This window comes from Mirounga leonina, unplaced genomic scaffold (genome assembly GCF_011800145.1).
Source record: "Mirounga leonina isolate KUSES-001 unplaced genomic scaffold, KU_Mleo_1.0 Mir_173, whole genome shotgun sequence".
Lineage (NCBI taxonomy): Eukaryota > Metazoa > Chordata > Mammalia > Carnivora > Phocidae > Mirounga > Mirounga leonina.
Genome location: NW_023270447.1, coordinates 73,626,415 through 73,762,657, shown reverse-complemented (window position 1 = coordinate 73,762,657; position 136,243 = coordinate 73,626,415). Strand labels below are relative to the sequence as shown.

At 55.6% G+C, this 136,243-nt stretch overlaps 2 protein-coding genes across 10 annotated transcripts; both read right to left on the bottom strand.

The window, feature by feature from the left end:
* Positions 1-18,990: 18,990 nt before the first annotated feature.
* On the bottom strand, positions 18,991-84,224 carry AHDC1 (AT-hook DNA binding motif containing 1). Of its 5 annotated transcripts, none has more exons than XM_035019370.1 (7): positions 83,933-84,224; positions 83,604-83,701; positions 41,057-41,235; positions 35,787-35,898; positions 35,622-35,659; positions 30,315-35,213; positions 18,991-20,447 (listed from the first exon to the last, which is right to left on the bottom strand). In XM_035019370.1, exon 6 carries the CDS (start codon positions 35,137-35,139, stop codon positions 30,358-30,360), a length of 4,782 nt encoding a protein of 1,593 aa, XP_034875261.1. In that variant the 5' UTR covers positions 35,140-35,213; positions 35,622-35,659; positions 35,787-35,898; positions 41,057-41,235; positions 83,604-83,701; positions 83,933-84,224; the 3' UTR covers positions 18,991-20,447; positions 30,315-30,357. The 5 variants fall into 5 exon arrangements, with proteins under 5 accessions (XP_034875261.1, XP_034875260.1, XP_034875262.1 ...); XM_035019369.1 differs by having other exon boundaries at positions 83,604-83,698; XM_035019371.1 differs by lacking the exons at positions 83,604-83,701; positions 83,933-84,224 and adding an exon at positions 41,487-41,693.
* Positions 84,225-92,242: 8,018 nt separating this feature from the next.
* FGR (FGR proto-oncogene, Src family tyrosine kinase) lies at positions 92,243-110,654 on the bottom strand. Of its 5 annotated transcripts, none has more exons than XM_035019365.1 (13): positions 110,488-110,654; positions 103,282-103,344; positions 102,122-102,351; positions 101,520-101,622; positions 100,610-100,708; positions 96,571-96,674; positions 96,174-96,323; positions 95,295-95,450; positions 95,038-95,217; positions 94,455-94,531; positions 94,058-94,211; positions 93,142-93,273; positions 92,243-93,031 (listed from the first exon to the last, which is right to left on the bottom strand). In XM_035019365.1, the coding sequence occupies exons 3-13, from the start codon at positions 102,336-102,338 to the stop codon at positions 92,823-92,825; spliced, it is 1,581 nt and encodes a 526-aa protein (XP_034875256.1). In that variant the 5' UTR covers positions 102,339-102,351; positions 103,282-103,344; positions 110,488-110,654; the 3' UTR covers positions 92,243-92,822. The 5 variants fall into 5 exon arrangements, with proteins under 5 accessions (XP_034875256.1, XP_034875258.1, XP_034875259.1 ...); XM_035019367.1 differs by having other exon boundaries at positions 102,122-102,348; positions 110,488-110,631; XM_035019368.1 differs by lacking the exon at positions 110,488-110,654 and adding an exon at positions 103,907-104,112 and having other exon boundaries at positions 102,122-102,348.
* Between the last annotated feature and the right edge of the window lie 25,589 nt (positions 110,655-136,243).

Below are 136,243 nucleotides of genomic sequence, written 5' to 3'. Positions count from 1 at the left end.
TGATCCTGGAGTCCCGGGATCGAGTCCCGCATCGGGCTCCCTGCTCGGCGGGGAGTCTGCTTCTCCCTCTGACCCTCCTCCCTCTCATGCTCTCTGTCTCTCATTCTCTCTGTCTCAAATAAATAAATAAAATCTTTAAAAAAAAAAAAAAAACAAAACCCTTCTCTGACTGCCTAGTACCCTCAGGATAAACTCCCAGTTCCTAACCCAGCCTATAATGCCCTGGCTTGTCAGACCCCTACCTCCTCTTGGATTCTCTCACACTTCACCCTCCCCCTGCCTTCGCTTCTTCTGGCCTTTTCTCAGTTCTTCTAATATACCTTGCCCCTTCTTTCCACTGGGCCTTCAACACATTGTTTTCTCTCTTTTGAATGCTTTTTCCCCATCCCCTGACAATTCTGTTTTATGTTTAGTGGTTTTGATGCCTAAGAAATTTTTGCCTATCCCAAGATCATGGAGATACTCCCATACATCTCTTCTAGAAGCTTTATAGTGTTAGCTTTCACATTTAGGTTCATGATTCATCTTGAATTATTATTTTTTTAACTAAGCTCTACGCCCAGTGTGGGCTCCAACTCACAGCCCCGAGATCAAGAGTCGCACGCTCTACCGCTGAGCCAGCCAGGTGCCCCATCTTGAATTAATTTTCGGGCCGTGTAAGGTAGGGGTTGAGACTCATTCCTACTCTCTAAATTCCTGCTCATTCTGTACAGTTCAGCTTATCCCTCACTTCCTTTGAGAAGCCTTCCCTGACCACCCCACGTGACCTAAGGGCTACTCCACAGCCCTTAGCACCCTCTACTTCTGTTGTACCACTTGTCACAATTGTAATTAATCAATTATTGGTGTAATTAGTTAACATCTCACCTCCTCTACTATATTGTAGCTCTGGAAGCTCAATGCTTGTGACTATCTTTAAAAAAACTTTTTTTGATTGAAATATACATTCAGACGAGTGCACATACCCAAATGTACAGCTCAATGAATTTTCACAAACTGAACACACCATGTAACTTGTACCCAGATCAAGATGCAGCACATTTCCTGCCCAGGAGCCCCCTCATATCCCTACCAGCTCGGACAGTCTTTTTTACCCTTATATTCTTAGCAACCAGCATAGAGCCTGGCATTATTAGGATCTCAAAAAACAAAAACAAACACACACAAACCCACAGAAAAAAACCCTTTGTTAGATGAATGGATTAGTCGATGATGCTTAATTTTTCTTCAAAGAACTAGACACGGAATCCAGTCTTAGCTCTAGTTCCCGCTTGGTGTGACCTTGAGGAGGTCCCTTCTGCTTTTGTGGTATCAGTTTGCTTATTTGTGAAATGGGGGTAGATGGAGGGGAGGTTGGATTTGGGGCTTTTCCAGATCTGGCATGTGAGGCAGAATTTACCCCACAGGTTCTGATAATACATTGTTGGGGACTATTTTGGTCTCCTGCCTGAAAATGAGGACCTGGGAGGATTAGAAATTTGCTCTAGGTCGAGTGTCAGAAATCTGTACCTGCAAACCAGAGGACCTGGGTTTGAGTACTGGCCTGGCCTCTGGGTGACCTTGGGCAAGTCCCTTCTCCTCCCTGCACCTTCAGGGTTTCTTCACCTAAAAGGAGGGGTGCTTAGATCTCAAGAGCTTAACAATGATGCTGGCTTCGGCCTCTGAGCACCAAGGTTCAGTTCCTAGAGCATGGGCCACTCGGGCTCTGGGTTCCTCCCTACCTGGCACTGGGGGTGGGGTGGGGGCGTGGAGCCCACGATGCGATAACTGCCTTGGGGAAGAGAACTCACAGTCTGGCCAGGGGGACCCAATGTTCAGCCAGGAACCAAATGGAAAATGGGCTGATGGTCCAAATGATTCTCTATGTGTGGGGCTGAAGGGAGAGGAGCTGGCTTGTTCCAAGGAGGGGTAGGAGACCTGGGGGTGGGGGTGGGGGGAGGACAGAGAAGGCTTCCTGGGGGAGAAGACTTTGGAAATTGGCAGGGCAGCCCAGGGGTGCTTCCCAGAGATGGGAGGAGGCAGGAAGGAGGAAATTGGGTCCAGGTGACCACAGAGCAGCAACTTGGCCAGGGAGTAGAAGAGGCGGGGCTGGTGGGAGCTTGGGAGGCTGCCCCACAGCTGGGCCTTGGAGAGGAAGGAGGGGAGCTGACGCCTCTGCCTCTGGCCATGAGAAAGCACCATCTTCTCAGGCCACAGGTTGGGAGGGAGGGCACAGTCATGAGCCCAAGCCAGAGGGGCCTCTCTCTGAGCGGCCCCCCAGGGCCCTGCCCAGCTATCCTGGGCCTGCAGGGCAGGGGGTGAGGAGCAGAGGTAAGCCACACTCCCCCAGCAACTGCCACATGGCCCTCCTTCAGCCTGGATCACATTTCTGACTCTTCCTGGCTTTATAGCCTTGGGTTGGGGGGGGGGATGCATTTTTACCGTCTCCCATTGCTCAGACAGATGACTGAGGCAGAGTGGTTGCCAGCCAAGTTAAGGAACAGAATTATAACTCTGGTAATGGTAATAGATAGCAGAGCTTAAAGTTAAGAGCAGGACTGCCAAGATTCAACTCCCAGCTCTGCCACTATGAGCTGTGTGACCCCAGACAAGTCCCTTAACCCTTCTGTGCCTCGGTTTCCTCATCTGGAACGTGGGATGCCAATATTGCTTTGTCAGAGGGTTGTCGTGAGGATGAAATGAGATGAGAGACGTAAAGCATGCCGCCTCAGAGGCAAGAAAATGAATAGGCTTTGGAGTCATTCCTCCAGTCTGGGCCTCAGTTTCTTCTTCTCTAAAATGGCACTAATAATTCCTTCCTCTTGGGGCATTTGTAAAGATCAGTAAGGGCAAGCTGGTCCCTTATGAGACCCATAAGGGGCTTCCTCTCTCCCATCTTCTTCTCTCCCATCCCCTCCATGCCCCACCCCCAGCAAGTTCAAGGTCTATTCACCCACTCCCAGCAACTAGCTGTTCCTCGGCCACCCCTCAGGCCTGGAAATCTACCCTGGCAGTGAGGTTTGGATTAGGCAAGGACCCATCCAGGCCCCGGGAAGCTAGCTCAAGGGATTATAGGACCTGGGAACCCAGAGATGGTCTAGAAGTGGGTAGAGGTGGGTGTGGCCTCTTGGCCTCTCTAACTCCTCGCTCCACGGGGAAGGGCACAGCAGAAGAGGGCCAGAGTAGGCTCTCTGAAATGCAGGGGCTCCTGCCTCCCTGGTTGCCTGGCTTAAGGGTCACACTACTCCAGGATAAACAACAAAGCCCAATACAGCACGTAGTAGACACGTGGGGAATAGTAAGAATGGCTGCCATTCATTATCTTCACAACCAACACTTAAAAGCAGGCACTACTGAGCCCATTTTGAGGATGAAGGAACGGAGACTCAGAGAGGTAAAGTCATTTGTTTGGGGTAACACAGCTATACGTAAGGGCAGAGCTGCGATTCAGAGCTGGATCTGTCTGATTCCGAAGGGGCTGCTCACTAAGGAATGGGAATCCCAAGGTCACCAGCAGACCCTTGTTGGCTTTGGGCCAGGAGCTAGGTGCTGGACTGGGCATGGTGTCTGTCCCAGAATGATGACCAGACCCACTCAGGATGGGAGGGTTTAATCCACCCTCAGAAAGCTGTCTGGGGGGGAGCCTGGTGGCTCAGTGGGTTGAATGTCTGACTCTTGGTTTTGGCTTGGGTCATGATCTCAGCAGGGAATCTGCTTGAGATTCTCTCCCTCTTCCTCTGTCCCTCCCCCACTGTCCTTTCTCTCTCTCCAAAATAAATAAATAAATCTTTTTTTTAACCTTTTTTTTTTTTAAGATTTTATTTATTTATTTGACAGAGAGAGACAGCGAGAGAGGGAACACAAGCAGGGTCAGAGGGAGAGGGAGAAGCAGGCTTCCCGCAGAGCAGGGAGCCCAATGCGGGGCTAGATCCCAGGACCCCAGGATCATGACGGGAGCTGAAGGCAGACGCTTAACGACTGAGCCACCCAAGCGCCCCAATAAATAAATCTTTAAAAAAAAAAAGGAAAGAAAGCTGTCTGTGAGCCCAGAGCACAACCCTCTAGTAGCCTTCTAGCTAAAGTTATTTATTCACTCTACACACATTTGTACCCGCTCCTGTATGTGGGGCCATATGCTGGACCCTGGGGAGCCTAGATGAATTGGACTTGGACGCTGACCTCCAAGTGCTGCTAGTCTGCTAAGGGAAGCACATACATTGCTAGAAAACCTTATTAGAGGGTGAGGTGGCCTAGGGATTAAGCACGAGCTGTGGCAGCCAACCGCCTGGGGTTGAGTCCCTGCTCTGTTGCTTGGTACCTTTGGAAACTAGGTTAGTCCCTTCAAGTTTCTGAGCCCCAGTTCACACGAGTAAAATGGGGCTGATGATAAGATACTTTCATAAAGAGAGGCGCCTGGGTGGCTCAGTTGTTAAACGTCTGCCTTCGGCTCAGGTCATGGTCCCAGGGTCCTGGGATCGAGCCCTGCATCAGGCTCCCTGCTTGGCAGGAAGCCTGCTTCTCCCTCTCCCACTCCCCCTGCTTGTGTTCCCTCTCTCACTGTCTCTGTCAAATAAATAAATAAAATCTTAAAAAATAATGAAGATACTTTTGTAAAGAATATCATGAACATGAAATACTTCTATAAAGCCTAGCAGAGAGGAAAAAGCATCCACTGAATCTTAGCTCTCTGTAATTAAGTGTAATGGGGGCATAGAGGAGAAACTTACTCTGGTTGGGGACAGGGGTTAGGAGAGGTTTTTTGGAGGAGGCCCATCTGTGTTGGGCCCAGAAGCGCCAAGACTTCACCTGGAGAAGTGGGGGAGGCGAGCACCACAGGGACAAAGGCCCGGAGCCATGAAAGGATGTGACCTGTTCGGGTGTGGCTGAGCAGAGTCTGGCTGGAGGAGGAGCGATAGGAAATGAGGCTGACAAGGCGGTTTCGAGGGCCTCCCCAGTGACTTGCTGCCCAGGGTTTGGACTTTAAAAGACTGGGGACAGAGCACAATTTTAAGAGCTGGGAAGGGACACGGTTGTGCCAATTGTAGAAAGATGATTCTAGCTGAAGTGTGGAGTGAAATGGATGCCGGGGAGCAGATCTGAGGGTGCGCCCCCACGGGTTAAAGCCCCCCAGTGGCCCCCAGCAGCCTGCAGATGAGACTCTGACTCTTTTACTTCTCCCTGCCCACGTGGCCTGCCCACATGCTCTTTCCTCCGCGTGGGATACCTTCCCCCTCTCTTTCTGCGGCAAATTCCTCACCCTCCCTCAGGTCTCCGTTTAGCCACACTTTCTCTTGGAAAGCTCTCCTAGGCACCCCTGTTCCAGATTAGGTCCTCCTACTCCTCCTGTGGACTTGCCCGTCTCCTGCACTAGACTCAGAGACTGTGTGGTCCTGCTTACCGGTGCGTGCACAAGGCCCAGCCTAGCACCCAGCACATAGGGGGCGCTCAGTGCATGATCAGATGGACCGAGGAACTAGTGAGGGAATGGATGGGCTCCTTAGGGGGCAGGTGTGATTGGGGTGAAAATGATAGGGTCCGAAGTAGCAATGAGGAGAGAGAAGACGGTGGTACATGGTAGAATTGACAGGACAGGGGATTGATGAGAGGTGAGCATGGTGGGGGCGGGGGTGAGGGTTGGGGAGAGAGTTTCCCATAACTCACAGGTCTCTCCCTTGAATAAGCCTGATGCTTTAACCAAGATAGGAAACATGGGTAGGGGGCCCCTGGGTGGCTCAGTCGGTTAAGTGGTTAAGCGTCTGCCTTCAGCTCAGGTCATGATCCCGGGGTCCTGGGATAGAACACCGCATCGGGCTCCCTGTTCAGCGGGGAGTCTGCTTCTCCCTCTCCCTCTGCTCCTCCCCACCCCACTCATACTCTCTCTCTCGCTCGCTCTCTCTCAGATAAATAAAAAATAATCTTAAAAAAAAGGGGGGGGAACATGGGGGTGGGGGGAGAAGGGGGAGGAGCAGGCCAGGGCAAGAGACTGGGGCCCTGGCCCAGGCTCTTCCCTGGAAAGCTCTTCCTCCCTGTCTCCCCACTGGTGGATCACCGTCAATGTCTGCTGCCCTCTCAGGGAAGCTACGCTGACCACCTTAGGTAGGCCGGCCCCCTATAAATTAATCTCTGCCAACACATCCTCTCCCATTTCCTCCCAGCCCTTGCCATGATTGTAATCAGGTATCTATTGATTTGGATTTTATCTATAGTGTATCTTCCTCCCTAGATTGGAAGTTTCGGGATGGCAGGGATCTTGCTGGTGTTACTGACCATGTATACCGGGCAGTCTCCCTGGCCCACAGTAGATGCGCAGAAACAGATTTGTTGTATGAATGAGTGAACGAATGCAGAAATGAATGAGTGAAGGCCTTGAATGCCACAATAAGGAATTTGACTCTTGGCCTCGAGGGACTGGGGAGCCATGGAAAGTTCTTCAGGAAGGCCATGTCAGGATTCAGCTTGTATTTTAGAAGGCTCCCCCCTGGGGGCTGTGTGGAAGATTGATTGGGAGGGAAGGCAGGGGGAATTGAGGAGCCACTGGGGGAGACAAAGACACAGCACCTGGGCCTGGGCTTGGGAGTGCCCCCCCCCCCTCCCCGGGCCAGGCCTGTTGTCTCTGAGCCCAGCAGCGGGCGGTGGGAAGAGCCGAGCTGGCAAAGCTGACACTCACTAATCACGGCCCTCACCCCGGAGCCGCACTGACTGTCTGGTCTCCATGGAGACACGGCAACCTCCGGCCACTTGTTAATGGCAGCTCAACAAGGCTGCAGCAACGGGGACAGGCCTGACCAGCGTGTCCCAGCCCCATTCCACCTGTCCCAGCCTGGGCCTCTGCAGCAAACCCCAGGGCCGCCTGAGTTGGGGGATAGGACCAGAGGTCTGGTGGCGGGGAAGCTCCCCCCCCTCCCCTCCCCGGCCCCACCTCCCTTGGCAGTGCCAAGCAGTGAGAGGGCAGAGCCCTGGCTGACTCCTCCGCAGGGCTGCTGGGAAACTGAGCTCATGCAGGTCACCCAGGCAGGGCCAAAGGGCTGGAGGGGGATGGTGAGGAGAGTGTGTGGGGAGGGACCTGCTTGCATCCCACACACAAGAGGAATGGAGGCGAGGGCGCTTCGCTTGCCCTGACAACCCTCTGCTCTGCTAGCCCGAGGCAGGGACCCGATTGGAAACCATCTGTCCAGAACCTCTTCCCTAGTTTGCTGTCACTACATCTGAAATCTGAAATGCCACCATTAGCAATTCACTCCTTCGGGAGGCAGCGTGGCATAGCACAAAAAACACTGGCTTTGCAGTCGGGCAGGGCTGGATGTACGCCTGGCTCTGTCCCTCTACTTTTGACAATTGATTTCCCCATCCGCAAAATGGGATGGTAATCGCCCCCCACGCAGACGCATGTTCGAGCACGTGCACTTCCCCAGGCTTACTCCGACTTCTCCCGGAAGCCTGGGCTCAATACCTCGACTCCTCCCAGAGCCCTTTCTTCACCCTCACAGATGAGCTGGGAGCCTCCTCCACAGGCCTCAGGACTGATCCCTCAGCCTTCACCACCCTCCTCTAACTGCCCCAGATTTGTCTTCCCCACAGACTGCCCTGTAGGGTGGGGCAGAGTGACCTTCTAGAGAGGTTTGTGGAATAAACAAAGGAGGTAGGTAGGAGGAGAGCCTCCCTCTGTCTTTTGTCCTCTTTCCTCCTCAGGGGGTGCTACGCCCCCTAGAACACTGGTGAGGGCCTCTGTTCCTTCTGTCCTTCATACCTTTGTTTGTCCACTTGTCTGTCCATCCATGCATCCATCTTGCAAACACTCTCCGAGTGGGACTTCAGAGAGGACCCAGATGTGACCCCAGCCTACAAGTGAGGCAGAGGCCAGATCCTTGGGTCCAGACACCTGAGGCACCCCCTTGGCCTCCCGGGGACCTCGGTACAGCTCCCTCTCCCCACCGTGTTTCTCCTTGGTCCCTCCCTAGGCAACTGTCCAAGCTGAAAGGGCCCTTGGAGCTCATCTAGTCCAATCGACTGTGGCCAGATGAAGAGACTAGGGCCCAGAGAGGACTGTGGCTTGCCCAGGATCCCACAGCAGCCCCGTTTTTGAGTTGACAATGTACCAGTTCTGTGGGTCTGCTTGGGAGGCGGCTCTTGGCTCGCTTGGCCCTGCTGACAGCTGTGTTCCCAGTGGCAGCCGGAATGCTGGTAGGAGGCATGTCTGGCCTTTGAACCCTCACTCCCCAGGGCAGAACCAGGTGGCTCTGGTGGGGCCCAGAGCTGGGCGGCGGGGGGCCTCAGGGGGGCCAGCCCAGATACCGGTGGGGGCGTGGGGTGACTGAAAGATGGGAGCAGCATTGTTTCTAGAGGCAAACTCCTAAGGCGAGCTCCTGGGCCAGCTCTGCCTGTCCCTTGCTGGGTGGCCTCGGGTGCATCATTCGACGTCTCTGGGCCTTAGGTTTCTTATCTGTAGAACGGTGCTACCTTTGTAGGATGGAAATGGTTTGTCAACAGTGACAGCTGTACAGATGTCAGGAATTCTTACTGTTGGACTGAAAGGCTGAGTTTCCGAGAGGGAAGAGGGGAAGGGACCCGCGTGAGGCCACAGAGTGAACTCACATCTCCCTCCTGTGAGCTCCCTGTGCTGAACTGGATACAAGGTTTGGGAGATGAAAGAAGTGTCCGGTCCAGACTGTTGACTGAAGGAGGAGACAGGACCAGAGAGGGGGAGCAAGTTGCCCAAGGTCACCCAGTGAGTCCTGAGTCCGGGGCCAGTGTGGGCCCAGAGCCCAGGCTGGGCACAAGGTCCCCCTGCCCAGCTGCATCGCTTGCTCATCCAGCCCCCTTGGTTTTGTCTCCCCCAGTGAGTGGGCGCAGAACAGGCCCAGCTTCCTTCCTGCCGCCCTGCCCGCCGTCTGCCACGTTGGCAGCCGCCTGCACCCTTCTCGCCCCTGCTGCTGCTGATGCGGCATCAGCCGAGACCAACCCGCCGAGAGTCTGCCCAGAACAGCCAGGGCTGCTGGAGCCGGGGCTGGGTTGGCTGACTCTGCCAGACAGGAGGGAGCGAGCCAGCCGGCGGAGGGAGGGAACAAGGCCTGAGCCAGCCCCCAGCCTTCCCAGTCCTTCTCCACCCTCACCAGCCAAGGGAGGGAGTCAGGAGCCTGGGGTGGGGAGCCCGAGGGCTGGAGGGTCTGTGTGTGAGGTTCAGAGAGTTGGGTCTGTCCGGGGGAGCGTGCACACTTTCGTATGCAGAGAAGAGCCCGTGGGGGCGATTTGTGAGTCTGTGTCTGTGTCCGTGTGCACAGACGCTGCCGCGTGTGTTTGTGCTGGCTCGTGCGCACACCGGGGCTCACCGTGTGTCCGGGTAAGCACGAGAGGCTGCATGTGTTCTGGGTTTGAACACAGGCCCGTGTTCCGAGAGATGCTGTGTCTAGCGCTGTGTGCACGTGGAAGCCAACTGTCGGTGACAAGGAATCTGTGCGTGCACTGAAGGGTCAGCACGCGTGCCTGAGTTCACGCGTGTCCTGTCTGGGTGTGTCTGGGGCCCCCGTGAATCTGTTGGTGTGCGCAAGAGGATGATGGTGCAACTGTGAGCTGAAGCTCAAGGGACAGTGGTTGTGCGTGCACAGAGGAGTGCTGCACGTAGTCGTGAGCATGTGCGTGTGTCCAGAGGTCCCCGGTGTGGGCCTCTGGGCCCCGCAGCCCTCATCAGCGCGCTTACCCACGGCGAGGCAGGGGACCACTGTGGCGCGGGACCGACGCGCTCGGGCCGTGTGTACCGGACACTGGCGTTGTGTCGCCGCGCTGCGTCTGCCCGGGTGGCGGCGGGGACGGCGGCGGGGACGCGCGGGGAGACAGTGCGCCGTGGGTTTGCGCTGGCCCGGCCGCACAACAAGGCCCCGTGTGTGATTGTGTTCGTGCGTGTCTGTGAGCACCGTGTGCTGGGGCCCGTGCGTGCTTCCGAGTCGCTGGTGAGCCGCGTGGGGGGAGGCGGGGGAGGACGCGGCTGTGCCGGCGCTTGTCTGGGAGCCCGGGGTCCGATGCGCTCCACGAGCTGCTTCCTGTGTGCGCAGGTGGCCTCTGTCCCCAACCGCGTCTTTGTGTGTTTCGGGCCGCCTGCATGTGCACGGGAGGAGGACACGGAGGGGGGATTTGAGTGCGTGCCTGTGCAGGCCCCTTTAACGTGGCAAGTCTAAGAAATGTCGGCCTTCTTGGCAGCAGATCTGGGCTTGGTTCCACTGGGGGTGTCTGCAGAGAGGGGCTCTTAGAAGGGACGTGCTTGAGCGAGAGAGACAGGAAGGGAAGGGGGGGCCAGCCCCAGCTCGGGGTTTCCAGGAGGGAAAGCCAGACATTGGAACTTGTCAACGCTACCTCCTTCCCCACCCCCACCTCCCCGACTGCTGCCTCCCCTCCTGGCGCCTGAAGGTTGCTGGCAAGCAGACAGACAGACAGACAGTGCACACATAGACTGGCTCACCGGCACAGAGCCCAAATGTGAGCCCCAAATACACAAGCCCGGCTGCCAAAGGTCCAGAGAGGGCAGAGGACATGGCGACGGGTTGAGGGGAGCACATGTGTTTGTACGTGTTGGGGGGCAGAGGGGTGCTGTTGGCCTCAGAACCCAGGCCCAGCAGGGGGAGGAGGCTGCTCTGGTTGGGGAGCCTCTGAGGAGGGGGCTCTCCTTGCTCTAATCAGACTCCCAAGGCTCCAGGCCTTCTCCCTGTTTATACAACCACTGCAGTGTCTCTGAGAATCTCATTGCCTTAGAAATCATCCCCTGCAACTCCCTCTTTGTACAGAGGCAGAAGGGAGACCAGAGAGGGACAGCAATTGATCCAGGGTAACACAGCAGAGCCAGGAACACAGGGCTGCTTCTCCCAGCTCTGCATGCTGGCCTATGGGCCAGTCAGTCCTACCATTTCCTCCCTTGGCGCATCTATCTCTTTCTCCCTCTCAGGACTTCAGAATTTGACAATGACTCTTGTTTTTTTTTTTTTTTTTTTCTTTTTTTCCCTCTAGGGCAGCAGAACCTGGAAGAGAAGAGAATTTGGTTTTGGGCCAAGGGTTACTGGGGAAGTGGGTTGGGGAGATGGAGAAATAGAAGGAAAGAAACTCAAGAATAGAGGAAGGAGGGGAGAGAGGTGGAAGGAGGACACTGGGGGGAGATCTGAGAAGCATCCACTCTCCTCGCCTCCACCTCTAGCCTGGGCACCAGGGGCAAACGGTGAGCTCAGAGGGAGTCCTGCCCCTTGGGGCCTGGCCTGGAGACAGCAGGATCGGAATCTTGGGGCTGTTCTGGGTGCGTGTATGATGTGCAGTGACCATACTCACCTCATGAGAAGTGAGGGAGGGGCTGTAGGTGGGAGAATGGGTATGTATGGACTGAGGGTACGTGGCCCCTTTAGAGCATGGGAGTTGGGTATGTTTGAAGTTGTGAGTGTGCTAGGAGTCTGTGTGCATACCTGTGAACGTGTGGCAGACAGACCTGGACTTCACCGGGTCGGGGCAGGATCGTGGGAATGTGTGTATGTGTATGTTTGTGATAGGCAGAGGGAGAAATTTTACCTGAGGGAATGGCCGTGTGCATGTGTGTGTGTGTGTGTGTGTGTGTGTGTGGAGGGGCAGGGTTGTGTGATCCTGCACCTACGAGCTCTGGGGAGGCTGTGTTCTGCGTGTGTGGGTAAGGAAAGCGTCCAGCTCTGTGCAGCGTGTGTGTGGCTCGATTTGTGCCCGTGTGTCATGTGTTTGAGTGGCGTGAGTATTTATATGTGAAGCATGTAACTGCGGATGCGTGTGGCAGCGTGTGCATGTTGGTGACTGTTGTGAGGTACGTCTGTGGAGTTGTCTGTGTGACTCTTGGCTACAGGTTGTGTGTGCAGTTGTGTGTATTTGTGGGGGGGTGAATGTTAGGGAGCTGCTCATGTGTGTGGTTGTATATTTTGGGGGATTGGGTTATATGTGTGGTTCTTGAAGCAATACTTCGCTTATTTATTTTTTGTTTATTGTCAAACTTCCCACTTGCCTCACTGGAACATAACATACACTCTGTGAGGGCTGGAGAATTTTTGTCAAATCCGCTCACAGTATCCCTAGTGTTTAGACTAGTGCCAACGCACGGTCGTCACCGGATCTCACTTCTCGAATGAATGACAAACGAGGTGTGCACACTTGGCTAAGTGTGGGAAGTGTGTTCTAGGTATGAACTGTGTGTGTATCTGGGTGTGTGAATGCATACATGTTGTGTCCAGGTGTGTGAGGTCTGAGGCGTAAGCGGCATGGGAACCAAGTGTGTGCACAGGTGCACATGTGTGTGTCTAGGCGTGTGACTGTGGGCCTGAAGCTGTGCCCCTCATGTGAGCACTGGGGTGTTGAGGGACGGGGCTGTGTGCGTGCACAGTTGTGTGTGCGTGTGCATGGGGGTGGGAAGGCGCTGTCGGCTGCTCCCAGCCTTCAGCACTCACTCAGCTTCACCCCAGGTCGCCTGCTGCGAAATGTCAGTGGCAGAGAAGCTAAAAATATCCGCTCTCCTCCTCTGCTCACTGCTTGGGCTGCTGGGGCTTTGGGGCTGTGGGGCCCCGGCAGGCCCCTTGGGCCCTGGCGGGGGAGGAGGAGCTGCTGGGCAAGGGGCGGGGTCTCTCCTCACACGCTCCCTCCCCCACTGCTTCCTGGGCTCCAAAGTCAGGTCCCAGGCTCACCTCTGCCAGGAGGCCCTCGAGAGCCCCCCAGGAGCTGCCACATGCTCGCGCGTGTGTCCGTGTGTGTGTGTCCGTCTGTGGTGTCCAGAGCTGCCTGGGAGGGAGAGATGGCCTCCATCAGACTGGGGCTCATCTGAGCAGGACAGTGCCTCTTTTGTCCAGGGATTCCAGAGGACAGAGCTTCGGACAGGGGCTCCTGCGGGGGGGAGCACTGTCATTTCCCTCTGTCTGGGGGCTCCCAGGAAAAGAGCTGGTGGTTTTCTCCCTAGAGCTCAGGCTCACGGGTACGGCATAGGACATACGGGCTCATGTGGCTCTGGTCCTGGGGCCACTAGGGCTCTCTGACCCCAAGGCACAGCCGCTGATGCTTGGGGCTCTGGGCCGGGAGGAGTCTCCGCTCTGCCCACACCCTGGGCCGGCATGTGTTTGTGCTGCAGGTATTTGTGTGGGAGCGGGGGGGGGGGGGGGGGCATGTCAGGGCCTGTGGTCTGTCAGGGACCTGCGCCGCTTCACATGTCGGGCTCCTGGGTGTGTCTTTGCCTCTGTCAGCGGGTGCTTTGGGCGGTCAATAAAGGTTTGGGGAGTTGTGGGTTTCTTTGTGTGCATGTGGGTGACTCTGTCTGTGGGTCCTAACGTAGACCTGCCAACTCTAGCTGGGATAACTGTGTTCGTGTGAGAGTTGCTGGTGTTAACACGTGGGGGGTTCTGTATATCTGTTGTGTTTGAGCGTGTCCCTGTCAGATGGTCAGTGCCGGCCACCCTCTCGATCAAGATGTGTGTCTCGGTTTCAATCACTTGATTACTGTGTTACTGTGTGTTTGTGTGTCTGTCTGGATGTCATCATGTCAATGGGCCTCTCTGTGCCTACATTGTGTGTGTGTGTGTGTGCCTAAGTCAGTTTGATTTTGTGGGTCTCTATGTTCATGTGTCCCTGTGAATGTTGGTGTTCTCTGTGTGGGTTGAAATCTGTGCACAAACTGGGCACCCCCCTCCCCCATCCCTTTCTTAGTCTCCCACCATTTCTGTGTTAAAGGCCTCAGGTTGAGTGTGTGTGTGTGTGGTTGTGTGTGTGTGTGTGTGTCCATCAACTTTCCCCAGCTCCAAAGCCTCCAGCTCTGAGATCTGCCCTCCCACTCTCTCCCCGTTGGACTTGAGGTGGGAGCCGAAGCAAAGAGGGCAGGCAGGCACGGAGCCCACCACAGCCGGGGGCCGGGACCAGGCTGCCACGAGGGCCCTGCCTCAGCTTTCCTCCAAGCAAGCGCTAAGCCAGAGCCTCGGTTACATGTAAACACCAGCTGTGTCAAGACAGCGCAGCTTCTTCTAGGTCAACAGACAGCTGTGGGGTTGCTAGGCAACCGCCTGGCTTCCCCCCCATTAGGCCCCCCTCCCACTGTCTCTACCTGCAAACCCTCTGCTGGCTCTCCCCCCCCACCACCCCAGGGTACCGCCGTGCCCCTCCATGCCAATTAAAACAGCGGGGCTAAGCGGGGTGGGGGGTCAAGGCTGTATGAAAGGGGGACTCTGGGACTGGGATGGAGGTATGGGGGGGTGTTAACCATTCCAGTGCCACTGCCCCCCTCCCCTCAGTCCTCAGCGCACACCACCGCATCACCGGTCAGACTACAGGCAGAACTGAAGTGATGGGAACTGCTGCCCCCCTCCCCTGCAGGTCAAGCCAACACTGGAGCGATGCAGATGGAGAGAGGGGTGTGGATTGTACTAGGATTGGTCAAGTGTCCTTGTGCCCCCCCCCCCCCCGCCCCGCCGGCCTAGCCCGGGGACGGCAGATTGATGGGCTCTCTGGCAACAAGAGGGTTAAGTTTCCCCTTTATTTCCCACCCTCCCAGGACAGCCACCCCCATTCCAAGGCAGCACCTGCGCTCCCAGCTGCCGTGCCCGTTCGGTGCCCGCGCCCAGGCCGGGCAGCCCCTGCAGCGCCCCAGGCCCTCGCTCCGCCCTCGCACCGCTTCGCACCGGCCTGGGCCTTCTCCAGGGAAGTCGAGGACGCGAGGGTCCCGGGACCCGGGGCTCCGGCCCTTTGAGTGGGTGTGGGGGGGTCGCCGGCCGGGGCCGCGGGCCGGGGTGACTTCCGAGGAACTGAAGGGGCGGGAGGAGGGAGCCGGGCCGGCGAGGGGCAGCGCCGGTGGCCGCCCCATTAGTATGCGGCCGCGCTCTGCGCACCATGGCAACCGCCCCCCCCCCCCCGCGCCGCGCCGGCCGGGCAGCCCCGGGCGCAGCGCGCACCTCTCCTCCCACAGGTGGCGGCGCGCACGCACGGGCACGCACACTCGGGGCGCCTGGGGGCGAGCCGTGGGCGCCAGGTGCGCTGGGGCCGCGCTGCTCCTCGCTCCCGGCCCCCCCGCCTGTGGGCGTGTCCCCAGGTGCTCCCGAGGGAGCCCCGGGGGGGGGGGTGTACCTGAGGAGGTTCCGCCTGGGCCTGGGCCTGGGCGTGTCCCTCCGTGTGCCTGTCGCGTCCCGGTCTCTGGTTGTCCTGGAGGGTATCCGCCTGTCTGTGCCATGTGCCTCCCTCTCCTGAATGTATGCGGCTCTGGGTGTGAGCCGAGGTGCAACCGAGTGTACCTGGGCCTTTGTACATCTGTGTTCCCGTGAGTGATTGGGGCTGCCCATGCCTGAAAGTGTGTGTATGTTTGTGTCGTTTGTGTGTCCATGGCTCTGAGTTTTTCTCTGGAAAAATGCCCCGATTGTGCCTGCGATTCTTTTGGTGTGTGCCCGAGTAAGTATTCGTCAGTTTGTGTGTGCATCACCCCCTGGTATCCGCCTGTGACCCTCTGTCTGGCATCCTTGTGTTTCTGGGCTTCGCTGTGTGTTGAATTGTGCACCTGTGTGTATGTCCCCGAGAACCCATCTCTCCACGTATGTCATTGTGCGTATCTGTGAGCGCCCCGAGAGTGTCCTGGAGCGTGGCTGTGTGTCCAGGGGCTGCTGGCTCTGTGCCCTCCTTGGCTTCACTGCCTGCTGCCTGAGCTGACACCTGCTCCCTGAGCACTGGGCCCCTTCCCCCCCACCTGGCAAGGGCAAGGAAGGACACGGAGACAGAGTCAGACATGGAGGCAGAGACAGACTTGGAGCGGGGACACAGAGCCACGTAGGCTGGAGAGGGGGTGACCCAGAGTCATGTGGTCAGCCTCAGAGCCCAAGACCCAGAAGAGAGAAAGAGTGATGCCAATATCCGGACATCAGAGAGAGGGAGACCCAGAGTCACACAGACCGAGAGCACCAAGTCCGGAACTGCTGAAACAGACCAGAGATCAAGGATGTGGCTCCCCAGCCTCCCTCCTTCACTCTCCCTCCCTTCCTCCCACTCTCGAGTTTCCAGCCCCAGCTGTGCCTCCTCCACATCCCCAGAGCAGAGTTCTCCTGGCCCTGGGAGTCTGTGCCCTGGGACTGGAAACCAGTTTCCTCCTTGAAGCAGCTGGCTGTATGTGTGTCCGTGTGTGCGCGTGTGCGTGTGTGTGGGTATGGGTGCGCCACCATCTGTGTGCTGTCCTGGGCTGGTGCTTGCCTTGCACACAGCCCTCCCCCGTCACGCCCTCTTCATCCTGTCGTCTACATTTTCACAGGTCCAGATCACACACATCTTTACACACACGCCACACTGTCAGCCACACTCATTCAAACCCAGAAACATGCCCTAGGTCTCCTTCTCTAACACATCTGCACATAGGGCCCGAGGGCCCCCCATGCACACAGCAAACAGCAAGTCTCACCCTCCTAGGATCTCCCAGCCAGACATTCACCCTTCAGCAACCTCCAAGGGCAGCTATCCCCCTGCCACACGTAGGCAAAGACAAAAGACCAAATCCGTCAATTCCCAAAGAGGATACACTCAAAGGCAGGGACCCCATCTGTTTTGTTCACTGTTGCATCCCCAAGTGCCTGGGCCATTGCCTGGAATCCTGTAGGTGCTTAAGAAATATTTGTTGAATGAATGTGTTTACAGTGCCTCTAACAGTCACTCAGGAAACCCGTGGTCATTTACAGCCACGCAGTGAAAAACACTAATGGATACCACAGCACATACACAAGAAAGCATCTTACCAACACCTGAACACCTGGGACAACACATTAAATAGACGTGTGTGCACACAGGTGGCTGCTTGTATGTAAACACTGGGCACAACAGCTGGATTCGTGGTTCTCCGCTTTGCACATTAGAACCACCAGGGTAAGCTTTTAAAAAATCTCATTGCCCAGACCCCGCCCAGCCCAGTGAAATCCGAACTTCTGGGCTGAGAACCCCTGATCTCAAAGCATGGACCTGAAAATGTGGACATGTGGGTTATTACCAGGGATGTGGGTAAAGTGGGTTTTCACTTTTAACAGGACAGCAGAGCAGACTCCCAAACCAGATTATTCGGGTTTGAACTCTGGTGTCACAATGAATGGTCTTTGTAAATTACCTCCCTGCGAGTTGAGTTTCCGGTCTGTGAAACGGGAGAATAATCATTACAATAAAGCCTTATCATAGAATTGTTGTGGAGATGGCATGAATTTTATATAGTTTGGAACAGTACCTGGCACATAATTAAAGAAACTATTTCCTATTCTTGTTTTTTATTTAACCTTTGAGTGAATTTTTTAAGCAGGATTTTTTTCTTTAAATTATTATGAAAGACTGAGCGCTCAGAGTCAGACTACTTCTTCCCACTTCCCATGTGGTCTTGGACAAGTCATGTACTCCAGGTCTCTGAACCTGTCTTCTCATCTGTAAATGAGGTGAGTATCTTCTCTACCTCGAGGATTGTTTTGAGGAATAAAAACTTTAGGGAAGTATTTAATAACGGTGGTGAAACCCAAACATCTGGGAGCCACATTGCCTTGATGCTTTTTGCAATCAGGTGCAGGGCTGTGGCTGTGGTAAGGCTGAAATTTCTGAAAAGAACAGATCAAAATGGGGTGGACCCGCCCCCCCATCCCCCCCACCTGGACAGGGTCAGAGAGCCTTCCATCCCAAAGGTTGGGCCCTTGGTCCTGGCAGATCTCCCAAGTCTGCTCTCCAAAATACACCTCTGCCCTCTTACCCCTTACTAAGCCATAGACTGAGCTCCCTCCCTTCCCTGAGCTCCTATTTTCTTATTGCCCACCCCTCCCCCCCAAGACTCACTTTCCAAGAGCTCCCTCTCCAACTCTCTCTCCCAGCCCAGAAACTGTAGCTCCACTCTCTGCAGTGAATCCCATCCCTCCTCCAAAACCCTCTTCAAGTTAATGAGCCCCCTCGCTGGGCTATAATCACCTCCCTAAACTCCCATTTCCTTCGTGGGTCGTCCCTCCCAACCCCCACCAATTCCTGGGCACACAAGCTTTCACTGCCCTCCGTCCCCATTTCAAGTAAAGCTCCAGTCCCTTCCACTGAATTCCCCCTCCTGTCCCCTTTCCTCGCTGAAACTCCTCTGGGCACCCTCAGCAGCCCCCAATCCTGCAGCCTGCCCCCACCTGGACAGCGTCCCCAAGCTTCTACTGCTTCCTCAGCAGCGCTGAGCACACTTATTTTCTCCCTGCAGGCGATTCATGGGGCTGAAAACAAGCTTCTCTTGCCTCCTGCACTGGTTCCGTCCATGCCACCTACTTCAACCAGCCTCCGCCGGGCCCTCTCCCAGTCCTCCCCGCTCCGCACCAAGTGTCTAACTACGTATGGTGGCCGCCTGCCCCCCACCCCCACCCCCAGGCCTTTGCACACGCTGTTTACTCCTCCTGGAACAAAGACCCCCTTCCCGACCCTTACTGGGTCTTCCTGCTCCCTGCCCCCACGTGCAGCACCATACTGGATTGTAGCCTTGAGCTTCGTGTGGTCGCCTTTGCCTCACCAGGCAGTGAGGTGGCAGTGACTTCATCTGAGTTGTTGGGGATGCAGAGAGGGGGCTTGGTGGGTGGATAAGCCTCACATCCAGCACAGAGGCTTCAGTTTTGGGGGACTGTTTTACCTGAATCCTCTGATGTCCTCTTTCAGATAGGGGTCCCCAGAAGCTGGCGGTCTGTGTCTCCCCCTCAGAGGGTTCCTCAGACTCTCCTAAGGCTGTGTGGGCCCCGTGGAGCTGTCCCTCGGGGTCCCCCTGATCTTCAGTGGGGAGACACAGAGCCACATTCAGCAGAGATTTAACATGAAGCAGATCTATGGGAAAAGCCGCGTGTTAAAGACCAGGCTGCCCCAAGTGGGCATTATTTGATCAAGGGCAGCCAAGAGCTCCCAAGGTCAGGGAGTGGGGAACAATTTAGCCTTTCCAGGCCCACCAGATATAGGCACGGGACTGAGTTTTCTCAAACTTTGTATAAAAGTTTACAAATGCTGGGAGAAAACAGCCCCAGCATTTGGGGTTCAGGGGAAGGCAGAAATATCGGGGTTACTGGCCTATCAAACTCTGGAATTTGCACAGGCAGATAGATGCAGGTGCGTCAGGTGTGCTGGGGCAAAATGGGGGGCCTGGAGACTAAGGAGATCCAGGACCTAGGGTGAATGGGAGATACTCCAGTCCTTGTGGGAAAGGGGGTGTTCCACAAGGGTTCTTAGGCCAAGACGGCATGAGGGTCTCAAAGACAGGTGTCCCTGAACCGGAGGAGAACTGCAGGGCCCAAAGGCTGGGGTGCCACAGTGTAAAGGAAGGGGCTGGAGTCAAGAGACCTGGGATCCAGGATGGAATGAGAGGGTCCGGAAGCAAGGAGACTCGAGACCTGATTTATAATGGGGATCCCTCCAGGAAAAGAAATCTAGGACTTGAGGGGAGAAAAGGGGTTCAAGAGGCCAGCATCCCCGTACTTGTGGGGTCCTGGGGTGTGGGACACAATAGGGGTTTCAGAATCAGGGGAGACCCAGGACCAAGGCCAAGGATCTAGGAGGCAGAATCCCTGGATCTGGGACATAATGCATGGACAGGGGCCACAAAGCCCTAGGGAGCAGGCTGGGGATCACGGCAGGGGAGACCCAGGGCCTGGGCTGTAATCTGGGAGGGGGGCGCGGTTCCCAGATGCAAAGCTGACTCAGATCTCAGGCAGAAGGGAGACCTCAGAAGGTGAGAACACATGAAGGTATTTCCACTCAGGGGAGCCAGTGTCTGGTAACAAAACCCAGCCATGCCTCTTCCATTCCATCCACCCTCACTCACCCCCTTTCACAAGACACGAGGTGGGTTTTTTTTTTTTTTGCTTTTTTTCATTTCTTTTTAATACAAACTTGGATCTTTGGGTGTGTCCTGCCAAAACAGAAAACAACAACAACAACAGAAGAGAAAACCCAAAAGAGTGAAAAATAAGAAAGAAAGGAGAAAAAAAAAAAAAAAAAGCTCCCGCAAGAGGTTCTGCCCCCTCCCCCCCACCATGCGAATTTGCACACCACGGGACCACAGCAGGTTTACAGAATGCAATATACAATCCACGATTTATAATAAAACAGTATATACAATAAATAGGATATTGTTCATTTTTGTCAAACGACCTGTAGATAAATTTCTCAGTGCATACTTGCAGGGGCTCTGGACACCTCGGGGCCCCGCTCGCAACCTCTTGCACACGCTCGCGCTCTCTCTCTCTCTTTTTTTTTTGTCTTTTTCTAAAACTGTGTTTTGTTTTTAAGTTTTGTACATTTTTAAAAAGTATTTACAATTGCTGGTTTTGTGCAGAAAGGGCTCACCTTCGGCTTCTGCGTGGAGGAGATGGGCGGGGAGGGGTGGGGGGGAGATGGTAGTGCAAGGGAGGCAGGTGGGGTGGGGTGGGAGGCAAAGGGGCAGGCGCTCCTGCCAGAGGACAATGTGGACGCTGGGAGGGGTCTTGGCGTTGGTTTTCTGAAAGCTGCAGAGAAACACAAAAGAGGAGGCGGAAGTTAGCAGTAGGCACAGACATTGAGCTCTAAGAACAGAGAGGCTAAGAGTGGGACCCCCACCCAGTTCCTACCAGGATTCTGGGAGAAGCTACCCACATTGTTCCTTCTCCCAGAACACTCCAAATAGCCCCTCATGAGACAATGGACTGTTTCTCGCCTTCTCTGAACTCAGTTTCCCCATCTGTAAAATAGGCTTGTATCCACGGCCTGCCTCAATGAGAGGTAAAGGAGGCTCTGGGAGAGGAGTTGGGGTTCCAGGCAGTGCAATTTGTTAAGGACTTGGGCTCTTGAGTCAGACACAGCTGAGTTCAAATGCCAGCACCACCCCTGGACAGCTCCAGGACGCTGGGCAAGTCCGTGAATCTCCATGAGCCTCAGTTTCCTCATCTGTAAAAGGGGGATAACCAAACTATCCCGTAGGTTTGTTGGGAGGATTCAGTGGCTTAAGGTGGCTTAAGCCTGGTATAGGAAATGTAAGAAATGATGCTGATTATACATCATTATTATTTTCCTGGGGCCTGGGCCAGGTAGGTGCCCCAAGCCTCAGTTTCCTCATATAACAATGAGTTTAGTCATTCCTCCAAGCGAGGCTATTGTGAGGAATGACGCAGTGGGGAGCACAGGGCTTGACCACAGCACAGGCATGAACTGCACACCCGTGCACTTTCATTTCTTCTAATTCCAACCCTTTCCCAGTCCCCTCCGATGCCATTCGGTTCCTTCCAGGGGCAAGCAAGGTGACTGGGACGTCTGTCTGAATAAAGGAATAAAGAAATGGCCCAACACAGTACCATCTGTGTTTGGCTGCTGAGGCTCAGAAACTTCCATGTTCCCAGTCCCTACAATCGCCAGACAATGGAGGTCTGAAGTACCCCTTCTCCAGGCCTCCCCACCCAGAACCCAGGGCTTGGCTGAGGATGGCGGGAAGATGCCCAGAGGGACAGGGATGGGCTTGGTTATGCTCAAGACCCACAGTCATGAACCTGGCGCTTTCAGAGTCCTGGCCTCCTTGAAGAGCCCTGAAACTCCTGTCCCTGCACTTGGTGAGTGACCAGCCCACCCGAATTAAGGTGTGGGGGGTGCTACAACTGCCTTCTAAGACCCCTTAGGAGAACACCCCCCCTCCCCGACCCCTGCAGGAAGCAGGCGGCCACAGAAAGCCTTTCCTCTCTTGTCCTTTCTTGGCTTCCCTTCCCAACAGGGCCACATTTAAATTCTGCTCAGCCTCGGCTGCTGTCTGCTGGGCAGTCAGCCCTGGGGAAGACTTTTGTCCTGAGGCTGGACTTGCCAGGACTAGCACCCCCTCCCCTCCCGCCCCCCCGGGGCCAGGGGAACCAGGTGGGCTCCTGAGAGGTAGGGGCAGCGCCCATCCCCGTCTATGGGCCCAGGCGGCCAGCAGAGGCAGGAGGGAGGGGAAGGGTGGGGGCTGAACCTGTGTTAAGCTGTCAGGTTTCCTGGGGGTGATGGAGGATGGAGTATTAGCCGGAGGGGGAAGAGGTGCGCCTGTTAGGGTGTAGCTGAATTAGAACCAGGGGAATGGTAGGAAAGCAGCAGCTCTTGGGCCCAGGGATGCTGCTGGGATGGGTGTCAGTCCCCCAGTTAGGGTGATGAACAGGAACAGCTGGAGCCGGAGGCCGGGTACCCAGTAGGGCACAGGACTAGTGTAGCTGGGGGGCGGGAGGCGTCTACTGCAGGTGGCAACAGCTGCTGCGCTAAGGAACCTCTGTCAGGGTGACACGTATAGGGTGCTGGCGTGACGAGGGAGGGGGTGACTCAGCCCCGGCTGCCCCAAACCACTCGGCAAGTGGACTGTACCGAGCCCCAGCCTTCCCGGCTCGCTCCCCCCCACCCACAAGGGCCCCAGGGCAGGCTGGGAGCCTCTGCACAAATCCCTGTCACCCCCCGCCCCCTCCGGCCCTTCGCCACTGCCAGTGACCCTCTCCAAGCCAGGTCTCCATGGTGATCTCAGCCCAGCAGGCAGCTCCTGCCAGAACCATTCCCGCGGTGCCGGCAGCCAGGCAGCAGGGAGGCTTTCTCTCCCTCTGCTCAGCCCTCCCTGTCTCACCTTCCTCCTCCCTCGGCCCTCCCCACCTCTCGGGACTGGGCCAGAATCTGGGGGATGGCGGGGATGGTGAGGGGGGATGGCGGGGATGGTGGGGGGGGGTGGGGATGGTGGGGGGTGGCGGGGATGGTGGGGGGGTGGCGGGGATGGTGGGGGGGGGGTGGCTGGGGACAGAATCAACACCAGAGGTTCCTGAGCCGGGAGAAGGGAGGATGCCCGTAGCCCCGAGCGACCCTGACCGCACTGGGTTCAACTCCACAAAACAGAACTCAGGCTGCGGTGCCAGGCGGCCCCGCGCTGGGCACTGGGGACAAAGCGGCGGAGACAGATCTGGCCCCTGCCCTTGAGGGGCTCACGGAGCCCGGAGGGAAGCAAAGCAGACCCCAGAGCAGGCAATTCCAATGCAGGGAGATGGGGGCTATGCCAAGGGATGCCCTGGGGGGGGGGGGCTCAGGGAGCACACCGAGGGGGCACCTAACCCGGCCTTGGCAGGAGGAACCCTGGCTCTTCGGGCCACTGCTGAGCGCGGCGCCCAGCACACGCCGGGGCCGGGACGGCGGGCTGACCGAATGCCAGAGTGGTGAGCAGGGCGGCAAGGTCCCGCTCAGGGCTTGCACCCCTCCAGGACGCCTCCTTAGACCACCCCGTTACCATAGCTACCGGGCCACTTCTTCCCTTCCCCGCTCCTCCAGGGCAGAGGCCTGTGAGTGGTACCTCGCTATCCCCAAAGCCAACATGCGCCCCCTCGGCGCCCAGGACACCAGCCATTGTTCCTGAGACTTAGCCTTTCAGTGCCTCTATGATCGACAACCGCAGAGCCACATTCCGCGGCGGCCTGGCGCTCCAGCGGTTTCGCTGGCCGAGGTGCCCGGCCGAGGTGCCCAGGCGCCAAGTGGTCTCTGCCTGTCAGAGGAGGGGCTACGGGCATCCTCCCTTCAAGGAGCATCAAGGGGTAGCTGAGCGGGCGCTCGCAGTGCTGCGGGTCATGTAGAAATCAGGCTGTCCTCAGAGAGCTGCTCTCCCCCCAAAAGGAGCACATGTTCGTGCATTCATTTAAGCGACCAGCAGACATGGATTCACACCCACCAACTGCCAGGCCATGAGCTACAGTCTCGCCTCCACCCTCTGGTCTCTGCCCTCCAGAAGGGCGTCTCAACGTCAAATAAGGCAGTGGAGCAGAAGGCAGAGAGGATGCGTGAGGGTTTGAGACGGATCTGCTGTGTCACCTAGAGCAAGTCCTTTCCCTCTCTGGGCTAGTCTCTATGTAAAGTAGGCGGTTGAACAGGTAATGGGAGAGATATTCAGGCCCCAGTGGGGTCAGAGGCAGACCACAGCTGCCCAAAGGCTGATCCACCCCCTCTTGACATTTTCAGGCAAAGTCAGGCCTGTAGGTCCCTCAAATGTGGAGAGAATACTGCTTCCCTGGGTCTCCGACCACACTTGACACATGGGGGACACCCTCTGGTAGGATGGACTGGCTGTAGGGTGTGGGTGTGGCTCTCCTCCCCATTCCAGACAATGTTTTCAGAACCTGTGTCCACCCGTGACCAGAGGCACTCCTGAAACTCTAGCTCACCAGCCATTCCCTCCTTAAGGATCTTTCCCCACCTCCTCCACTGCTGGGCATAGAGAGGGACACTAGTGGGACACAACAGGGTTCATATCCATGGTCTCCCACCTTGCAGAGCTGCATACTGCTTACCAGTCCTAGGAGACTCTACGGCCAACACCCACACTCTCTGCCTTCCTGATCAGAGATGCCTCTGTAAAGACAGGCCCCAGTGATGGCTATGTGTTGGGCATGTGACTGATCACCAGGGACTCTTCCCGGCTCTATCATTCCACTCCTGCCAGGGTGGCTGTGTGTCTTTGGGGGAGTCCCCTTCCCTGTCTGTAAACTGCGCTTTAACCTTTGGAGCTCTCCAAGGTTGTACTTGGAGAACTCCAAAAACCTAGGTAGCCTGCAGTCTAAATTTGTTTATTTATACACCCCACCCCCTGCCCCATTTTAGGAGCCTATCTGAGGACAGCGACGGTGACAGAAATGGTCTCCTACCTACTCCCAGTGCTTGCCCTTCCTCTCTCAATTCTCTCTAGTCTACATGCTTGTCTTCAAGGCAAAAAACAATGTCCCAGGCATGATGTGACACCGAGGAAGATGGGGAACATGCACAGAGATGAGCAACCAGCCTAAAGGAGCCGATGATGTAGTGAGGACATTCCCAGGAAGGGTTGCATGGATGCATAAAAGGCTAGAGATTAAGTGGGCCTGGGAAGGATCCTGGAACGCTTCTTGGAGGAGGTGACGCCTGAATGAAAGATAGGAACTGACAGGTGGGAGATGGATGGTGGGCAGCAAAGGGCAGCCCAGGCCAGGGATAGCTCGGGGAAAGGCACAGGGCACACTGGGGAAAGAAAGCTCCCTCCTAATTCCACATTCTAGGGCTGGAAAGGGAGGGTGTGTGAGGAGGTCAGGGCAGAAAAGGAAGACCTGAATACCTGGAATACCAGGCTAGTGGCTGGGCTGTTATTTTGTAGGCAAGGAGACTGGAGAGGCAGGGAGCAGGGGATGCAATCGACAGATGGTAAGCAATGGAGGCACAGGAGCGAATGGGTTGGAATCAATTCATCCAATAAATATTTGGGGGGCTCCAGACACCACGCATCCGGAAATGCTGAAGAACAAGCACTTTGGTGGCCATAATGAGGGGAACGGACTGGGGTTGGGGGCAGGTGTCGGGGCAGAGACATGGCAGCCACCAGTTGAATGACCCAGGGTTACCGCTTCTGACGCCTTAAATTTGTTCAAGACCCATTTTCTTTTCTTTTCTTTTTTTTTTTTTAAATCTTGGCTCTATGCCCAGCGCGGGGCTTGAACTCATGACCCTGAGATCAAGAGTCGGATGCTTAACCGACTGAGCCACCCAGGCGCCCCCCCGAGACCCATTTTCTGGCTCCAGGAAGCTCTTGCTGCCTGCCCTGCTCGTGCTTCAGGAGGGCGGTCCCCAGTACTTCCAGGGGACCTAGTTCAGTCCCTGCCCTGGAGAATGATGCCCACTTGGAGACTTTCAAAGGACACCTGTTTATAGGCTGTAAACTCCATGAGGGCAGGACACTGCTGGTCTCGTTCAGTGCCTGGCCCTGGGCAGGTGGCTGGTTCATGTGCGGTGAACACAGAATTAACCTACTTCCCCCCCTCCTAGCACAGAGGGCGTTATGGCAGCAAAAGTGATGACAACAAAGATAGCAAATCTACCTCCAGAAAAAACCATGATGTATTTACAAAGTCATGAGGCACCGAGAGAGGGGACTGGTGCGAGGACCTGCACGGGAAGGGCTTCTAGTTGACCTGGGTCGGTCATTTAGAAGTCTGGGTCCTGTTGCCCATCAGGCTTCAGGTCCCATGGGGGGGCGCTGGTGACTTCCCTTGCCTCTGGGCCCCCCAGGGAGGAATCAGCCAGGGCCAAAACCTAGGTGGTGTTTCATATCTCCCTTTTTTTTTTTTTTTAAAGATTTATTTATTTATTTGACAGAGAGACACAGTGAGAGAGGGAACACAAGCAGAGGGAGTGGGAGAGGAAGAAGCAGGCCTCCCGCCGAGCAGGGAGCCCGATGCAGGGCTCGATCCCAGGACGCTGGGATCATGACCTGAGCCGAAGGCAGACGCTTAACGACTGAGCCACCCAGGCACCCGTTTCATATCTTCCCACCAAAGGACCCAAAACCACACTAGACACAAAATCCTTCCTAGGAGACAACAGGGGCAGCAGGTGAAGGGAGGCTGGCTACCTACAGAGTCCTGAGCGAGGAGGAAAGGGTCAGGGGTGTGTGTGAGTCACACAGACTGGGTGACAGAACTCAGCTGGTGGGAGGCATTTGTCCACCCATGTACCAACCACTGACTACGTGCTTACTGTGCACCAGGAATTGGGCTAAGGGCTTCATGGGTAATCTCATTAATTCTCACAAGAGACACAGCAAGGTGATGTGACTCACCGGGTCACGTAAGTGGTAAGGGATGGAACCAGGCTCCGCACAGAGGCTGTCTGTGCCTACAGGCGTGCTCCTTGCCACCACCCTCCAGTTTCAGAGCCTCACTCCCTTGGGCTCTTCTGGGTCCACAGGGATGTGGGGAGATGGGAGAGGAGGAGCAGGAGGGGGCATGTTCACAGAGAGATTGTATTTCCAGGAAATGAGGGCTCAGAACAAGAAGGCCTAGCCTGAAAATGGCCATGGGAGAGGCAAGACATGGGATGGGAGGGAGGACGGCCTCAGAGAGTGCGAAGAGAGGCCCACAAGAGACAGGGCAGGGAGGGCTGACCCCTGATGTGAGGGCTTCTTGCTCAGAGCCAGAGGCAAGATCAAGTGACCTCTTGAGGTTTCAAGACACAGAGAGACAAAGCCCAGAGCAGCTGGGGCCTGGCCCAGGTCTGGGCATGCCTGCTGACCCTGGTTGGCCGGTGGCCTTGGAAACTGCTTCCTGCTCCCGTCAGGCCCCAGGCTGGTGTAACCTTGGAGGACCTGTGACATTTCTCTTGGCCTCAGGTCCACGCCTGAGGGGGAATAGGGAGGAGAGGGGGACTCAAGATTCCTGAGTGCCTTGGAGGGCCCTTCCTGATTGCACAGGGTCTAGCAGGGCTGGATCTTTGGCCATGAGGGGCCCAATGTGGAGTCAGTCTCCCTGGCTCCGTTTTCCACCTAAGGGACTGGAGAGGTTTGCCCCCGGCCCGAGCGCTCCCCACCCTCTACCCCTTCCCTCTGTCCCACCAGCTCAGCTCTCAGACCAAGGGCGTCCCACATTCCCCACTCTAGCTCCCCTGAGCTTTCCTCTTCTAATTCACAGTGGGGTGTGACCCTCCCCTTGCCCACAGTTCCCTCTGCCTAGAACACCTTTCCCCTCAAGTCTCTGTCCATCCAAATCTTGCCTATTCTTCAAAGTCGAGCTCAAATGCAGCTTCTTCGAAAGAACTTCAAAATCCGTTTAAAATGTCAGACCCAGAAACATTTGTAGGGAGTGTCCAACCAATCTGTCATTTTGCAGATGGGGAGTCAGCGGTGTGGGGTATTGGGGGAATGGTATGGCAGGGTACCCAGGTTCTGGGGGGGGGTGCAGTATTGGGTTTGAATCCCGACTCCACTGGTGACTAATTGTGGATCCCCTGGCAAGGTTCCTAGCTGCACCTGCTTGCTCCACTCTCCAATGGGGTGGGGGGGGAGCAGGCATTACCACCTCCCAGCCTGCTGTGAAGGCTCAGTGCGGCAGTGTTGCATGAAGGGCAAAGACGTGTGTCCCTTTTCTCACCAAAAGTTCTGAGAGATGACCTCTGACCCTAACACCCACCTTCCTGGTACACAAGCTTTGTTTCTCCCCGCCTCTGGGCACCTGCCACTTGCCACCAGCTGTTCTCAGGTTCTTCGTGTACCTGCCTTAGCCTCCTGGGGTGGATGCTGAACTCTGAGAACAGGACCACGTCTGCTTTGTCTCCTCCATGCCTGGCACCCGGACAGGCAGCGAGAGGCTCAAGGTGTGGGGTGGAGCCGAACCAGTTTCTCCAGCGGCCCACGTCAAAACACTCACTGCCTGAGATGACCGAGGTCGCCCTCCTTCAGCACTTGCCCTGTGGTGTGTGTGTGTGTGGGGGGGACCTTCTAGCTGGTAACTCTTCAATGGCTCCCCACTGATCTTGGAATATGGTTCAAACTCCTTCCGGTGCCCTGCCTGCCTTGCCCACTCATTCAGTGAGGAATTACTGTCCTCTTATCGGTTCCTCAAGTTTGAGCTCCTTCCCGCCCCAGGGCTTCACCCACTGCTGTTCCCTCTGCCTAGAATGTCCTTCCCACTCCCTGTCTAGCTGATGCCCCTTCATCCTTCAGGCATCAGCTTCAGGATCCAGTCAGCCCGCTGCAGGTTCCCACAACCTCCTAGCTATTTCCTCTCTCGCGGTCCTTCCTATCGTAATCTTCACCAAATTCCTTCGTGTCAGTCTACGTACTGTCTCTCTCTCTAAACTGGAAGCCCCCTGAGGACCAGGACCTCATCTGTGGTGTTCACTGGGGTGCCCCCCCCATGCCTGCTTCACGGTGGGTGCCGGACAGATGTCTCCAGAACAACTGAATGCATCAGTCTGAGGACAGCGCTGTCAACTCCCAGCCCGGAGTGGAGAGTGTGGCCAGAATGTGGGGCTGGATGGCATCCCAGTTCCTTCTGTGTTCAGGCCTCACTGGATGGTTCCATTATGTATCTCACTGAGCTGTGACCTGCTCAAACACCCAGCCCCCACACTCGTTTTATTTTCCCATCCAGAGCCCAGGAGGAACGGTTTTTGGATTATTTCACATTTCTGGATTATCCAGGAGACATCTCCCCTCCAGTGAGAAGGATCAAGAGTTTGACATTTTAAACCCTAAGCAGCTTCTCCCTGGCCTGCTTCAGATCTGCAGCTCTGCTGCTTGCAGTGAGACGCACGGGGAATGGGAGGCCATTTTAATCTTGGCCTGGCTTCATTAGGAGGAAAATAGGCTGCCAAAAAAAAAAAAAAAAAGTTTGGTCCACTGTCTATGCTACACAGAATTGCAAAACCTACGAGATTATCAAAGTTGAATTTCTTGAACAGATGGGGAAACAGAGGCCCAGGGCTGGAGGGAGTAAAAGCATGGTCAAGGACATGGAGCATGATGGTGGCCAATTGGGGAACGGTCCTTCCCAGGCCTTCTGATTGCCACGTGCTGCCCTTTGCCACCTTCAGGCACCAAGGGACCTGGGGTCAGGCAGAAAGGGGATAATAAGTTTCCACTGACACGACTTCAGGACCCTGAGTCACCCTGGCCTTGAATGACCTCCCCAGGGCAGGGATGGGACTTTCCAGGAGCCCTGCTATTCCTTCTCCAGGAAGAGGCACTCCCAGGAGGCTGCCGTGGCAGGAGGGGTGGAGGGTGAGGGGCTCAGACAGGCCCCGAGGCCACTTCCCCACCACATCTGAGGCAACTTTGTGACACCTCTGTTGTCCCAAGAATGGGATGTGATGGGCCAGTTGGGGCTGTATTTTCTGGAGCGCCTTGGGCTTCGAGAAAATGATTCTTCCGACCTTGTCCCTTTTTACCCATTTTGGGGGCATTTTTCCCTCTTTTATTTTCCTTAAACAAAATCTTGAGAATACCAAAACTTTGATTCCACCTCATGAGGACACACGCCTGATAAACACAGTATCTAAACATCTAGCAAAACTTAACCAAACTCTTGGAAAAGCATTTGGCTGCAGAAAAGGGACTGGCTTTTTCTAGGTAGGAAGTATCCTGCCTGGGGACAGACCCGCTGGGCGAGGGTTGTGAGGCACAGCAGGATCCCAGCCTCCCTTGTTCACTTCTGGATCCCTATCCCACCTGCCTCTGACCACTCTGAGCCCACACCTCAGGTCGAAGACAGTGAAAAATAATCTTTGGGTGGGCGCCAGGAGACCAGGAAAGATACTTCAGGCCATTTTGTAAAGCCCTGGCAGAGTGTGACCAAGACACCGTAACCACACCCTCAGCCTGGCCCCCACCAGAGTGCATCTTCAGGTCTTCTTCCTGAAGACTGTCCCCAACATCTAATCCCGGACGCCTTCCTGAATCCCACCTTCCTCTTATCCGGGGTCCCCGATGTTGTCCTTAAATCCTTCCCGCTCATCACTGTACGCCTTCCCCTTGCCCAAACTCTGATGTCCTCATCCCCCACCCCAGCCCCGCCGTCGCCTGCCCAGGCCTCCGCCCGCTCCACCCATAGCCCCGGACTCACCCAGGAACAAAACCTCGAGGTCCAGTCGGCACTTCAGTTGGCACTACAGGGAGGTGACGGTGAATGTGTCCTCAGGGTGAGGTTCCGCCATGGGCCCCAGGAAGCCGCTCTTGGGGCCCCCACCCAGGCCGGGATGCGCCTGCGGCAGAAAGCCTGGATACCTGTAGGCGGTATCCTGCAGGGGCAGCAGCGAGTCCCTCGGCACAGGGGACAGGGTCAAGTCACTAAGGAGCGGGCAGCCGTAGCCAGCGGCGGCGGCGGCAGGGCCACGGGGTGGGCCGGGCGGCCGGGCCATCTCCAGTGGCTCCTTGTCGGCCTTGGGTGTGGCCGGTGGGCTGGCCAGGTGTGGGGCACTGAGGCACGCGGCCTCCGTCCTGCCCAGGAAGTCAGCCAGCAGCCCCGTACCCACCTTCCCTTCATAGGGTGGGCTGCGGGCAGCCGAGCCCGGCGGGTACCAGTAAGCTGTGCCCTTGCAGCTGGGGGAGTCGTAGTGGGGCTGGCCCAGCGGCAGGTCCCGGCAGCTGAGGTGGGCCTGGGCTGCAGCCGCATGGCCCAGGCTGGCCCCCTGGAGCCCGTGCTTGAGGGGCTCACAGGCAGCCAGCTTTGTGGGGGGCGGCCGCAGCTCCTCCTTGAAACCCAGCGTGGGTGAGCAGGTGGGTGAGTAGGCCTTCTGCAGACCAGCATCAAACACTGTGGGTGGGTGGGCCAGAGGCGGGAAATGCTTGCCATCTAGATCAGGAGCACCCAGGCTGGGCGAGTCGCAGTGGAAGCCTTGGCCGAAGGTGCCGTCAGAAGGAGTGGACGGGTTCATGGAGTAGGGTCCCATGAAGTCACAAGGGTCTCGCTCACCCACGCTGAAGGCCCTCGACTGGGAGGGCAGTGGTGACATGCTGCTGTCCCCACTGTAGTAGTCCAGGCCGAGGTCCGGGCTGTCCTGGAACAGGGGGTTGACGGGCTGTGGCTTGGGGATGAACTTGGCTTTGGCGGCCGCCCCGCCCCGCTCCTTCTTAGCTGAGCAGGCCCCACCACCCCGTCCACCCCGCGGCTGCCGGGGCCCGGTGCTCCGTTTGGACGGGTAGCCTGAGGCGGTGGCCGAGGCGGATGACGGGAAGCCCAGATGTGAGGCCTCGAACAGGTCCACCTTCTTCCGCCGTCCGCGGCCCGGCTTGGAGCTGCTCTGGAAAAGGACGCTCTGGTTCCAGTTGTAGCCGGGGGCAGAGGATGCCTCGTTCCAGTCCATCATCAGTTTCTCCAGGCTGGACAGGCTTGACTGGCCCTCGCTGCTCGAGGCCTCGCTGTTGGCGCGCCGAAAGCCGCCGCCGACCGGCTGATTGAACTGGGTGCTGTCGGACGACGACTCGGAGAAGGTCTCGGACACAGCCGTCTGCTGCTTCACCTTCTGCGGCGTGTAGTTGGAGATGTCCAGGATCACGTTGGGCTCGCTGACGTGGCAGTCGAAACCGGGATTGTAGAGCTGACTGAAGGCCTCTGAGGCCCAGTCCAGGCCTCCATAGCCCTGCCGGAAAGGCCACTGAGAAGCCCCCGCGAACTGCCGACAGTTTTCAGGCGAGGGCTGGAAGGAGGAGGAGGAGGAGGAGGCGGCAGAGGCCGTGGTGCCCTTGGGTACCATGTAGCCGCCGGGAGAGACGGTGCTGGCCCGGCTGTCACAGCGCAGGGGCGTGGGGGCTGAGCCAGAGAAGGGGGCCCCCTCAGAGCTGTTGAAGAACGAGGCCTTGCTGGGTGGCAGGCAGGGGCCCCCCGTAGGCGGTGGGGCGTAGCCGGCGCTGTGGGCGCTGCTGGGGGAGGCAGGCAGGCTGTTGCCACTGCCGTAGGCGAAGCTGCAGTCCTTGCTGTTAGCACAGTCCTGGCCCGTGAAGGGCTTAGCTGCGGCAAAAACGCTCTGTCCGGCCCCGTAGCCACCGTACTGAGGTGGGTAGGTGCTGGCGGGCGGGTGGGCGGTCGGGGAGCGGGCCACGGCCGACGGCGGGGGCGCCAGCTTCGGGAAGGTCTCGGCTGCCCGGCAGTCTGAAGTGGCTGGAGTGATCCCGTAGCTCGCCGCCCGGCCCGGCGGGAAGGTCTGGCGAGCGGGCAGGACAGGCTGGAAGGAGGGCTCCGCACCAGCCCCACTGCTGCCCACCGCCACTGGGCTGGCCTTGGCCCCCCGGCTGGGGAAGGTGGCCAGGCCCCGCTGGGCAGGCAGGGTGCTGGTGGGGGGCCCTGCGTAGGTGCCTGATGCCTTCCGGGACTCCGGGCGAGAGGCTGAGAGGGCAAAGTCTAAGAGGTCGGAGGAGTCATCCGAATCGAGCAGTGAGCGAAAATAGCCGGTGAAGAGGTTTTGGCGCTCCTGGCTGAGCTCGGCCTGGCCTGCGGGGGCGCCACCGCTGTAGTAGCTGCCGCGGCCCGAGGCCCCGCTCTCCAGCCCGGTGGAGGCAAAGGCCTGGGCCTCGGTCCCCTGGAACCCACAGTTTCGGCCGGCTTGCCCGCCTGGGTGCCCATGGTGAGGGGCCCAGCCGCCGCCCTTGTCCCCGGCCCACTCGGCGCCGGCCTCCCCAAAGCCCGGGCCGCTAGGCACCTGCTCTGGGAACAGAGTCCCATTCTTCCGGGACCGCCTCTTGCGCTTGGGCTTCCCAGTCATGGCGTCCACCTCCCCCCGGCCCCGCTTGCGTGGGTGCCCCAACTCGGTGAGGCTGGGGCCCCCGACGCCAGCAGCTGCCACTGCCACCACCTTCTTTTTCTTGCCAATGCCCTCGAAAAAGTCACTGAAGGAGCATCGGGCCGCCTTGGCGGCATGGCCCCCACCCCGGCCACCAAAACCGCCTGCTTTACCGCCACGCCGTCGGAAGCCCTGCACCCGGTGCAGGAAATGGGAGATGCTCTGGGTGTCGGGTGCCTGGTGTACCGACTCGGGCTCGCTGGGTGTCCAGCAGCGGGGGGGCGAGCAGCGCCCAGAGCACTGGCTCTGGCGATTCAGGAAGGCCAGCTTGGCCAGAACGTCGGAGTACTCGGCCTTACTGTCATTGGCGTCTGCCGCATACGACGGCTGCGGGGAGGCCAGCTTCTGCTTCCGCCGCCGCCGTTTCTTCACCTCCGGCATGGCCATGGTGGCCGCGGCCACGGTGGCTGCTTCGGCCGCGACCACTGCCGGCTCCTTGGGCTTGCCAGGACCCAGCAGCAGGTTCTTAGGAGGGCGGCCGCGTTTCCGCTTAAGAATAATGGGCATCTCCCCGGGGGGGAAGACCACCACCACGTTCCGTCCGTTGTTCTTCATCTTCAGCAGTGGCGTGGGCTCCGCGGACACGCGCAGGCCCAGCTCCTTGCCCTCCACGCTCAGACTGCTGCTCAAGGAGGACACCTTGTACGTGGTCTTGTTCCGCCGTCCCAGCGATACGGGGATTTTGGCCATTTTCACCACCATGCGCCGCACGCCCCGGCACTTGCCTTTGCGGCTGGGGACCCCTGGAGTCTGGGAAGATTCTGGCTCCAGCTCTGGGACTGGGCCCGGGCCTGGCAGGGCAGGAGGTGGTGGAGGCGGTGGTGGCGGGGGCTCGGCCAAGGCGGCCACCAGCCCTGTGGGCATAGGCAGGGGCAGCAGGCGGCCCTCCGGCCCGGCGTCTGCCTTGCGCCCCCGTCCAGCTTTCCGCCGGCGACACAGGATCTTTGGCCTATCAGTGCGCCGCAAGGCGTACTTGGGGTGACCCTCAGGCCCGTGGGGGCCATGGGGTGAACACAAGTCCAGGCGCAAGGGCTCGCCCAGTGGGCAGGGCCCCAGGGGCTGCTGGGGCTCCAGACGGCGGCCAGGGACGTCAAGCAACTTGGGCAGGGGGTCGAGTGCCTGAGGGTCAAGCAGCTGCGACTCCAGGGAGTCGGGCAGGGTATCCAGGGCCTGTAACGCCAGGCCTGGCAGCCCCAGAGGATCAGCAAGAGGTTGCAGGGGTGGCAACTCCAAAGCTTCCCCGAGCGGCTCTAGTGCCTGTGGGTCCAGGAAGCGGGGCTGGGGGTCCAGGAGCTGAGGCTCTGGCTCAGGAGATGGTGGCTCAAGGGCCTGGGCCTCCAGCAGCTGGGCCTCGGGGCAAGTAAGGGAGGCCAGCTCGCTGAGGATGTCAGCATCTGCAAGTTCCGAGTAATCAGGGCCGTCTGGCTCAGGCTCCGGGGGCAGCCCGGTGGCCGCGGCCGTGGCCCCAGGACTATGGCCTTGGCCAGGCTGGGGACTGTCCCTAGGCTCGGGCTCAGGCTCATAGAGGGGGTGGCTGGGCCTCTCCGACTTGGAGTGGGGGGCAGCCCGCTCCTCGGGGCTGCGGATGCTGTTGGCCAGGCTGGGTGAGGAGAAGAAGCTATACTGCAGGTCACCGGGGGGCGGGGCAGGTGGGCGGCTGAGTCTGAGGCCACCGCAGTCCAGGTGCACGCCGCTGTGCTGCAGGTCCTGGGAGAGCCGTGTCAGGTCCTTCATGATGTCAATCAGCCGCACCACGGGACGCAGCTTCACCCGCCCGTTGTCCCAGCGCCGTTGGGAGCTGTTGCCGTCTCCCGCGGGGGTGGGGCAGCGGGCCTGTGAGACGGGACGGGCTGCCCTCGGGGGCAGCGGGTCGTCCCCCTTGGCAAGGACTGGTGGGCGCCGGGTGCTGGGGTCCCGGCGTGGGGGTGGGCGTGGGTTCTCAGAGAAGGTGTGGGCGAAGGCCTTGTCAGGTGGGCTGGCAGGGGGCCGGGTGGGAAGCAAGGGCCGTGGGGTGGGGGGGCCGCCGGGGTAGTACTTGGGCTCCCGGAGGTAGTCAGGAGAGCTGCACACGGCACTGGAAGTCACCACCAGGCCCTGGGGCTTCACACGCATCCTGACCTTGTCCTCCGCGGGCCGCCGGGCGGGGCCGGGGCGGACATGAGGGTGCGAGAAGCCGGGACCAGGACCTGTGGGGCAGGACGGGCGAGAGGGCCCTCACCGAATGTCCAAGACCTCAGCTTCCCACATCCTCCTCAGTGAGCCCGTCACCCCTCCTGGGAGTCCCCTCAAGCTCCGTCCCCCCCTCCCCCCCACCCTGTTGACTCCCAGCCTTTTCCTGAACCATCGCATGCACCAGGAACGCCTCAGGGGCCCTGGTTCCACTTGTCAGCAGCTCACCCACTTCTAGACCCTGGCTACAGGCTCAGGGAGAAGAGGATGCCTGCCTTGGCAAGGGAAAGCCATCAGCAGCAGGCTGGCGCGACCACTCCAGATCACACTTAAGGAGAGGGCCAGGAAATCCTATCCAGGGTGTAACCTTTTCCCTATTGCACCCCCCTCCCCCGGCCCATTTCAGGAGAAGCCTGGCCACTCACCCTCGGCTCTGCCGCTTGGGCTGTCACACTGGAGATCTCTGTGGGCAACAAGACAGGCAACAGCGGATCTGAATTGTCAGGTGGCCACAGCCCAACCACTCACTGCCCACCGGCCCGGTCTCCTCCACACACCGCCCCCAGCTCCAGTACGCACACCCGGCTGACCTGGGAGAGAGAGGGCCCCCGTGCCTGGGGGCTCTGCCAGGTGCTGGCTGTCAGCTGGGGGAGCTGTGGAGCAACTTCGGCCTGAGCCCAGGCCTCGGGGTGTGGACAGCGCCTGGAAAGGACCATCGCAGCTCAGGTTTAGTGAGCACCTACTGCGCGCCAGGCACTGGGCTGGAAGCTGTCCAGGCATCGTTTCACTTAATTCTTCATACAAATCCTGTGAGGTAGGGGCTATTAATAACCCCGTCTTGCAGATGAAGAAATGGAGGCTCAGAGATGAAGTAACATCATTCATTCATACACTCATTACTTATGGAGTGCCTACTTTGCACAAAGACCGGGTAGACAAACAGTGATCAGATAATCATAAATGATTTAATTATTAGTGGGATAAGAGCTGTAAAGAAAAAGTGAAGAGTGCCTCAGGTCAGAGGTGTGACAATCATACCAGGGAGTCAACAACAATAAAAGCTCACACACTTTGGGGACACTTTCTCTGTTGCCAAACAATGGGCTGATAAGCACTTTATGTGGATTATCTCATCTAAGCCCCCTGCAAACCTGAGATCAGTATGATTATCATCCCCACCTTTACAGAGGAGGAAACCAGCCACTGGAAGGTGGTGAGCACCACGAATTTCTGTCTGTCCGCTTCTGTGTTTACCTCCCAACACCCTGATCAGCACGTGGCCCACAAGCATGCTTCAAGAAAGATTTACTATTTCTTATGAATGAATGAACGAGGTGCACAGAGCAATCAGCCCTGCCTTTCCCCATGTGGTTCTCTCTCATTCCTCTCCAGACCCAAAGGTGGGACCCAAGAAGGGTGTGGAGAGAGGGTGCGAGACAAGCATGTGGAGAGGGATGTTCTCTGACCCCTCTCCCACATTTATCAGCAAGGCCTTCTCTGACCCCCCTCCCCCCATTGCACCTCTGGCCACGGTCTGGCCCCTGCTGCGCGCTCTCTGAGTCCTCTCTACTTCCCCTTCACAGTAGCTATCACGATTGCAACCAACTACTTGTATGACTAGCTTTTCGGTGAGTCTCCCCCGCAAGTGTGGGCCCTTCATGGGCAGGCCCTGTGTCTGTCTTGTTTACCGCTGTATCCCCTGACCCCAGGGCCTGGGCTTTGGATGCTACATAAATATTTACTAACTCCCTGAGCTGGTCAGGGCAGAGCTGGGATTTAAATCCAGGCATGTGTGACTCCCAAGGGACTCAGGGCCCAGACCGTGGGGAGGGTCTTAAAGATTGACCCCGACCACTCCTTAGTGTTTGGCTCTGACCTGATCCCCAGGGTCAACCCCCCACCCCCGACACGTGTAGACTCCCACCAGCTACCATACCACCCAGGGCTGTCACCCCACAGGAAGACCACGGAGCCAACTCGGGGACAGGATGGTGTGGGAAGGAACACTCTTCCACTCCCCCGTGGTGGGCAGCGATTTGCAACATCCAAAGCATTTCCACACATATGACCCACTGAATCTTCCCAGCAACCCGGGAGGCAGGGCTGATTATCCCTGTGCTACAGAAGAAACAGGCTCCGAGTGGTGGTTGTGGAACTTGCCTGAAGTCACATAGCTGCAAAGTGGCAGGACTCCTAATTCTGCCCTAAGCCCAAAGCCTGCTTCCCCTCCCAGCTCCTGCAGCTTCCCTTCAGCCACTCCTGAAAGCGCTGCTCCTAGAGCTGAGGTCTAAATTAACGCTGGGAGGAACCTTAAAATCGCCAAGCCATTTGGCTTCCAAACCCTGGGCCTGGGGGAGCTGTGTAACATTCCAGATACCCAGGCCCTCGTCCAGGGGAGTCTGACTCACAGATCTGAAGGGACATCTGGGAATCTGTATTTTTAATCCGCTTCCCCATGGGTACCCTGTTCTGGTGCCACCTTGTGCTTTTCCCATTTTACAGATGAGGAAACTGAGATACAAAGAGGGAAAGGGCCTTTGCCCCAGGTCACAAAACGGCATGGGAGAGAGAGCCCTTCCCTTGCTTATCCAGACAGAACAACCATCTGTCCACTGTCCCTTTTTGCTCGGCGGTTCCCAGGCCTCGGCTGCTCCTCACTGTCCTGCCCACTCCGTCACGCAGGGTCCTGCTCTCTCCCAGGCCAGGCTCTCTCGCCCGTTGCTCTCGCAAGAAGGACTGTGGGTAACAACCTCACAAAGGAGGGAAGGGGCGCACACCGTGGCATCTCCAAGTCCCATTTCCAACAGCATGGTTGACCCCTGGCTCCTCAGAGTCTTTCAGATGCCTCCCTTCCTGAGGGTGGGGCTCACCAAGCCTCCCTGCTCTGGAGACCTCCCCCTTGGGGCCCGAGGGTGTGATCTTGGCAGAAGGGAAAACCTCCTCTCCGGTGGTTGCTTCTGTTCCACCCACCCGTGAAGACCTTTGGGCATGTCCTCCTGCCAGACCTCCTGACTCTGTCCACGGCTCTCTCTTGCGGCCTCCAGGATCTGAGGGAAGCAGCCGGCTGCCCTCCCCACCACACCCAGGCGGCCATTTTCTTGGACCCCTCCCAAGGGCACCACCTATCCCATGTCTGTGAACAAAGTCAAAGGGGTCCTTCTGTCTGACAGGCTGCTTCTGGGTCAGTGTGTCTGAGCCTGCCATGGGGACACCCACGGGCTGGGAGGGGGCTGGGGGCCCCAACCTGCTGTGTACAGTGCCGGGAAGCGCCAGCCCACATCCTTGAGTCCCCAGCCCCACCCTCCCCCGCAGCGGCTGTGACCACCCCACCCCTTCCCCAGCCCGCCTCCCCCTCCCCCACCCCCAGCCTCCCCAGGGGAGCCAGGCTGCCAGCCCCAGCTCTCACTTCCGGCCTCATGACCCTCTCTCCAGCCTGCACACTCCTCCCCCCACACCATTTCCCTCCCAGCCCGGACTGAAGGCCCAGGGATGTCCTCAAAGGGAAAACAGTGTATCAAGGGGGCTATTACTACTGCTGGGAACCCTTCCCTATCACCTCCCTTTGGGGCCTTTATCCCTCAGGACCTGCAGCACCCCTCTCAATCTCCTTCAGTCCTGTCCCACCCACCCGCTAGTGCCCAAAGATCTTCTTCCAACCGGACTCCAGCCCAAAATCCTACCAAAAAGGACAATGATGAAAATGAAAATAATAACAGCAGCTGTCACTTATTTGGCATTTAAATAGAAGCACAGAGAGGTTAAGTGATGCGCTTGAGGACAAACAGCCAGGACACTGAAGAGCTGGAGTCTGAATTTAGGTTTGTTGAGCTCCTCCCGTGCAAACTTCTTCACTGTCCAAAGAGTCAGCTCCCTCCCCTGCAGCCTCCTCCAACAGTCCCAATCCTCACCACCAGTTCTAATTTTTGACTTCTAATCTACCCCCTCCCAGGTTCTTCATCCCCTCCCACCTCAGTCATCCAAACGCACTACCCTCCCTCGCCACTAGGTGTCCCCTTAGAGCCACCGATGCCCCCAAGGGGAAGCAAGTCCCGCCTGGCCTCCAGGAGTCATCAGCACCCCCCCCCCCGCCCCCCGCACCAACAGTATAGCACACCCCACCCCACCCTACCCCCAGCCACACAGAGCTCCTTTGTGCAGCCCTCGCCCACCCCCTTCCTGCCCAGAGCGGGGCACCTGGCAAGCAGGTCTTCCCTAGACCCGCCCCCTGCCAGCCCCCTGCCCTGGGTGCCAGGTGTTGCGGGCACCACGGCCAGCTCTGGCTGAACCTGAGGGTCACCCTGCCTGGCGGCCCTCCCTTCCTCCCTCCGAGGTCACCCAGGGACTGTGCTTCCCGCCCTGCTCCACCCCCATCCCCTCCTGCCCTTGGCCCTTCCAGACTCCTGTCCTAGTCTTTCCTTCTGTCTCCCGGAGGACTCCCCTCCTCCAGCCCCACCAGGCCCTCCCCACAGCCTCTCACCCCCGCCCACCTCCTTCCCCTGAGAGCTCCTCGTTCCGCGCCCCCCCTCCCGCCCAGGTCTGAAGAACTCCTCCTCCTGGAAAGTTGCTGCTGGAAAGGAAGTGACTTCAGCGATTTGGCCACAAGGCTGGGCACTGCTGAGCCCTGCTCAGCTGAAGGCCTGCCCAGCCCACCTCCAAAGCACAAACGGAGCCACATGCACGCACCACCCGCAAGCGTGCACCCAGAACCCTGAGCGCCAGCTTCCCCGGTGACATGCGGAGAGATCCTGCATGCACATTCCACACCGTCCCAGTGTGCCCACACATCGGCCCAGTGCGTTCAGATTCCTGGTTATACATCTCTCCCTTGGGCACTAGAGCCCTGCACGCATGCACCATCCGGTGTGGCCCCCACCACACTCCAGGATTCCCACACCTACCCAGGACACACTCTGAATCCTGCACACTCACCACTCCCCTCTAGTACCTACACAGCCCTCAAAGGTCCCCCGGCCCAGGGCACTTATGTAACTCCTGCATACAGAACCCTGTGTCCCTAAAGACAGAGCCCTACACACACCGGTTTGCACACAAGCCTGAGGGCTTGCACACACGATGCCCTGTGCATTTGCAGCTGGGTACACAGAGCCCTGCATCCTCCCACAGCCACACCTCCCACCCTTACCATCTCAGGAGGCCCCACCCCTAGACCTCAGGCCCCAGGAATGCTCTTTTGGAAGCTGGGTGGAGTCCCCAGGCAGGCAGGGCTCTAGGGAGCTTCCTGGAGCCCGCAGGCTCCGTGTGTCAGTTCAGGGAGTTGCCTCTGCAGGGCAGGGCAGCCCCACCTGGCCTCCGTGGCTCTAGAGCCTGGGTGGGCTAATTGGGGCCAGGAGTAGGGAGGCAGGTCCTGCCCCCACCCCACCTCATCTGATGAGGGTGACCTGGCCTACCTGAACTACCCAGGTCCTCGCGGCATCTCACCTTGGCCTCCCAGCTCTCTGCTTCCACAGACCCCAGCAGACAGGGGTCCTGGGGGGCGGTGTGTGCATGTCAGCGGCAAACATCAAGTACTCGGTTTCCACCTCTGCCCTGAGTTCTGCTCACTGTCACAACCCCTTTCACTTCCCAGCTCTCTCAGGTCAACAAGGTGCCGGGAAGGGTCCCCAGGCTAGGAGGCAGGACTCCAGGGGACTTGCTGTGTAATCCATGGGCCTCAGTTCCCCTTTCTGGATAGTGGGGAGTTTTGGGTAAGTTGGGTTAATATATTTTGATTCTATAAAGTGCCTCTCTTTGGCCTAAGCTGGGAGGGGGGATTCCTGCTAAGACTGGGAAGTAAGTCCCCCTGATCCCCACTTTCTAGGGGTGGCCCAGGCACAGACCTGGCTTCCCCGTACATTGTTACCTGAGCAGGCTGTGTAGACAAGGTCTGGCTCAGCAGGAAAGGCCTGTCTTTGCCAGGGATTCTAGGGTGGTCTCTGCGGCCGCCTGAGAGTTGCCCCGAAACCGGGGCCCTCTGCACGCACTTAGCTGGGCAGGCTCTGGGGTCCAGGCCGATGGGTAGACAGGTAGGCAAGCTCCCATCTGTGGAAGCAAACACAACATCCCAGGCATAAGCATGGACACAGGATGAGCCAGATAAAGGGACCAGGAGGCTAGCCTGGATGGGGTCTACTTTCGAATACAAGGAAATCACCTACAACCTCATCTCACTGGGGAACTGCGAGCCTCTCTGTTGACACCCCAGGTTCCTGTTGGGAAGCAGTATCTTTGTACATGTAGGTACACACATGCATGAACAGGAACACGCATGCTATGGTGGAAAAGAACCTGACCTTTGGGAGCCAGACAGTCCTTGGCTCAACCCTCACTGCAGGATCTTGGGTAAGTCAGTTAACCTCTCTGGCTCTCAGTTTTCTCATCTGTAAAATGGGGAGATCTTATGAATGGGGAAGGAATGCTTTGGGTAGACTATATATGCTAACAGCTTATTTAGAATGCAGGTGTGAGAACCGCTGTTAAAAGACACGGGGAATGCAGATTTCCATGCGGGGTGTATGTGCAGCTGGCCCTTACTCTTCTCCACCAGCAACTGGTTATGTCTCGTTTTCTTTAATAACCATGGCCCTTCTCACCACCCTCCTGCTTCCTGCCCATTTGTCTGCCTCCCTGAGGTCTGTACTGGAGCCCAGAGGGGGTCTGGGAACCAGGCCTCATGGACTGCTTGTGGGTTCTGGTTGCCTGGGAATTTTTATGTGTGGTAGAGATTGCGCCTGTGTAAACACACGCTTGTGAGCATTCTGCTGTCTGGGTAAATACACCTGTATGTGGGCTCCTGGGTCTATTCAGTCTTCCGCACATTTCTAAATCCGCGTGTGTACATGTGTGTCTAAGAATGTACATGCATGGGACCCTACGTTTGCTCAGTTACGGTGTACGTGGTTAGTGGGGTGTGTGTGTGTGTGTGTGTGTGTGTGTGAGAGAGAGAGAGAGAGAGAGAGAGGGAGGGAGAGGGAGACAGAGAGGGACTGATGTGTACCTGGGTTCAGTATCCTCAGTTATACGTGTGGGTGTGTTTATCTGCATCTGTTCAGCTTTGTGTGTGTGCCCAGCTGAGCCTTGCTTGCACGCCTGCGAGGACACGGAAGCGTGTGTCTGCCCTTCTGGAAGCGCCCTGACCCCAGCTACGGCTGGGGTAGGCGTGGGCCTGTGTGCGTGCACACGCTCTGCCTGGCTCCCTGCATCTCGCTGTGTCAGGAGCTCGACGGGCTTCTGCCTGTCTCCGAGCGCCCTGGATGCCCGGGGCGGGGAGGGGGGGCTAGGGTGCGGGCGCGCGGCCGATCCTCCACTGTCCCTGCAGGCTTCCCATCTCGAGGTCTGTGACTGCGGGCACTGGTGTCACTGTGGATCAGTGTTCCCTCCTTCCTACCTCCTGCCTTTTTCTGGGTTGGCAGGGTCACGGCTGACAGTGTGACTGGTCCCGGCGTTCCCGTGGGTCGGTTTCGCTGGGGGTCAGCGTGCCCATGTGTGAGTCTGTATACCCTCGTCACTGGGGGCCTGCGTGTCAGTGGGTCCTTGGGCCACATCACTGTGTCTGTGCCAAAAGCACTACGTGTCAGTGTCAACATGTGTGAGAGGGTCCATGTGCCCCAGTGTGCCCAGCAGCACAGCCGAGCCTCCGTGTTCGTGCGGTACCTTTGTGTAACTCCTCAGGCCGTGCGCGCGCGTGCGTGTGCACTGCATGCAAGAGACCCTTTGTGAAACAGTGTGTGTCTGTGTCACCGTGTTTGTGTGCCTGCTTCCCTCCTCCCTCCCTATCTCCTGCGTGCTCTCTCTCTCTCTCTCTCTGTAGGAGCCAGACAACTCCCCAAGCCTGGATTAGGGACAATTTATCCACAGGCAGAGAAGGAGAATTCCAACCTGCCAGAGCCTCCCTCCTCTGATCCATCCCCCCTTTCCCCGTGGTTGGGTGGGCACAGAAATGCAGCCCGGCAGCTCCCAAGCCCTCAGGGAGCCCCCACCTCTGCAGCTCCCCAGAGGCCCAAGAGGGTGGAAAAGATAGGAATCTGGGTGGCCCCAGAGCCCTCCAGTGGGGGTGGACTGGCTGCCCCCCATCCAGGCCCCCAGAGCTCAGCTCATCTTGGCCCTGTTCTCCTACATATGGTGGTGGTGGTGGGGGTGGGGGGGGAAGTCTGCATGGGGTCTGCCTGGCCCTGCGGGCTGGATGGACCTCAGGAGGAAAGCTGCTCCCAGCCCCTCCACAACCTGATACTCCCCAACTGATAAACACCAGCACCCCACCACCCCGAAATGGGAATAACTGGGGGCACCCACATAGGCTGGGGGAGATGCTGGGAGTGGGGGCGGTGTGGTGGGGGGAATGCAGCAGAGGGGGGCACAAGGGGGGGGCTGAGCTGGGACTGAGGCTCCCTTCACGGTGCTCCAGGCGCAAGGCAGAATCACATGTTTCCCATTAGCTGCTCTGGCCTCCTTGTTCAGGGGGTGTTGGCTGGGGGAGATTTGTTCTGGTTGCAGACACCAGCCGAGACCACACAAGAGAGAGAGAGAGAGAAAGAGAGGGCGAGGGAGGGGGAGAGAGAGAGAGAGAGAGAGAGAGAGAGGTTGAAACCCAGAGGGAGAGGAAAAGACACAGAGACACACAGAGGGAGAGAAAGTGAGACAGAGAGACACGAGAGACAGAGATAGGCAGTGACAGAAACTGTGAGACAGGCATGCAAGAACACAAAAGCACAGAGGCAGAGCCTGGTGATGGGGAGGGGCTCACGGGGGCGGGTGGGGGGACAGGGAGGTGGAGATGCAGGTGGAGAGGATGGTCAGAGGCTCAGAGTGCGAGTGAGACCAGGAGGGCCCGAGAGGGGAGAGCAGCACCGCCGGAGGGGCGGGAGGGTGACAGGGGCGAGGCGCAGGGGGCACCCGGGAGACGGGCTGGGTGAGGGCACTGAGATGGCCACGGCGGCGTGTGGGCAGGGGGAGTTGACGCCGCGAGCTGGCCGGGCGGGGGCGGCCAGCGCGCCCGGAGCCTCCCGCCTCCTGACCCTCGAGCCTCGAGCCTCGGCGAGATAACAGGCCGAATAGTGCTGACTTGCGGTTCAGAAATCCAATATCCTCCACGGCGCACTAATCGACTACCTGAGCTCCCGGCCCGCGCTGAGCTGCCCCGATTAATCCTGCGGCTCCACAGCCTTAATTAGTTTAACAGTTTCAGGGGCAGAAGAGGCAGGGACTGGGGTCCCCCCACGCTTGCCGGGACGCAGACCCCCATGCCAACCCTGCCTGGTGCCCCACCTCCCCAGTCACACCTGCTCCTGCCCCAGAGGCCCCTTGCCACATTGCCTGAAAAACACTGGGTCCTTCCTTCTGGGAAACAGTCCCAAGGGTTGGCACCTGGATCAGAAGGAAGGTCATGGGGGGAGGGACTCAGACCCACCCCGCCAAACCCACCACACTTGTCCCTGCACTCAGGGCTCTGAATGCTTCCCCTGTCCAGCCCTTTTGGGCCCTATGGTCTACACGGGAAGGGCCCGCCAACTCTGGGCCCCACACCACTGGGCAACATGTTGTCTCTTTAGGGTGAGAGACAAGCTCCCAAGTTACTGACAACCTCCCAACAGCATGAGATAATCACACATGTCACTCCCCACAACAGCATGAGATGGGCACGTGGTGACATCTCACACATCCCCAACAGTCAGAGACAGGCGTATGGGGTGGTGACTACCCTCCTAACAGGATGAGCTAAGTACATAACCTGTCACTTCCCCAAAAGCGTGAGATGGGCACATCTGATACCCCCAGACAACAGGAGCCAGGCACACACATGGTCACCCCCACCGTGGTGTAACGAACACGCAGCTGGGCACTCCCACACCCACCAGCAGATGTGAAATGCGGAGAACCTGTCTCTCTCTCTCTCTCTCTCTCTCACACACACACACCCAGACAAGCCTCACCTTCCAGGTGTGAGGAAGGGACAGAACCCCCCCCACCCAAATGAGTCAGGGATGCCACCTCACCCCTTCCCCGGGAGCCCTCCCTTCAGACTACCAGATGGGCACACGACACATCACCCCACTGACTGCTTCAGACAGGTGACAACCCCCCGGCCCCCCCATCACTGTCGCCAGCCTGGGTGGTGCTGTCCTCTGCCTGCAGCGGCGTCACAGCTCACAGGGCATGAATGTCACCCCCGCGCTGCCAGAGCCGGGCACAGCCGCATGTTGCCCCAGCGACAAACACCACTGGCCCCAGGAGGAGGTGGAGGCGCACAGGGCTCTGGGCCTGACCTTGGTCCCTGGACACCAGGAGGGGAGGCGCTGGGGCCTCCCTCCTGGGTAACTCTGGCTGCCTGGTGCTGGGGCAGACGAGTGCTGGGAAGCAAGCTGCCCAGGGCACGGGCACGCACACAACCTGGAAAGGCCACCTCCCCACGCTGCCACCCCTGCCCCATTTCTAACTGAGTGTAGTCCTTATCTAGGGAGGGGGCAAAAGGAGCGGCGGAGAGAGCTCTTGTTGGGGCCCGCGGAGCTGTTCCTATGACTTCTCAGAGATGGGTGGCAGGGAGGCGGACCGGGGGGGTGCGGTCACCATGCCCTCAGGCCCCAGGACTGAGAGGGTGTGTGACCACAGCTTCAGACCTGCACTGCCGCGGGGAGCCCCCGGTCCTTATGAAGGCCCCCTCTCCAAATTCAGGCCACAGAGCCTGACAAGGAGGCCAAAGTCCAGGGGCATGACTCACCCAGGGAACAGGCCCAGCCCGCTGGCCAGAGAGGGAGGGAGGCCAGGAGCCAAGGGGCCTGGGTTCAAGTCTGAGCTCCTCCCAGGCCAAGCTGAGTGACCTTGGAGCCTGAGCTCAGTCTCTATGGCTTATGGGGAGGGGGAAGGGGCAGCAGCGAGGGAAGTGCCAGAAAGAAGCTGAGGCTGGAGACCAGCAAGCAGAGCCCTGGGGGCCATGGGAAGGACACAGCAGACCGGTCCCTGGCTCATACGGAACCTCAGCTTTCTGTACCTCAGTTTCCTCAGCTGGAAAGTGGGGATGTCAGCCTCACAAGACAATGTGACATGAAGTGGGCAGGTGCTCAAAAAATGGGAGCCTCTCACCGAGGAGGGGAAAACAGAGAGGGCGAGAGACTGTCCAGGCCACAGAGCAAGATAGTATCCACTGAACTCGGCCTCTAGCTGCAGGTTTCCCACCCGGAGCTGTTTCCGTAAGACTGTGTGGAGATCAGTAATGAGTTGGGGGTGGGGATGGGTAAAGGGAGGATGTTGGGGTGGTGTTGGTTACAGAGCTGCCCTACACTCCCATGAAGACCAAGGGAACTGTATGGGAGTCTGCCATGCATCCCGACCTTTACCCTAAACCCCACTTGGCTCATCTTCAAACACTGGACCAGAGGGCCAACTCTTAGGGAGGGAGGCAGCCCATAACCCAGCCCTCCATGACCAGCGCCTGTATCGGGTGCTTAGAAGGTTTGGGGTATCTGGGATGTCAGTGTCCAGAGCCCGCCCATCGTACAGGAGTCCAGAGAGGGACAGGCCTAGCCTGAGGTCACACAGCATGTCAGCAGCAGAGCCCAGAGCCCCGGCCAGGGACAGTCTCAGAGCAAAGTCCCTCTAGCCCCTGGGGATGGCTGGAGCTGGGGAGCCCTGGGGGACTGAGCAAAACGTGGCGACAGATGGCCTGCCGAGGCAGCGGCGATCTGGGCGGCTGGCAGGCATGCTCGCTCCCGCGCAGGGAAGCGGCTAATTTTAGCTGAGGCCTCGATGCCAGCTTTGTTCCCCCCACCCACCCACCGAGGGGGCCCAGCATGCCTTGCGTGCAACCCGCCTCCCCCAGGCACCCCTACTCCCCCGCCTGGCCCCTTGGTGAGTAGTGCCCAGACCCCAGGGTCCTAGAACTGTCTGCCTGACCAGGTCTCATCATACCCAGAGGGAAGGGCTGGGCCCTGGAGGCCTGGCACCCCCACCCCGGGGCCTGTTTCCCATGACTCCAAGTTCATTCCTTGAAGAGGGGCAGCAGGGAGGAGGGCTAGAGGCCACTACCCAGACTGGGAAGGAGGGCCTGACAGCAGGGTCTGGTACTCCTGGGGGGCCGGGGGTAGGCGGGGCACTGTCCTCTACTCCATACTTAAGGGGCCCAGACCCATATTCTACCCCTGCCCTGAGACAGACTCTTCTGTGCTGGAGTCCCCGTGGTGTTGGTGAGCAAGGGGAGGGCAGCCCCTCTACCGCTTCCCTGTTCTGCATAACTTTAACTCTGTTCCAGGAACTCAAAGTACTTTAAAGAAGTCAGAGATAGAGCAAGGGTAGTACCCTTGTGCCACTGGGGGAAACTGAGGCACAGTCAGAGACAGCCATCACTGTAGCAGGGGAGGAGACCAACCCCAGGAATCTGTGAGACCCAGACATGCTCTTCTTTGAGTTCTTACAGCAAGGGGGCTTCTTGGGCCAGCTCAGCCCCTGGAACTTCCCTATGCCCTGCCCTGGGCTGGTAGAAGGTAGACTGGATGGAGTCTGTACTCTAAATCCCTGGAAAGGGAGGGCTGGCACTCTTGGCTTCTGGCACCACATCTCCTGGAGGTTCTCTGACGTTAGAACCTCCCCTCCCCATCTCTGATTCAACTACAGGTGCCCAATGGGGTGCCAGGACATCTGGCCCCTATCTGAAAGGGGAATCCTTTGGGGCAACTCTGGAGGGCCCCCAGCCCTGTTCCAAACCCAGGGCCATGAGGAAATCACCAAATGGAAAATAAAGACAACTTGAAAGAAATCTATGTATTTAGAGGAGAGAGTCAGAAGAGAAAGAGAGGGAGGGCAAAAGGAAGGCAAGGAATCCAATTCAGGAAGAGAGAGACAGAGGAAGAGCGTGGGGGCAAGAGACACAGGGCAGAATGAGGCTTAAAGAGGAGGAGATGGGGAGGGACGGGATGAGAGAGAGAAGGAGGGAGAGAGGGAGAGAGGCTAGGATGCTGGAGGAAGGAACACAGCAAAAGAGACTCAGAAGAGAGGGACAGAGGAGGAAGAAAAAGACAAAGACACAGAGAGACAGGCAGGATGAGGCAGAGACAAAGAGAGAGAGAGAGCAAGATCCACACAGAGGGGAAGAGATGGAGAAGGAGCCTGCCACAGACAGGGCAAGGCATAGAGAACTAAGGACACCACAGGGAGCTGGAGACAGACAGGGATTGACACACCCAGAGACCAACAGAGACAGTCGGAGAGGGTGAGACACACTCAGAGAATGGGGCGGGAAGAAGGGGGAGACACTAAGTGATAGAACGTGTGGGAGGGGGTGGGGGGGACAGCACAGAGTGAGGAGGGAGGGGGCATGAGGAGGGGGGAGATGTCGTCGCCAGAGCTGGGGGGGACAGAGGACAGAAATGGAATGTGGGTCTGGGCATGAGGCTCACAGATGCATCGGCTCCAGTTTCAGCTGGGGCAGTTGGTTGCTGGGGGGGGGGGCGGTGGGGGGGGGAGAGGAAGGAGCAGAGCTGGTGGGGGAGGGGGGGCCTGTTGCCATGGCTGCGGGCACGGCAGGGGCACAGTCGGCTGGCACTTGGAGTTCTGGGCATGGTAGGGGGCTGACTGAGGGGAAGGGGGGGGCGATGAAGAAGCTTTGCCCCTGCCCTCAGGGCTCTACCAGGAAGAAAGTTTCCAGAGACAGGATGGGAGATGTTGTGGCCGAGGAGGGCTCCGGGCCCTGCTCCACCCCATAGAGGCTGCCAGGGGACGGGCACCACTCCACAGGTCGCCTGTGGGTATCCCAGGTTCCCACCCATGCCTCCGGCTAGCCCCTGGGGACCCTCCGGCTCCATCCCCTCCAGTCTAGCTGAAGATCCCGCAGGCTGCTGCGGTAGCTTTTGCTTGCAGGGGAGCAGCAAGATTGTGAATTCAGGATCTGTAATCCTAACGCAGAGCCCAGGCCTACCGGGCTCCAGTTGCCAAGGCGACGGAGGGTCAGAGGGCAGCGCGGGGCGCCCGCTCCTCCAAGTCAGAATCCCAATTGTTAAAGCCCAAGAATAAACAGCTGAAGCGGCCGTGGGGGGGCTGGGAGGGGGGCTGAGGTCTGCATCGGCTCAGTGTGGTGTTGTCAAGCGAGATGTCACTAATTGTCTGAAGGAACGGGCTGAGGCAGCTCTTAACTACTTCTGTGCCACCGGAGACACCTTGGCTGCCTGGCCCCATCCCCGGGGCCTCCCAGCATTCCGCCGGGCCAGCCTGGTGCTGGGAGTGCTGGCCCAGCACAATTTCTGGCTCTCCTGCATCGAACCCCCACATACTTTGGCTCCCAACACTCCTCTTTGCCCAACTTGGAACCTCCCACCTGCAAGCTAAATCCTTATGTCCCCAGAACCAGTGCCCCCCAATTACTGGGCCCACAAGACAGCCCAGCCCGTCTAGTCTGCAAAAGCCCTCCCAGCATCTCCACCTCTGCCTCCCAGAAGTCAGGGGTTGTGGTACAAGGTGTACAGATTGCGGGGAGGACAGACTTGGGGCTCTTCTGACCTTTGGGGGCTAGGCAAAGGCCCTCCTAGAAGAAAAAAGAAGGTCGGTGGCATCTTTCTGTGCAACTCCTGACTCAGGCACACACCAGAACCAAAAACGTGAATGGGGCCAGGAAACCCCATTTCCAGTTTTGGTTGTTCTACCTACTTGCTGTGTGACTTTTGGGTACTCTCCCTCTGTGGCCTGCCTCCTCTCCTCCATCCTAAACATTTGGTAGTGCCTATTCTGAGCCAGGCTGTGTCTGGAACCCCTGCCCAGAGGAACTCCCGATCGGGTGGGTGGGAAAGGCTCTTCTAAAAAGAAAACAATCTGAGATCCATCAGGTAAGATATTCCATGAAAAACACGGAGCAGTTTGGTACACAGTAAACTGTCCAGTGGACTGCAGCTAGTTAGTAGCAGTGGTACTAGTAACCCCCGTTATTACAGAGGGTCACTAAAAGGGTGTAGGTGATCAGGAAAAAGACGGGGGAGGGACTGGAGAGGCCGCTTCTGGACGGCTTTCCTGCAGAAACTGGTACCTGGTTAAGATTTGGACAGGTGAGCAAGAAGGTAGAGTGCTCCAGAAGAGAAGAGGTCTTGTGAGGTCCTTCTAGGGGAGCTGAGCTCTAAGGTCTCAGGGTCGCCTGGTCAGCGCCCCCCCCCCCTCCACAGCAGGAAGGAGGCGGCCTTCCGTGGTCTCCCAGCCCGGCAAGCGGCCCTGCCTCCTCCTCCACCCGCTGCGCTCGGGAGAGCAGGAGATTGGTGCCTGGAGGTGGGGGGCGGGCGCCCGTGGGCAGGACTCCCGGAGATTGGTAGCACCTGGAGTGATGTCACCAGGGGCGGGGTCAGGGCTTCGGGCACTCCCCTTGCCCCAGGTCCCAGACCCCTGCCCCAGGCCTGAAGCGCCGTCCCCAGGAGGGGGCGCTCAGGCCACCTGGCCGCCCCCTATCAGGTGGCGGGCGGGGCTGGGGCGCTGTCTGTGGGCGGGGAGCTGGGCGCGGAAACAGGGGATCCCCCAGAGAGGGCCCAGCCCAGCCCCAGGCTGGATGCGTACAAAAGGCGACTTGTTCTTTCTTGGGATGCCTGCGCCTTCTCAAACATACCTACAGCCACACTCCGGGGACAGCTACACCCACACATTGCTGCACAAAGCCTGCCAGGGTGGGGAGTAGGGGGCTGTCGCCAGGCCAAGAGATCACCTTGAAGAACCTTGCCCCAACCACCCTTTGCCACAGGCTCAACACCATTCATCTCACCCCATCCCACCCCAAGTGACCTGGATACTCTCACAGCCTCACACTTAGCTCTGGGGACACCGATCCAGTCACATTCTCACAATTACCCTCTCCCTCAGACCATCTATAGCTCACCAAGTCTTTGCTGCTCTAGAGTCGGACCTTGGGCTTCAGTAGGGTCACCACTCCTCGTGCGACCTTAGCACATAATGAAACCCATTAAGGTTCCTTTTTACTGAGCACTTATTCCTTGCCAATCCTTATAATTACCCTTTGAGGGGAGTGGTATTAGTCTCATTTTGTGGGTGGGGAAACTGAGGTTTATGTTAATTAGCTCGCCTAGGGCAGAAGCAAGGATTTGAACCCAAGTCAAACTTGACTTCAGAGCCCCTGTTCTTCTCGGTACTGTTTGTGCCAATCACCACACTACCTTACACTCTAACACCCCACCCCCCACTCACACAGCCGTGGATGGCAAAACCATCTCAGAGTCAAGGTGTAATTCTCCACCCCGAACACAAGTCAATGTCACAGTCTAGGATCAGGCAGTTTCTCTCACTCCTCAAACAGGGTATGTGTGTTGAGGGGGAAGAGTCTCCTACCTCCAAGTTCCGCATCTCCAAGGTTGGCCGTCAGTCATTATAAATGGGGCACCAAGTGAGCGCAGGGCCAGAACAGGCTACCTCTAACCTTTCCAGCAGGCTCACCTCCACCTCCCCTGACCCCAGGATAACAAAGCACTGCCAGACTGGCTGGGACACCAGGCCTGCAGCTCTCCCTGACCCCTTGGGCCAAGATCCTCCCTTAACCCCCAACCCCTGCTGAGAACAAGTCGAAACAAACTCCTTCCTGGGGATGTCAAAGCACCTTTCCTGGGGGACGCAGCTCTGTGATCCCCTGAGCCTGGCTAGGGAGAAGGATCAGGTTACTCTTTCCCCAGCTGTGCCTGGACTCCTTGGGGCTGACCTTTCACCTCATCCAGGCCAGGACCCAAAGGGGGCCAGAGTACAGCCCTCACCTCCTGTTAACCCTCTGCATTCCTTCTCTTTTTCAGGGGGGGGGGGGGCGGTGGGGAGCCTGCCAGGACCCAGAGGGTCTCAGGAAGCCCAGCTGAGCATGCCAACCTTTCCCCACCCTCCCATCCTGGGGTGCGGTTTCCCAGAGAGCTTTACAGAATGCTCCTCCCTGCCCCCTGCCCAAGCCGCCCTGCCCTGCCAGGATCAGATACCTCCCTCAGCCTAAGCAGCTGAAAATGACCTGGGCTATTTTCGCTCTGGGATCGCGTTGCAAACTCCCCCTTGAGCTGGCAGCTTCCCACATCCCTCCAGACCATTGCCCCTCACTCTTCATCCCTAACCCAGAGCCACTGACTTAGAGGACAGGAGGACTTTTAAATACCGCAGGCCTAAGCCCCTCTGATGGGGAGACTGAGGCCACGGGGAGTCAGGCACAGGGCTGGGCAGCGAACCAGGCTTCCTGGGGCTCCGCCCAGGTCTCTTTCTACTGTCTAGCACAGCCTGCTCTGTACCCTAGATCTCAGAGCCTCTGACCCAGCCAAAAACCCAGCCGACCTCCTCCAAGCACCAGAAAGTCACACTGGAGGCTACCCACAAGTCTCTGGGCCGCCCTGCATGTCAGAAACCGCTTCTGCCACACTCTTCTCTTTGTTTAGAACTGGGACCAGGTCTGTACCTGTATCACAGCTATGTGGATCACGGGAATGTTTTGGCAGGTGCAAACTGGGAAGAAAGACAGGGAGACTGAGGCCTACAGGAACGGGAGGTGGATTCAGGCTTCCTGGGGTTTATATTGCACAATACTTCCATGTTCCCAGGAGCCCCTTGCTCCAGCTTCTTGGTACCCCCCCCTTTTCCATTCCTACCAACCCAGCCCCCTCCAGGCCCCTGCCCCTCCACCTCAAGCCCCAGTCCTCCTGGGCAGGAATGTGACTGGTCAGGTCTGAGCTGACCACATGAGTGGCTGTAAGGCGACAGACCCCCCATCCTCCCATCCCCCCAGCCTGGGGGAGCTCACATACCAAGGCAAGGTTGGGGGGGCGGGGGCGTAGCTGCTTTAACCCTTTGCAGCCAGGCTTTCAGAGTGAAAAAGAGAGGTAACTTTACTTCCAATGGCCACTCCCATTTGAGTGCTGCAGGGCAGTGTGGTGTGTGTGGGGGGGGGGGGGTCGTGCAGGCAGAACTGACTTCACTGAGGAGGTGGAATGAGGGAATCGGCCCTGCTAGTCCCTGTTAAGAAAAATTATCCTTTGCCACCCCAACTGTTTAATCTCATCTCCCATGACATTTGGAAAAACAGTCAGGAGCTGGTGCTGAGGAGAGAGAAGGAAAGAACAAATCATGAACCCCAACCTCAGGAGCCCCTAGTCTGATGGGAGAAATCCAACCCTGCCCTGGGGAGTCTGATGGGGGAGACGAGGCACAGAGGTTGGGACAAAGAGCTGCGAGCGGAGAAGAGCATGTTGCTGCGCAGAAGTGGGAGGAAGCCAGGGCAGGAGCAGAACAAGCCAGGTGGGGTCAGATCAGGCAGGCTTCCCGGAGGCCCCTCGGCCCACACCCCTCCCCCCAGGCTCTGGAATCTCGGGGGTCAGGGCTGAGGGACAGCCCCGCCCCCTGCTCCCCTCGGGCTCAGGAATTCCACCAGCCAAGGGAGGGGGGCAGCTGCTTCGGCCTCAGTCCAAGTTGGCTCCCACTGGACCGGGAGCTGCAGCTCCTCCTCAGGCCCCCCGCCCCACCCCCACCCAAGCCCCTGGGCTGGCCCCCAGCCCCCTCCCCTCCCCCCTCCCTGGCTGGCACTGTGAGTGCCAGGCGCTGGCAGAAAACAAACCCGCCGGGGTGGGTTTGCAGGGAGCGGGGTAACCTTGACACAGTTGCGGCAGTCGCTAATGGCAGACACACACTCCGCCTGTTCTGGGGGGACTGTTGCCGTTGCTAGGAAACCAGCAGCCGCGTGAATGGAAATGGGTCAGTAAACCTGGGGAGAGATAGTGTGACACTCGAACCACTGCAGCTGCTCCAGCCCACACCGAAATCCCTCCTCTTCAATATTTATCACTCCCGCCTGGGCCCTCAGCTCCTGCCAGACCCTGCACCAGCCTGGCCCTCAGGCCCCCACAAGGCTCGATGGTGGTGGGGGGGGGAGAGAAAAGATGGGGGGTTGCTTATCCGCTCCTTGGAGGGGGCCCCCCAGGCGGGATGGAACTGGTTCTGGAGGAGATTGAACAGGAAACAGAGTCTAATCCTGTGGCGGGGAAGGGGTTAAAAGGTCAATTCACGCCTGTTCCTGACTTAGGCACCGTGGTAAAATTACTGCAAGTGTGAGCAGGCTAGCAACCGCCGGCCTGCCTACCTGCGGAGGCACTGATGGAGACAGGAGACCTCCCTCCCCGCAGAGATGGAGGGGAAGAGGCACCCAAAACCCGGCCAGGATTCGCTCACAGCTTGAAAACACCTTCCTTTACAGCCAGGCAATCTCCCTGATGTAGCCGAAGCTTCGGAACAGCCAGAACTGATGCCTCTAGTACCATCTGAGAAGCACCCCAAACGGACACGAGCTGCGTATTGCCGTACAATAAATACCGTCCCGTATACACACACACACACACACACCCCTCGAACAGCCAGACACTCACTGTTCAGGAAACCTTGACAACACCCCTACACAGACACCCCGGCCATAGAACACGACAACGGCAATCCAGAACAGTGCAGTTCAGCTCAACACCTATAAACAAGCCAACAAACCTAGGCACAGGCAAAACTACCGTGTCAGATTGGGCCGAATCTCCCCAAGTCGGGCTGGAGCCTTCCCCAAACCACCTGGCTAACCCAAAGCCTGGCTTCTCTGGTTTGTCTACGTTTCTTTCTCGTCTTGCACCCACCCCACCCCGCCATATACTGGCCCTGCCATCACTCTTCTGGACACACCATCCCACAAGCTAGCACCGCACCCCCCCCCCATTCCCTGGAGGCTGACTGGTCACTGACATGCACATTCCCTTCCCCTAGAAGCAAGCAGTCTCACAGCCCCAGGCTGAGGCCTCTCTACTGACAAGAGGGACCCTGGGAATCGGCAGCACCACTCACTTGGGTGATATGCCCTCTCCGCCCACCACAATCTCGGCCAGTATCCCTGAATGGTGTGTCTGGGGAAGGGAGGCACTCCAGTCTTCTGGAGGTGGGGATACCTCCACAGGAATCTCCCATCTGACTCGGTTCTGTGTGCTCCTATCTCCTAGGATACATCAGTCAACACAGTCTCGGAGCCTGTCAGAGCTGGAAGGTGCCTTAGGGAGTCACTAATCCAGCCTCCCCTGCTAGGCGGGAGGAAACCGAGGCCCAGAGAGGGGAAGCGGCTGCCCAAAGTCACACAGCCCCTTTCTCTTCCGCAGTCCCTCACCAAGAGCTCTCTAGGGATTGGAGAGAAACCGAGGGGGTACAGGCAGCCCTGGAGGGCTTCCCTGAGGCAGAAGGAGGTGGGGCTGGATGTGATGGGAGAGGGAGTCTACAGTCCTAGAGGTGAGTTTATGAGAACTGCCCAGCAGTGCATTCAGAGACAGGGACCTGGCAGCCCTGGAATCTGGGCCACATAAATTTGCTCGAATCTGGACTATGCCAAAATGATCTGCTGGACACTCATCCCCACCCCACCTCCTATCCCAGCCTCCCCCCCAGGCCCCCCACCAAGCTGAATCCCCCAAACCAAAGTGTAAAAGTGATCTTTTCTCCATACCTGGCCTTGAACGTACATTCTAGGGAATCTCTGCCTTTTATTATTTAAATAAATCTCTGCCAGGAAGCCTCTGGGATGCTCCGGAAAGAGGTGTTCTGCTAGGTACTTTTACGTCAACTCCATTTTGCAGAAAAGCAAATTGAGGCTCACAGAGGCGGGGTAGTTTGCTCAAGTTCACGCGGACAACAAATGGAGCCTTGAGTTCCTTCCAGTACATAAGGAAGGCCAATCCAACAGGAAACAGGGAGAACTGGAGGGGGGGCATGGAGGGGAGGGAAGGGTGGGAGTTGACACAGGCCCAGGCCCAGGCCCAACATCCTGGGCTGAGGGGAGAGCCAACAGGGATCCGAATTTGAATCTGGATATCTGGGCTCCACCCGCACCCACTCTAGCAGAGGTGGAGTGAAAGGTCAGCATGGAGACGGGAGGGAGAGGAAAGCAGAACTCCACCAGCCTCTCAGCCTGCCTCCGCCATACCCTAGGGAACCAGGCCAGGGGCTGCCTAGCTTACCCCAGCCCAGAGCTCTCTGCCAGGCCCCACCCCCACCCCTTAGGAAAGGCAGGAGTATTGTGAGGACACCCAGGCCCCCGCTGTTGGCCTCAGTTTCTCCATCTGTACTAAGAGCTAACCTAGCAGGAAGGACTTCTAAGGGCCCTCCCAGCTTTAACAGAGTTTAGTGACCAGTCCTATTTTTCAGTTCGCACACACATTTAGAGGTCTCGCCCCTTGTCTGGAGCTAGCTGAGAACAATGTTAACTATGTGCTCAATGAATAAATGAACACTTACTAAAACCAACATCTTTCCATCCTCCTCAGCCTTACTGAGAGCCACTACTTACCTTGGGAAGCCAAATCTCGCAGGGTTGTTGGAGGGGAAGGGGATTCAAAGACTTTAAGGGCTCTGTTACCACAGGTGCCCTTTATTTCCTGTGCTCACTATGTGCAGACACTATGGTGATTGCTTTAAACATTGTGCAACTTCAAGCTCCACAACAAGGCCATGGCCTACCTAATATGTAGTTTTTCAGATGAGCAAAGGGGCTAAGGAGTGAGGGGACTAGCTCAAGGTCACACTCCCAGTGAGTGGCACAGGAGGGATTCGAACTGTACCTATCTCCACCGCTTTTGTTGAACATGGTGAGGGTGTGCTGGGCTGGGGCAGGAAATGGAAGTTGAACAGGGACCCTTGGCAGAGGGAGAAGTAGTCCACCCCAGGCGAGGGAGGCGCCTGAGTTACCAAACGGTTCAACAGTTTGCAGAGGCCAAATGGTATTGGAACTAGCAAAGTGTGGGAAAGCATCCCTTCCCCTCCCCCACAAAGGGCAAAGTAGACCTCTTTCCCTCCCCCTACCCACAGTGCCAACAGTGGGCCCTGAGAGGTCACTTACCTACTCCCCTGGATCTCAGGGTTCCTGTAAAAGGAACCCCCTCCCTCCCGGGAGCCCTTTTCTGGACTTCAGGACCTGCAAGGTGCAGAGCCGCCCCCAAAGAAAGCTGCCGCCAACGTCCAGAAAACTGTCCAGGATTTTTCCGGCACGTCCGCCCCCCACCGGCTCCGCGGTTGCGGGGGCTGAGGGCAGTTTGGGGGGGGGTGTTGGGAGAGGACGGCCTCGCCTCCCTCCTAGAAGCCCTGGGGTGCCTCTTGCTCGAGCAGGGAGGCTCTGGTCCGCAAGCCCAGCCGTTCTCGGGCCCGAACGGTCCGCCTCCGAGTTTTCCCGCCGCCGCCGCCGCCTCTCAGGCTACCTGGCAGGCCTGCGCTGCCCCCTGATCCCTGCCACCCCCCCCTCCCAGATGAGGCCGCGGCGCTTCTGACTCCTGGAGGAGGTGACGGGCCGAGAGGGAAACCAGGCGGCTGGGGGAGGGGCGTTGCCTGCACCTGGCCCCTCTCCGCCGCCCAGGCCGGGAGGGGCGGGACTGGACCCCCGCCAGACCCGAAACGAGCGGCGGGGGAGGGGAGGTGTGCAGCCCTCCACTCCCGCGGCCTGGGGGCGGGAAAGGAGATCGCCCCCGCACGGCCCTCGCCGCTAAGGCGCCCCCTAGGGTCGGGCTGCGAGGCGCCCCTTTCCGAGCCGCGCGCTCAGCCCGCTCCCCCGGCCGGCCGCGCTCTCCAGCTGCAGGAAATTCCAGAAGCTCTCCATCATCCCGGCGCAGCGCGCAGTCCGGGCTGCCAAGGCTCCCCGAAGGAGAGCCACATGCCGGCCGGCCGCGCGGCCCGCCCTCGCCCCCCCACCCCTCCAACCCGGCGAGGCAGCCACGTCGGGCCGGGCGGGGGCCGGGCCGGCCGCCCCTTCCCGCGCCCCGGGCCCGGCGGAATGCGTGGCAGCCCCGGCCGGGGGCTATTTTGAGCGGGAGGGGAGCGGCCCAGCCTCGGTGTTTTCGGCTTTTTCCTGGCCCCCGGCCCGCCCTCCGCCAGCCCGGGCTCTCGGCTGCCCGCGGAGTGGGGGGGGGGGGGTCACGTGGCGGGGGGGGGGAAGGGGAGGGCCGCCGCGATCCGGCTCGGGCTCCGGCTCGGGCTCCGGCCCGGGCCCAGGCCCGGGCGGCGCCCGACGGCAGTCCGGACCTGCGCTCTCGGCCGGGGCCGAGCGGCGGGATTATTAATAGCGCACCTGGCTCGGGCGGCGGCTCCGGGGCGCCCGCTACCTGTACGCCCCTCCTCGGGTGAGCACAAACGGCCTGGGCACTCCCTCCCCAGCGGCGGACTCAGGCCTCACTGGATAGCGCCACTGTGCGCCGGTGGCCAATCACCGGCCTCGATTTCCTTACCTGTAAATTGGGGATGTGCCACCTGGCTTTATATGGTGGGTACCAAATAAGGGTTTTGCTTGCTGTGTGCCTCTCTTTGGGCAAAACGCCTTCCCTTTTGGGGGCCTCAGTTTTTCCATTTATAAAATGAGGTCCGAGAGAACTCTTTCCAGGTAAAGAATCCCTTACATTTGAATAATGCATTTTCACTTACAACCCAGATGAACTTACCAACTACCAATAGTAATAGCCAACACTGAGCACTTGCCCTGCATGCATTAACTCACCTGATTATAAGGTTCCCATAAAGTAGGTAATATCCCCTTTTTGCTGATGAAGAAACTGAGGCCCAGGAAGGTTAAGTGACCTACCGAAGGTCCAACGGCAGAGGCCAGAGTCAGATAAACTTGGGCTCCAGAGCTGAGTTAACTACTGAACTACAGTGCCCTGAGACAAGCGGGACAAACACTGCCCCCTTCTTATAGTGGAGGAAACTGAGGCTCAAAGTGTCATTCGCCCAAAGTTGCCTTTGGCCAGTTAGGGGCAGAGGTGAGCCTCCAACGCAGACCTTCCAATTCCTAGTCTAATACCCCACTGCAGCCCTCCGAATCTCTTCAGCTTCTGCCCTGGGGCAGCTAGCAGGGTTCCCAGGATGGAGTCCTAGAAATGAGCAATAGGCAGTATCCCCGTGGCCACAAAGCTGTGTCCAGGGCCCTGGGGAATCATCCTTTGCTCCCAAGGGACTGACCCAGGTTTCTGGGCCCAGAGGGTTCACTAATCCACCAAACTCTAGACTTAGCCTAGCCTCAGAGCCATGGAGGTGGAGGCAGCTGGGGATGAGGGGGAGATGGCATGGAGGGGTAAGAGCCTGGGACAGGGCATGGAGTTGCTTCCTGCCCCCCCCCCAACCTCCAGCAAGGAAGCACAAAGGCTGGCAGGCCCCCCACTCCGCCCCGGAAACCTGGCAGTTTATTTCTGTCTCCGGGCCCCCTGTTTCCACAGAGCCAGTCCAGGAAGGCTGGCAGCAGCTGGCTTGGAGGGGTGGAGCTCCTGCTCCCTCAAGGGTCCAGCTGCTACCCTGCCCCACCCCCACCTGCCAGGCCAGACCAGACTCCAGATTCAGAGGTGACACTGGGATGAGGGCGGGAAGAGCTGGAGGCCACTTGGTCAGGACTACAAAGGAGGGACCCCCTCCAACTCCCAACCCAGAGCCAAAAGATGCTCTCCCAGGGTGAGCCAGTCAACACCCAGTTCAAGTCAGCTAAGAGTATAACCTCTGGCATGACCAACTCTATTTACACCAGATCCTTCTGGCTGATGATTCCTCTGGATCCTGGTCCCAAAGAAAAGCCCATTTCTAAACCTGCGCTGCCCAATACGGTGGAAACTAACTATTGAGCACTGGGAATGTGGCTAGTTGGAATTAAGATGTGCCATAAGCATAGAATATGCATCAGATTTTGAAGTCTGAAATATGGAAAAAAAAGAAAAGTAAAATATCTCAATACTTTTAATAATGATTATATATGTCAAAGTGATATTTTGGATATACTGGGTTACATGAGATACATTATTAACATCAATTCACTTACTTCTTTTTACTTTGTTTAATGTGGCCACTAGAAAATTTAGATTACATACATGGCTCCCATTACATTTCTATTGGACAGTGTTGTTCTAGATCATATGGTACCCTGGCTTAGGGCCAAGACTTTGCCTGCTCTAGATTAGTATCTGTGTGGCTTTAGCTCACCCACTTCCCTATATTCAGACCACAACCTTACGTGTTGGTCTAAATCTCACCACCCCACACCACCCTACCCCAGCTTTCTGTGAATCTAGGCTCAGCCAGAGATCATGGCTTCGTCTGTTTTAAACCACTCTCTTATTACCAATTTCTTGTTCACCAATTCCTAATACCTAGATCCCAGCAAAACCGTGGATCTAGATCATCTTGCGTGTTAACCAGCCTGACAGTCTGACACCACAACCTTATTTGCTTAGATCACTGTTTAGTAAGATTTAAGATCCAGACATCCTTAGGAAGAATGAGGTTCTAGATTAAGGGTTGGCAAACTATGGCCCGAGAGCTAAATCCAACCTGCTGTCTGTTTTTATAATTCAAGTTTGATGGGAACACAGCCATACTCATCCATTTATGCATTGTCTATGACTGCTTTCAAGGTACAACAGTAGAATTGAGTACTCATAACTGAAACCCAATGGTCTACAAAGCCTAAATTTTTTTTACTATCTAACTCTTTTTTTTAAAAGATTTTTTATTTATTTATCTGAGAGAGAGAATGGGAGACAGCATGAGAGGGGGAGGATCAGAGGGAGAAGCAGACTCTGTTCTAAATGACCAACAAGTCCAACCTACCAGAAATCTAGGTTCCAGCCTAAGACTATGATCTAGTCTAATCTAGATCACCTCCTCCTAGATGGTATTGCTGACCAGGTCTAAACCAGAGCCTAACATGCACCACATGCTGTTTGGGTTCCAGATTCCACGTTGATCTCAGGAGATGGGCCCCGGTACTCTTTTTTGGGATGGAAAGGGTATCTCCACTTCTGAACTCCCCTAGAAGAATCAAAGCCCATTTGGGAATGGGGAGGGAGGGCAGATTCCAGAGACAGCAATGGAGGCTGAGTCAAAGAGTCAGGAGTAAGCCCTCCCCTGCCAAGGGGACAGAGCATAATCTGACCTAGAAGACGGAGTAGCCCCACGTCCTACTTCCCAGCTGGCTCCAAACCAGGTCACTTAGCTGGGGGTCATGTGGGATAGATACCAACCCCCCAGAAGCTAGACCAGGAAGCTTCAAATGGAGTCTTCATCTCTAGCTCCACACCTCCAACCACCTGATGCCTATCACTTCAGCACTGCATGGCAACACTATGCCCCTTTTCCACCATTTACCTCTAGCTCTGCTTTTCTACAGCTTTCTTTGAAAATCCTCCCACATCTGCCTTCCCTCTCCTTGCCATATCCCCTTCTTCCATCCTGGAATCCTAGCCTTAATTTTAGCCATGAAGATCTTGGGCTCTTGAGCTGACAGACCCAGGCTTCAATTCCAGCTTTGACTTTGGGCAAGTCACTCCACCTCGCTAGGCTTCCTCAGTTTCCCCATCTGTAAAACAGAATAATAATAATGGTACCTACCTACCTCATAGGGTTGTTGAACGGACTTAATAAGACCATGATGTATATCACTTTGCCCAGCCCCTGGCCCGTAATAAGCATTTAATGCTAGTTGCTATTTTTATTACTATTTATCATCTAGTTTGGTTCCATGGAAGGACTTTGGGAGGTTTGTAAACATTACAGGACTTTAACCAAAATTTGTTTTTGTATTTTTCTGAAGAGAAGGCCCATCATCTTCTCAAAATGGATCCTTAGCTCAAATGTTTAGAAAAGAGGGGCGCCTGGGTGGCTCAGTCGTTGAGCATCTGCCTTTGGCTCAGGTCATGATCCCAGGGTCCTGGGATCGAGCCCCGCATCGGGCTCCCTGCTCGGCGGGAGGCCTGCTTCTCCCTCTCCCCCTCCCCCTGCTGTGTTCCCTCTCTCACTGTGTTTCTCCGACAAATAAATAAATAAAATCTTAAAAAAAAAATGTTTAGAAAAGCAAAAAGGGGTCTTTAGTTCAATCCAAATGGGGAGACAGGGGCACACAGATGGGAAAGGACTAGCCGAGGGCCCCTCAGAAAATGTGAGGCAGACCTCAGAATGCTATAGGCCAGGAATTTATCTCCCAGACACCTCTGTCCGCTGGTCCAAGCTGTCTCCAATCTGACCTGGCCATTTCTCGCCTGCTCAGCTATGATGGTGCCCCAGTGGGCTCCCCACCTCCAAAATGCCTCCACTGAGCCTCCTCCACCTCGTGCCACCTTCGCCTTCCTCAGTCTCATTCTCACGACACAATGTCCAAAACCTGTAATGGCTCCCTACTGCCGCCGAGGTCTTTTGCCTGACATGCAAGCGCCTTCACGGCTGGCCCTGGCCCCTGCCAACCTCCTCCTCGCTGTGGCCTCTTGTCTGGTCAGTGGAGCTGACTTCTTTTTTTTTTTTTTTTTATTTGAGAGAGAGAGAATGAGAGACAGAGAGCACGAGAGGGAAGAGGGCAGAGGGAGAAGCAGACCCCCTGCTGAGCAGGGAGCCCGATGCGGGGACTCGACCCCGGGACTCCAGGATCATGACCTGAGCCGAAGGCAGTCGCTTAACCAACTGAGCCACCCAGGCGCCCAGTGGAGCTGACTTCTTCCTCTCCTCTCACCCCCTCCCCACAGTCTCCATACCACCCACACACTCACTCAGTTCTGGACAGATTCTGCCGCTTTGCTCAATCACACAGTGTCTCAGGCCCGGCCGGCTGCCCCCGCTCTGCCCTCAGGGTTGCCCCTGGGTCAGCCACTCTCTGAACTCACCCTGCTCAGGCCACACCGGGGTATGCTGCCCACAGCTCTGGCTCCAGGAAGCAGGCCTCTGCCCCTGCTCTCCAGCTCAGCTCCATCCCTGGACACTGACCCACCTCAGCCACTGCTCATATCCTCCCCCGTTAAGCCTTCTGTCCTCTAGAGTTTCAGGAATAACACTCCCTTGTCACTGGGAGTCCTAGGGAGTCAGCACTGTCCTCAGAGTTATGACTCCTGGGTCAGATTCTTCTCTTTGAACCTCAACGTCCTCATCTATAAAATGGGGACAGCAACACCTAACACCTTGAGTGATTCTTATGAGGGAAAAATGCCTTATAGGTTGGAAGGTACTTTTTTTTTTTTTCTTAAAGATTTTATTCATTTATTTGACAGAGAGAGACATAGTGAGAGAGGGAACACAAGCAGGGGGAGTGGGAGAGGGAGAAGCAGGCTTCCCGCCAAGCAGGGAGCCCGATGCGGGGCTCGATCCCAGGACCCCGGGACCATGACCCGAGCCGAAGGCAGACGCCCAATGACTGAGCCACCCAGGCACCCTGGAAGGTACTTTTTTGACTAAAACCTGCTTAAGAACAATACTAACAATAACCTTCATTTATAAGTTTATTTAAAACTGCAATCACCCCACAACCCTGGCCCTCCCCAAGCCCTTTCCCGCCTTCATTTTTCTCCTTGGTACTTAGCAACATCTCACACACCATGTATTTTGCTTCTTTTTGTGTTGTTTCACCCTCCTAAGTGTCAGCTCCTTGAGGGCAGGGATTTTTATCTACTTTGTTCTCCACTGTGCGCCCTAGAAAAGTACCTGCCACTGAGTGTGCACTTGGTAGTTGAGGAACGAATGAATGAATAAATGAATGAATCGAGTGCTCCCCATGTGCCAGGCACTGTGCTAACCACTTCTCACGATCATTCCATCTCAGATGGGTACTTTCATTACTCCTCATTTTTGAAAATGAGACCTCAATGACTTGCCCTGATCACACGGTAGGAAGCAGCCCGGCTAGGATTTGACTCCAAAACCTGCCCTCTTGATCACTATGCTCTATTTCCTGTCCAGATGGGGGGTTATTTCTATTTCTACATTAGCTAAGCCTCTTGAATCTGTCACCCTCCCCATTTCTCTGGGGCTGTCACTCTCCTTCTGCCCCTGAGGCCATGAGTCCTCCGAACCCTCATTCTGACCTCTCTTAGCCATTTCCTCCACTTCTCAGCCCTAAGCCAAGCTGCTCATTCTCACCTCAGGGCCTTTGCTCCATACAGTGTACTCCACCTGGACTGAGCTGGCTTCCCATTTCTTTCCATTGTGCCCATTTCTCAAGACCCACCTCTTCCGGTTGGCCTCTTCTGGTCTTCACTTGCTCCCTTCCCTGAGCTCATACCTTGTTTACTGCTGGGAAAAACCACTGGCGGATCATATGCTGACTTGGTCCATTCCTTCACTGTTTCCCGCATTTGGAGGCCTCGTTCACTTCTATCCCTCTCCAGGCAAGGTTTCTCCCTCCTTCCTCTGCTGGATCACTGCCTCCACCCTACACATCTCTTAAGTAGGTTTATAGCTTTGTGATTAAGAGCCCGGCTTCTGAGTCTCTCAATCTCCAGCTCTACCCCTTACTAGCTGTGTTTCTCTGGGCAGGTCGCTACACCTCTTTGAACTTGTTTCCTACCTACAAAATGGGGACAATACAAGTACGTGCTTCAGGAGCTAATGCGCCTGGAACATAGTAAGCGTTCAGTAATAAATCAGCCTCTTACTACTTCTGTAGCATTTTATTGTGTCACTCATCCCTGTTCTAAAAGCCTCAGCCCCCTCTCTAAACAGCCACCCCCAATATGAATGATGATAACAATAAGATTGCTAACATGTATTGACCACTTATTATTTGCAGTGAGTAGCAATATGTTTGGCACCTAGTAGGTGCTCAATATTGCTTACTGAATACACGAATTAACTAGTTTAATACTCACAACACCCAATGCGGGGGGGGGGGGCAATTATAATACCCATTTTACAGACAGGGAAATCAACGCCCAGAGAGGGTAAATGACTCAGCATGTCTGGGACTTAAACCCAAGCAGCCCGACTCCAAAGGTGAGACTCTCAAAGCCTTCCTCATCCTTATTGTTCCCATCTTGCTCTGCTCCAATGGCAGCCGCAGGGGTGGGACCCTTTCCTTCTCCAGAAGTTGGACCTTAGCATCTAGATGGATGTTCACCAAGCCCCCACTCCTGAGGTCAAACCCTTCATACTTTATCTCATGTGAGCCTCATAAAATCCTCCAGTCAATGCCATGTTTATTTCCCCTGGACCAATGGGGAAACTGAGGCTCAGGAAGGTATCAAGTAACAGGATTTAAAGCTCAAAACTCTTTTCCTCTGCATCACGTTTTGTGATGTTTTTCCCCTGTTGTCTTATACAACTGTGGGTAGCTATTCAGACACACCTGCCTTGTTTTTCCAGTCAGAAAACTTCCAGAAGAAGTCTCTGAGGGTGCAGTCTGAGGCCCACCTTCACTGTCGTCCCCCCACCCCAGCCAGCACTGCAGCAAGTGATCCAGGCCCCACAGGAGGCTTCCCAATAGCTGATCTGAATCTACCAGCCAGGCCCACCCTGACGTTCTGACTGCTTCCACCACAGAACAGGTCTTAGCAGACTTGGGGTTGGTGAGGGTGGGGCTGGATCTCCCTTTAAACTTAGGCTAGAGGCTCCCCCAAGTTGCCATATCTCCAGGGAATTCAGGGCTCCTATCTCCCACCTACAGCAGGTGTGTGTGTGGGGGGGGGGCAGGGCAGTATGGTAGTTCAGAACAAGGACTCTGGATCCCAGTGTTCCAAGTTCAAAGGCTGTCCACCAGGTACGAGCTGTGGGACCTTGGGCAAGTTACTTAACCTTTCTAAGCCTGGGTTTTCTGCTATGCAAGATAAGAATGATAATAATAGGGCTGCTAGGTGATTAAATGAATATCTACCTATAAAGCTAGAAGAGTGCCTGGAACATGGTAAATGCTATGTAAGTGTTTGTTAAATAAAAGTAGGGTTCCAACTAGCCATGGAAGGGTCCCCCTGGTAGGGTACAGTGCGACTGACAAAGCAAACCCCAGTTCCAAACAGACAACTGAAGACACACAAGGAAATGGGAGCAGGTAGCTGAGACCTCATACCTCGGGAAGCCCCTTGTGGCAAGGACCCACTCCTCCTCTCCCCACAGCCTCCAAAGCCAGAGGACCCCAGTTCCTGGTCCTAATACCCCCTACCCTAATCCCCAAGCCACTTCCCCTCCCCTCCCTCCAACTGTTAACTCTTTCTATGCAGCCAGAATCCAGGCCCTGCTTCTAGTTGCTGTGTGACCCTGGGCAAGTCACTTAGCCTTTCTGAGCCTCATTTCCTCATCTCTACGGGGGATCATCCTCCCCTAGAGAGTCCATCCTAGAGATTAACCAATAACTGAAAACATGCCAAAGATGTGTTCACAGCGGGGTGGACATGCTAGCGTCCTACAGGCCTGATGGGTGTACTGTTTGGGCACTGGAGTGGGCAAGGGGCCTGCCATTAAAAAAGCAGATCCCCTCTTTGAAAGTTTCCCCAACCAGCCCCTAAATACTGCTTGGGTTGCAAGCCAAGCTCCCTATCCTTTAAACCACCACACTATGACATTAAAATCTATTTGCTTGGGGGGAGGCAGGGGCCTTGTGTCAGGCCTCTCTTCACCAAGTTACTGCACAGGGAGCCCTGAAGCCATACTGGGGAGAGGGGAGGGAGGAGTAGGAGGGACCACAAGTGAGGGAGGGAAGGGAGGGCCCTTTGGAGGAGAGTCAGGCAGAGTGGAGAAGACCCCAGGGTTGAGAAGGGCAAAGGGGAAAAGGGACGCGCCTCCAGGGCTCCCCCTCCTCCCCATCTCTAACTGAGCAATCACCTGGCCTGGCCTTCCACCCCTAAGAGGTAAGAGGAGCCTGCGGCAGCAAGTTAGGATAGACGATTACCCGCCGTTAATTAATTAAAATAAACAGCAAATTAAATACAGCAAAATTAAAATAGCACAGGAAATTAATTCTCTACCAGCCCCACCTCACAGGTGAGATGCTTAAAGGGCCCCTTGCAGCTAGGATCCAGGGCACTGGGGGGGGGGGGGGCGGGGCAGGTGTCACCAGAACCTGCCTTATACCACAACTCCTGGCAACCCCAAATATCAATGGCGGAACCCACAGGCATTTACCTGCCTCCACCACCCTGAGATGGGCCTCCTGGCTCCTCAGCCCCAGGGGATTCCAAGCCCTGGGCCACATTCCTGAATTCCAGCCCTGCTCCTCCCTTAGTGGGCAGGAAGGGTCCTGACACCCCTTGGGCCAGGGATTGGGCACTGTGCCCTCCTGGGCACAGGGCCCACATCTATCACTGCGCGGGTCAGGGCAGGAGGGAAGAGGGACCTTGGCCTTCTCTTCTAGGTTACCTCTGGGACTCGGAGTCAGATCCTGGCAAAAACGCCTCTTTTCCATGCTAAGCTCCTGGCCCCTCACTCAGAGAGCCCCAAATCTGTCTGGAGAACCCCTCGATTTGCTCCTTTCTTTCGCTCAGAATGCTCAGGAAGAAAGCGCTGCTGAGGCGCAGAAATGCCCTACAAAGCTGACTAGGCCAACCCCTGAGACGGGATACCAGAAATCCCCTCCAGTACAAGACTGATCACCTCATCACACAGATGGGGAAACTGAGACCAAGGAGGGACAGGCATTTGTTTGAGGTCACCCAATGGCTTAGCAGCAGAGCCTGGAGCAGAGTCTCTCATGGGCCCATTCCACGTCACCACCACAAATGAACCCCATGCTGACCACCCCGCAGCCTGGCCACCAAGGCCTCTCCTCCATAATCCCACCCCAAGACTCCCCAGTCTTATGTCTCACACAAGGATTAGACTCCTTGGCCTGCCCTCAGGCTGTTGTCCACTTGGTTCCCTCAACCTGAAGCTCCTCCCTCCACCTCTGCCTGCCCAAGTTCAACCAGCCTCTTCAGGGTCTGGCTCAACGCCAGTTCCTCCACGAGCCACCCAGACCCTGCTGGGTGCTGCCTCATCCTCCTGTAATCTTCCAGGGTGCTTTGCCTCCACCCCCATGCTCAGCCCTCCCCTGTCTCCTGTGGTTATCAGGTATGTGAACTACCCAGAGCCGCAGGCCACCTCACCTCTGAGCCCCAGCCCCTGGCACAGTACTAGGTACTAGCACGCAGTAGGTGCTCACGAAATCGCCTCCTCATTTGGTGTCCCCCACGCCCTACTGCTACGGACAACAGTGGCTATCACTGACTGGGCATTTTCTACCAGCCCGGCTCCTGTACTGCCCCATCCTCGCCTGATGGGCCCAGCTTAGAGGTTGCGGGACCTTCCTGAGGTCACAGCTCTAGAACTGGGATGTCACCGGTCCTTGCTCCTCAATGAGTCTACTCTTCCATCCCACTTGCCTTTTCTAGATCAGACCACCATCATCTCCCATCTGGACTCCTCAAGCCTCCCAACTAGCCTCCCTGCCTCTAGTCTCTCCCCACCTTGTCTTGTCCCTAAAGACTTCCCATGAGTCCTTGTGGCCCACTAGACAAAATCCAAACCTGTGAGCAAGGCATCTAAAGTCTGGGACATCTGGCCTCTATGCTGCTTCTCCTCTAGGCTCAACACCGCCCCGTGTTCCTGCCATACCATACCTTGATTTACTTCCAGGCTTTGCATACGCTGTTCCCTCTGTCGGGAACACCTCCCCTCTCTTTTTCCTCCTGTGAGTTCCTACACATCCCTCAACGTACAAGATCAAGGGTTACCTCAAAATTTCATCAGGTGAGATCAGCAACACACAGACTGGTCACAAAACTGAGAGCTCTATGAGGGAAGGACCTCTGTCACCAGTGCCCCCAATGCTTAACCGATAATCAGGGCTCAATCAGCACTGCTGACTGAATGCTCCGTGTGCAATTGTTGGCTAAACCGGGCAATGACAGAAGAATACAAGGCCACAGTGTCCAGGGCTGGAGGTGGAGGGGAAGGGACGGAGGCCAGGAAGGCCAAGGCCATAGTGGGGAACAGTGACAAACACTGTCAGGGGCTGCTCTGCAGCAGAGCCACAGTCTTGGCAGAGGGAGTGTTTGTGAGAGACGGAGGAAGGAGAGCGACGGTGTGAGGGAGGCTCTGAAAGTGTGTGCGCGCACGCTCGCATGTGAGAAGGTGGTGAGGGTGTGTGTCGGGGAGTGTGTGTGTGTCACGCTTGTGAATGAGTCTGTGCGAGAGGAGGTGAGGATGTAAAGGAGTGCACGCATGGGCGCTTGGGGGGGTCCGTGTGAGAGGGCGAGGGTGCGGGGGAAGGGGAGCCTCTGTGCCGTGTTGGTGGCGCTGTGTGTCATGAGGGTTGTGGGTGTAGGGGCTCGAGCTCGTGCATGTGTGCTCGGGCTGGAGGGCGCGGAGTGCCGGAGAAAGCCAACGAGCAAGAAGGGGACACCTGAGGGGGGGGGTGCGAGTGAGAAACTCTGCGTGGGCGGGGGGGGGTGCTGTAAGCCTGGGCAGGGGGAGACGGCGTGCCTGTGTGTGTCCAATGGGCGGGCAGGGTAAGAGATGGCGCGGCTCTACTGAGGGTGTGGCTGCCACGGCCGCGGCCACGGGCCCTGTGCCAGAGGTGGGGGCTGGCCCCGGGCCCAGGGTGGGGGGCTCGGACCGAGAGATTCCTCAGAGATCCCCCCCGCCCCCCCCCGGAGCCCCAGGCGCCAGATTACCATGTCCCCGGGCAAGGAGGTTGAGGAGGCCCAGATGTGCGTGCTCCCTACATCTGTCCACAGCAAAACCTCTGGGCATTTATCTGTCTTTGTCTGTGGCCGGGGGTGCACATCTGTGCTTGTGTGAGCACCGCCGGCCGAGTGTCCCTGCCTGTCTTTGTCTCCGCGTGTGCGGCTGGTGGTCTACGCCTGGCCGCGTGACTGTGTCTGGGTTCGTGTGTGTCTAAGTTTATCTGTGTCTACGGGGCACTGTGCGTCCTTCCTCTGTGCCTGTCGAAGTAGGGCTGCAAGCATCCCCCGGGACTGCCTTTTTGTCGCCGTGGGTCTGTGTGGCCTTGGTGTGAGGGAGTGTTATGCTTTTGAGGCTGTGGGTCTAGATCTAAGTGTGTGTGTTTTCTTGTGTCTCTGTATGTGAGACTCTGCTGTGTGTTATATCGTGGAAATGTTTATCTGTGCCTGTGGGATGTGCGTTCGTGAGACCAAGGATATGTGTGTCTCCGTGCGTGTGTGTGTGTGTGTTGGGTGTGAGGGGTTTGTCACAGACTGGTGAGCAAGTTAATCTCAGACTCCGTGACACGTGGAATAAAATCACGCTCCCATAATGGGATCATTCGTCTTCCTGTCCAAGGAGAGAACCAACTCTTCACCCTCCGCCCTGGGGGAGCCAGTGGGGCCAGGGCCAGGCTCAGCCCCCATCCAGGCCCCCTCTGGCTTCAGCACTCCACCCCCACCTCTCCTCAGCCACACCAGGCCCATTCTGCCTCCAGAGTGCCCTGGTGCCCACTGCGGGCTGGGCTGGGCTGGACTCCAGGACATGTGACTGAGAGCCTTAGAGGCCTGTCCTGGGCCCCCCAGCCCCACCCACTACCAAGGAGAGCCCTGCCCCAAATGGGAGGGGGGAAATGCAGGAAGGAATCTTTGGGCCCCTCCTCCTCCCGGAGGGGAGGGATGAGCTGCAGGCCCGGCCGGGATTTTCCATCTCTCAGCAACAAGATTCCTGGTGAGCAGGCTGCGGGGTTTGGCAGGGCGCCTGCTGGAGACCCGCCCTCACCCGCCAGGACGCCTGGGTCCCCAGGGCCAGGCAGCAGTGGGTTCCCTGGGGAGCCAGGAGGGCCCCCAGAACTCCCGTTTATTGCTGCCCAAGGCTGTGGGAAAGCCAGACACTTCCAGGCTCCCCCACCAACCAAAGAGGGCTCTCCAAGCCCCTAGGCAAACCACTCCCCATCCTCTGGCCTCCCCCTCGCCACAGCCTTTGCTTCAGCCACAGCCTTTGCTTCAGAAGGCCGTCACAGGACAGCCACCCAGCACCACCCACTCCCCACCTGAACCTCAGCACACGCCCAGCCTGGGTTCTAGACCTCACCTCTGGGTTTGAGGGCTCCCAAGGCCAGGGCTGTGCTTCTCATCTCAGACTGGGGCTTCTGAGGACAGGGCCATGTGTCCTGCAACTGCAAAATCCCTCTCGGTCTTAATGCTCCTTCCTGATTGAGTGGACAGGCACCAAGAGAGGACTTCAAACTCAAGGCTGGGGAAACTGAGGCACTGAAGCCCTCTGCCCTACCTGCCACTATGAATCAGAGGCCAAATCCATCAGTATGGACACACAAGGTCTTAATCCTGCCCAACAGCAGGGTTGGCTGCAACTCTTTCTTCCCTACTGGGGGTATGGTTTCAGGAGGGGCTGAGCATCAGTTGGAGGGTAAAAGGAATGGGAAGGTGGAATCCCCCAACCCCCAGCCTTGGATGTACAGCTGGAGAGCAGGTTTGGTAAGAGATTAAGGTCGAGGAGGAGGAGAACTGAGTTGCTCCAAGATTTATGAGCCTAATTCTTCTCTCTTAAATTCCCCTCCAAGCCCCCAGCCCCAGCCTGGTCCCTCCAGGGTCATGCTGTGGCCCCAGGCCAATGTCAGGGCCCTAACCCATCCATCAGCTGTTGCCAGGGAGTTTCCACCCCAATGGGTTCCAAAGGGAGGGGCTCAACTGACACTAGGGACCCAGATTGATGGGGAGGGGGCATGGCCCTAAAGAGGCCGCCAACAGCCCCCTACACCCTCCTAGGAGCTGGGGGCTCACAAGCTCCAGGGAGGAAGCTAAGGCTGGTGGGTGGGGCCCAGGAGGAGGCAGCCTCCCAGCCAAGGCACCACACCCAGCCCCACCCTTTCAAGAGGCCAGGAGACCTAGGATCCCACGGGGGCCCTCCAGCTCACAGGGTGTGTGACCTTGGGCGGTTGCTGCTCCTCTCCAGGCCTCAGCCTCCCCACCGCATGACGCAGGAAGTGGCTCACACATCCCAGGTGTCCCCTCTTCAGCTCAGCTCCCTCACCGCTTAGCCCTGCCCTCTCTCCAGTCCAGAATCTGGGCCACATGGGGTGAGACTGGGGCAGCTACCTCGGGGAGTCCCCGAAGCCACCCAAGTCAGAGCTGATGAGCTTATGGTGATTACCCCTCCACCACACATCCATTTTCCAAAAGAGCAAAACTGAGGCCCTAAAAGAGGGTCTGAGTCTGGACCAAGACCTGAGTTTTACTGGTAGGGTCGTTAAGGGCATGTTCTCTGGGGACAGAAAGACCTGAATTAAAATTCCAGCTGCACCAGAAACCACGTTAAGTCCCTTGCCTTCTCTCAGCCTCAGTTTCTGCATCTGTAGAATGGGTAATAGGGCCTCCCTCCAGTAACTGGTTGAGTTGAAATGAGAAAATGCACGTAAGCGTTTGGTGCATCGGATCAAATGCTTGAATGATGGTAACTATCAGGATCGTGGTAGCACTAACATAAACCCAAGCAGCCTCGCGGGAGGGGAGGAGGGGTCCCAACCTGGCTGGAGAATGAGCCATCCTCCAGCCAGATTGGGACCCCCAGGGCCTCAGCTCAGGAGGGCCAGCCAAATTCCTCGAAGCCCCCAGCTGTCTCCCCTATTTGTTAAAGGCCTCTCATTAGTGAGCTTGGGCACCTGCCCCTCCACATGTAATAAACCTCATTAGTATCTTAGCCCCAAGCTCTGTGCCCAGAGTCTATGTGTGTGCACACGCATGAGGGTGGGGGGCTGCAACAGGCCACCGGCCAGGAGACGGCATCCTCGCCAACCACACCCCCTGCCTGTCATCAGCAGGGCCCGTCACCACCCAGCTTGTCACCTGCCTGCCTCGCACCCGCACCACCTGTCACCCACCCAGCTCATCACCCACCCAGCCCATCACCTGCACCACCTGTCACCCACCCGGCCTGTCACCGAAGCCGCCTGACAGGCATCTGGGTGGGGGACAGGAGATGGGGAGGAAAAGACCACAGGGGTGTGGAGCTGGGGGCCCCAGAGACCCTGTAGGACCCCCACTTCAGCTCGGCATCCTGCAGCATCGCCATGGCAACCTCTCAGCCGCAACCACTTTCCCAAACATCCCCCGCCCACCCTCCCCCCTCCCCCCCAGGCCCTGCTCTTAGCTGAGCTGAGGCTGAGAAGAGCCTGAGTGACAGCAGAATGGGGCAGGAAGGAGGGGTTCATCAGCTGGCTGGCCTTGGCCATCCTTCCCTCTCTGGACTCGGTGACTCCATCTGCAAAATGGAGGAGCCAGAATGGGTGAGGCCCCGATAGAGCGGGCCAGCCCTCCCCAGCCTGGATTGGCTGAGCCAGCTACCAGCTAACCTGTGAGGGCCAGGGGGTGGGACAAAAGGACAGGCCTTTCTGGGTTCTTCCACACTCCTCTGCCCCGGCCCTGGCCCAGAGAGGCTGGGCCTCTGGCCCAAGCTCACACAGCAAAAGAGGAGGAGCAGGCTGGAAGGGAGAGGGGCTCTGCCACAGGACTGCCAGCTGCAGACGCCACACTGGGCGACCCAAGGTGACCGGGGGCTGCGCTGGCCCCCACCTCTGAGCTGCATTATTTATAATACCCAGAGCTTGGAGCTGAGCACCAGCTGTGGCGCTGTGCCTCCAGGGGGCACATGCCACAGTGGCATGGAGAAGACAAGGTGCCTCCTCAGGGAAGGCCCCTGGGGTCCTTGGCGCCCTCCACAGCTGGCTGGGGCAGGGGCTCCATCCTTCCCCTCCCTGCCCCCTCTCCCCTCCACTCCTCCAGGCAGGCGGCGATAGGATTACTTCTGCATGACTGCCCGCTCTACGGGGTTCCAGAGACCCTCCTGCCTGCAGCAATCTTTAAAATTCCTCCAGCCCAACCTCGCTCCCTTTCTCCCTGCAGTGAATGCTCCGGCGTCTACCGCAGTGTGCCCTCCGCTGCCACCACCAAGCAGGCTGGGGGCCAGGTCCCTGGCACCTACGGGCAAAGGTGGACCAGTCCTCACAGCGTATGTAGCCCGACGACCCTTGGAACCCTGAGGCCCAGGCCCCGGCCCCGGCCCATCCCCTCCGGCCCCCAGTGCTGGTCTAGCCCCACAGAGCACGGCTCAAGCTGGGGTCAGGCGTGCCACGGCGCCAAGGCGGATGAGCACACACGTGCGAACACGCCTGATGGGTCCTGGCATGCCTGTCCATGTCCTCTGCTGCCAGAACCCAGATGCCCCCACCTCCGCTCTGACCCCCGCTCTGCCTCACCAATCCCTGCTACCCCTGGGGTGGGCAGACAGCTGGGCCAGGCCAGAGTCTGTGGCTCCCCAGGGCAAAGAAGCAGGCAGGAGATCGATCCACTGAATTTTTTAAGGCTCTAATGGAGCCGGCATCCCAGGACCTGGGGCTTGGGATGCAGGCGGTGTGTTGGGGACCCCTCCCTCAGTATTGCAGTTGCTTCCTCTTTCAGGTCTTGGGGATAGGGGGAAACTTTCTTTGAGCCTTTCCCCAGCAAGAAGAGGCATGAGGGGCCTCTGGGAAAGAGATAGGATGTGGGGGGCTGTGAGCACTACCCAGAGCCCCCCCCCCAATCTCCCCAGCCCTAATGCAGGCAGAAGCAGCTCAGCCTCTAAATCACTCCCCTCACGCTGCCCTCTGAGGCGGATTCTGTGCATCTGTAATTAGGGGGTGGAACAGATGGTGGAGATTCCGTTTAAAATCATGCATCTAGTAAAGTAACCTTCACTGTCGGAACTGACTCCCAGGGAGACCAAGCCCCGAAGCCCAGATGGGGGGGTAGTGGGGAGCATGTCAAGCCAACACCTCACCCATCTCTCTCCCTGAAGCCCCAGACCCAATGCCCCTCTCAGGTAAGCCAAGGGTGGGGGAGGCAGGTTGGCAAGCACCTGAGAATGTGCAGGCTGGGGGTAAAGCCCCCCACCCCCCTCAACATACATGCCAGGGCAGGGCTGGGTACTCAGAGTTCTTGGCTGAGAGACCAGGGCGACCAGGTGCCAAGAGCCCCCCAAGAGGCCCCAAACCCCAAAGCCCAGGCCAGGGTGCCCAGAGCACAGGGTCTTGGGTGGGGCAGCTTTGAACCAGATGTACAGTTGTCCAGGAATGAAAGGCCTGGGGCAGCGAAGGGGGCGGAGACGCCTCCCCAGGCAGAGGAGGCTCTGGGAAGTGGGGGAGGACTGGACAGCAGGGAAGGAGAGGGAGCACATAAGAGTGAGCAAGTGTGTGTGCAAGGCTGGCTGAGGCTGGCTGGGAGGGTGTCTGGGGGAGGGGGACCCCGAGAAGAGGTGGGGGGGAGCTGTGACGGAGAGTGCTGTGGGGGGAGGTGTGCTGGCAGGTGTGGGGCTGGGAATGAGAGCTGCAGAGGAACTGAGCTGGGGTGTGTGGCAGGGTGAGGCAGGGGGCCCAGGGGGGCAGGGCAGAGCTGCCTGGGAGCTCCTGAGGGGTGAATGGGCACAGGGCTGTCACTGAGGCTGGCTGTGTGTGCTTGGTGAGGTGTGGGTCTGTCCCTGGGCCCTTAGATGGCCAAGGAAAGGACTGGAGCTGGGGCTTGCTGGGGACATACAGAGGACAGCCTGTTGAAGTGCTGGGTCTATGGGCGAGTGTGCATGTGTGTGCAGGTGTGCGTGCATGCACACACCTGGGAAAGTATGAGAAGCTGGGGGGACGTTATCTGTTTAGAAGTATACCAGAACTGAAGCTGTGTCTGTGTTCGAGGTAAGTGGTGGGGCTGAAGAGGGTCTTCTTGTTTGAGCGGGTGTTGAGTGGGCAGTGTGCGTATGTGTGATGGGGGGGAGGCTGTGTTTCTGGAAAGGTGTAGGGGTTGGTGTGTTTGGGGTTGGTGTGCTGGGCTGCAGCTGGGGGAAATGCTGGGGCTGTAGGCAGAGTCTATGTGTGTGTCCGGTGAGGTGTTGGTGCTCTGAGAGCTTGAGTATGTGGAAGGTATTAGGGCTGCTCTAGGGTCCTGGGTGTGTCCATGGAGGTGCTGGGTTGAAGAGGGAGTTGATATGTATGTGTGTGTGTGTGTGTGTGTGTGTGTTGGGTGTATGCTGGGGATCATAAAATCTGGGTTTGGGTTCGTTACCAGGGCTGTAACTATGTGTCTGGGTGGGAAGGTGTATGGTGGTTGTGTGTTTGCGGGCACGCTGGGGCTATGTGTGTATATGGGGCAGTTGGGTGTCAGAAGGGCGGACGTATGGGGACGTGTTGGGCCTGTGTGTTTGTAGATGGAGCAGTTGTGTGTTTGGGGTGTTGGAGCTGTGAGTATAGGCGGAGCAGCTGTATATTCAGGTGTTAGGGGCCACACTTGGGTCCCTGTGCTCGGACATGTGATGGGGCTCAGGGTGAGGGTAGGTGCCCCTGGAGATGATGCACAGAGTCCTAGCCTTTGCTCAGGGGCTGCCTGCTAGAACCCCTCTTCTGGGGGGGTGCCTGCCCACCCCCAGACCCTGTGCGGGGGTGTGGAGAACAGGGAGGGGGGGATCGTCCATCTGTCTCAGCCCGTGCCCAGGCCAGAGGGGCAGAGCCGCCTCCTCGCTCCCTGGGGGGCAGCAGCGGATCTCAACCCACCCATCTGCCTTCAGATGGTTGAGGCAGGAGCCTCCACAAAGCTGCCTGGAGGGCATCACTGTGTTTGAAGAGGCACAGGCTGGGGGGTGGGGGGAACTGCACAGCAAACAGTCCTCATGGAGGCTCCTTTGAAAACCACTGACGCCAGGAGAGAGGAAGAGGGAGGACAGGGGCGGGTATGTCTGTCCTTGTGCGTCTGTGTGGGTCAGTGCCCAACTGTGAGCCTCCGAGCCCCTTCGCATGTGTTCATGCTGATGGCCTCTGTTCAAGCAGCGTCCTGGCCTTGGAAAACAGCCCTCCAACCCTGGCAGCGAGCTCACAGCCTCACCCAGGAGCTACCACCCCTCACACACGCACACTGCCTACACCCACACACAACCCCCCCCACCTTCACATCTGCATAACACTGCACCCTCTCACACACACACACACACACACACGCAGCTCACCGCCAGGGCCCCGTACCCTGGTGTACATACACCCACTACACCTGCGACATACACACCCATCCGCACGTACATGCCCGGCCAGGAGCTAGCACACGTACGCCCACACACTCCACGCACCTTGGCTCTCCCTGTCACACCCACACCCCACCTCACATGCGATCATCTCTTTCTCACGCACGCCGTAACAGACACTCACCACGTTGCACCTGTATGTGCGTGCACGAGTCTGTAGGTGCACACGCTCACCCTCACCAACTCTCAAACGGCTCTTCCACATCACTCAACCCACCCGCCAGCTCCCTAGGAAGGTTCCCACTGGCTGACAGGGCCCCCACCAGCTGGGAAGGAGCAGGAGGACATACCACCCCTACCCAGACACCTGGGAACACTGATCTTCACCTCCAGAAAGAGCCCTCCCTCTGCTCTGGTGTGACTGCCACTGTATGTGTGAACGTGTGATTGTGTGTGCGTGTGTGTCAGCAGGTCCTGAGACCCCATGACGAGGCATGCGTGTCACCGCCTTTAGGGATAAGGAAGCATAGGTATGCGTTCCCCAGTTACACTTGTGAGATGTGGGATGAGTGTGAGGGTGGAGACTCACGTCATAAAGTGTGTGTGTGTATGTGTGTGTGAAGGCCTGTGCGGACAGGTATGAATACGGGAGTGCATTTACACAAGGAGACACCCAGTGAGTGGTGAGTGTGATATTTTCTGACACGAGAGATATGTCCATCTTGGAAGTAGGGGTCAGGGCTGGGAAAACTGCTTTAGTAACTCCCTCTGCAACAAAAAGAGCAGGGAGGAGGGGTCTCTGCGTGCTTCTCCCTCTCTTGTTCTCTCTCTTTCTCTCTGACCTCTTTAGCAGCTGGAAACTGAGCCGGGGGTGGAAGGAATGGAGACTTGGCTGGCCCAGGGGTTTGGGGAGGGAAGCAGGAGAAAACACCTTCCAGATTCTCATCAAATCCCTGTTTGTGGTCTGTAGCCTCAAGCCTCTCCGCCTCTCCTCTCTCTCTTTCTCTGTCTGGGTTTCCCCTTTCTTTATCTCTTCCTGTCTCTCACCCTCTCCCTGAGTCTCTCCTCCTCCTATCTCAGTCACCTTGTCTCCCCTCTGGGATCTCCGTGTCTCCATGTCTCAGTCTCTCTGTCTGTTTCTCTCTCCCCAGGCCCTTCCATTTTTCTGACTCCTCCTCTCTCTGCCAGCACCTCTGTCTGTCCGTCTCTCCCTGTCCTGGTCCATCTGTCCGTCTCTCTCCGTCTGCCTGTGCGTGGGTGTCTCTGTCCATCTGTTCCACCACCCATCTGTCTGGTTGTCTGTGTTAGTCCTTCTAAGGGTGCCCACTCGCTCCCCAAGGTACCCTCCCCCAGGTCAGCAAAGGCCTCTTCTGGCTCAGGGAGGTGGGGAGGGGATGCAGAGCTGCAGCTTCTGGAAGCTTCGGTAGCAGCTGGGCTGAGCTGGGAGTTCGGGGCCAGCCAGCTGCAGAAGCAGCCCCTCCTCTGGGCTCCCAGGCCAAGGACCCCAGAGCAGAAAGAGGAGAGAAAGCAGGGCCTCGCTGAAGCTGAGTTTGTGCATGTGTAGGTAAGGGGGGAGGCCGGGGGCCTCACTTCACCAGTGCCCCCTCCCCCGCAAAGCTAGGCCCTGCAGGAGACAGATCTTCAGTGCCCACCTTCCTTATCCCCTAGCCAATGGCAGAGATGCTGGGATCCAGGAGGGAGGGGCTGGGGGAGGGGTGCCAGGCCTTGGGAGGAGGGGCTAAGAGCTCCTGGTTTCTTGTCAGCTGGGTGGGAGGGGGGTCCTTCTCTCCTCCCTTCCAGGCAGTCCCTGGGGATGGCTCTAGTTCTGGTTCCAGCTCTAGGCATATGGAGCTCCCACAGGGGCCATTCCCGCCTCCCAGCTTCTCCAGAGCCTCTGACCCATAGGGATATAGGGGGGATATAGGAGTATCTCCCCCCCAAGTGGAGGTTGGTTCTGGACATGTGGGGACCTTGATCCTGTCTAGGCACTGGCCATCCTGAGAGGCCCCAGGTAGCCCACCCAGCATTGCCAGACCAGCACGTTATTCTCTCTCACATACACACGCACACGCACATACGCGCGCAGAGTGTACCCTAGAGTTCATGGCCTGCTACCCCCACTCTCCCACCCGGCAACTCAGAGGACTCAAGAAGGAGCCTACCCCAGAGACATGTGCCCTACCCTGCACTGGTGGCAGGCTCCAAGAGTACCTCCAGCACCCAACCAGTAGCTAGAGGTGACATCCTTCAGTACCCTCCCAGTCTGCTCTGTGCCCCCTATTCCCTCTCCAAGAACAGTCCAAATCCCACAGTCCCACAACAGATGGGGAAACTGAGGAAGGGATGGGAGGGCACAGTTATTCCTCCTGAGACCCTGGCGTGGAATCACAGAGAAAGAAAGGGACGCTGACCTACCAAGAGCAAAGTCCATATTGGCTGCTCCCTCCGCACAGACCGCTGGGCCAGGGCCAGAGGCTGGCTCCCTCCCTCTAGAGCTCTCCTTGCCCCCGGCTGGGCCCCCTCCCTCTCTGAGCTTCTGAGCAGTCCTCCCTGCCCTCTCCCTCCCAGCCCTGGCTCTCTCATCCTCAGCTCTTGGAAGCCTGACTCACTGTTTCCCCTCCTCTCCCCACTCCCTCCCTCTCTCTCCCGCCAGCGGCGCCTCCCCCTCCCCTGGGTTGGGGGGGGGCTCTGGCCACAAGGGTGCCTGCCTGCTCCTCTCTCTGGGGCTCTGGCCCCCCTCTGCACCCAGAAGGCCCCCTGCAGCTGTCCTTATTCTCTAACTACAGACTGCTAGAGTGCGAGGAACCTGGGTCCCAGGCCTGGCATGGCCAAGTATCTGTGACCCGGGGCAAATGGCTCCCTTCTCTAGACTTGGTTTACTCCTGTCAAACGATGGGTGAGGGGGTCCAACTGGATGATGCCCCTGGCATCTCTTGGACCCTAACGTTCCCCGCCTTTAAAATCCCAGGTGCCCCTTGGCATGGAGCACAAGCAACCTGTGGGGCACTGTTCCTGCCTCAGGCCCTGGCCCCAAGTCCGGAGGAGACTCTGCTCTGTTCCCAGACATCTGGAGAAGGCAGAGGGAGACGCTGCCCTGGGGCAGGACCATTAGTCAAGTGACCCCCGGCACACCCCTGTCTCCCCATTCTCCCTCCTCCTGTGGGAGTCTTTCCCTCTCTATTCCACCTGTCCTCCTCCCTCTTGCCAGAGACATTTCCTTGTCCCTCCTCCAAAAACAATGCCTGCTCATTCCCGGCTGTGTGGTAGGGAATGGCACATGCCTAGGCCTTCTTGGTCCCCTGGGCCCCACCTCCAGGGGCTGTGATCCTGGCTCTTCCCCTTGACTGTTTGCTTTCTCACTCCCTCATCCCTGGCTTCTGCCACCATCTTTCCCTCTCTCCACCTGGCACGTGGCTGTCTGGGTCTCTCTCCCCTTGCCTCGCCTTGCCTTGCCTCGCCTTGCCTCGCCTCGCCTCGCCTCGCCTCAGTCCCCTAGCTCTCTCCCTGGGGGGGCCCATCTGCTGGCATTAGCAACAATGTTATCCTCGCTCCCTCCTGCATTCCCCATCCCGGCTTCCCCTCTCTTCCGAGCTGTCCCAAGAGACCCAGGGGACCCAGAGACAGAGCTGGGCTCCATCCCATAATAGTGAGTCTGCTTGACCTCACTCAGCCAGACCAGAAGTGTCTGGGCATCTGGTATGAAGGCATGGCACGGCACCCCCTGGTCGTGGGTGACTGGCATGAGACACAGAGCTCTGTATTCCACAAACAAACAAACAAAAAAAGTTGGCCTTGGGGTGGGACATAGGGGGTTTGAAGGGAAATGAGGGAGATCAGGTTAGCCTGGAGAAAGCCCCTAGCCAATGGGAAACAGAAGCAAGTAGAGGGAGTGGCTCAAAGTCAATGCTCCAGACTGATCTGAGAACCAGCAATGCCCCTCTAGGGTTCTGCCTGTCCAGAGCAGCAGCCCCCCCCCGCCCCCGCCCAGTTTCCAGCCAGGGACACTTGGCCCCTCAAGCCTGGAGCATAGCCGCAACCTCAGGTGGAGATCCCATCCCTTAATCTCCAGTAGGGTCCAAGTCCAACCTCCCAACAGTATACCTCCACTTAGCTCAACAGGGGGTCCAGCAGCTTCCCTGCCAAGACCTAAGCAGGTGGAATGGGGTTAACAGAGCCCCCCAGCTCTCAAGCCCCCTCACCAAAGTCCCGGTCAAGGTCTGGGAAGCAACGTGAAATAACCCTGGAACGCGCATACCCCCAAACTGAGAAGCTACGCTGTCCATCCACAGCATCTGGGGGTGCTGGGGCTCCCTGCCCCCCGACCCTGTTCCAGACCCCCCAGCCCAGCAACCGCAATAAACAGCAAGCTCTTTTTCTTTATGACACCAAATTTCTCCAAGCCCAACAGCTCCTTCCATCACTACCTCAGCCATAGATCACATTAAAAACTCACAGAGGGCAACTTAAACACATCACATTTGTTTCTCTCTATATTATTTCAAAAGTAACGGCATTAAAAATGGATTTTACTACAGAAAATAAATATCAGCACGTGGGCCGGGAGCCCAGGCAGGAGGAGGGAGCCCACCAGGAGAACGTCCCCGAGGGCTTGGGCACAGCTTAGGAACTGACCAAGGAGGTGGCTGAGGCCAGACAATCCCCCGGGGCCTAGGGGGGATGTGTGGGGAGGGGATAATACCTGCCCACCCAGGCACCTGCCCCAGTGCCAGACCAAGAGGGACAAGAGTCACTGGTCTGGACTGGTGCCCACTGGTTCCCCTAAGCTCAGACCCTCACTGATCTGTGCAACCTCTGAAGGGAGGGAGCTCTGGGGCAAGAAGTTCACCAGTCTCTGGGGGTTATTCCAACTATTGACACAGCAGGAGAAAAAAAATGAATTCAACTTACTATCCAGTTTGATTTTCCATTGCTATAAAAATAAATATACATCTGCTCCAAGGAGGGAGATGGCAAGCGGCATGCACATGCCACCTGGGGGGTCCCCCCACAGCTCACCACCACAACCCAGCCTGCCCCCCCTCCAAGCCAGGGCACACACACACACGCACACACACACACACACGGGGCCACACGGAACAGGAACAAGCCAACAATAGAAACACCCCAAATACTCCTGGCAGGACTCTGCCCAGGCCCGGGCACATGCCCCCGCCCCGCCAGCAGCAGCAGCGGACAAAATGTGGCCACCCTGACCCGGAGGCAAAGCTTGTCCTCACACCCTGAGCTCTGCCCAGGGAGCTGGGGCCAAGTCCCGCCTGACACCAACTGGTCCGGCGGGAAACGCCTGCCCAGCCAGACAGGCACAGGCCCCCCAAGGGTCCCTCCTTGTGCTCAGGGACCAGGCTGGTGCAGCCTGGCCCTGCCTCCCAGGGTGACGCCTGGGCCCAAATTCAGCTGGCCCTGCCAGTCAGGCACTGGTGCAGAACCGAGGGCACCAGGCTCAGCCCCTCCCAGCCCGGCCCCAGGGCCCCCAAGCTAGGAGGGAGGGGGGACTCCCCACCCCTCCACATCTGGCCCTGGCCCCCAGGGTCTGCGGTAGAGAATTCCCGCCCCCGCTTCTCTCTCTCTCCCTCCTCCCGCTCTGTGCCCGCTGCCCGCCTCAGGGACAGCCCCAGCTCCCGCCTCCGGCCAGCAAGGCCCACATCCTTCCTCCCTCAGCTGGCCCCTTCGCCTGGCAGGAGGCTGGGGGGGGTCAGGCTGCTAGGGAACCCCTCCAGCTCCCATTAGTCCTCATCCCCAGCCCCCAAACTCTGGGTCGCTGTCCCTTTTCCTGTAGAACAGGAAACAAGGTTATTTCCTAGACTCAGAGCCAGCCCCCTGCCCCTCTGGCTCTGCCCGGGGACCAGGACCCAGCAGGAGAAGGCGCCCTTAGCCAAAAGGCACAGGGATTCAGCAATTCACCCCCAGCTCCCGGCCCAGGGGGCTGACAGCTGTCACTCAGCACCCCACCCCCTGGGGAAGAGGGGACCCGATTCAATCAGAGCCCCAGAGGAAACGCATTGATAGGCGATTATTTATTTATTTATGCAAAAGTGAGCCGACTTTGTTCGCCAGGTAACCGGGCACGCGGCCCAACCCCTCCGGCCCTGGCCACCCCCAAATCCCTCCTCCGCCCCACACCCCCTCCGGGTCATTAGGTCCCCGCCCCTCAACTCCCAGAGCACCAGCGGAACCTTGGGATTTGGGGGTTGGAGGGGAGGGGCTCCTCCCTCCGCAGTCTCCCCCTTTCCCAGCGCCGTTCCTAAAATCCAGCCTTGTTCTCCGCTCCCACGGTCCCCCCTTCGTTCTCCCCCCCCCACATTCTCAGCAAGCTGGAGAGCAAATTGCAGTTTTAAATCCAAAGACCGAGGGAGGAGGAAGGAGGAGGGGGCGCGCGGCAGCGCTGGGCGCGCACCTCGCCCCCGAGCCGGGGGAGCTGCGGGGCGGCCAGGAAACCCGAGAACCCCCCCTCCCCGCCCCCCCTTCTCGTCCACCTCCCCCTCCCCCTTCCCGGCGCTGCCTGCCAGGCTTCGAGCCGAGCCCAGCCGAGCCGCGGGCCCCGGTGGAAACAAAGACCGATCGCACCGCGGGCACCGCAGCCACCGGGTCCCGCGGACCGGACCGGGGCGCGCGGAGGGGGCGCGGGCCCCCCCCCCCCGGTGCGCTGCACAAAAGAGCCCGGCCGGCCGGTCCCCAGCGGGGTCTAGGGCTCGGGAGGAGGCGCCACTCACCGGAGTGCTGGGCTGCCGGCTCCGTGGGTCCGAGCCAGGCGAGGGGCTTTGGGGGGCGTCAGTCTTCCGGCGGCGGCAGCGACGCGGGCGCCCGGCTGCTGGGGAGAGGAGTCGTGGAGGAGCCCTGAGCCGCCCGCCGTTGCTGACAGCATGGCTCGCGTCTCGGCTCACATTCTCCGCCGCTAACTCCGCTGGACACGGCCCCCCGCTCCCGCGGCGCCCCCCCCACCTTGATCACTCCTTCGCTCTCTGCGCCCCCCTCGCTCCCCCCGCCGCGCACACACTCTCACAGCCCTGGACACCCCCGCCCCCACCCCCCCATTGCAAACCTGGGAGGGAACGCGCCCCGCGTAGTCCTCCTCCTGCTCCTCCTCCTCCGCCCTCCTCCCTCCCGCTCTCCGGCTGTCTGTCTGTCTCTCTGACTGTCTCTATCTCTCGCTCTCTCTGCCTTTCTCTGCTTTCCGAGCTGGGTGGGAAAAGGAAATGAGGACAGAAAGCAGACGCTGGCTTTGGGTGGTGGTAGCTGGATTCCCTCTCTCCCTCCCTCCTCCTCCCCTCCCTCCTCCTGCCTTCTGCTCTCTCCGCTGCGAGCGGGGCTGAGCGCAGCCTGGCGGGTGGCTCGCTCTGCCCGCCCGCCCGCCCGCCTGTCTGTCTGTCTGGTCTGCCTCGCTCGCTCCCTCCCTCCGTCTCTCGCCCTCGCCCTGCCTGCCTGCCTCTCTCCGTCTCCGCCGCCGCCGCCGCTGCCTCTGCGAGCTCGCCTTACCTTCGCCGCTCACCATCCGGAACCCCAGGGGGGAGCGCGCGCGCGGCACGCCGGGACTTGTAGTCCCCACCCCGGCCGCTCGGCGTGCGGGGCGGGCGGGGCCGAGCCGGCTGCCCCGACGGCGCGGCCGGGAGCCCGCGGGGACTGCGCGCGGGCCCCTCGTGGGGGAGGGGGGCGCGTCCTCCGTTTACCGAGGGTGCCGGTTCTCCCAAAGGACTAGGGATGTTTCTCTCGTTCCTTGTTCCCTGCGGGGGGCTCTGGCTTGAGCGGAGGTTGCGGGTGGGAGCGAAGGGGCGGGGTCTGAGAATGGAACGAGTCGAATAGGGAATCAAGGGATTAGCCAAAGGGCCTGCGACTTTCTGGGGCGCCCCAATTAAAGGATAGATGAAGAAGAGAGAGGGGAAGACCGGCTTTCTGAGTCTGGGGACGTTCTCCCTTTCTGAAAAGGTTTCTTATCGAGTAAAGCACGACGTTTTTGACGCGAGGGTTGCTCCAGAAACCTCAAAGCCCCACCACCGCTTCCTCCTCATTCAGGGACCCCCGTCCCAAGCTCTGACCACTGGGTTTAGCCCCTGCAACTCCTAATTTTCCTAGAAGTCCAAGGGTGGCCAGGGCACAGAAGTCCTGGATAATCCACAAATAGCACCCCTCCCCCTTCCTGAATTCGACTGAGCATTTTGGTTGTGTCAGGAAGCAAGATTCAACAGTTCTGAGTTCCTGCTGCGGCCAAGGGGCTGGGCTCAGCACTTTCACCTACCTCCTCTTCAGGTCACATCTGTTATCCAGCCCCTAGCTCCAGGCCCCCTGCCTGGCCTATCCCCACAGATGGGAATGTGCCCTGCCTGGGCCTGGTTACCAAGGGGGAAGTAGCTGGACAGCCCACTGGTCCTACCCCACTGCCTAACCAACGCCCACTGCCTAACCTCTGGGCCATGGCAGGAGGTTGTGACTCCCAGGTCTCTGTCTGACCTTCACTCCCAGCATCTGTGTGTCCTCCCTTGGTACTTTAATTCAACAGATGTTAACTGAGATATGTAGAGCTCACAGGGGACACTGAGAAGAATAATGCAGGATCACTGTCCTGTCCTCAGTAGCTACCAACATCAGCCCTGACTGGTACTCTGCTAGTCTCCCATTTCATCTGTGTGTCTGACATTCCTTAGCCATGTTTCTGCTGACTTTGTCGGTCTTGCCCCATGTCTGAAGCTCCTTCGCAAGTGCCTTTGTTCTTGGGCCACCTGTTTCTGACTCCTCCTTCGGCCCTGCAGGGTGATGGCCAGAGTGTGACAAAGGCAGGTGGTGACATTTCTCCAACTACAACTCCCTGTCACCACCTTCCCTACACCTCTCCCCCTCCCAAGCGCCTGCTTTAGGACAGTCTGAAACCCCCAAAGGGCAAAAGAAGAGGGTTCTGGGGGGCACCCTCTATTGGCCCTTTGATGGGGGCAAGGCTAGGAGGGCAGCAGCAATGAGAGAGAGTGAGGGTTCTAAACAGTCTAAACAGTACACCTATTTATCTGGCATCAAGGGGCTGGCACGGCCAGCTGGAGAGACCCCCATTTGGGAGCAGCTTCTCTTTGCAGGGTTCAAAGATTTATTCATTGAATGGGAAGTATTCTAAGGTCAGATATTAATGAAAGCAGCGATTTAAGTTGTTAGGGGCCTTTTTGGGTCCGAAGCCTGAGTCTAAAGTTATCGCAAATACATGAGGCTTTGGCATCTTGATCTAGCTGGTACCCCATGGGAGAGACTTTAGCATTGGGAGGGTGGAAGAGGCTCAGGTTCCCCTTTCTTTTACCTAGGCTGAATCAAGTTTTGGGAGAAAGTTGGGTGTTTTAGGGGAGATGGGAAGCCCCAGGTAGATTGAGACGAAGAGCAATTTGGGAAAGGCATGAGAGGGGAGAGCTTTAGTGATGAGGTGCAGAGGGTAAGATCAGCTGGCTGGGCCATGGCTCCTTGAGTGAGAGAGTAATAGACGTTAGGTTGTGTTTTCCAAGCACGCACCTTCCATCCAGGCTGTTTCAGCTGCCCCCTTCCCAGAGAGGGTGGGTATTATTAGCCCCTAAGGTATTGAGCATCGCTGGAAACCAAGCATGACCAAGTTTTCCAGTCGTTTGGAGGCTGGTCTTTCTCTTGGAGCTTCTCTAAATTACGTTGGGCGGGGCGGGGGTCTTCCCAGACGAACGCAAGCTGATTCTTCCCGTGGGCTGCTACCGCCACCTAGTGTCAACTCTCCATGTCTGCGCCAGTAGGGGGCTACCCAGTCCTCAGAAACAGTGTCAGGGTCACCACAGGCTGGGCAGGGGAGCTGTACGCTCCCCCAGAAGGCAGGCCTGAAGGAGAGGACCCAGGTTCTGGGAGAGCCTGCATCATCCTTTCTGGGCTCAGCTCACTCTAGCCACTTTTGTTTCAATGCAGCAGACGAGGGTGTATACCTAGACCCTAGGAAGTAGAGGTGAGAGTCTAGGCATAAAATTGTGGGACTATAGGGTTTGGAGGCCCTGTGGAATAGGAGCCAGACAGGCCCAGTTCCGATTGTGCATCAACTCTCGTATCCTTCACCTCTCCAAGTCTCAGTTCCCATATGTGTAAAATAGAGGAGTAATTCCCTCCTTGTTTTACAGGCAGGGCCGTGGAGATTTACTGAGCACAAGGATATGAAAGCACTTTGAAAACTGGCAAGGGCAAGTTGAGGGATTGAGTCGTGATAATAATAATGACAATAACTGGGGTGCCTGGGTGGCTCAGTAGTTAAGCGTCTGCCTTCGGCTCAGGTCATGGTCCCAGGGTCCTGGGATCGAGCCCTGCATCGGGCTCCCTGCTCTGCGGGAAGCCTGCTTCTCCCTCTCCCACTCCCCCTGCTTGTGTTCCCTCTTTCGCTGTGTGTCTCTCTCTCTGTCAAATAAATAAATAAAATCTTTAAAAAAAAATAATGACAATAACTGAGAGGTCAGAGCAGCTTGGAACCAGGCCCTTGGGGCTCACGGAAAGGGCAGAGTGAAATGAGCCTTGGGTGGGCATGGGCACTGCCTTCCCCGAATACAGAAGTTCTAGGGTTAGCCCCACTCTTGGAGTTCACCTCAGGGGAGGTGTGGTTTGCTTGAGAGTGGTTCAGCCCAGCGCACAGAAGGAGAAACTGAGGCTGAGAGAGGTTGAGGGACTCTTCTAAGCCTCTGAGCTACAGATCCAGGATCAAGAGACCCATTGGACTGGAGCCATTATGGCCTTGGTCTTCCCCTCCTCAGGATGGGAACAGCTCAGAGCTGGGGCCCAGGAGACCGTGGAAGCAGGAAGCCCCTCCTCATTGTGGTACAGTGGGATCTAAGGCCCCTAGGCCCCCATTATCCCTCCTCCTGGGCTAGCCCCTCCTCCTCGCAAGTCCTCCCACATTCCTCCAGGCAACAGGAAACCCCAGCTGCAGCCCAGACTTCAAACAGCTCCTCCCTCTGGGCAGGGGGTGTGGGAGGAGAGGCCAGAGGCCAGAGGGCAAAGGTCAGCTTTGTTCCTGTTGGAGGTGGTGAAGGACGGGGTGGGAGGGGGGATGGGGACACAGAAGGGGGCAGGGTAGGGCCCTTGACAGCCACACAGTGTATGTGTGAGTGTGTGAGTGTGAGTGAGTGCCTGTGCGTGTGCGTGTTGTGTGTGTGTGTGTGAGAATTCCTAGGTCTGTCAGGGTATGGTATGTGTGGTTCTCACTGTCAGCCTGTGTCTGGAGGTAATTGTATGTCCTTGGTTTCCCTTGGGCTCCTGCATCTGTGTGTGTATCAGTATGGATTTGTTGGTCTGTGGGTGCTCAGCCTGGGATCCCACTGATATGTCTGTAGGTGACATCACATGTGTCGATATGTATGGTTCACAGACCTGCTCAAAGCTATGTACCCTCCTATTAGTGTGACCTGGTGTGGTTCTTTGCATCAAGAGGGGTATCCCTGTCCTGCCTCTTCCCCTTTCCATCCTAGCTCTGCCTTGGTCACCAGAGGGTTCCTTCTGAAAAGTGAATCTGACTTTGTTACTCCCCTGCTCAAAATCCTGTGGCTTCCCATTGTCCAGGGCTTAGAATACTAGCCCAAATGCTTGGCAGACATGACCCATGCCTACCTGGTTATCTTCATCTTTAGCCACAAACGCCCCTCAAATTTTACACTCCAGTCACGCCTACCTCATTATAACTCCTTGCACGTCCCATTTCCTACCTCTGAGCTCACTTAATTCTGTCAAGTCTAGAATGTCCTTCTCTTTCTTCTCTATCAAGCAAACTTTTACTCCCTTTGCAAGTCTCTGGTGAAGAAACACCTCCACTGAGAAGCCTTCCAGACTTCCCCGTCCAACTGAGTTAGGACCCGACCCTGTTCTCCCACACACCCTTTATCGTCATTTTCAGCCTGTGCCTGTCCTATTCACCTCACTACCATTAAATTGTGAGCTCTCTGAGAGCAGGAACTGTGCCTTGTCTCCCATCCTGTGGTGGGAAGTTCCTAAAGGGACCTAGTCTTCCCATCCCCAAAGTTTCCTAGAGTTCTGGGTGTAGTACCCAGAATGGACACTAGAGGGAGTATGGATATCACTCACTGCAGGACCGTCGGGGGGGTGGGGGGGAGGGGGGGAGAGAGAGAGAGAGAGTGTGTGTGTGTGTGTGTGTGTAAAATGGGGGAGAGAACTACTGGAATGGATAGTAGGCCCATCCAGCTCAGTACCGAAACAATAGGATCCAGGATAGACACCCCCAATAAGTCCTGGCCAGGATCCAGGATAGACACCCTCAATAAGTCCTGGCCACCCCCCCGATTTCTTCTGTGACTTTTCTCTACAACTCAGGAGCCATACCCCTTGGATTTTCGACTCTTCTGCTTTTTGCCTCTAATCCCCCAACCTTCTTCTTCCATGCCTCATCTGCACCCTCACTCCTCCTATACATAATTATTTGCACTTGCCTGACTTGGCCTTGCTCTACCATATCTCTGAGCCTTTGCACATGCTGTTCCCTCCATGGGAGATGATCTCACCCTCCAGCTGCTTCATAAGGCAGACTTTTCTTTCATGTCCTCCAAGAAATCTCCCTTGGCCTCCAGACTGACTTTGCCCCTAAGTGTTGTAATCATTTACTGTTCTGCCTCCTGGTCAGGACTAGCCTACAGGAGACATCAGTAAATGTGTGAAAATTACTAAATGACTTGGTTCTTTTATGAATATAATCTTCGGGCATATATGGGGCTACTCCAGACCCCTATCTACACCATGCCCTCCCTGAACTTGACTCTGGGTTAGTATTATACGTTCCCATGCTGCTCCATCAAATAAGGGAATATGACACAGTGGGATGCATGAGACTTTGAAGTCCAAGGGCTCAAATCCTGACTCTACCATCCAGCTGTGTGACCTTGGGCAAATGTTGTAGCCTCTCGGAGTCTTCATTTCCTCTTTTGAAAAATGGGAATAATCATACTGCCGCACAGCCTCGTGGTGAGGATCAAATTAGATGATGCATGTGAAACACCCAACGTTAGTCAATTAGGTGTCCTCCTCCCCCACCATGAACTTGGAAATAAAATTGTCCTCTGAGTCTTAAGCCAGTAAAATCTACACAGCATCACAGAGAAGAAGAGCCAGGTGGGGGAGTGAATGAGGCGAGAGATGGTTTTGTAAACGACTGAAGAGTTTTGTGAACGGTGGAAACCGCAATCAAGGTGACCCGCCTGTAATCTCAGGGAGGCAGGGCCAGGATGTGATTGAAATTGAGAAAACAGAGGCCTAGGCCTAATCAATTGCATTGTGCTCTATCAGAAGGGAACAGAAGGATGCACAGAAAAGGGGGTGCAAGGGAGAATTCATTCGGCTGCACCAGAGGGAGGGTAGGAAACCAGTAGATACAGGGATTCCAGGCTCAGGTGGCTCTGGTCTCTGCTGTGGAGCAACGAGGGCCTGGCAAACTCCAGGAGATTCACTATTCTGCTAGCTCATTTAAACTAAATAGGTGTCCAGGTTCCAGGCATAGCCCCCTTTGAGAGGCAAGAATATTCTGGTCCCAGGAGAAGACTATAGAGAGCTATAGAGACTAAAAACACTGATTTTGGAGTCAGGGGACCTGGTTCAAGCCCCTGCTCTTCTACTTAAAAGTACTTACTTCACTGTGCCTCAGTTTCCTTACTAGTAGAATGAAGATACAACAGCCTGCTCCTCATGGGGTCCCGTGAAGCTTCAACGGCGGCGAGCACTTAGCAGGACACCCAGCATAGAATATGTAATTTGTAAAGGGTAGTGACAGAGAGGGCGAACACGAGTTGAACATCTTATTGCCATTTCACAGAGGAGGAAATTGAGGCTTGGAGAGATTAGTAACCTGCCCCAAGTCACACAGCGAGTGAGTGGTAGAGGCAAGCTGCACCCCAGGCACTTCAGCCCCAGAGCTGTGCGCTTACCCGCTTACTCACGGAGGCGGACACATTCGGCCTCTGGCTCCTGTGGCAGGTTCTTGTGAGCTTAGTTGGCCAGAGACGGGCTCTTCGGAAGCCACGGCCCCTGAGTTCAAGTGTGCAGAGCTAAGGCTCCCACCCCTGTGACACCTCTCTCAGCAGCCACTTGGCCTCTCTTCATCTTACTGCTCCCATTCAGCGGTCCCCAGCACAGAGCTCAGCACAGGGAACTCAATCTGCCTTGTCCCCTTTCCCTAGGATACTCAACGTGGGGGGATTTCCAGGGAACCTTTCTACCAATATCTAGAGGGAGGAGGATCCTCCAAGTATCTACCTGGGGCAGATAAGATCTCTTCCCAAAGCCCAGAGTCCAGAAAGATCATGGGCCTCGGTTCAGGTCCCAGCCCGGTCACATGCACCTGTGTGACCTTGGTACATCATGTAACCCTGGAGCCTCAGTTTCCTCATCTGTAAATGGGGGCTGATCATAGACCCAGACTCAGAACTGGATTAAATGAAAAGATGTATGTAAACACATCTGGCATGCAGCACTTAATAAGTGAGTTATTATTATTACTGTTTCTCCCCAGCCTGGCTGTGAACTCCTCCAGGACAGAGACAGGTCTTGTTCATGTTTGTTTTCCTGGGGCCTTGCCAAGCAAAGGGCCCTTCCCAGAGTTAACGCTTAGTAATAGTTTGCCAGTTGCAGCCATGATTCCTAGCTCCCAGACTCTTGCCCCCCCAACCCAGTCCATTCCCTTAGGAAGTCAGGGGTCCACGATTTCCTGATGGGAGATGTGGGAACCCTCATTCCCTGTTCCTTTTGTTTCCACTTGGAGGCACATCAGCTGCCAGAGTCTCTCAAAGTGGCAGCAAGGACACGGGACAATTCTTCATTGCAGAGGCTCATGGCAGGTTGTTTAGTACCCCCAATCCCTGCCCACTACCTGCCAATAGGAGCCCCCAGTCCTTGTGACCCAACAAAACTGCCTTCAACCCTCTCCAAAGCCCCCTAGGGGGCAAAGTTGCCTGGAGTGAAATCCAATGAGCTAGACTAGCTCTCAGGCCTCTCTCCCTTCCCCTCCCTTCTGTCTTTTTTGGGGGAGCTACAGAGAGTCCACTGTGGTCTTCCCCACTGCCCCCGTCAAGAGGGGCCTAACAGGTTCTGCTCTTGTGCCTGTGATGAATGGTATATCTGCTGAAATCAAGGAGAGAATTAGCAAACCCTTTGCACACAGATTGAAAGCCGCTTCAGTCATGAAGGGGACATTTTGAGCTCCAATTGCCTATCTTCTGTATCCATCTCTCAACTTGTCCTAAACTCACATGAGGACAAGCATCAGGACTTCTGGGTATCCCAAAACACACTCTCTCGCCTCCCCCTCCTCCCGGCAGCCAAAGCAGTCACAGTCACCTTCCTCTGGCCACCGTTCCCCCTAACAGAAGGGATTTTCATGGCTCAAGGATTCATATTGTCACTTTTCTTATTTACAAAAAGCAATAAACACACACATGATTCAGAGAGGCAGTGAGCCCTCAGCAAGCCTCTCCCTCACCCTGGGCTTTCACCCTAGTCTGGGACCACAGTGTCCACCCAGCAGGAAAGGGATCCAGCAAAAACTTTCCCTGTCTTTGCAACTTACAGACACAAGAGAATTGAGTAGGAGGTGAATTCAGGGTGGGATGATAGGGTAAAAAAGCAGGGATAGGAGGTAAGGGAGGGAAAGGATATACAGTTTTATAAATAACTAGACAAGGTCTGAGCATTTCTTTTGGGGGATAGGTGGGAAGAGAGTCTAGAGGTAGGAGCCTAAGTGGGAAAGGGAGAAATAGTGCTTGGGGCCTGAGTGAGGGATGATCTCTAAGCCTGGACTGGCCCCATCTTTAAAAATGAGTGGGTTACCCTAGATGGTGTCAAGAGCAACCTGCTTTTTCTGACACGGTAAGACCCTATAGGGTTCTAAGCCTGGGGGCTTTGAGACCAGAGCCCTGGAGGTTGGAAGGGATTGGTGGGCACCCCAGAAAGGTGGTGGATGCCCAAGCAGGCTATGTCTGATCCCCAGGCTGGTACTGGGGTTCTGTGGAGGTGAAGTAGTCCTCAAGGAAGGACTGCAGGTACTCGAAGGTAGGCCTCTCCTCTGGGTCCAGACGCCAGGTCTGCTCCATGGCTTCATACAGGGATACTGGGCAGCCTGGGGGGCATGACATGTGGTAGCCATGCTCTACCTGCTCCAACACTTCCCGGTTATTCATGCCTGGAGGGAGGGGCTCTGTCAGTCAGGGGGCCTAGCCCCTCCCAAAGAGGAAACCAGGAGGAAGCCCTTCCCTTGACGCCCCACCCTTCCACCTCCCCACCCCAGCAAACCTGGGTAGGGGACTCGGCCCTTGCTGATGAGTTCAGTGAGCAGGATCCCAAAGGACCACACATCTGACTTGATGGTAAATCTGCCAAAGAGAGCAGCCTCTGGAGCTGTCCACTTGATGGGGAACTTGGCCCCTGGAGAGATTGGGAGAGAAGGGGAAGTCATCGAGGAGGCCCCTAGGAACAGCTGGATTGAGAGAATGGCATGTTGGGGCGCCTGGCTGGCCCAGTCAGAAGAGCATGTGACGTCTGATCTTGGGGTCGTGAGTTCAAGCCCCATGTTGGCTGTAGAGATTACTGAAGTAAATAAACTTTCAAAAACTCACAACCCTGAGATCAACAGTTCCATGCTCTTCCGACCGACTGAGCCAGCCAGATGCCTCTGCCAGGCACTGTTTTAAAGTGATTTATAGGCATGAACTCATTTAACCTCGCAAAAACCCTGTGGGGTAGATACTATTATTATCCCCATTGTACAGATTGGGAAAAGGAGGCACTGACTCGTTAAGCAACTTCCCAGATCACATAGCTTATTATAAGTGGCTAGGATTCACTCCCAGACATTCTGGCTACAGAGTTCACACCATTACACTTTATTGTTTTTCCCTTGAGAATTATAGTAGTGCCTGGCATATAGTAGGTGCTTGATAAATATCTGTTGACTTACTTTTCTCTGAATACTTTCATTTTATATATGAGAAAAAAACAGCTCACAGAGGTTAGGTGACTTGCCCAAGGTCACTTGGCTAGTAAGTAGAGGAGCTGGGATTCAAACCTAGAGTTGCCTCTTCTACTACATCAGGATGGGAGTATCCCAGATGGTCTGGGAGTGGAGGGAATGGTTCCTGAATATGTGGAGCCCCGTGACAGCCCCTTGGTGCACTGGGGAGCTCTTGGAAGGTGAAGAGAGGAAGGGCACCTTGCTGGGGGTTGTACTCATCATCCTCAATGAGACGGGCCAGCCCAAAGTCAGCGATCTTGCACACCAGCCGTTCCCCAACAAGGATGTTGGCTGCCCTCAGGTCTCGGTGGATGTAGTTCATGCGTTCCATGTAGGCCATGCCCTCAGCCACCTAGGGGGGCCAAGGTATGGAGAAATGGGAACACCATGGCTTGTGTGAGAGATCACTTGAAAACCCCACTTTCCAGATGAGGAGACTGAGGCTCAGGGACGGGCAGTGCCCTGCCTCAGGTCGCACAGATGATCCAGTGAATGGGACTGTATGTACTTCCAGGGGGCAGGTGTTTGAGGGCACAGGGATTTGTAGAGGTTCATAGGAGGCCAGTCTGAAATAAAGGCTGGTGTCCCAGTTTACCTGGGCTCCCATGTCCACCAACTGGGGCAATGTCAAATCCTGGCCTTCCCGGTCCTTGAGGAACTCCAGCAAGCTACCTGAGGAAAGGAACTCAGAAAATCAGCAGCAAGACTACCCCCAGCTCCAGGCCAACCTTCCCTCGCTTGGCTCCGCCCCTACCCAGTTCCCATTGCACAGAGCTTGGCCCCGCCCCCTGTTGCCCGCCCTTGCCCAGGACTCGCTCTCACAGACACCCAGACTCTGCCCACAGCTCGTTTCTTCTCCTCCTCCGTCCCCCTAGACACGCCCCACTCAGACTGCGCCCCAGATCCTTCCCCATCACAGATTCGGTCTTCATTCGTCCAAGCCCCACCCACCAGCTGAACCGAGGCTCCGCCCCCAGCCCCCGCCTAGTCTAAACTTGGACCCGCCCCCACTCCCAGGACTCGCGTGGTTTCACTCATCCCGGCCTCCCTCTCGGACTCTGCTCCAAGTCCCCTGTCCCATCACAGATCGCCACTCAGGTCCCTCCCCCAGAGACGGCCATCTGAACTTCGCCCCAAGTCCCGCCCCCCAGACTCCGCCTCCTGACCCCGCCCCTCACCGTGGCACATGTACTCGGTCACGATGTAGATGGGCTCCTCCGACACCACCGCGTACAGCTGCACCAGCTTGTCGTGCCGCAGCATCTTCATGATCTGCGCCTCCGCCAGGAAGGCCTTCGGGGACATGGTTCCCGGCTTCAGGGTCTTCACCGCCACCTTCGTGCTGCCGTTCCACATGCCTGCCAGGTGGTCCCGGCTCGTCAGCGCCGGCTCCCCGATGTCCCAAGCCCTCGCCCCGCCCCCGGGACCTCCGTACCGAGCCACACGTCCCCGAAGCAGCCGGTGCCCAGGCGGCGCTCGAGCGCGATGGAGCTGCGGCTGATCTCCCAAGCGTCCTTGGCCAGGCCCATTGTCTGCGGCTTCATGGTGGTGCAGGCCACCTTGAGCAGTTGGCATAGCCCGTCGTTCACCTCTGAGGAGCAGGGGTTGGTGGTGGTGGTGGTGGGGGGGTGTTGAAGGTCGCAGGCAGGCCAGGACACCCCACACATTCCTCATCCCATCTCATGCACACACACAACGCCCCCCTCCCCCCACCTACCTCCCCCATCAGTGGAAAGAAACTAGGAACGGGTGAGGTCACAGGCTGGGGCAGAAGGCAACCTGACCCACTGAGTAGGTGAACATGTTGGTGCCCAGGGAAGGAGGTGGCACCCAGAGGGAGAGATGATCCCTGCAGGGACCTGTGTCCTTCCCACAGGAGGTGGCCTCCAGCTGGGCCTTCAAGGTTAAGGTGGGACCCTGACAGGTAGAAATGGAGTTCGGGATTCGAGACAAAGGTGTGGACATGAGGCCCTCACCCTTCCATGGACCTCACCTTTGGCCTAACTCACTGAAGCAGAAACTTGGGCATTGATTCCCAGCTTCCTCTCAACCCTACAGCCCATCCTCCAAGTCAGGTCTGTTGGGCCTCCTGCCCCGCTAGACATTAGGGGGCGCCCTTTGGCCGTCCACAGCCTCACACCTGTTTCCTCTGGAATCCGACGGGGCAGGATCCTGGGCTGGGAACCCAAACACTTGGTTCCAGTTCTGCCCCAGCCCTACAGCTTTGGGAGCCCCTTTCCCTCCCTGGGCCGAATTCTCAGCGGGTCGGCTCAGGGACCCAGAGCACACACCAGCCCCAGAAGCCAGCCCTCACCAGTGTAGTGCTGCACCAGCTGCTGCACCGAGTCGAACTGGGCCCGTGTGGTGATGTAGAAGCCACCCGTGTCCAGCTTGCGGACTTTGTAATGCTTCACGTGGTCGCCTCTGGCCTGGTCCCAATCCCGGATGGATAGGGAGTAGGCACCTGTGGGCAAGGGTCACCTGCAAGTCTGCTTTCCTCCTCGCTCTCCATCTTAGAGCCCGAGAAGCCCAAATGCCTGGGGACTCGGAACTTGGATGGCCACGCACCCCCTGAACCCAGTCCCAGTCGTATCTCTGGTCCTCCACCCCTGTCCCAGTCTGGGCCCGGGCCCTGACCCAAGCCCCTCACCACTGCCCCCAGCCCCACCCTGACAGCTGGGCCTCCCAGTTGCCCCTTCCCAGGCCCCCACCTTTGGTAGTCTCACTCTCACGAATAAGAAAGGCCCCCCGGGGGTTCCCTGGGGAGAGCAGCTGCCTCTCGGCATCCTTCCTCCCGATCTTTCCAAAGTACCACCTGTTGGGAAGGGCCAGCAAGAGTCAGAGACACGCAGTTCAACCCCCAACTCAGCCTCCTAGGGCAAACCACCTCACTAGCCAAGATTCAATCTCCTCACTCGCAAAACGGGGCTCCTACACCTGCTTCACAGCCTGATCATGAGAAGCACAGAGACGGGGAACGTAGAATGCTGGGCTCGAAGTTGGTGCCCAATAGGTTAGGCTTCTCCTCTCCACTCTCTGGGTTTCTCTTTGACTAAAATGGCTAAGACCCCAGTCGCTAGTGACCTCATCAGGGTGCTACCAAGTTCCTTAACGCATCTCACTACTGCTTCGTCCGTGGGCTCATTTTGTAGATGCGGAACCTGAGGCTCAGAGAGGGGAAGTGACCTTGTTGCAGGACTGGTTGATGAGGTCTACCTGAAATTCTTTGCTGCTCAGCCTAGTTCTTTTCCCACCACCCAGGCAATCTCTCAGATCCTTCTTCCCACAACCACCCCTACCCTGCGACTTCCAAACAACAGCCTTTCCTGCCTCTCTCCCCCTCTTTCTGACTGCTCCTGCCTGGCTCTGACTGCTGTTTTTCCTCCACTCTCTGAAATTTGGATGTTCTTACAAGTCTCGCCTTCAACCTCAGGTGTCAAGCGTTCCTGTTCTGTCTTGGATATTCTTCCTGGGACTGAACTGTGGCCTTAAATCCACTGTGAACGTACACTGGGGAGACCGAATGGCCCCGGAGGCACCACGGGAGACTCAGATGTCCTTTGATTACTAAATTGGCCAGTCTGGGGCGCCTGGGGGGGCTCAGTCGATTAAGGTTAAGCGTCTGCCTCCGACTCAGGTCATGATCCGGAGGGTCCTGGGATCAAGCCATGTGTCCCAGAGCCATGTGTCCCATGTGTCAGGCTTCCTGCTCAGTGGGGAGCCTGCTTCTCCCTCTCCCTCTCTGCCCCTCCTTCCCTCCAAGCCGCCCTCCCCTTCCCTTATGCATGTGTGCGCTCTTCCTCTCTCTCTCTCTCTCTCTCTCTGCCCTTCCCCACCATGGGTGTGTGCGTGTGCGCTCTCTCTCTCAAATAAATAAAATCTTTTAAATAAATAAATAAATAAATAAAGCGGCCAGTCCACACCTGGGTACTAGGCACAGTTTGGGGAACAGGGAAGGCATTGGCAAGTGGAGGGGTGTCCAAGCGGGTAGGCAGGATGGGGAAAGAGGAACTATTGAAGGACTGTGTAGACAGGACACACTCCCCAAGTTTTTTCAAAGCCCTGCCCCCACCCATACCCATGATAGTAATTACTTCCTTAATAGTTAACTTAATAATAGCAGTGCTTATTTTATGTCATGCGCTGCTTTAATACATATTATATTCATTTAGTTCTTTTTTTTTTTTTTGAAGATTATTTATTTATTTATTTGACAGAGAAAGAGAGAGCCACAAGCAGGGGGAGCAGCAGAAGGAGAGGGAGAAGCAGACTCCCTGCGGAGCAGGGAGCCCAACATGGGGCTCGATCCCAGGATCCTGGGATCATGACCTGAGCCGAAGGCAGATGTTTAACCGACTGAGCCACCCAGGTGCCTCGGTATTTATTTAGTTCTTATAACAATGTTGTGAGGTAGGTCCTATTATTAACTCCCACTACACAGATGAGGAAATGGAGATATCTAGTGGTTAAGCAACTTGCCCAAGGCCACACACTCTTAAGCTATGTTGCCAGAATAGGAACACAAGTTGTCTGCTCAAGGGCCTGCACTCTTAACCACAACACTGCTCTTAACCATGACATGGCAGTGAGTGCCTCTCAGGGCTCGTGACACTACCTCTAAGTTGTGGATGCAAGCTTGAACCCCCCATACCTCCCACCTTCTGCATCATCACCCTTTCTCTCCTCCATGACTCCTACCACTTTTCCTGGATGAAGGCCTCACCCACTCTGAGCTCAGGACCCCAACCACTCCCCTCTGCTCAGGGACACCTCTCCCCTACCAACCCGCCCCTACCTGCAGCCTCTCCATCCCACCAACCTCTACATATGCCCCCATTTCTTCCTTCCCCCCCAAAAAAACTGTTCTAAGCCCTAACTTGCCATCAACATTCTGCTATATCTCTCACCTTCCCTTCACTTGAAAAAGCACTTCACACTTGGGTCTCCACTTCCTCACCTCCTACTCCCTCCCAGGCTCTGCTGTCTGGCCCCCACCCCCACCCTCATACAGAGAGATCACTCACCAAGGTCACCCCTATTGCCAAATCCAGTGGCAGCCTCTGACACTCCCTTTCTAGTTTCCTGCAACCTCTCCTCCACCCGCCTCTTGGCTGTTCTGACTTGGCTTGGCCTGGTTTTCCAACAGCAACTTCTCCTTCGAGGCAGCTTTCTCCAAAGGTGGGTCCTAGGGCCAATCAATCTCTTTCTCACTCTCCTCCCCTTCCTTCACCCTCCCATGCAGCTTTAATTGTCACCTCCACTCTGGAGAGTCCCAGATTTCCACCCCAGCCCAGTGGTATCCTCTGCAAGAGCCACAGCAAACAAAGAGCCTTAGTGCCAACTAGGAAAAGTTGCCCCTTCCTCTGGGCTAATTCAGTGGCCTCGCTTGGCCTGGGTTGGGCCCCTCTCATACAAAGTACAGCCTAATCCAATTGTTGGCAGTGTCTTCTACCTGGGTGTTCCTCTCTGCGAACCTCAACCCAACAAGTCCCCCCACCAGAACCCAGATACCTATACCTTCTCCTGTGTTTCCCACTTTAGCAAATGGCACCGTCACCCACTCAGTTCCTCAAGAAGACTTTGGGTCACCCTTGATTCCTCCCACACCCCAAACACAATGGCAAATTAGTCACCACGTCCTGGTGACTCCTACTCTGCAGTCTCTACAATCTTTTCTTTTCCCATACATGTATGTATATGTGCACATAGATTAAAAAGTTTTTTTTATGAGCCTCAGTTTTCTCATCTGTAAAGTGGGGACAACAATAATATCAATAGTGTGACTATGAGAATTAAATGACTCAAGGTGGGTAAAGTCCCCGTCGTCATATCTCAGGTTATAATGGTACACCATGAATGATAATTCCCTGTCTCCTTAACAGAATTAATTCTTTTTTTTTTTTAAGATTTTATTTATTTATTTGAGAGAGAGTGTGTGTGTGCCAGTGGGGGGAGGGGCAGAGGAAGAGGGACAAGCAGACTCTGCTCAGCTCAGAGCCAGATGCAGGGCTCTATCCCAGGACCCTGAGATCATGACCTGAGCTGAAATCAAGAGTCGGATGCTGGGCACTTCAGTGGCTCAGTCGGTTGGGTGTCCAACTCTTGGTTTCCGCTGGGGTCATGGGATCGGGCTCTGCGCTCCGTGGAGAATCTGCTTCTCTCTCTCTCTCTCTCTGCCCCTCCTCTGCTCATGTTCTCTCTCTCTAAAATAAATAAAAGAATCTTAAAAAAAAAAAAAGAGTCTGATGCATAACTGATTGAGCCACTCAGGCGCCTCTTTAACAGAATTAATTCTAAGTAATATCCCCTTGCATTTGTTTAGCATTTTACAATTTTTTAATAGCTCATTATGCTGTTGTTATCGCTGAGAGTCAATATGTATAATGCTTTGCAAGTGCAGCCAGACTATCTGGGTTCAAATACCAACTCCACCTACTTACTAGCCATGTGAACTTGGGTAGGATATTTAACTTCTCTGTGCCTCACTTGCCTCATTCATAAAGCAGGATAATATTAGTTCCTAACTCTGTTAATACACAGAAAGCACTTTGAATAGTGCCCAGAACATAGGACGTGCTACATAAATATTTACTGTCATAAACATCATTATTCTCTTCTCTTATTCTCACAATGACCTCACAGAAATATAGGTAAGAAGATAGGCTGAGTGGGGCTGTGACTCAGAGGTGGCCTTGGACTCCAGGGTCCTGTCCTGTCCTTAGGGATAGCCATCTCCCACCCCCTACTCACTCTTCGGCCTGGATGGAGTCCACAGGGGCCACGTAGTTGCTGGGAATGTAGCCAGTTTGTCCGGAGCTGAGAGACCGGGCTTCCCACCAGTCACCCTCACTGCAGACACAGGACACAGGGAGTCAATGGCAGCCCAGCCCCCTGGAGCACTGGGGCCAGGCAGGGCCATGCGAAGGGTCAGGTGGAGCCTGCCAGCCCCTCACCTTAGACACACACACACACACACACCCCAGGGCTTTTGTCTGTTCTGCTCTCAGCCACTGAAGCTACCCCAGGAGAATTTTCCCTGCAGAAGCAACATGTCTGGGGATGTGTGGGCCTCTTGGCTTTGATCTATGGCTCCTCAGCTGGGCTGGGATTTGGGTGGGCAGCGGACAGCTAACTCAGTTACTTCCCCACTGAAATCCTCCCATACCACCAGTGACTATATATTGCCTTCTGGATAAAATCTAGATTCTTCAACATGGCTTAAAAAACCCTGCAGAATCCGTTTCCACTTGCCTCTCTAGCTTCTGCTCTCTCCATTCTACACCTCACACTTTATGATCCACCTAGACTGAATGACCACTTGGTGGTTTCCGGAAGTCACATTTATTCTCATTCTCACTCTCTCTTCCTCTTTTCTCACCTCTTCTTTCAACATCTATTGATTTTTTCTAGTCTCACCTTAGAAGTCACCTCCTCCGGGAAGCCTGCCTTGATCACTAGCCTCGAGACCATATTTAGTGTTCTTTCTGGGCCCATATGTCCTCATGCTCCCCCTACATAGTAATGATTACTCAGAATTGTTACTGTCCTGTATCTGTGTCCCCAGCTAGGCTGGAGCTTTCTGAGGGACCAGGTAAGATTCCTCTCTGGGTCCTGCTACCAGCCCCGGCCATGTCCTGAGCCGGGTGGCCTGGTTACTTACGTGTTGTTCAGGATGTGGAACTTCTCACCCTTGGTGAAGGTGAGGTCATCCTCTGTCCGGGCCTCATAGTCATACAGGGCGATGAACAGGGTCACCCCAGTCCCTGCAGAGTCAGGGCTACTCAGCGGAGTAGGGCATGGGGCAGGGGGTTCCAAGGGACCTGCACACTGCGCCCCCCCCCCCAGTCCTGTTCCCCAGCCAGGCTCTGTGCCTCCCCACGGCTGCAGTGCCTGGCTCCCAATGGCCTTTGGAGTCCAGTGGAGTTCTGATTTGGGCTTCGCAGCTTGGCTTCCCATGGATTCAGGGCATATGGTTTCCAGCCCATCCCTCACACCCTGGGGAGTCCCCAAGTTACCCATTCCTCCTCTTCCTCGCCAAGACTTCCCACTTGGGCCTGTCATCAGGGTCCCTCTCTCAGATGGGAACAGAGCTGTCTTCCCCTCAGACCGGGATTTCTGAGGTAGGGCTGTACATTCTCCCTCAGACTGGGCTCTGAAAGTCGGTATCTCCCACGTCATAGTGGAGCCTCCTAAAGATGTCTCCCTTTCCCCCAGGTTCTCCCAGGGGCCAGGCAGTGCCCGCCTCCAGCCCACTAGACTCACCGGAGATGCTCCTGATGGCGCCCCCATCAAGGAAGGCATGGCTGGTGGACTGAGTGGGGAAGTTGTAGTTGGGGATATGGGCCAAGGAGGACCCAGTCCGGGCCTGAGTAGGGTCAGGGCCATAGCAGTCTACAGCCCCACTGCCCCTGAAGTCCCTTTCCAGGCCAACATCCTCCTTGAGCCCCGGCTCCAACTTCTTGCAGAACACACAGCCCATTCCAGGCGCCCTGCTACAGAACGGGGTATGGCTCACTCTGGGGCCCCTGCCACATAGGCCCCCCACGTACACGTGCACAAACACACTCACGCAGGCATGCAGATGCCCTCTCGGGGTCCTCCCCGGTGAAGGGTAAAGGTGAGGCAAGGCTACCTTTGGGTCTCCCTCCCAGCGGCTGCCATATGTTTGCAGAGAAAATGTATACCCTTCGTGGGCTGGTTTTCTGCCTTGGGATGCTGCTGTGTTTATTGATAATCTATTTTTGCCTCCTCTTGCTTCAATACGTTGTGTTTTTGTGACTTCTTCAGAGGCTTGCATATGCGTGTCTTTTGTGTGTCTCTAAGTATTTGTGAGTTTGCCTGTGGGTGTGTCTGTGTGTGCAGCCTCCCGTGAATGTCTGTGTGTCTGTGTGAGTATGAGTGTGGGTACATGTCTCCGTGCATGTGATGGCCCTGCGTGTGTTCGTGTCTTTCTGTGGAAGTGTGTATGTGTGTTCCTGTGTGTGTGTGTGTGTGTGTGTGGATCTCTGTGCGAGTAGGTGCCTCTGTGTCGGTGTGTATGACCACGTGCATAGCCCCGTGTGGGTGCATACGCGCCTGTCTGTGTGTGTGTCTCTGCGTGAGTATGCGTGACTGTCTGTGTGTGTGTGTCTCCCTCTGTGTCCGTGCATGTCTAGGTACCGAGACATGTTTGCGTGTGAGTGTGTGTGAGGGCTCTTTGTGTCTGCACCTGAAGAGTCCCTGCAGAAGGGGATCAAGGCCATTTCCTGTTGTGGGTCCAGCCTCTGGCCTCTCAAGCTGTCTCTCTGTGGCTCCCCCATCTGTTACCTAGCAACAGGGCTCTTGGAGGAGGAGGGGGCTGTGATGAGTTGTGGGGCTCAGGAAGGCCACCTCACCCCCTTTCCTGGCCCTGAAAGCCCTCCGTCCCCACTCTCCCCACTCACCCTTCAGGCCCCTACTCCTGGGTCAGCAGGGCTGCGGCATGGTCCTTGGGGGGGGCCCGAGACCTGAGGGCGAGAGAGAAGGACATGGAAGATGAAGCCTCAGCCAAGGTTCCTGCAAGCCAGCTGTCAGCTTCTGCCCTCTTCAGGAAGCCAGGCCTGGGCTCGGTCCCAGCATGACTTCTGCCTCCATTTTCCTTCCCACCGCCCCTGGCGAACTTACACATCTACCGTCGCACAGGACACACCACCCACACCAACTCTCTCACTCATATCCACCTGACACACCAACTCACCAACACACACCAGCACACTAACACAAACAAACTCTCACACAAGCCCAAGCTCAGATGCACAGGCACACACACGCACGCATACGTAGGCACACGCGCTGCCTCTGAGGGTGACAGACTCCTACTCAGATACTTATCTTTTTGTGTTAGACCCACCGCTTTCACTGGATTTCTATCAAGCCATGCCCAGCTCACTCACAGGCCCCCTCCCCCCCAGTCACCGGCTCCTAAAAGCGAGCCTTCCTCTGCATACTGCCTCTGCTCCCACCCCGGGCTCCGTAAGCCCCCGCAGCCCCAGGGTTACGGCTGGTGGCAAGGTGAAGGTGGACACCTACCTCCAGAGCTCGCTCCTATCCCCACACCAGGTAAAGCCCCAGGTCAGAAGCCAGGGCCACCAGGATCCCTTGGGGAGCCTCCACGCGAGCCGAGACTTTCCTGAAAGCTATGTCCTCTGAGCAACAGGGCAGGCAGATCATTGAGCAAGGCCCCACCAGAAACTCTGCCATTGCAACACTTAGAGAGGAACTGCTGGGGAGAGGGTTTCTTAAGATGTGAGAGGAATGGAGAGTGGTAGGGTGGGGCCAACCCAGTGAACCCTGATTTCCCCCAGAGGGGCTAAGGACCCTTGTGACAGGTGTCCCCGCCTTGCCTTTCTTGACACCCAAGTCCAGTTCCCTTATGGACGTCCTCCTCTTCTCTCTGGGTCCTGCTCCTCCTACTGAGTATACTCACCTCTTCCAGGAAGCCTTCCTGGCTCCAACCAGATCCAGCTGCCTAGCCGATGGCTCTGTCACATCAGTGCCCTGACCTCTACTCTAGACCCACCAGCCCCTCTCGCTCGTCACTGTAACTGTTCTCTGGTGTGTGTAGGGGAGTGACACCCATCTGGTGAACGGCGAGGCGGGCTGTGGTGAGAGCCCTAAAATAGCCTATGTTCACTAAGCCATTGCTCTGATCTTCACCTCGGGACCCCTCCCCTGGGGTGCAACCACTGTGTCTGAAAGGCTCCAAGACGCTGAGGGCTGGTCAGGGCCAGGGAGAGGATTCAGGTGGAGGTGGGGGGCACCCAGGACGCAGGGCACGAAGGGATTTCAGGCACCGAGGGGACCGATGGGGGTAAGATGAAAACAAAGGTTACAGGGTGAGAATGGAGGTCTTCTCACGGGAAGACACCGACCCATCGCGACCGGCACACAGGGCCTACACCCAGATGCACACAGCCCTCCTGACACATTCTGGGACGCACACATTACCTCAGCTACACACAGCTCCTCTCTAGACAGACATCTTCAAGGATAGCCACATCCGCACACACGGACGCCCCCGGCCCTCACCCACCTACACACACACGTGCACACACGCACCACCTCTCCACGAGAACAGTATAGACAGGATTTATAGCGCTCACTAGGTGCCAGCCACTGCATTAAACACTTGACATACACGACTGCATTTTATTCTCATAACAACACTCTGACGTATTACCATTATTGATAAGGCAACTGAGGCACGACGAGTTTTAGAGACCAGCCCGAGGTCACACACATGATGAATCCTGACATTTGGCTCCAGAATCTGAGCCACTTCTCTCCATCTTCTGGTCACAGACACGGATAATTACAGCCATTCCTGCCAGCACTCACAGAGGTCCAGAGCCCCCAGACGGACACACCGAGATATACAGAGCCCTCTCCCAAGTCACAGACCCACACAGAGCACCCCTCTAAAAGAGACACAGATTTGTACAACCTCTTGGGTCCCCACATCGATACAAGGTTGCCACTTCCAAAAATACCCAGATAAATATCACCACAACATTTTTATTTTTTTTCAATTCTTTTTTTCAAGTAGGCTTTAGGCTCAACGTGGGGCTCGAACTCACAACCCCAAGATCAAGAGTCGCATGCTCCACCGACTGAGCCACCCAGGCAACACCCCAACCACAACATTTTTAAGTCAGCCTAATGGGAGTCCCAAATTCTGCATGTTTGGAATGGGGTTGGGGTGGGGGGGTTCAGAAACGGTGAGCCTCTGAGGAGGAGGCCGAGGGTTCTGTGGGCTGAGGAAGAGCCCGGGCAGGGCGGACAGTGTGGGGAACAGGCAGTGGGGAGCAGCTCTCAGGACTTGGCACTCCCCAGCCTGCTGGGGACCAAAGTCCAGGGCTAGGCAAGGCTGTCTGGGCACCAGTATGCTGAAGAGGTTGGGGAGATGTGGGGTGAGGGGGTGGGGCACAGGGTCTGGCATCTGCATGGTCCAAGGCATTGGTGGGGGGGCACGCTGGATGTGACCACACTCATGCGGCTTTGTCAGAGGAAAGAAAGAGATGGGAGAGACAGAGAATGAGAAGGCAGAGACAGAGAGACAGAGACTGAGAGACACAGAGAGACAAAGAGCAACCCAGTGTGGTGTGCTGGCATACTGACTCTCAAAGGGAAAAAAAAAAGGCCCTGAGTTGTAGCATTTGCTGATTTCCGTTGTATAAATATTCCCACCATGGCTGATTTCAAGTAACCGAGGTGACTTCTTGAACACTGCGCTCGGAAGAGATTCACACAATCAGCTCCCCAGAGCCAGCTCCAGCAGCTCGCTGCCAGGAAGGAATAAAAAGAAAGAGACAAACAGAGACAGAAATGAGAAACAGAAAGACAACAGAGATACAGAGACCGAAAAAGAGAAAGGTAGAAATTAAGAGAAACTCGGGGAACTAAAGAGTCAAAGGCAGAGGAGAAAAGGCAGAAGCAGCAGGTTGGGTCCTCTGTGCTCAGGCATCTGCAGACAGATAGCCCCTAGGACTCTCCTTCCCCGTCCACCTCAGATCCTAAGTGGTGCCACCAACTCTGTGGACAGTGATTTGACTTCCTAGAAGTCTGGGTGGCAATAACTATTAGTCTAAAATTTCTAATTTATTAAATACTTAGTGCCTGGCATTGTGCCAAGCAATTGCCATCCATGATCTCATTTAGTTACCCCAGGAAGTAGCTTTTATTACTACCCATCTTTTACAGATAAGCAAACTGAGTCGCAGAGATCACACAGCAAGGGGAGGCTTAAACACCATCCCAATCCATTTGGCTCCAATCCCACTCTAAGCACTGTTCTATTTTGCAGCCCTAGCAGAAGCAATAATGTGTGTCCCTTCAAGAGCACCTACAACGTGCCAGGCCCTGTGCTACATGCTCTCAGTCCCCCTTACAGCCCAGAGAGGGGAGGCCACCAGCAGTCTGGTCACTGCAGGGACCCGGGTCTGTTCATGCCTCTTAAACATCTGGTTGATAGGAGTTAGAGTTAGCTTCCAGAGCCTCATCTGTGTCAAGTTCAGGTTGTAGGTAGTAGAGCTGAGGTCCACCCTGGACCAGGGTGCTCCTGACTTCAACATCTCCCTCTGTGTGGCCCTCCCCAGCTCTGTTCTTTTACTTTTTTTTTTTTTAAGTAAGCTCTATGCCCCAGACGGGACTTGAACTCATGACTCCCAGATCAAGAGTCGCATGCTCTACCGACTGAGCCAGCCACGCACCCCTATTCTTTATATGACACTATTAGCTCTGGGACCCTGGATGAATGATATCAGCCCTCCGAGCCTCAGTTTTTGCATCTGTACCTTCAGTGCAGCTGCTGGGAAGGCTCGAAAAGACGTGCCTCTTACCCAGTGAACAGTGGCCAAATGAGGCTGAAGACCGTAAGCAGCAAAGCACCAGGACCATTAATTCAGGTCCAGAGTTCGGTTCACACCGTGCCTGTGCTCTTCAGAGCCCACGCAGGAGGTCACGCTGTCCCTGACGAGTATACGTCATATTTCCAGCCCACGGCCAAGTGAACATACCACCCCTGCCATATGGCAGCGGGCCACTCAGCGGGGAGTCTGCCTCCGGCTTAGCCCTGCTCCTCAACATAGGAGCCCCAGGGCCACCCATCCTTTCTTGAGGTCCACACTTCCCGAAGCCATGTCAGGGCTTTGATGTAGACCCAGGATGTCCTGTGCCTCCTAACCCCTGCCAAGTATCTGTGGGACCTGGAGACAGATTTAAGCTGAATTCTACACGGCCTGACAACTAGCTTGGGGAAGTCGGTTCACCTCTCTCTGAGCTGTAGCTTCTTTGCCTAGAAAATAGGAATATAAATCTCTACCTCATGGGGTTGCTTCTGAGCATCAAATGTGAAAGCACCAGGCACACAGGTGGTGCTCAGTGAACTTTCACTTCCGCTCCCTTCCCTTGAGGAAGGCCCCTCCGCGGCCCAGGGAGGGGGAGCGGCAGGGCGGAGAAGAGAAGCTCCCAGGGTGAGGTGGGAGTGCTGAGCTTGTTCAGTTGCCTGGGGGATTTCAGAAAGAGGGAACTGGGACTTTGGCAGCAGCAGAAAACCACCATCCTGCAAGAGTTCCGGCTACTCTTGAGGGCTCTGCGCTGCCCAGGGGCAGGGCCCAAGTCTCAGCCGCACTGCGCCCCATGCCCTCATGGAGACCGGAGCCCTCTGACTGAAGGCTTCCATCCCCTCACCCAGAGGCCCTCCGCCCCTCACTGAACTCCAGTGTCTCTTACTAACCCCCAACTCTTTCATGGAGGCCTCGCCTCTCACTGAACCTCTAACCATCCCACACCATTCTTTCTTGAGGCCTTATAACACCCCACCCCTAACACCCAGGGCCTAAGAAGACATACCCCAGTCTGATTATACCACTTGTGGGCCAGGTGTGGTGGGGGCATGTGAGGGAGGGGCCTTAATCTTTGCCACACTAGCTTTATCCCCCACAGGATTCCTGAAGGTGTCAGCTGAATTTTCTCCACTTGTGTGGGTAAAGGTGGTTTCTTATCTGTTGCTGAGAAGTCACCCACCAGCTTCTAAGGGTCTGTAGGTATTCAAGATTTTGAGGAGATGGGAGCCATGGGTGGTCCAGGGGAGCTGAGGGAATAGGAGTCTAGATTCTAGTGCGGCCAGACAGGAAGTCTCCTCCCCTGGTTCCACCTTATATCAGCCCAAATCCTCAAACCAGGTGGTCTGCTGGTCTGCTTGGTGCACAAAGGGCCCCGGCTTCTCCTTCCCCAGCTCTGGGGTCCCCCTACCCAGCCTCCCAAGGTCTGGCCACTTCCTTTGCCACATTAGCTCCAGGTGGCTGTAGAGAACACCCAAACACCCACACATATGCTCACAGGCTCATGCTTATTCACTCAAAGCCCAAACCAAACTCACAAACACTCTGACACCTCACTCACAGCTTCAGGCCGACTGGGTTCATGCAGCCCATGACTGCCACACCTCCCACAGTTTGCCAGCCACCCACTCCCCTATCCACAAGGCTACAAGGGGTCTAGTAGGGATGAGGAGGGAACTCGGGCCTCAGCTCTGGCTACTTCTTTCATCACATCGGGGACAAGATGCTCTGGATTCCGAGTCCCTACTTTGGCTCCGTCAGTCCTTGACTGCTGAACCTCCCTCTTCCTATCTGTGAAGGGAGAACAGAGCCCTGCTCTCCCACTACCATCACAGATGGAAGGATACCGAAAGAGTCAGGGGTCACTGGGTGTGGTACCACAGGGGTTGGGGACAGACCTCAAACCTGCCAACTTTCCCAGTACGGGACTTCAACAGATCTACAAACATTTATTTATTAGATGTCACTCGTGTGCTGGCCCTGGAGGCCCTGACAGGCTTTCTGTACCCCCTCCATGCTTTTGAGAAGGCGAAGGAAAGGATCCCCCCTAGGTCAGTAATAACTCTTAACCCTCCAGGACACTGCAAAAACTGCTTTCTAAACACCTGATTCTGGGGATTTGGGATGGGGTGGGGGGATGGGGGCTGAGTACGGTCAAAGGTAATTTCCCCCCAAATTCAAATGAGGAAAATGAGGCCCAGAGAAGCCCTGTAACTTGTCTATAAAGTCACACAGCAATCAAGGGCCCAGCCTGGCTAAGTCCCTGCGACTGCAGATCCTCACGCCAGGATGCCTGAACCGAGCATCATTGCCTTACCCTTCTGTCCAGAAACCTGCCCTGACTGAGGACCCAAAATGGGGGCGGACGGGGTACCAAAGGGGGCTGCGTGGGCAACGCGCCCAACAGCAGCGAAGCGTGAAGCGCGGGGCTCTGCCTCTCCACCCTCTGGTTGCTACGAGACAGCCTCTCCGGGCAACTGCGGTCAAAAGCAGGATTTCCGTCGGGGCTGCCAGCAATTCCCGGATCCCAGGGGGAACGTGGACCGAGACCGCCACTGGGGGCGGGAAGGGGGCACCCAGAGAGGCCCATCCCTGCTGAGGGCGGGGACTTCCCCAGGAAGCCGGGACCCACGCCTCCAGCGCCTTGGAGGAGTCCCCTCGCCATCCGGGACCCGCCCACCAGCGCGGGGGCGGGCGCGTTAGGGGGCTGCGATTTTGGCAGCCTCCCCGCCCCACCAGACCCCCGGAATTGTGCCCCACATGCTGCATCCTCCAGAAATGGTTCTCCTTGACCTCCTCCAGCCAACTCCCTCACCTGGTCCTCTCAGCCCCACCCCCACACCTAGTTCCCCTCTTCCAGAACGCTCAGCTTCTCCCCAGACCCTCCCTTTCAATGTCCCCTCAGTTTATTCCCCAGCCCCTTTGGGAGGGTCTCCTTAGTCCCTCTCCCCTGACTCAGCCCCCTTCCCAAATTCTATTAATGTCACTCTACAGGTTCCCTCCGTTTTTTCCTACCAGACCTTTTTAGGGGGTCCCTTTAATCTGCTTTCCTCATATTCCTTCAGCCCCCCTCCCCAGATTTTATCCGTTTCCTTCTCCAGGTCTCCTAACTTCGCCTCTTGAGGTCCTTTTCGGGGGTGAGGTCCCTCCTCCTCCAGTTCAGCCTCCCCCCCTTCCCCCCCCGCCAGCCCCAGCCGTCCCACCGGGGCGCGGGCGGGCCGGAGGCGGGGCGCCGCGCGGCCGGTCCGGCCCCACCTGACGGCCGCCTACCTGGTCCCCGGGGAGGCCGCCTCGGACGGACCCCAGGCGAGCCGACCCGGCTCCCAGCAGCCGCGAGTGCAGACGTTGTGGGGGACGGGGGGGCGGAACTGGGGAGCTGCCGGCCTCTGACCGCCGCCCGCTCTGGGCCGGGAGGAGGAAGCCGCCTCGGACTTCTCTTATTGAAGCCCTGCGGCGGCGGCGGCGGCGGGGAAAACTCACAGTCACGCCCCAGCCCCAAGCCGGCTGCCCGAGGGGGGAGGGGCCCCTCAGATCCCGGGCCCGCCCGCTCCCCCTTCCAGCCTCCCCCGGGCGACGGGGGGTTGGGCTCTCCCAGCCCTCCCCCTGCACCCCAGCGCCTGCCCCAGACCTGAGCCCCCAGGGCAGCCTTCCCAAAGGTCCCCTCCGAAGGGGCAGGTTCCTCAGCCCCAGAAGCACCTGCTGTTTTAGACTGGGTGGATTTCAGGTTAAGAAGCAACTTTTCTCGGGCGCCTGGGTGGCTCAGTTGGTTAAGCGACTGCCTTCGGCTCAGGTCATGATCCTGGAGTCCCGGGATCGAGTCCCGCATCGGGCTCCCTGCTCGGCGGGGAGTCTGCTTCTCCCTCTGCCCCTCCTCCCTCTCATGCTCTCTGTCTCTCATTCTCTGTCTCAAAAAAATAAAAAATAAAATCTTAAAAAAAAAAAAAAAAGAAGCAACTTTTCTCTGTCACTGAAGCGCATCCCCCACCCCCTTTTCGCAGCTGGGAATACTGAGGACCAGATGCGGGCAGGCCTTACCCAAGTTCTCCACAGCCCATGGACTTCAGATGGCTGTCACCAGAACCACTGCGCGGAGCCAGTTACCTTGCCTTGCCTCCCTCAGGAGCCGGACAAGTAGGGGCACAGGGATGTAGGACGGTGCAGAGCAGCGCGGGACCCTTCTCTCAGGAGCTTGCTTTTCAGAGGAAGCAGGTCTCAGGCCACACTGAGGAAGGGGAAGCATGACAGCCACCCCCCGCCACACACACCCCCAAGATTTAGAGAAACTGAGTGTCATCCTTTAGCACAGTTCCAGCCTATGGGACTAGGAGGGCTCCCTGACACATCCCCCCCCCCCCCACATACCTGGGGTTAAATCCTACCTCCCACCACTGTTACTTCTTCAGCTTTAAATCAAGGACCAGGGGAACCCTCCTCCTCTGGGGAGGAGGAGATGTGTGTGTGGGAGGGCTGTTTGGTGGAGAAGTATGTGTATTGGGATATGATGGGAAGGCAGGGAGGGTGTGTGAGCACAGGTGTGTGTGTGTGTGTGTGTGTTTGTGTGTGTGTGTGTGATTTTAGGCAATGAAATCGATGACTGCAATTTTGTAATCAACAATTGGGACACATTTTGCAGGCACATGTGTTTCTATGTATGAGCAGGGATGTGTGTGAATGTCTGTGTGTGTGTGTGAGCGTGTGAGTGCGCACGCGTGTGCATGCATGCTCAGGTATGTCCCAATGTGGTTGTGGGATGTAGGTAAGAATGTTTTCTCTTAGGAAAATGGAAGGAGGGATGGGGAGGAAGATGCAGAGGAGGAGGTAGAGGTGCAGGGACTTGGGAATGGTGGCCTCACCTTAGCTGGGTGGCATCGCAGCCACCAGTAAGCACTCCCTAACTGGCTATTGGTCCACAGGTTCAATGAACAAACAAATATTTATCATTGCCTGTCAGGTGCCAGGCTTAGGGGACACAGAGATTAATGAGACTGGTCCCTGTCCCTAAGGGATCCCCCAATCTACCAATCTCTCTCTGTCATCCTTTAAGTTCTGGCTCCTCAGGAGGCCTTCCCTGACTGCCACCCCCATCCCCAGCAGAGTACTCAGCACCTTCTACCTGGTGACCCCTGGTTCCTGGGTTTTCCTTGAGGGCAAGGACTGACTCGGACTCTTGTCAATGCTCCCAGCACCCAGAGTCATACTGGCCCAGAGAAGCACGTTCTCTGGGCATAGGAATGCATGAATCAATCAAGGAACAAAGGAACTAACAGGTGAACAAATGAAAGCCCAATGAATAAATAATTGAAGGTAAGACGTAAAGAATGAATGAAAAAAATTCAAGAATCAATGACCGAATGAGCAAATGAATGGAAGAACAAAACTGCTTATACTTTTATTATTTTTTTAAAAAGATTTTATTTGGGGCGCCTGGGTGGCTCAGTCGGTTAAGCGGCTGCCTTTGGCTCAGGTCATGATCCCAGGGTCCTGGGATCCAGCCCCGCATCAGGCTCCTTGCTCAGGGGAGAGCCTGCTTCTCCCTCTCCCTCTGCCTGCCTGCTGCTCCCCCTGCTTGTGCTCTCTATCTCTCTCTGTGTGTCAAATAAATAAATAAAATCTTTAAAAAAAATAAAAAGATTTTATTTATTTATTTATTTATTTGAAAGAGTGAGTGAGAGAGAGAGAGCATGGGTGGGGGAAGGTTAGGGAGGGGGAGCAGCTGGTTTCCTCGCTGAGCAGGGAGCACGATGGGATTGGGGGGGCTTGGTCCCAGGACCCTGAAATCATGATCTGAGCCAAAGGCAGCCGCTTAACTGACTGAGCCACCCAGGTGCCCCGCTTATTCTTTTAAAATACAAATTGGGGGGCGCCTTAATGGCTCAGTCGTTAAGCATCTGCCTTCGGCTCAGGTCATGATCCCAGGGTCCTGGGATTGAGCCCCGCATTGGACTCCCTGCTCAGCAGGAAGCCTGCTTCTCCCTCTCCCACTCCCCCTGCTTGTGTTCCCTCTCTCGCTGTGTCTCTCTCTGTCAAATAAATAAATTAAAAAATCTTAAAAAAAAATACAAATTGGGCCACATAAGTTCCTCACTTAAAATTCTCCAATGGCTTATCTTCCAGTTTGCTTGGAATAATAAACATAAAATAAAAGGCAATAAGAATAAAGAATAATAAAACTCAAGTGCCTTGTCATGGCCTCCTGGGCCTTGTGTGCCTTGTCCCTGTCTCCCTCTCTGGTCCCACTTGGGCCATCTTCCTCCTCAGCTACACTGGAATCCTTCTCAGTTCCCAAAAAAACATTGAATTTTGCCTCAGGGCCTTCTCACATGCTGTTCCTTCTTCCTAGGACACAATTCTTGCTTTTCACAGTACTGGCTCCTGTGTATCTTTGACCTGAAGTGCCTCCTCCTCAGAGAAGCCTTCCTTGACCACCTGATCTGAAGAGTTCCCCTCATTTTTTTTTTAAGATTTTATTTATTTATTTGACAGAGAGATAGAGAGCACAAGTAGGCAGAGAGGCAGGCAGAAGGAGAGGGAGAAGCAGGCTTCCTGCGGAGCAGGGATCATGACCTGAGCTGAAGGCAGCCGCTTAACCAACTGAGCCATCCAGGCACCCCAGGTCCCCTCATTCTTGCTCTGGGCACCTAGTTTGTCTCCTTCATGGCAGTTGTCACAATCTAAAATGGTATATTTCTCAGCTCATTGCTTATTGTCTATGAATCTCTTGATCAGATCAGGGCTCTGACTTCAAGAGATGCCTGGCATCACTCAGGGCAGACAGGCACAGTCTAGGACCCTCATTCATCCATTCAGAATAACCTGGTGGTTAGGGACACAGACTCTGGGCCCGGACTGCCTGGTTTGTAGACCAAGTTTGGCTCTTCTACCTCTATCACCTTGGACAAATTATTTTACCTTTCTGTGCTTCAGTATCTCTATCCGTAAACTGGAGATACTAGTAGACCCCATTTTATAGGAGTCCTGGGGAAAAACAAGGAACTGTGAGACAAGCACTTGGCACATAGCAAGCGCCATAGAAGTGTTTGCTGTCGGGCGCCTGGGTGGCTCAGTTGGTTAAGCGACTGCCTTCTGCTCAGGTCATGATCCTGGAGTCCCGGGATTGAGTCCCGCATCGGGCTCCCTGCTCGGCAGGGAGTCTGCTTCTCCCTCTGATCCTCCCCCATCTCATGCTCTCTCTCTGTCTCATTCTCTCTCTCAAATAAATAAATAAAATCTTAAAAAAAAAAAAAAGAAGTGTTTGCTGTCATCCATTCAAACATTCAATCAAACCTCAGACCTTTCCTGTGACCTCCCTGTGCCAGGCTGGGGGCTGGGGTCTCAAATAGGAATCAGGCTCCAGTGCTTGCCTTCTATGTGGCACAGGAGACTGACTGGTGGGCACAGGACAAAGAGGCCATAGGAGGGGCCTGTTGAAATCCCCCACTATCCTTCTAGCCCCCTCACTCACATTTTCCTTTCAAGCAATTCTGAAAATTCATACCAAAACCAAATACCAAAGTCCAGCAAGCCTGCTGAGCCCTGCCATCCATTTCCCATGTAGCCATCACTCTCCTCCTGTTCTGGCTTCTGTTTTCAAGCAGCCTAGATTCTGTTGTCAGTCCTTATATCCTCCTTGGCAAAGACTGTGCACTGCTCTGCCACCCTCCCCTTCCAGAACACTTGCCTGGAAGTCCCCAGGCCTACAGCAAGCCAACCACCCACCTTCTCTGGAGATGGAGGAGAAAAGCACCTACCAGGCAGACAGGGTCACAACTCCCAGCCTCAAAAGGACATGAACCAGACTCAGCAATCCTCCAGTGCGTTTCCTAGTAAGCTGGTCCTATTTGTCTGCCCAGAGGACCAGTTCTCGTCCTTTCTTCTGTCTTCTACCTTTCCTCCCCCTCCCTCCCCACTGGTGCTCATAAATGCCTTCACCTTTTGAGTACCTCCCACCCTCTGAAACCCCCTCTCAAGCATCATCCATCTCTCCCTCTCCACAGAATTATCTTTGCAGCATGCAAATAGGTTCTAGAATTTCCCATTTAAAAAGAAAACAAAAAACAAAAACCTTCCCTTAGAGAATTAAGCATTTATCCTGCCTTCTTAGGAGGAACTGCAGTTCATTCCTAGTTGATGAGGGAAAGCTTTTCTTTGCAGAAAAATGCCAACTAATACACTAGAAGGAATGTGAGAACTAGAAAAACCCCATTTGCAGCCCCAATTAGATAATCAATTTAGGCAAGAATCATCGATGATGTGTGAGTGAGCTTGGGCAGCCATGACAAAATACCATAGACTGGGTGGCTCACACAACAATTTATTTCTCCCAGTTCCGGAGGCTGGAAGTCCCACATCTAGGTCTGGTAGGACTGGTTTCTGGTGAAAGCTTTCTTCCTGGCTTGTGGACAGCCACCCCTCTGACGCATTCTTACATGGCAGAGAGAAGGTGAACTATTTTTTTTTTTTTTTTGGTAAAGAAAAACAGTTTATTTTATTTTATTTTTTTAGAAGATTTTATTCATTTGAGAGAGAGAGAGCACGTATGTACGAGCCCTAGGGGCAGCTGGGGAGGGAGAGGGACAAACAGACTCCACGGGCTCAATCTCATGACCCCAAGACCACGACCCTGAGCATGGGACCTGAGCGGAAACCAGCTGCTTATGAGCTGCTTAACCAGCATCTTGACTGGCCAGCCAGGCGTCCTGGAAGGTGGACTCTTTGGTGTCTCTTCTCAGAAGGACCCCAGTCCGATAGGATTAGAGCCCCACCCTTATTACCTCATTTAAGTTTAATTACTTCCATAAGTGCCCTATCTTCAAATGCAGTCACACTGGGGATTAAGTCTTCAACGTATGAATGGGGGGGGGGGACACAATTCAGTGCACAGTAGATGCCAAAAACCCCAGGTGAAAGGTTTTAAAGAACAGAATGTTCACACAGCGCTGAAGGAGCCCCGCACAGCTGATCTGTATTTGCAAAAGGGCCCTTTCCTTTTTAGTGGGGTGATCCGGTAGACACCTCGTCACTGGAGTAGGCTGGCACTATGTGCCTCCTCATGTGATGACGACTAAGTACACATCATCACTAAGAAGAAGAATTGCTACAGATGCTTAATCTAAAAGCAATCAAGGGGTCAGCAAACTAGGGGCCATATGTGACCCTCTGCCTGTTTTTGTGCATCCCCTGAGCTGAGTGGCTTTTACATTTTTAAGTGCTTCCAAAAAATCAAAGGAAAGGGGGTGCCTGGGTGGCTCAATTGATTAAGCATCGGACTCCTAATTTCAGCTCCAGTCATGATCTCAGGGACCTGGGATCAAGCCCCACATTGGGCTCCACACTCAGCTTGGAGTCGGCCTGTCCCTCTCCCTCTGCTCCTCCCCTACCCCCCCACCCCGTGCTCACTTGTTCTCTCTCTTTCTCAAATAAATAAATAACTAAGATCTTTTTTTAAAAAATCAAAGGAAGAATAATACTGCGTGACATATGATAATTAGGGTAAATCCAAATTTCAGTATCTATAAATAAAGTTGTATCGAAGCATAGCCACGCTCCAGTGGCATACATATTATGTGTGGCTGCTTTCATGTTATAATGAGGGTTGAATAGTTGGAACAGAGGCTGTATGATCTGCAGAGCCAAAAATATTTAGTTGGCTTTATAGGAAGTTTGCCAACCCCTGTTCTTGACCTAACTTCCAGGTACAAGAGATTCGGGGCTTAGAGGACTAAGGTGAACAACACTTTTAAGGGAACTTCAAACCTATCTATAGTATGGAATATATATATATTTTTTAAGATTTTATTTATTTGTTTGACAGAGAGTGAGAGAGCACAAGCAGGGGGAGCAGCAGAGGGAGAGGGAGAAGCAGACTCCCCGCTGAGCAGGGAGCCCCATATGGGGCTCCATCCCAGCACCCTGGGATCATGACCTGAGCTGAAGCAGATGCTTAACCGACTGAGCCACCCAGGCACCCCTACGGTATGGAATATTCTATGAGACAACTGGCCTGGTCAGTTTAAAAAGTTGCTGTCATTAAAAAAAAAAAAAAGGCAGGATGGGGGTAACCATTCTAAACTAAAAGAGACCAAAGAGGCATCACCACCAAACATAGCATGTGAACCTTGGTTAGATATTTTTGGAGAAAAACCTGCTATCGCAGATAGTGGTCAATGTGTTTTTCTCTCTCTCTCTCTCCTAGATTTTCAGCTCCACTAAGGCAGGGGTTTTGTCTCTAAATCTACCCAGCACCTTGCAAGTGCCTGACACCTAGTAAGTGCTTGATAGACACTGGTTGAAAACAGGAATGAAAGAAGGAATCAATTTTGCTTGAGGGACAGGGATGACCTCCCAGAGGAGAGAGCGTCTGAGTGGTTTCTGAAGGATAAACAGGAGACTGCCCACAGGGGAAACTTCTGATAGAGCCCCGCTGCTGAGTGGCCAGGGATGACATTCATTCCGGGGGCCCCAGACAGCAAGCAGAACTCTGACTCGTGGGGGAGGCTCAGGCAGGCAGAGTTTCAGCTCAAGAGCAGGAAGAACAACAGTGGTCAGAACAGCTCAGCAGCAGAATGGTTGGTCTCAGGAGGCGCCAGAGTGTGAGCAAGCAGAGGAGATCCAAATGTGGGCTGGGGGTGGGCCTCCATGATGATGCACACCACCACCAAGCCTTTGCACTGAGATGCCCCCCATCTGGGGTCCTCTCTCCTCTTGTTTTGCCCAGGCTCCGCGTTCTAGTCGGGTGGGATTTTCTCCCTACTCTGAACCTTGGGCGCTTCCTGTCTGCACCAGCAGGGGGCGTTCTGCACGCTTGGCCTTTTATGGGCAAGCAAGTCTTCACCTGGTGAAGAAGCAGGGCCTCTCACAGGCTCTATGACCTTGAGAAAGCGTCTGCCTGTCTCTGGGCTTCTGTTTCCTGATCTGTACAAGGATAGACGTCCAATGAGGGCTCTTCAATGTCCAGGAGTCTTTGCTTGAAGCCTGTCTGTTCCTCTTGGCCTGTATATGTCCCCTTGGCCTGTATATGAACGGGGACTCCTGGAGGACAGAGAGCCTACTGGCTGAAGCCCCTCTGCCAGACCCCCAGGAACAGACCTGGCTCATGTCCACACAGCGCAGGAGCAAGGGGGTGGGTGGGGGTGGGGGGTGCTGGGGGTGCTGGGGGGGGGGGGTGTCGGGGGGGGGCGTGCTGATGTTCTGACCTCCTTCCTTGTCAAAGGCTGCGAGTTTCATTCAGGCCCCACAAGTTACTAGCTGTGTTATGTTAGGCAAGTGACTTAACAATTCTCGGCTTTAGCTTCTGCATCAATAAAACTAGAACAGTAATAGCTGTCTTCCAGGATGAGGAATAAAAGAAACGATGGCTTTAAAAGCACCTTTAACCCGATGTACAAACAGCAGTCAGAAGCCAGCCCGCGAAGTTGTTTTATTTATTTGTTTATTTATTTTAGAGTTTATTTGAGAGAGAGACCAAGAGAGTGAGAGAGAGAGAGAGAACACGAGCAGGGTGAGGGGCAGAGGGAGAAGCAGACTCCTTGCTGTGCAGGGAACCCGATGCAGGGCTCGATCCTGGGCTCAGTCCTGGAGATCCTGGGCTCAATCCTGGCGATCCTGGGGCTCTGGGATCATGACCTGAGCCGAAGGCAGACACTTAACCAACTGAGCCACCCAGGCGCCCTTGATCAGGAGTTTTAGAATGTCTTCCCCAACAGCTCCTTACCCTAGTCCCTCCATCCTCATAAGCTGATTGATGCAGGGAGAAATCATAAATACTTTCTATGTCTAAAGCATACCCAGCCATCGTAGGCACTCAGATATTGGTTAAATGAAAGGTTCATTCCATAACCACTATCTCACTTGAGCCTTGAAGCCAACTGGGAAGGGGCAAGATAATGCTTTTCTCTGCTGCTAAGGTGAAGCCACTGCGGCTCAGAGAGGGAAAGTGGTTTGCCTAAGGTCACACAGAAGAGCTGGGTTTGGAAGCTGGTTCCTTCAGCCTGCAGAACCCAGAATTGAGATCCCCTGCCATGCAGCCCCCTGGGGTCAGGCACTTGCCAGGCTCTGCCTTATTCACCCTCACAGAAGGGCGACCCAGTGGGTGACACTTGGATAAGTCCAGGGGCTCGGCTCTGCTCCTTGATGGCCCAGAGGCTCTGCTCCTTGGACAGAGAGGCAGCTTGGCCTTGGCTTAGCTGCCCGTTTATCAACAGACCCATGGAGCCACAGGACAGGTGTCCCAGAGCAGGACAAGGGGGAAACCGGCAGAGTACAGGGGCTGACTGAGCCTGTGGGACTGGCTCTGGGCAGCTGACCCAGCCAGGGGGTCAAGTTGACCTGACAGGTCAGGGGTATGCCACCCCAGGGCCTAGGTGCTCCTAACCTTTGGGGACTACTACCGTGTTTCTGGTTAGTGGGGCTCTTATCCTGGGGGTTGGGGGAGGTTTCTAGAGGAGGGCAGTGCTTGGCTGGGAGCACCATGAGGCAGGCAGTGGGATCATCTCCCAGATTTCTCCTACCAGGGGTGTTGACACTCCCCTAACCTGATGCCCAGGAGCCACTTGAGGCCCAGGAGGACATGAGAACCAGTAGAAGCCAGATCAAGTACTTGTTATGCCCTGGGCAGGCCTTGGAATCTCTTTTTCCCTGGGGGACAGGACAGAACATTACAGAGATGCTGGGTATCAGAGTGGGGCTGGAGTGTTCCTAAAGGGGCAGCAAGATTTTCATGGGGGTGGAGAACTCTAATGGGAGGGAGGGCTAGAGTATTAAAGTGGGTGCAGAATAATATATATGTTGGTATGTTTCGGGGGGACTGGGGTATGAAGGTTGGAGCGCACGTTTTAAAGTTGAGCTGGAGGGCAACCCTCTCGGGTCCCCTCCCTCTTTGGGAGCTCTGTACTATCACTCAGTAAACTTTGCTGCCCCCCCCCCCACAAATGTTGAGCTGGAGCCTCACCTCAGGGTATGAAGTACATCAGAGATAATGGGGTATCATACAGTGGGGGTTACAGAACGTCATGGAGGGCTGGGTTATTTCACAAGGTGTTAGAATATTATTGGGCAGTGAGGAAGACCTAGAGTATCTCAGAGGGAGGCTGGGATATTATAGAGAAGGCCAAAGTCTTCTGGGAGAAGCTGGATTATTTGAGGGCATAGGAGGACTTCAGAGGGGGTGGAGTCTTTTACGGGGGGGATGGGATATCTCAGAGGTGAGTGAGAATGGTGGTGGGGATGGCGTGGGGCCCTGAGGCGCCTGGGGAGCCCCCTTAGCCCTGGGTCTGCAGTCCAAGGATTCTAGGGGTGTCCCTGGGAGTCCAGTCTCATGCTCTCTCCTCTCTCCTCCCAGGGCAGGTCATCGCCTCCAGTTCAGTCATAAGCAGTCCTTAGCTATGGGCTACAGCGAGATGCTGGTGACCATGGCCTTGAGAGCCAACATCCGCTGTTGCCTCCAAGTCAATGACACCAAGGAGAAGCCAGTCCCAGGGCAGAATCGTGCCTGAGCTCTGGGGCTTCCAGATAAGGGTCAGGCCAACTTGACCATTCCTCTGCCTCTGGGCAAGACTCCCTTCCCCTTTTCAGCAGCCCTCTCCTAAAAGTGGGGTTCCCAGTTGAAGTAGGGAGCATTGATGGGCACAGACCCCTCTGGTTCCAGGGATCTCTTTGCAGTCTACCCACAGTCCCTTCTGCACTGACGGGGGGGCTTGCTGATTTCCTCAGTATGGGAGCCCTGTTGGGGTGGGGGAGCCCCACTGTGTCTCAAGGCTCCAGCAGCCTGTGAGATCTGAGACCCTTGGGTGCCAGGAGGGCTCAGTGCTGGAGAGGGTGTCTGTAGGCAGTGGGCGGAAGAGCGTGTGCCAACCCTGGGTGGCCTCCGGCCCTCGGGGGACCATTCCTGTTTGTTCTGCCATGCACAGCTTTAGCAATCTATTGGGCTGTCACTTCACCAAGTATCAGTTGGACTATGCCAGCTTCTCCAAATGCTGTACACACGACACGTTCCACCTTGCAAGGGGTGAGTGGCCCCGGCTCACTTAACATAGGACAGAGCCCCAGACTCCCACCCTGCCAGAGCGTCAACATTTCTCCCTTCCGTGTCCACACCCCAGCCACACACGCTGTCCAAGGAGATGGCACAATGCCGTGGTTTCTCACCCAGTGTCAGGCCTGGGCCTGGTATCTCCCCTCTCTGAGTGTGCTATGTCTCCATCAAGCTGAAGACTATCCTCTCATCCCCCAGCAGACTGAGGCTCCCTGGGGAGGGAGAGATCCTGGGGTGGGGGTGGGGGGCTTCCTGCAGTCCTCCAGGCCTTATCAGTGTGGGAAGAAAGAACATAAATATTGTCTCTGAGACAGCCAGGTCAGCCTGGCCTGGCATAAGCCCAGGCCTGGAGTCCCTGCCAGAGGAAGGAAAGAAGAAAGGGAAGAGGAATCACCTTTTATTGAGCACCTACTATGTATCAGGCCCTATTCGAGACATGCTACATGCATTATCTCCCTGTGAAGTAGAGTTGCTCTTCCTTTTATAGGGATAGGGAAACCAAGGCCAGAGAGCTCCGGAGACTTGCCCAAGGTCACACAGCTAGTGAATGAGTAAAAAAAAAAAGGCTGGGTTTTGGTTCAGGGTCTACCTGAACTGACTAACACTGCCTTCTCTCCATAACCCTGATGTGGGCCACTGGACAAATCCTCATTTCTCCAACTATTGGCTGAGTGACCTTGAATAAATTGCTTAAACTCCTGAAGCCTCAGTCTCCTGGTCTGTAAAATGGGTATATTAATAAAATCTATGTTATACAATGAACTGAGATGATGCATGTGAAGTGCCTGTTGTACTGCATTAGTGTGAAGAGTAAATGTTAGCTAAGTAGTCCCCATAAGAGGGGACTACTATTCCCATTTTACAGACAGGGAAAGCGAGGTTAGAGAAGGTGAGACGTGGGTGTCTGGCACGTAGTTGGTACTCCTTTTACTCTGAAAGGCTGAACGAATGGATGGATACATGAAGAAGGGGGAGGTGGAAGCAAGGTCAAGGTCACAGGTATCAATCTCTCCCCTCATCCATCTTTATTAACGACCACAACAGTGCCCATCACACCTTGTGCCTGGCCCCTAACCACCTGATGGACACAGTCCTAGAGAGCTGGCAGCTCTGTGGGGCCTGATGACATCCTTGGATCTGAATAAAGGAGAAATCTTTCCTGCCAAGCATCTGGCCGGTGTGGCTCTGCTTGAGAACCTGACCTGGAAATTCCATGGTGAGGGCCCATCTCCAAGTCTCTGACAGCCAACAAAGAATATAGGAAAACACTGCCCAGCTGCTCTCTCAGAGGTCCTAGGGAACTAAGAGGAAATTCATTCTTTATTGTAGCAAGAAATATTTCAGTTAGACTGCAGAAGGGACTTACTGACAGATCAGGGAACAAGCCTGGAGTTCCTTACTAGAGTTAGGAAATGACACAGTGGTCGCTGTGGGTGGCTCCACAGGCCGAGCCCTGGGAAAGGAGGGAGCCAGAATGAGGCTGAACTATAGTCCCCACAGTTCCTGCACAGGGGGACCCTTGTCTAATGGAAGACACATATCACACCCCCAGGTCGATAGCCAAGTGTGAGGCCGTTGGAGAGGAGAGGGGAGAGTTGGGGGAGAGGGGGGGCTCTGAGAGAAGGAGCTCATGTGGTCACATGAGAGGTACTCCTGGGGTGTGGGGTGGGTAACAAGAACGTGAAGATGTCCAAGGCAAGTGAGGGGAGTAAAAGGGAACCCTCTGCTAAATGCCAGGCCCCATGCTCAGCACTTTACATGTGGCGTGTCATTTCACCATCCATCCCACAAATATTTATTGAATTGGCCAGGCTCTGTGCTAGGGACTAAGGCTACAGCTATGAACAAAGCTGACACCATCCCTCCCCTCCTAGAACTTAGAAGGGGGAGACAACACACGTGTAATATCAAGGGTGATACGTGCTTTGAAGAAAAGCAGGGAAGGAAGTAGAGCAAGGTGGCAACTGGGAGTCAGGACTCCTTTTTTTTTTTTTAGGTGAGAGAAGACTCTCTGCAGAGATAATATGAAGCAGGAATCTGAATAAAGTGTGGGGACAGCCAGTGCAAAGGCCCTGAGGTAGGAGTGTGCCTGGCAGGCTCTAGGAACAGCAGGCCTCCTGGGAGAGTGAATGAGGGACCTGATGAACCAGAGCTGAGCGGAGAGAGATGCGCGTGTTCCGGCGCGCTCGTCAGCCACAGCACAATTTGTGATTTTGTTATAATGTGATGGGAAACCCCTGGAGGCTTTTTGAGCAGGAGAGTAATATGATTTTTAAAAATATTTTTGGGGGGTGTCTGGGTGGCTCAGTCGGTTCAGCAGCTGCCTTAGGCTCAGGTTGTGGTCCTGGGGTCCTGGGGTTGAGCCCCCTGAGTGGGGCTCTGTGCTAGGCAGGGAGGCTGCTTCTCCCTCTCCCCACCCCCCCCACTCCACTCGTGTTCTCTTCTCTCTCTCAAATAGATAAATAAAATCTTTAAAAATAAATAAATACATTTTTTTTTAAGATTTTATTTTCAGGGGCGCCTGGGTGGCTCAGTTGGTTAAGTGTCTGCCTTCAGCTCAGGTCATGATCCTGAGGTCCTGGGAAGCAGGGAGCCTGCTTCTCCCTCTCCCTCTGCTGCTCCCCCTGCTTGTGCTCTCTCTCTGTGTGTCAAATAAATAAATAAAATCTTAAAAAAAAAGATTTTATTTTCAAGCAATCTTGATTACTTAAAATATTAAAATCTTGACCCCAAGATCAAAGAGTCTCACACCCCACTGACTGAGCCAGCCAGGCACCCCTTAATTTAATTTTTAAATAGATAATATATTCATATGGTTCAAAAAGAAAAATATATTAAAAGCCCCCAAAATGCAAAGGCCCTAAAAGGAATGCAAAAGCTCTGCAAAATCTTGTTCCCCTTCATCCCCTTATTCCTTTTCTTGCACCAGTCACACACATTAGTTTCTTGGTTGTCCTTCTAAGATTTCTTTATACAAGTGCAAGCATATGTTTAATTAACATTTATATAGCACTTACTATGTGTCAGACCTTATTCTAAATTCTTTAAAAGATTAACTCATTTAATCCTCATAACTCAACCCTGTGAGGTAAATACTATTAGCCCTACTTTACAGAGGAAGAAACTAGGGCACAGAGAGGCTGAATTATTGCCCAAGATTGCACAGCTTTCTAAGTAGCCATATTAGTTTTCTAGGGTTGTCATAACAAATTACCACAAACCGGATGTCTTCAAACAACAGAAATTTGTTCTCTCATAGTTCTGGAGGCTAGAAGTCCAAAACTGAGGTGTCGACAGGGTTCATTCTTTTTTTTTTTTTTAAGATTGTATTTATTTATTTGAGAGAGAGAGCACAAGCAGAGGGAGGGGCAGAGGGAGAGGGAGAAGCTGACTCCTGGTTGAGCAGGGGCTCCATCCTAGGACCCTGGGATCATGACTTGAGCCAAAGGCAGAGGCTTAACCGACTGCCATCCAGGTGCCCCAGGGTTCATTCTTCTTAGGGGCTCTAGGGAGAATTTGTCCCATGCCTCTCTCCCAGCCTCAGGTGGTTGCTGGCAATCCTTGGTGTTCCTTGGCTTGTAGATGCATCTCTCCAATCTCTGCCTCTGTCTTCATATGGCATTTTCTACTGCGTGTCTGTCTCTGTGTCCAAATATTCCTCTTCTTATAAGGACACCAGTTGGGGCACCTGGGTGGCTCTGTTGGTTAGGCGACTACCTTCAGCTCAGGTCATGATCCCTAGGTCCTGGGATCGAGCTCCGCATTGGGCTCCCTGCTCTGCCGGAAGCCTGCTTCTCCCTTTCCCACTCCCCCTGCTTGTGTTCCCTCTCACGCTGTCTCTCTCTCTCTCTCTCTCTGTCAATTAAATAAATAAATAAAATCTTTAAAAAAAAATAAGTACACCAGTCGTGTTGGATTTAGGGCCCGCCCTAATCAGGTATGACCTTAACTTGATCTACAAAGACCCTATTTCCAAACAAGGTCACTTTCATAGGTTCCAGAGGGACATGAATTTTGGTGGGACATTACTCAACCCAGTATCATACTAGAATGTGTATTAGAACTAAGGCAGTCTGGCTTCTGAGTCTGTGCTCTTAATCACTGGTCATGCTGTCACTCAGTAAGATTATAAATATATATAAACAAAAAATATTAAAATCCCCTTTCTCTACAGTGGAATATCATATGCTTCTCTGTACCTTGCTTTTTATTTATTATTTATCTATTTTTTAAATTTTTTTAAAATATATATTTTTTATTTGATAGAGAGAGACACAGCAAGGAGGGAACACAAGCAAGGGGAGTGGGAAAGGGAGAAGCAGGCTTCCCGCTGAGCAGGGAGCCCGATGCGGGGCTCGATCCCAGGACCCTGGGATCATGACCTGAGCCGAAGGCAGACGCCTAACGACTGAGCCACCCTGGCGCCCCTATTTATTTATTTTAAAAGATTTTATTTACTTATTTGAGAGAGAGAGAGCATGAGCAGGAGGAGGGGCAGAGGGAGAAGCAGACTCCTCACTGGGCAAGGAGCCTGACATGGGGCTCGATCCCAAGACCCTGGGCAGACGCTCAACCAACTGAGCCACCCAGGTGCCCCTATTTATTTTTTTAAGTCATCTCTACACCCAGTGTGGGGCTTGAACTCATGACCCTGAGATCCAAGAGTAGCATGCTATACCCACCGAGCCAGCCCAGGCACTTCATGCCTTCCTTTTTAAAGCTTTTATTTATTTGTTTGTTTGTTATTTATTTGTTTGTTTGTTTACAGAGGGGTCACCAGCAGGGAGAGGGGCAGAGGAAGAGAGAAAGAAGGCTCCAGTTGAGCGACCAACTCTTGATTTCAGCTCAGGTCATGATCTCAGGGTCGTGGGATTGAGCCCTTAACCGGGTTCCACACTCAGCAGGGAGTCTGCTTGAGGATTTTTCTCCCTCTGCCCCTCCTGCCACTCATGCACTCTCTCTCTCAAATACATAAATAAATCTTAAAAAAACACAAAAAAACAACGAACTTTCCCTATCAGGACACACAGATCTCCCTCATTCTTTTTCATAGTTGCATAGTGTCCCATTTAATGGGTGGACTGTCCTCTACCTAACCTAACCCCTTACTAATGGACAATTGGGTTATTGTGAGTCTTTTGCTATTGCCAACAGTGCTGCAGAGAATAACTTTATACAAACTTCATTTCTCACTTGTGCAAGCATATCTGAAGGATAAATTCCCAGAACCAGGATATCTGGATGCATTGAGAATTTTGATAGATTTTGCCAAAATGCCCTTTTGGGGGCCTGTACCGATTTATATTCACGTGTGTCAGAGTCCTCCGTGACGGCATGCACTAGAGTGTGGTTTCCTTATAGAAGTACCTCCAGACTATATTATTAAACTTTGGGACCTTTTGCCAGACTGATAGGAAATGGTATATCAGTGTGGTTTCCCTGATTTTCATTTCTCCTGAGTTTGAGTTTCTTTCCATATGTTGAGAAGCCATGTGTATTTACCTTTCTGGGAACTGTCAATTCATATCCCGTGCCTGTTTCTATTAGGTTGTTGGTCCTTTTAATGATTTTCCAGAAATGCTTTATAGATTAGAGAGATGACCCTTTGTCTGTGATCTGAGTTGCAAGCATGTTCCTCTAGTTTGTCATTTGTCTTATGACTCGATTTATAGTGTTTTACTTGCAAAAGTTTTTGATTTGTACATAGTTGACTTTAATCAAACTTTTTAAAAAGATATTTACTTATTTATTTGAGAGAGAGAGAGAGAGAGCACAAGCAGGGGGAGGGGAAGGGGCAGAGGCAGAGGGAGAAGCAGGCTCCCCACTGAGCAGGGAGCCCTAGGCAGGACTCAATCCCAGGACTCTGAGATGAGATCATGACCTGAGCCGAAGGCAGAGGCTTAATCGACTAAGCCAGCCAGGTGTCCTAATCAAACTTTTATTGACGGCTTTTTGGGCTTGAGTCACGGTTGACTTTTCTCACCCTGAGATTATAGATTCTCCGATGTCTTCCTCTCGTGTTTTATGGTTTTGTTTTGATTTTTTTTTTATATTTAAATATTTGATCCCTTTGGAGCTTATCCTCGGTGAAGTACTCGATATGACGTACAGGTCTAATTTTTTTCCCAGTTGGCTACCTGTCTTAACACTGTTTATTAAGAGTCCGTTCTCCACTTTGAGATGCCGCGTTTATCAAATACTAAGTAACTGTACATTGAGGGGTGCCTGGGTGGCTCAGTCGTTAAGCGTCTGCCTTCGGCTCAGGTCATGATCCCAGGGTCCTGGGATCGAGCCCCGCATCCGGCTCCCTGCTCAGCGGGAAGCCTGCTTCTCCCTCTCCCACTCCCCCTGCTTATGTTCCCTCTCTTGCTGTGTCTCTCTCTGTCAAATAAATAAAATCTTTAAAAAAATAAAAAAAGTAACTGTACATTGAGTCTATTTCCGGACAGTCTATTCCGGTCCATTGGTCTGCTTGTCTCCTCCTGCACCCCAATCAAGTTGTTTTAATTATTGACACTTTAAATATTGTCTATAGTAGTGAAGTTAGTCTTGTCCTCTTTCCTCCTCCCCCCCCCACACTCATATAGTTTCCTGGTATTCTTTTCCATTTTTTTTTTCTGAGGGTGGTGAACCTCAGGAGATCTCATGGGACTTATACTCTGTAAGGGAACAGACAATAAACAATAATTACATGTCACTTGGTAGTGGCAAGAAAAACAATAAAGCAGATAAAAGGACAGAGGGCAGCCAGGGAAGGCCCCTGGATGAGGTGGTTACACCTGAGTGAAGGGATGGAGGCCACACGGATACCCGGTGGAAGACGCTCCTAGCAGGACCAAGGACAGATGCAAAGGCCTGAGCCAGGAGCATGCTTGGCATGTTGAAAACAACACGGCCGCCAATGCAGCTGGAATGGTGTGTTCAGATGGGAGAGTGGGAGGCGATGAGGTAGATCATGCCGGCCTTGCAGGTCATAGCAAGGACGCTGGCTTTTCCTTGGAGATGGGGAGCCACGGGAGGGGACAGAGCAGCATAGTAACAGGTTCTGACCTCCCTTTTTACAGGCTGCAGTGTGGAGAACAGGCTGTACGGGTGAGGGCAGCAGCAGGGAGGGCAACAGGATTTGGGATGGGTGAGTGGATCGTAACTCGGTTTCCTTGTCCGTCTCCCCCACTGAACTGTGAGCTTTACAAGGACAGGCAGTGATCTATGCACAGAGTAGGCATGGATAAACATTGGTGGGAGGAGGAAGGGAGGGAGGATAGACTGGAGGAGGCAGGAGAGGCAGAGTCCCCTGGGGAATGGCTCTGCAAAGGCCACAGACAGTGGAGGAGCAGATGTGATAAGAGAGCCGGCTCCCCAGCAGGGATGAAGGCTGAAAGGGGCTGAAGCTGGGGAAGCTGGTCTTCCCAACCTGGTGCCCACCCAACCCAGGATCTGTGACCCCCACCGAGGACAGGCTATGTGCAGTTTAGGCTGGAGTTTTGCTACCGCAGGGGCCCTGGAGAGGGGCTCTGTTCCCCAAGGACAGAGGGTTCAAGGGTGAGGTAGCCTGGGAGAGAGAGCAGCTTTCCTGAATTCTGGCACTCTGAGGCCCTGGGAAGGGATAATTTGTCCTCTTTACAGATGGTAAATTGAGGCCCCAAGAAGGAAGGGAACTCACCCAAGGTCACATAGCAAATAAATGGCGCAGCCCAGTCTCAGAGACTTGGTGTCTATAAGACAGCGCCGTGGCCACTGCCTAATTTTGCTCTGGGTCCCTCTGCAGTTTTGCGGAGTGACCAGGTACAGAAGGAAGCGATGACTCCTAGCATTCAGTCAGCCCTTAGCTGCTGCCCAGGCACTGCTGCTGATGCCCCAGTGGGGGTAGGACCCAGCTAAGGGGAACAGGGGAATGGGACCCTTCACAACTTCATGATGCTTTGAGGAGAATGGGCCTGGGAGCAGAGCAGGTAGATAAGAGGCACCAAGCTAAGGGACAGAGGAAAGAGGTTGGGCTTTGAAGTACATCTTGGCTTTGCCACGATCTCACTGCCTGACTTTAGGTAAATAGCATCGATCCAGAAACCTCAGTTTATGTATCTGTAAAATGGGAATATCATATTGTGCAATATCAATCGCATGATATCAGGCGCCCACTGGAGCGCAACTATTTCGGGCCTCTAACCTCAGAGAGGAAAGTCCCAGAAACACAGGGTTGAATGAGGCAATAGGAGTCCAGTGCTAGTCCAGTGGCTTTCCCCCACCCAGACTAGGGTGCTGGCATCCCTGTCCCCTGTCCACTGCTCCTAGGTGAAAGGGAAATGAGTTGTGTCTCAAGTCCCAGGCCTACAAGTTGATCCAGGCTCTGGGGGATCTGGCCGGTGCTGATGCCTATTAGGGTCAGGTGAGCTGCACAAGCCCCCAGGACAGGTGGGTGGACCCTGCTCTGCACCAAGTACCTCAAAGTACTTGCTCACTCTGGGCCTCAGTTCCAGGGTATCTCTTTAGCACTGGTTGGAGGTGGGCAGGAATTGGAGGCCTTCTAATGGGCAGATGGAGTAGGCTACTTCAATAGTAGTGAGCTCCCTGTCTCTGAGGTATGTAAAGAGAGACTGGACAAGCCCTGGGAAAGGATTCATTCAGCAGACATTAAATAGTGGCAAGAAAGAGGGTACATGGTATGGGAAGGGCTGGTCAAGGACTTCTAAACTGAGCTCTGAAGGACCAGTATGAGTTAAAGTAGGGAAGAGAAGAGTGTTTAGGTTTGAGAGAACAGGAGGTGCAATGCCTAGAGGTAAGAGAGAACCCTGCATTTTCAAGGAACTGAAAGTTTAGCATGTCGGAAGAGTAGAAAGCAAAGGGCAGTGACTGAGTTGGGTGAGGTCAGAAGTCACCAGTCCTCCTCTAAATTAAGGGGATCCATCTTAGGGGTCAGGATCCACCCTGTCCCATGATGGTCAAGGATGAGGAACGAGCCAGGTCTCTGAGAGGATGGGGCAGGGAGAGAACCATCTGTGCAAATACCTGGAGGAGAAGAAAGAGTTGAGAGCAGCTCCGTCTGTCTAGAGCCTGGCGGGGAAAGAGGGGTGTGGGTGTGGCTGAGACTAGAGACCCAGGTAGGGCCTTGTGGGTCTTCCTGAGTAGCCTGAGGCCATTGGGAGTCACCAAAGGGTTTTACATGGTGGTGGAAGTGTGTGTGTGTGTGGGGGGGTAGTGATCCAACCCCAGCAAAAACATTGAGGAAGGATGTCTGGGATGTCCTTTAAAGTCCCTGCAGGCCCTAAGACCACGCAGAAACTCAGGGGAGTCCCGCTCTCTTAGGCACAACCTCATTAGAGGCATCTCAGGGAGGATGAGGAAGTTCATTTGTCAGAGGAACCTCAGAGAAGTCAAGTGACACCTGGAGGTGGGGTCTGGTCTCAGCTCATCACTGATTCAATGAGTCAGTTAAGTCCTAGCTCTCAGAACGTAGGGGCTGGAAGGACAATTCTGCCGCCAAAAGATAGGGAAGTGAGACCCCCCAGACAGAGGTTAAATGAAATTGCTCCAGACCACAAAGCCAATCAGTGGCAGGGTCAGGGTCAGGGAGCACGAAACTAGTTATCTACTGAGGACCCAGTATGCGCCAGTCCAGTGCTTGGCACTTTACACATCACATCATTTAATGCCGTACCGCTCCATTCTGCAGATGAGCAGACTGAGGAGCAGATGGCAGGACTCTTTTCCGGGTCATAGAGAGAGAGGGCTGGAAACCAGGTCTGCAGACTCCTTGTCCTGCAGCACTTTCGGGTCTACATTTAAGGTGGGGGGTAAGGAGGCGGGGCGTGTCCGGGAGAGTGAGGGCGAGGGTGGGGCTGTGTTTCTGGGACTTTCCTCTCTGAGGTCAGAGGCCCGAAACAGCTGTGCTCCAGTGGGCGCCCCGAAGCGTGGCCACACGTTATCTGCCCCGCCCGCTGCGGGGAGCGGTCTAGACACAGCGCGCGGCCCCTCCTCTGTCCCCTCTCCCCGTAGGACGGCGAGAACCTCGCCAAACGCTCGGCGCGCCGCGAACGTGTCCCGGGGCGTCCCGGCCCGCTGAAGCTGGCGCCGCTGCGGCAGGGCCTGGTGGCCGGCCACGGGGACACAGCGCCGCACCCCGCCGCCTCACCCCTCCCCGCGCAGCTACCCGCCGACGGCAGCGGCGCTGAGCGTGCCTGCCGCCGCCCCGCGCGCGCCAATTAGGGAGCAGAGGCGGCCTCCGGGCACGCCTCCCCTGTGACGTCACGCAGCCGTCCAGGAAGCCCCGCCCAGTGGCCTTGCTTGGGAAAAGCCCGGTAGGGGGCCTTGGATTCCCATGTGAATCGCACACATACCTGCCCCGAGGAATAGAGGCAGGGTGAATAGTCTCCTAATTTTAAAATGTATTTATTCATGCAGTTGCTCTTTATCCACCTTCATCTGTCCATCCATCTGGACCATCCACTCAACCATAGCTCTTGGGCGCCTTCTGTGTGCCAGGAGCTGAGCTGGGTGCTAGCGATAAATAACAATGAACCCAGTGCTTGTGTTCAGGGAGCTCGGAGTCTAGTGAGGAAGTCTGACAGTAACAAATGCTTACACCAATCATGCTTTTATTACAATCGTGATCCATTCTAGGAACATAAGGTACCGGCTGCTGGGATAACGGAGTGTTTAATTTAGACTGGGGGCTTGGGTCTCTGGAGAAGTTATATTCGAGCTGACTCCTGAAGCAACAAAAGTGTTCCAGGCAGAGGGAAGAGCTTGTGGAAAGGCGATGAGGTTGGCACACACTTGGAGGGTTCTGGAAAGGAAAAAGAGGCCAGTATGGCTGGAAAAGAGTTGGGGGAGGGGAAGCAAGGTGAGATAAGACTCTGGAGCTTTGGAGGAGCAGATTATTCGAGACCTTGAAGACAAGAGTAAGGGAGTAGAATTTTAAGTGTGTTGGGCAGCTGGGGGGGAGGGGCTTTAAGCTGGAAGGAGGGGGTCCTTTGTTTTGCTTTATTTTAAGATCTTCCTGGCTCTGTGTGGAGAATAGACGAGAGTGGACACAGGGAGACCCATTAGGAAGACCTTGTAGGTGACCTCCAGGACTGAGGGTAGTGAGCTAGATGATGAGAGGGGCCATGTGGGTGGAGAGCCGTGAGCAGACTCAAGAAATAATGAGAAGATAGGATCTACAGGCTGGCTGGTTGCTGGATTGAGTGTGGGGGATGGGTGGGACCAAGGGAGATTAAGATTAAGTACTTTTATTGGACAGTTATTTATAGAATCCTCTCTGGGTGCCAAGTACTGTTCTAGAGCACCTGTCAAGATTCAAATCCTGGTCCTGCCACTTGCTAGCTGTTTACCTTAGAGAAGTCATTTAACCTCTCTCTGTTGTGATCTCTTCTTTTAAAAAGCAAGGATCTTAATAACACCCAAGAGGGGCACCTGGGTGGCTCAGTTGGTTAAGCGACTGCCTTCGGCTCAGGTCATGATCCTGGAGTCCCGGGATCGAGTCCCGCATCAGGCTCCCTGCTCAGCGGGGGGTCTGCTTCTCCCTCTGACCCTCCCCCACCTCATGCTCTCTCTCTCATTCTCTCTCTCTCAAATAAATAAATAAAATCTTAAAAAAAAAAAAAAAACACCCAAGAGGATTGTTGTCAGGATTAAATGAGTTAATATATGTAAAACCTTGGATCTGGAGGTCTGGGACTGGGCTCTGAGGCTTAGTACTTGGACTTGGTTACTTGGGAGTGAGTGGTTGGGCCTGCTTTTTGGAGTAACCGAGGCTCCATTTCTTGAGCCTGCCCCTAACCTGATTCCCTTCTCTGTGGCTTCATAGCACATGAGAAGTGTGTGACCCGACCTGTCTGCACTGTTTGCTCCACAGAAACCTCAGATGGAAGGGAAATAGAAGGTTGCTCTGGACTTCTCCATGGGGCCTTGCTGGGGCCCCTTTCTTTTCCCCCTAAGCCAGGAAGCCCATACTCCAGGCTCTTCTGCCCCTCCCCCACAGCCATCTGCTTAAAGGAAGTGGCTCTTTAGTTCTTCACAGGAAGCCACAGGCCTCCTCCGCCTCAGCTCCCTCCAGCCACTGCTGACCCAGGCCCTCTGCTGGCCCAGGCCCCCTTCAAGGCTGAATCCAGGGAGACCCTGTACCTGGCATCACTCTCTGCTGCCCAGCCAAGAAGTGTGTGGGGTGTTCCTCTCCTTTTCATTTAGATCCCTGTGGCTCCGGTCTGGAAGCACAGGCTGTAGGCCTGGGGGTGAGACCTGATTGCAGAGGGTCCTGAATGCTCTGCTGGGGAGTTTGGAGATCTCAGCATTGCAGGACTGAGGGCCGGCAATGCAAGGGAGAGGAGGGGCAGGGATCCTCAGGAGTGACCACTTCCGTGAGCTTCAGGAGCTCGTGCTGTAGAGCAGGGGCAGGGTCTGATTCATTTTGGTCTTCAGCATCCCTGGTGGTGTCTGCCCCAGGGAGGGCTGGTGGTAATTGTGAAGCTGCTAAAGGATGATGCAGGCTGAGGGAGATTCAGAGCGGGATTGTCCTGCCACCTGGTGGCCATAACAGCACATAGCACCATGGGATGCTGGGAAGTTGGCCCTGAGAGGGAGTGAGCTTACTTTCAAGGGTCTGGAGGCCAGGGAGGCCCTTAAAGAATGAAAGAAATCCCTATGTGAAGCGATTTTATTAAAGAGAAAGACACCTCTCACTTGAGTACTTGGGAAAGACATTCTAGGTCTAGATGAGAGTTCAACTCCTCCCCTCTTCCATTTCATAGACTAGGACACTGAGGTCCAGAGAGAAATGATGAGGACAGAGGACCTCAGTGTTGTTTTCCATCAAGTCAGTCACACAGATGGGATCTATTTTTGGACTTGTCTTAGGGTGTGGTCTCAGAGTGAGGAACTGCCCTGCTGGTCTCTAGTCACCCTCATTTGTGACCAAACATGGCATCTCTCGGCACCATCACCCACCTTAGTCACCAAAGTTGGCATCACAAGGTGGCTTTTGGCAGCTTCTAAAAATAAAATCCACTCTCAGAGGGCCGGGATCAGACAGGACTGAGAGGATTCCGAAGCATGTGCTTCAGGCTCAGCAGTTTTAGAGTAGGGAGTAACTCCGAGACCATAATATCCAAGCCCCCTTGTTTTAAAAACAAGGAAGCTATGGCTCACAGAAGGCAGGTAACCTGCTGGAGGCACCACCCTGTTGCTGGGCCAGGACTCAGCTTTTTGTCTCTCTGAAGGCCATTGCCAGGGAGGCGGCTAAAAGTGCATTAGCATCTCCTGACTTGTTGCATAAGTGAATTCTGGTTTGTGTTCACCGTTCTGCTTCACACTTAGTAGAAGGATGATTGTGGCCCATGATGGCTCACAAGGGCCAGGATAGGTGAAGGGAGATGGGGGAAAGGAGGTGGCGACAGGGAGGGAGAAGGGGGTCATAGCTACTTTGTGGGGGCTCCTAGTTTGTGCACTGTGGACTCCAAGGAGGTGGGCATCGGGTCTCTTCCACCACGGTGTCCTCAGCAACTGGCACAGTGCCAGACACAGACTGAGTGCCCAGGAAATGCCTGCAGAATGAACGCAAGGCGTTATCCTGCAGAGACCCAAGGGATCCTGTGGTAAGAAGAGTGTCTCCTTAAAGACAGGTCATTTTCAGTGTCATTCAGCCTGAGAAGTGCTGAGGCCTCAAATCTGAAATCCTGGGGGCCGAGCTGTCTGTCTGTCTCTGGCCTTGAAGCTGTTCAAGGAAGTAAGATAGCAAGGGAAGGGGCGCCTGGGTGGCTCACTGGGTTTAAGCGTCCAACTCATGGTTTTGGCTCAGGTCATGATCTCAGGGTCCTGGGATCGAGCCCCGAGTTGGGCTCCACGCTCAGCAAGGAGTCTGCTTAAGGATCCCCTGCCCCTCCTCTCTCTCTCTCTCTCTTGCTCTGATTTTATTTATTTGCGAGAGAAAGAGAGAGAGAGAGAGAGTGCACAAGCAGGGGAAGTGGAAGGCAGAGGGAGAGGGAGAAACAGACTCCTCACTGAGCAGGGAGCCTGACTCTGGACTTGATCCCAGGACACTGGGATCATGACCTGAGCCGAAGGCAGACACTTAACTGGCTGAGTCACCCAGGCGTCCCAAATAAATAAATAAATCTTGGGTGCCTGGGTGGCTCAGTTGGTTAAGCGACTGCCTTCGGCTCAGGTCATGATCCTGGAGTCCCAGGATCGAGTCTCGCATCGGGCTCCCTGCTCAGCAGGGAGTCTGCTTCTCCTTCTGACCCTCTCTCCTCTCGTGTTCTCTCTCTCATTCTCAGATAAATAAATAAAATCTTTATAAATAAATAAATAAATAAATAAATAAATAAATAAATAAATAAATCTTAAAAAAAAAAAAAAAAAGCCAGGGCACCTGAGTGGCTCAGTCAGTTAAGCGTCTACTTTCGGCTCAGGTCATGACCAGGGGTCCTGGGATCAAGATCCGCATCCACATCCGGTCGCCCTGCTCAGCAGGGAGCCTGCTTCTCCTGCTCCCTCTGCCACTCCCTCTGCTTGTGCTCTTTCACTCTCGCTCTCTCTCAAATAAATAAATAAATAAAATCTTAAAAAAAAAAGACACCAAGGGAATAAGTGGGGGGTTTATGCTCCTGGGGGCAGGGTGCCCATCCTTAGGAGAAAGGAAGAACAGGGTCTGTGAGCTCCAGAAAGTAAATGATGACTCCAAAGTCACATGATCTAGTTCCTGGTTGTTATTTGGCTTTTTTCTCTCTGCTTTATCCTTTAATCTTACAAAAGAAGGAGCTGAGTCACATGAAGTGAAGGAACTTGTGTTAGGTCTATAGGACTCCAGAGGAAATTCCTAACTACTATGCTCCACTGTCTTATTTGAAAACCCCAGCCTCATCTATGCTGGAGAATGCTGAGTAAGAGGTTAAAGGCCTGTGTTTACTCAGACCAGTGTTAAAGGGGGTTCAGCTCCTCCATCCCCAGGCCTACATGGTAGTGACAGTGGGTATTACTAAGGGTCCCCAAGAGAAAGAACAA

Excerpts from the sequence above, each read along its gene's own strand:
- FGR (XM_035019364.1), bottom strand. The coding sequence starts at position 102,037 with ATGACGTGGGAGATACCGACTTTCAGAGCCCAGTCTGAGGGAGAATGT. Across the intron at positions 96,324-96,570 it reads TGAGAGTGAGACTACCAAAG|GTGCCTACTCCCTATCCATC; the intron begins GTGGGGGCCTGG and ends CCTTGCCCACAG. Across the intron at positions 94,212-94,454 it reads TGGTGGACATGGGAGCCCAG|GTGGCTGAGGGCATGGCCTA; the intron begins GTAAACTGGGAC and ends TGGCCCCCCTAG.
- AHDC1 (XM_035019370.1), bottom strand. The coding sequence starts at position 35,139 with ATGCGTGTGAAGCCCCAGGGCCTGGTGGTGACTTCCAGTGCCGTGTGC.